The sequence below is a fragment of the Oncorhynchus masou genome, chromosome 26 (genome assembly GCF_036934945.1).
Source record: "Oncorhynchus masou masou isolate Uvic2021 chromosome 26, UVic_Omas_1.1, whole genome shotgun sequence".
NCBI classification, from domain to species: Eukaryota; Metazoa; Chordata; class Actinopteri; order Salmoniformes; family Salmonidae; genus Oncorhynchus; species Oncorhynchus masou.
This window is the reverse complement of record NC_088237.1, coordinates 5,535,097-5,679,275: the sequence shown is the minus strand read 5'-3', so window position 1 is coordinate 5,679,275 and position 144,179 is coordinate 5,535,097. Positions and strand designations below refer to the sequence as shown.

Below are 144,179 nucleotides of genomic sequence, written 5' to 3'. Positions count from 1 at the left end.
CAATACAAAACCTAGAAGGCTCATGGTTCTCACCCTCTTCCGTAGACGTACACAGTAATTATGACAACAGCCTATCAGAGCTCTTTCAGCATGAACTGACATGTTGTTGTCCACCCAATCAACGGATCAGAGAATTATTGCAGTGTATAAAATAGTTGAACAGTTTTGAACAAATTAATTTATTCCAAAATGAAGGAAAAGCAAGAGAAATAGAGAGAAAGATATTTAGAATTTCTTTCACTTTCAGTTTCACTTACTTAGCTAGAAAATGCAGCTTGCTAGTTTAGCCTACTGAAACACCCTGCTCAAACAGAGGGATGCTCTGTTAGCTAGCTGGCTATGACTTTCGAACACAACACTGGATCTCTTCCAAGTCAAGGTATGCTTTAGGTATTACTAATGTATTGCTTACTGACTGTACACTGTAACGTTACTGCATGATTGTAACGGGTTTACTAATGCGTTAGTTCTATTAGCTATGCTGACTATGACGTTACATTAGGTAATATGGTGACAACGATGTAGGCTGTGTGTAACGGTTTGGCTTGGAAAGGTTTTTTCGCCTGGTCACATACAGTCCACAAGCGAAGGGAAGAGGTGAAAGGAGGAGAGCGCATAGATGCGACAAGGAATACAAAGTGGCTGCTATGAAAGTGAACTGTGTTTAAGCGTGATCAGGGGTGTATTCATTCTGCCGATTCTGTTGTAAAACGTTTTTTTTAAACGGAAGCAAATGAATTAAAATAGGGATAAACATACCTGCATTTGTCCAATAGAAACTCTTGTTTGCAACAGTTGGACAAATGATTACACCCTATATCAGCTAGATGCAGTCAAGAGTGTGCAAAGCAGTATTGAATGTCACTGTCTGTGACCTCAAATTTGTCTCTCAACCTGTGCGCACCTACAGTAAACTTTCATTCATAGGCTCGGTTGTAGCAACCTCATGATGGGTATAGGGAAAATTTGAATATCATGTAGTAGCCTAAATCTATCGCTGTTACATTGAACAGGTTGATTGAAATAGGAATGAGAGCCATTGAATATGCTGTAATAGAAATAAGACCATGCTCATGAATAAAAAAATCATCCTCGCTCATCTTAAACGACACTGACCACCACTGCTCCACACACAGAAATAGTACAAAGCTCTTTCTCACCCTCCATTTAGCAAATCTGATCATAATTCTATCCTCCTGATGAGCGGATGCTAAGCTACAGGACTATTTTGCTAGGACCGACTGGAATATGTTCCGGGATTCATCCATTGGCATTGAGTAGTATACCACCTCAGTCACTGACTTCATCAACAAGTGCATCGATAAGTGCATCGATGATGTCGTCCCCACAGTGACCGTACGTACATATTCCAACCAGAAGCCATGGATTGCAGGCAACATCCGCACTGAGTTTACGGCTTGAGCTGCCGCATTCAAGCAGCGGGACCATTATCCGGATGGTTAAAAGAAATCCTGCTATGCCCTCGGATGAACCATCAAACAGACAAAGAGTCAATACAGGATTAAGACTGAATTCTAACACACCGGCTCTGACGTTCGTCGGATGTGGCAGGGCTTGCAAACTATTACAGACTACAAAGGGAAACCCACCCAGTGACGTGAGACTACCAGACCGGCTAAATACCTTTTATGCTCGCTTCGAGGCAACCAACACGGAAGCATGCAGGAGAGCACCAGCTGTTCCAGACGACTGTTTGATCACTTTGGTAGCCGATGTAAGACCTTTCAAGAGGTCAACATTCACAAGGCTGCCGGCCCAGACGGATTACCAGGGCGTGTACTCAGAGCATGTGTGAACAAAATAAAATAAAATAAAATTGTACTTATCACATGCGCCGAATACAACCAGTTTTAAGAAAAAGAAGTTAAGTAAAAAATGCCCCAACATGCAAGTGTCTTCACTGAAATGCTCAACCTCTCCCTGAACGTGTCTGTAATGCCTACAGGTTCCAAGCAGACCACCATAGTCCCTGTGCCCAAGAACGCCAAGGTAGCCTAGTGGGGCGGCAGGGTAGCCTAGTGGTTAGAGCGTTGGACTAGTAACCGAAAGGTTGCAAGTTCGAATCCCCGAGCTGACAAGGTACAAATCTGTCATTCTGCCCCTGAACAGGCAGTTAACCCACTGTTCCTAGGCCGTCATTGAAAATAAGAATTTGTTCTTAACTGACTTGCCTAGTAAAATAAAATTAAAAAATGACTACCGTCCCGTAGCACTCAAGTTTGAAGCCATGAAGTGGTTTGAAAGGCTGGTCATGGTTCCCATCAATAACCTTATCTCGGACACCCTAGACCCACTCAAATTCGCATACCTCCTCAACAGATCAATCTCAATTGCACTCCACACTGTCCTTTCCTAGTAGACAAAAGGCACACCTACGTGAGAATGCTGTTCATTGACTACAGCTCAGGGTTCAACACCATAGTGCACACAAAGCTCATAAATAAGCTAAGGAACCTGGGACTAAACACCTCCCTCTGCAACTGGATCCTGGACTTCCTGATGGGCCACCATCCAGGTGGTAAGGGTAGGCAACAACACATCTGCCACGCTGATCCTCAATACGGTGGCACCTCAGGGTTGCGTGCCTAGTTCCCTGCTGTACTCTGTATTCACAGAGCATGACTCCAACACCATCAGTAAGTTTGCTGACGACACAACAAGCCTGATCACCGACAACAATGAGACAGTCTATAGGAAGGAGGTCAGAGACCTGGCAGTGTAGTTCCAGGAAAATGACCTATCCCTCAATGTGAGCAAGACAAAGGAGCTGATCGTGGACTACAGGAAAAGGAGGGCTGAACACATTCACATCAACGTGGCTGTAGTGGAGCGGGTCGTGAGCTTCAAGTTCCTTGGTGTCCACATCACCAACAAACTATCATGGTCAATACACACCAAGACAGTCGTGAAGAGGGCATGACAACACCTATTCCCCCTCAGGAGACTGAACATATTTGGCATGGGTCCTCAGATCCTTCAAAAAGTTCTACAGCTGCACCATCGAGAGCATCCTGACTGGTATGGCAACTGCTTGGTATCCGACTGTAAGGCGCTACAGAGGTTAATTTGTACGGTACATCACTGGGGCCTATCTTCCTGCCAATCCAGGACCTATATACTAGGGAGATGTCAGAGGAAGGCCCAAAAAATGGTCAAAGACTCCAGCCACCCAACTCATAGACTGTTCTTTCTGCTACCACACGGCAAGCGGTACCGGATTGCCAAGTCGAGTTCCAAAAGACTCCTTAGCAGCTTCTAGCCCCAAGCCATAACACTGCTGAACGATTAATCAAATGGCTATATGGACTATTTGCACCCTCCCTCCCCTTTACACTGCTGCTACTCTCTGTTTATTAGGTGGGGGTAAAGTGACTATGCATCGTGACTATACATATTACCTCAATTACACTGACTAACCTGTATCCCCGCACATTTATTCGGTATTGGTACCCCCTGTATATAGCCTCTTTATTACTGTTTTATTATGTTACTTTTTTTACGTTGGTTTATTTCGTAAATATTTTCTTAACTCTTATTTTCTTAACTGCTTTGTTGGTTAAGGGCTTATAAGTAAGCATTTCATGGTAAGGTCTACTATACCTGTTGTATTCGGTGAAATACAATTTGTTTTGATTAGATTTGGGATCTTATGTAGATTTTCTTCAAATGTAATCTCTCTCTCTCTCTCTCTCTCTCTCTGTCTCTGTTTACAGTGTTTTAGCACTCACACATGAGAGAGTCAGCCTTTAGGATGCCCAAGAGTAAATCTCTGATCTGAAGTAGGAGCACTTAAAAGGTATTCAACACTTTACAAAGACTATTGACAGTATAGGAGCTCATGTCTGTGTTTCTGACTAGACACAGAGACACATGGTCATTGTTTTCAGACCTGCAGGATATTGTTGCATCCAATGGGGAAATGAAGTCTATAGTGTGGTAAGACAGTGTGTAATGTCTGATATTGGTATTATTCAGACCGGATGTTTAAATCAAACACATCGGTTTGGGTGTGTAAAACAGTCCAGGATTAGTCCAGGATTAACTACGTCTTCAGTACAATATTGGGTAATACACAAATAAATTAATGCAAGCAGACAATACAATTGAAAATTGAAAATAAGACAGAACATCCGTTTCAACCAATGTTTCAGTTACATATCTCAACATCATTCATTCTCTGAGAACAAGCAAGACATTATGATTTATTGCATGGTAGCAAAAGCAAAGTTTTTTTTCCATTAACAGCAGAAATGGGAATCTTACTCATCCTTCCAACGCACACACAGATGTCTGCAAAGGGTCTTTGACTCTATTCAATATAGAATGGTTTTGCTGAATGGAAAGTTATGTTTTCAAAATTATTATATGCAAATGGACAGTGAGCATTTCAATAGCCTCATTTGAGCTGAGGTATGCAAATAATGTTAATAACTGCCACTATACCAGGGAAGGTATAGATAGGCCTACCTATGAATAGGCTAGGGCCTAGCCTAGACGCTAAGCATATGTGCTTTGTTGCATGTTGAACAAATGTATAATATTCTCATAATGACACTGCGCATTATAATCACATAGTAGAGTAATAAGGAAGTAACCACTTTTTGGCACAGTGTCTATTGTGTCTCTATGAGAGGTGTGGCTGCTCACACACACATGGACACATACAGACACAAACAAGCACACACTCATTTAATATGCATCTCTGAAAACATTACAGTCCAAAACAGGACAGTGAGTCAACCCAAACTATTTCCCTGTCTCCTCTGGTAGAAGACAGACAGACAGGTAAACCACTGTCACCACTCAGTTCTAAACTATGCACCAGGAAGACATAGAAAACAGATAGCCACAGTTGTTTTTTCCAGTCAACTATAACATCTAGGTGGACGTGGGTGGAGGTGATGTAACTTAGGAATCTTGTGCCAAGTCTCAACAGCATTCCATGAAAAGATACATGTGAGGATATATCTACCGTGCGGTTGCATGACAAAAGTGTATCAACTTTTTCAAGTAGCGTGACGTGTGTTATCAGTGGGAATTGGGTGAGGAACCAAAACGTATCCCATGATCACTTGCAAACAGGGTACACACCAGTATCAGTGTCGGACAGTGCTAATAAAATCCATATCACTCCGATATCGCTGCCCGGGGCATATAGAGCTCTGTCTCTTTGCATCCCAAATGGCACCCAATTCCATTTATAGTGCACTGCTTTTGACCAGGGACATTTTTTAATGTTTTATTTAATTTTAATTTTATTCTTTATTTAACCAGGAAGGCCAGTTGAGAACAAGTTCTCATTTACAACTGCGACCTGGCCAAGATAAAGCAAAGCAGTGCGACAAAAACAACAACACAGAGTTACACATAAACAAAACGTACAGTCAATAACACAATAGAAAATAAAAATATAAAAATCTATGTACAGTGTGTGCAAATATAGAAGAGTAGGGAGGAAGGCAATAAATAGGCCATAGAGGCAAAATAATTACAATTAAGCATTAATACTGGAGTGAAAGATGTGTCGATGATGATGTGCAAGTAGAGATAATGGGGTGCAAGAGGGTAACTAATAGTATGGGGATGAGGTAGTAGGGTGTGCTATTTACAGATTGGCTGTGTACAGGTACAGTGATCGGTAAGTTGCTCTGTGCTCTGACAGCTGATGCTTAAAGTTAGAGAGGGAGATATAAGACTCCAGCTTCAGAGATTTTTGCAATTTGTTCCAGTCATTGGCAGCAGAGAACTGGAAGGAAAGGCGGCCAAAGTAAGTGTTGGTTTTGGGGATGGCCAGTGCAATATACCTGCTGGAGCACGTGCTACGGGTGGGTGTTGCTATGGTGAACAGTGAGCTGAGATAAGGAGGGACTTTACTTAGCAAATACTTATAGATGACCTGCAGCCAGTGGGTTTGCCGACAGATATGTCGTGAGGGCCAGCCAACGAGAAAATACAGGTTGCAGGGGTGGGTAGAAAATTAGGCTTTGGTAACAAAACGGATGGCACTGTGATAGACTACATCGAGTTTGCTGAGTAGAGTGTTGGGGGCTATTTTGTATATGACATCGCCGAAGTCAAGGATTGGTAGGATAGTCAGTTTTCCGAGGGTGTTTGGCGGCATGAGTGAAGGAGGCTTTGTTGCAAAATAGGAAGCCCGATTCTAGATTTAATTTTGGATTGGAGATGCTTAATGTGAGTCTGGAAGGAGAGTTTACAGTCTAACCAGACATCTAGGTATTTGTAGTTGTCCACATGTTCTAGGTCAGAACCGTCCAAAGTAGTGATGCTAGTCGGGCGGGAGGATGCAGGAAGCAATCGGTTGAAGAGCATGCACATAGTTTTACTAGCATTTAAAAGCAGTTGGCCACGGAAGGAGTGTGGCGTTGAAGCTCGTTTGGAGATTTGTTAGCACAGTGTCCAAAGAAGGGCCAGATGTATACAGAATGGTGTCGTCTGCGTAGAAGTGGATCAGAGAATCACCAACAGCAAGAGTGACATCATTGATACAGTATATACAGAGAGGAGAGTCGGCCTGAGAATTGAACCCTGTGGCACTCCCATAGAGACTGCCAGAGGCTATCCAATTGACACTGAGAAGTAGTTGGTGAACCAGGCGAGGCAGTCATTTGAGAAGCCACGGCTATTGAGTCTGCCAATAAGAATGTGGTGATTGACAGAGTCGAAAGCCTTGGCCAGGTCGATGAAGACGACTGCACAGTACTGTCTTTTATCGATGGCGGTTATGATATCGGACCTTGAGCGTGGCTGAGGTGCACCCATGACCAGCTCGGAAACCAGATTGCATAGTGGAGAAGGTACAGTGGGATTCGAAATGGTCGGTGATCTGTTTATTAACTTGGCTTTCAAAGATTTTAGAAAGGCAGGGCAGGATGGATATATGTCTATAACAGTTTGGGTCTAGAGTATCTCCCCCTTTGAAGATGGGGATGACCGCAGCAGCTTTCCAATCTTTGGGTATCTCAGATGATACGAAAGAGGTTGAATAGGGTAGTACTAGGGGTTGCAATAATTTCAGCGGATAATTTTAGAAAGAGATGTTCCAGATTGTCTCGCCCAACTGATTTGTAGGAATCCAGATTTGCAGCTCTTTCAGAACATCAGCTGTCTGATTTGGGTAAAGGAGAAGCATGGGGTGTTTGGGCAAGTTGCTACAGGGGGTGCTGAGATGTTGGCCGGGGTAGGGGTTGCCAGGTGGAAAGCATGGCCAGCCGTGGAAAAAGACTTATAGAAATAATAAATTATTGTAAAATTATCAGTGGTGACCGTGTTTCCTATCCTCAGTGCGGTGGGCAGCTGGAGGTGCTCTTATTCTCCATGGACTTTACAGTGTCCCAAAACTTTTTGGAGTTAGAGCTACAGGAAGCAAATTTCTGTTTGAAAAAGCTAGCCTTAGCTTTCCTAACTGATTGAGTATATTGGTTCCTGACTTCCCTGAAAGGTGCATATCGTGGGGGTTATGCGATTTTAACGCAACACAGGATGTTTATGTGCTGGTCAAGGGCAGTCAAGTCTGGGGTGAACCAAGGGCTATATCTGTTCTGTGTTCTACATTTTTTTAATATGGCATACTTATTTAACGGGACGAGGTCAATATCCTTCCAGGATACCTGGGCCAGGTTGAGTAGAAAAGCCTGCTCGCTGAAGTGTTTTAGGGAGCGTTTGACAGTGATGAGGGGTGGTCGTGGGGTGGTCGTTTGACCGCGGACCCATTACGCATGCAGGCAATGAGGCAGTGATCGCTGAGATCCTGGTTGAGGACAGCAGAGGTGTAGTTAGAGGGCAAGTTGGCCAGGATGATATCTAAGAGGGTGCCCATGGTTACGGTTTTAGGGTTGTACCTGGTAGGTTCCTCGATCATTTGTGTGAGATTGAGGGCATCTAGCTTAGATTGTAGGATGGCCGGGGTGTTAAGCATGTCCCAGTTTATTTCACCTAACAGTACGAACTCTGAAGATAGATGGGGGCAATCAATTCACATATGGTGTCCAGGGCACAGCTGGGGGCTGAAGAGGGTCTATAACAAGCAGCAGCGGTGAGAGACTTGTTTCTGGAAAGGTGGGTTTTAAAAGTAGAAGCTTGAAATGTTTGGGCACAGACCTGGATAGTATGACAGCCTGGAGAGTTCTATCTCTACAGTAGATTAGGGCTCTGGTTAAAAGTAGTGGGGCTCTGGTCAAAAGTAGTGCACTATGTAGGGATTAGGGTGCCATTTGGAACACATGCTCTGTCTGCTACAGTGTCCTTGGGCCCATTTACTGGCACAGATAGAGAGTCCTTATGGATGCAGGATGGTAGGATGTACTGCCTAGGATCAGCTTAACGTGTAACAACAACACCTCTGTAAGAGATTATGTAAAATGTACAGAGAAAAGTACAGTGCTCTTTTTAATTAATCTCAATGCCAGTGTGTAGAATAAAGACAATGTACTGTACAGTGGGGCAAAAAAAGTATTTAGTCAGCCACCAATTGTGCAAGTTCTCCCACTTAAAAAGATGAGAGAGGCCTGTAATTTCCATCATAGGTACACTTCAAATATGACAGACAAAATGAGAAAAAAATCCAATAAATCACATTGTAGGATTTTTGTGAATTTATTTGCAAATGATGGTGGAAAAAAAGTATTTGGTCACCTACAAACAAGCAAGATTTCTGGCTCTCACAGATCTGTAACTTCTTCTTCCTCTGTCCTCCACTCATTACCTGTATTAATGGCACCTGTTTGAACTTGTTATCAGTATAAAAGACACCTGTCCACAACCTCAAACAGTCACACTCCAAATTCCACTATGGCCAAGACCAAAGAGCTGCCAAAGGACACCAGAAACAAAATTGTAGACCTGCACCACGCTGGGAAGACTGAATCTGCAATAGGCAAGCAGCTTGGTTTTTGAAGAAATCAACTGTGGGAGCAATTATTAGGAAATGGAAGACACACAAGACCACTGATAATCTCCCTCGATCTGGGGCTCCACGCAAGATCTCACCCCGTGGGGTCAAAATGATCACAAGAACAGTGAGCAAAAATCCCAGAACCACATGGGGAGACCTAGTGAATGACCTGCAGAGAGCTGGGACCAAAGTAACAAAGCCTACCATCATTAGCACACTACGTGTCCCCCTGCTTAAGCCAGTACATGTCCAGGCCCATCTGAAGTTTGCTAGAGAGCATTTGGATGATCCAGAAGAAGATTGGGAGAATGTCATATGGTCAGAAGAAACCAAAATATAACTTTTTGCTAAAAACTCAACTCGTCGTGTTCGGTGGACAAAGAATGCTGAGTTGCATCCAAAGAACACCATACCTACTGTGAAGCATGGGGGTGGAAACATCATGCTTTGGGGATGTTTTTCTGCAAAGGGACCAGGACGACTGATCCGTGTAAAGGAAAGAATGAATGGGGCCATGTATCGTGAGATTTTGAGTGAAAACCTCCTTCCATCAGCAAGGGCATTGAAGATGAAACGTGGCTGGGTCTTTCAGCATGACAATGATCCCAAACACACCACCCGGGCAACGAAGGAGTGGCTTTGTAAGAAGCATTTCAAGGTCCTGGAGTGGCCTAGCCAGTCTCCAGATCTCAACCCCATAGAAAATATTTGGAGGGAGTTGAAAGTCTGTGTTGCCCAGCAACAGCCCCAAAACATCACTGCTCTAGAGGAGATCTGCATGGAGGAATGGGCCAAAATACCAGCAACAGTGTGTGAAAACCTTGTGAAGACTTACAGAAAACGTTTGACCTCTGTCATTGCCAACAATGGGTATATAACAAAGTATTGAGAAACTTTGTTATTGACCAAATACTTATTTTCCACCATAATTTGCAAATAAATTCATTAAAAATCCTACAATGTGATTTTCTGGATTTTTTTTCTCCTTTTGTCTGTCATAATTGAAGTGTACCTATGATTAAAATTACAGGCCTCTCTCATCTTTTTAAGTGGGAGAACTTGCACAATTGGTGGCTGAATAAATACTTTTTTGCCACACTGTATACAACTTACACCTGACCTAAGGTGGTTGTTATTTTTTATTTTATATAACATATTTTGATTAACAAAAAATGTAATACAAGACATTCACCATTTTTGTTCCCCTCCCCCATAACCCCCCACCCCTTTCCTGTCATACTTTCAAATAATTTCCACAACAGAGTGCCTTCAAACACATTTTCTATTAAAATGAAAAAAGTATACACCATACCTCAATACATCACAAAGCCAACATACAATAGCCAAACATTTTATGGATGTTGTTCTGCTGGTGTGCAGAAACTGAGGGAGACATGCTGTGAACAGATGTGGGAGTGAAATGAGGCTAGCTCCTGGCTGTTTCCTCCATGTGGTGATGTACTCCCAGCTGATATCTCCTGGTCTAGTCATGCGTGAGAGCACACCTGATAAGAATGGCTCTCCTCGTCAGAGTGAGGGCAACGAGGGCAACTCCTAACCTCTCGCCTTGCCAAGTCCTCTCCACTGAGGAGAAGCATACATCATACTCTATCTTTATCACTGTCATGCTAGGTTCTCTATTTCAATCATGAATCACACCTCCATTATCTGTGTCTGTCTGTGGTTCACGTGAGGATAATCACATAGTGAACTCTTCAGCCAAACCTCAGTATAAAGTGCTTTACCGTAAATGTACAGTGACACTTGCCGCGTTTTGTTTTCAGAAGTACCATGCCCTTGACTAAGCCTATTGTGATATTTGCTGTTAAGCTCTAAGTTTACAGTATATTCCCATCAACTGGGTGTCCACTCCTTCCACTTGAAGATGGCATTTGAAATTGTGTTGGAAATGGGAAACAGTGGTCGGACAGTTCCAAAATAAAACAAGAAAGGTGGGAGAAGTTCCAATGCCCACTTGATATTTGTTGACTGTCATGGTAACCGTTGCTGTCTTCTAACAGAGAACTGGCCACTTGTTTCTTCAGTTCACAAAAGAGCAAATCCACCACATAGCAGGTATCTCAATGGGTGGGTCAAATGGCAGGTGTGTGTCAGTTGTGTATATGTGTGAGAAAGAAAGAGATGTTATAGATACACTGTACATTGAGAAAAGTATGAACAGGGTTGCAGACCCAGTTAGGCCAAGTAGTCCTAAACAGGGTTTTTCAAAATGATTCAAAACACACAAAGAACCATAGATCCAAGAACCCTTCAAATGAAAGAAGCAGCCGAGATACAAGAAACAGACTTAGCAAGAAATAACAGCATGGCAAAGGACACACTCCGAAATACTTTAATCGCTCCTGACTCAGATCTAAATCAGATGTCCAAATCTTAACTCCATTAATGATAATGATAGCCTTGCAGTCTATTTTCAGCCAATCGCGGTTATTGTCGGGGTAATTCTTAGCCAATTGTGGTTTTGCGAGGATAATTTTTAACCTGCTTGTCCTTTTTTCCACCAAATCTTTCTTAAGTAAGAAAAATTCAAGCAGAAACTTCAGACCTCAACATGGGGCTACGTCATGCTTATTAAAAACAGCCTGTTAAGTATACAGTGCCTTCAGAAAGTATTCACAGCCCTTGACTTTTTCCCCATTTTGTTGTGCTACAGCCTGAATTTAAAATGGATTAAATTGAGATTGTGTGTCACATGCCTACACATATTACCCCATATTGTCAAAGTAGAATTCTGTTTTTAGACATTTTTACAAATTTGTAAAAAATGAAAAGCTGAACATTTACAGAGTCAATAAGTATTCAAACCCTTTGGTATGGCAAGCCTAAATACGTTTAGGAGTGAAAATGTGTTTAACAAGTCACATAATAAGTTGCATGGACTCACTCTGCGTGCAATAATAATGTTTATCGTGATTTTTTAATGACTACTTCATCTCTGTACCCCACACATACAATTATCTGTAAGGTCCCCCAGTTGAGCAGTGAATTTCAAACAGAGATTCAACCACAAAGACCAGGGAGGTTTTCGATTGCCTCGCAAAGTAGGGCACCTATTGGTAGATGGGTAAAAAAAAGGTGGCAGACATGAATATCTCTTTCAGCATAGTGATGTTATTAATTACACTTTGGATGGTGAATAAATATACCCAGTCATTACAAAGATGCAGGTGTTCTTCTTAACTCAGTTGCCGGAGAGGAAGGAAACCTCTCAGGGATTTCACCAGGTGGTCAATAGTGACTTTTAAACAGCTACAGAGTTTAATGGCTGTGATAGGAGAAAACTGAGGATCGATCAACAACATGGTAGGTACTCCACAATGCTAACCTAAATTATAGAGTGAAAAGAAGGACACCTTTACAAAATAAAAATAATCCAAAACATGGATCCTGTTTGCAAAAAAAATGTGGCATGGAAAGAGGGTTGGGGAGTAACGGATTACATGTAATCCTTTACATGTAAGGGATTACAATAAACAGTAACTGTAATCTGTTACGTTACAAGCAAAAAAACATTGTAATTAGATTACAGACACTTTTGGAAAAGCTAGATGATTACTTCAAGGATTACTTTTAAACTCAGAAAGGATGATTGCAAAAAACAATCTTTGACACTTCTGTTTTCTCAATATTCAAATCAGCATTGAAAAAAAGTTTAAGAATGTCCCACCTGAGCAAGTCTGACCACAAGTCAGAGACCACTATGATGACGCACCAAATGGGTTTTATGGATTGCGGGAAAACTGCAGGAATAGGGTTTTGTGGGCTACAGTCCAAGCTATGTCTTCTAATGGTGTGACTGCTGTCAGCATCCAAAGTTCATCCAACTTGAATAAACACTTTGAGGTAAGGATGACAGCAGTGTTGTAGTCTATGGCAATACGGATATCACTTATTATTATCTACATAGCGCATTGATGTGAATCCCACTGCTGCTCTCTCGTTTAGCTATTTGCGCCTTACGGATTGTGGTTGTTGTGGATGGCTGTTCACAAATCTAAATGTGTATTTGAACCTAACAATGGTTGAATTCAAGAAGTTTAAGCTGCCTATCATTCATTGTATTTGAAACCAGTGGACAGCCAGTGAAAAATTAGTTCTTGCAACAGCTGCATAGTGCAGATCACAGCCTATGGAATAAAGTGGGGCTTTTATCATGCTAATTTTTTTTTTATCCATAGGCCTAATGGACACATGCTTAAACTTGCACACTTTTGATAGACTTAAAAGGGGCACTCTGTAGTTTCTACATCCATTTTTGGATTTATAAATTATATACATACATATATATCCATTGATTCTTGAGGAATACAACTTATAATTCCCTCATGAGTTTATTTCAACTATCACACTCCACGAGAACCCAAAATATAAGCTTGTTTTACTCCAATGGTTGTAAACATTGTAAATGTAAACAAACACTGAATAGCCTCATAACATGGTTAAAACAATAATTTTTATGTCATGGATGGTCAGTCCTTGCATCCATAGTTCTGTCTATTCATCTGAGAGTGGTTACATTTGTCTAGGCACATCCCTCAGCTTTTTACCAAAACAGAGGTGGGGCGACCGTTTTGTTGTTGTTTCATCTGTGGATTTGTTTTTTAAACATCTGCACATTATCAAGATATCAAAGTGTCACCAACAGAAAGGTAGACAATAGGCCTATAGCAAATGCAGCATATGGCCTTCATTTTTCACATGTAAATAGCACTTTTCAGTAGTGCTCAAAGCATGCCATTCCATGAGCGCAGCATTTATTTTTCTACTCGAATCGATGAGCCTTTTCAGTCCATGACAACAAAATCATAAACAACAAAGTAGCTGACTCGTAAACCCTTAGTTTCATGGTAATGCTCAGGTAAAACAATTTGGCTAATCTGTACTTCCATATTTCCAAGTCCTGTTCTTGAATATTAATGGGTATTGGAACGACTGGAATTTTGATAGAATTTGGTTTATAATGTAAAGATATTATTTAATTGTATTATTATATGTAGTAGAAAGTGATGGGTTTGAAGAAGCCTACATAACAAACCCTTAAAGTAAAATTGAACATCCAAATTTGGCTAGCTATGTAAACTTTAACATTGATTTATCCTGCAATAGATGTCGTTCAATTGGTAACATACATTTTTATCTTCTTCTAATGCCTCTTAAGAGGAGAGTCATCTAAAAGTAACGGAATGTAATCAGACTACGTTACTGAGGTTGGGTAATCCAAAAGTTACATTACTGATTACAATTTTTGACAAGTAACTAGTAACGGATTACATTTAGTAAGTAACCTACCCAACCCTTCAAGGAAATTAACTTTATGTCCTGAATACAAAATGTGTTTGGGGCACTCTCTGATCAGTTTCACCTGTCCTGGAAATTGTCTCCACCCCTTCCAGTTGTCACTTGTTTTTCCCCCAGTGTATTTACCCCTGTGTTTCCTGTCTCTCTGTGCCAGTTCATCTTGTATCTTTCCAAGTCAACCAGCATTTTCCCCATTCTCCTGCTTTTTGTATTCTCCTTTTTCTAGTCCTCCCAGTTTTGACACTTGCCTGACCCTTTGTACCTGCCTACCTGACCATTCTACCTGCCTTGACCACGAGCGTGTCTGCCACTGTGTACCTCCTGAACTCTGATCTGGTTTTGACATTTTGACTCCAACCATCTGCCTCCTGTGTCTGCATTTGGGTCTCGCCTTGAACCTTGATAGTATCACTGAGTACCATTCTTCGTATTTTAAAGCATAATGGTGGCTGTATCATGTCATGGGTATGCTTGTCATAAGCAAGGATGAGGGAGTAAAAAAAAAAAGAAACGGAATATAGCACAAAATCCTTTTAGAAAACCTGGTTCAGTCTGCTTTCCAACAGACACTGGGAGATGAATTCTCCTTTCAGCTTGACAATAGCCTAAAACACATGGCCAAATATACACTGTATTTCCTTACCAAGACAACATTGCACTTTCCTGAGTAGCCTAGTTACAGTTTTGACTTAAATCGGCTTGGTAAAGACTTGAAAATGGCTGTCTAGCAATTATCAACAACCAACTTGACAAAGAATTAAGAATTTAAAAAATAATAATGTGCATATATTGTATAATCCAGGTGTGCAAAGCTGGATTACCCAGAAAGATGCACAGCTGCCAAATGTGATTCTAACTCAGGGGTGTGAATAATATATATTTTTATATTTCATTTTCAATTTGCACAAAAAAAACATGTTTTCAATTTGTCATTGTTGGGTATTGTGTGTAGATAGGTGAACCAAAAATCTCAATTTAATATATTTTTAGTTCTGGCTGTAACACAACAAAATAGGGAATAAGTCAAGGGGTGTGAATACTTTCTGAAGGCACTGTAAGGGAGCAAGTCTCTGTCTTTCTGTCTCTCTCGCTGTCTGTTTCCTCTCTCTCTCTCTCTCTCTGTCTCTTTCTGTCTCCTTCTTTCTACTCTCTCTCTCTCTCTCTTTTTCAAAAATTCCGATGAGCCCACTCTGTGCAGTATCGACGTGTACTTCATTCAAAATGCCTTATTAGCTCAGCAGACACCTAGGCCAGAGAGCAATTCTTAGCATCACTCACATACTCACATCATAAAGCTATATCTGAATCTGAATAATACTAGGTGTTTCACACGGCTGAGCCCTGAGCAACTGGAGTTTAAGAGATTCTGGAAAGTCTCTTTGTCATGACGTCTGCCGAAGTCGTTGCCTCTTCTTGTTCGGGCGGTGCTCGGCGGTCGACGTCACCGGTCTTCTAGCCATCATTGATCCATTTTTCATTTTCCATTGGTTTTGTCTTGTCTTCCCACACACCTGTTTTCAATCCCATTCATTACCTGTTGTGTATTTAACCCTGTTTCCCCTCATGTCTTTGTCAGAGATTGTTTTATTGTCAGTGTAGTTTTATGGTGTATAGGTGTGCGACGGGTCCTCATACCCATGTTTGTTTATGTCTGTACATTTTAGTGTTGTGGAGCATGTTATGTGGACATTTATTAAAATACTCATTTTACACTCAATTTTGACTCTCCTGCGCCTGACTTCCTTGCCACCTATACACACGACGCTGACACTCTTCAACATCTTACTGGGATGGGGTGTGGACAGAACTGAAATGAAAACAACCTCCTTACTCATATGGAGAGTGGTTTGCTGACTGGTTTTCTGCGTGAGTAGACCTAGAACCAGTTCTATGAGTGTTGAGATGACTTGTGTTATTTTGTGTGTTCATGGAATTATAATTGCTCCACTTGATTTTCAGGTCATTTAAGTTGAAAACATGGTTCCAAGTAATATTGTCACGAATCCCATTTCCTGAGTCTGTTTTTTGCCTGTGTTCTGTCCTGGAGTGTTTTTTTCCGGCGTCCTGGAACGCACCCTGTCTGGTTGCCGGGCAAGGTAGCCAGTTGGGAGTTCTGATTACCCACACCTGTATCCCATCAGCTATCTGCACACCTGGTCCTGCTCATCATCTCTCCTCTTCATAAGCCTGGACCTGACATCCATTCCCTGCCGGATCGTTAGCCATGAACATTACTCACCCAGATCATTTACCCCATTCCCGCCTGGTCGTCGTCGGATTCCGCTACCCCATTGGATCCACCTATTTACTCCCATCAACTCACCACCGCTGCCCGCTACGCCACCTGGATATATCTACCCATTCACATTCACTTGTAAATAAATACTCACCTTCTTCCTACTCTCCTTGTCCTGGTCTGCTTCTGGGTTCGATTTTGAAAAAACGTGACAAATATTGGATTAGCCACTTCAGCTGTATTATCAGTCCAAAGTGTGAAAGACTTGAGAAGTTTATGTGATCACTCACAAGGGCTGGGGCTTGTGCTACATGAGTTGTCTCATGTACTGGAGAATGTCATTGTCATGTAGGCCAATTGACTTGGAGCAATGTCACCCACAGCAACATGTTGCTGTAACATGCCTGGACATGTCCACCTCAGGCAGGGTCAAATTAGTCAGGCCAGAGACAAGTGATCAGTGAGCTTAAAACATGGTAGCACTTTATAATAACACCTTGTAATAAAGCATTTATAATTGATTAGTAAATCGTTTGTTCATAATATATTAAGTATAATTCCTACATTTGAAATGTTAGTGAGCTATTTATAAACAACATTTGATCAATTCATAAACACTGTTATCCTCTTGAACCTCTGGGGGCAGTATTTCATTTTTGGATGAAAAACGTTCCCGTTTTAAACAAGATATTTTGTCACGAAAAGATGCTCGACTATGCATATAATTGACAGCTTTGTGTTCCAATGTCTCCTTATATGGCTGTGAATGCGCCAGGAATGAGCCTACACTTTCTGTCGTTTCCCCAAGGTGTCTGCAGCATTGTGACGTATGTGTAGGCACATCATTGGAAGATTGACCATAAGAGACTACATTTACCAGGTGTCCGCCTGGTGTCCTCCGTCGAAATTATTGCGTAATCTCCAGCTGCATGCGCGTTTCCATTAGATTCAGAAGAGAAAGTCAACTGCCACAAATGATTTATCATCGATAGATATGTGAAAAACACCTTGATGATTGATTCTAAACAACATTTGCCATGTTTCTGTCGATATTATGGAGTTAATGTGGAAAAAGTTTGCGTTGTAATGAATGAATTTTCGGGGGTTTTTCTTAGCCAAACATGATGAACAAAACAGAGCGATTTCTCCTACACAAATAATCTTTTTGGAAAAACTGAACATTGGCTATCTAAACTGAGTCTCCTCATTGAAAACATCTGAAGTTCTTCAAAGGTAAAGATTTTATTTGAATGCTTTTCTTGTTTTTGTGAAAATGTTGCCTGCTGAATGCAAGGCTTAATGCTATGCTAGGTATCAATACTCTTACACAAATGCTTGTTTAGCTATGGTTCAAAAGCATATTTTGAAAATCTGAGATGACAGTGTTGTTAACAAAAGGCTCAGCTTTAGAGCTAATATATTTATTTCATTTCATTTGCGATTTTCATGAATAGTTAACGTTGCGTTATGCTAATGAGCTTGAGGCTATAATTACGATCCCGGATGCGGGATTGCTCGTCACGAGGTTATAAATGATTTATTCATGATTAATAAGGTCCATAATATATCAGGCCTTACAGTACCACTCTCCCAAAATGGATCACTACAGTACAGCACTGTAACTGGTCACTGTAAGTTATACCTAGTCAGCTAACAGATAAACACAAACAAATGGGATTCTATTGTCCAAATTGGACTGAAACCTCTTCCCAAAACAACAGCATTGTACGCCTTAGTTTCCGTTCTTTATGGTAGCGTGTTGCGTGTTGTCTTCACAGATGCTGTTAGATTGTAAATCTCGGCCGTTCAAAAAATGCTGATGGTGGCAGTGCTGCTGCCCTGAGTTAAACTGGAACCCCATCCAAGATGGCGTAGCAGTGAAGACGTGCTTGTTTGTCCTTGTGTACTTTTGTATTTTTCATATATATATTTCAATCTCTTTTCGATTTTTAATTCGATTATACCTTCCGGTAACCTGGCTCACCCAATGTGATACGGAATCGCTATTATTTTCAATTTTAGAACAGATTCAAGAACCCCAGAAGCTAACCAGCTAATTTAGCTACAAGCTATGTAGTCATTGTTAGCCACTGCTAGCGGCTTTTACCTTCTGCACAGATACCAGCCCAGTTTTTAGCCTGAATAATACTCGCTAGTTTACCTGTATCGGACTGTCTCTCCACAACAACGCCGGATTCCTGCCGTAATCCCTGGACAACTACTTCTGATCTTCACAGCTAGCTTGTAGCTAGCTAGCTCACAGCTAGCTTGCACTCACCGTGCCACCCAGTAACGAAGCTATCCCTAAGGCTCACCTCCCGGCCTACTCAGCTGTTTACCCGAACCCCACTCATACACGGCTAGAGACCAATACTCCACCGGATCCTTGCTGTAAACTCTGGACCTTGGCACCGGATCACCGCTGCTAGCAATTGGCTATAGTGGCTAACGCCACTGCCACGAAGCTAGCACCAGCTAGTCGTGAGCCAAGCGCATCTCCCGTCTAGCAAACTAAATTCTACAATACCTCTTATGCCATATGGCTTGGATTCTCTGTCGACCCGGCACCCCAACGCACCACCACGACTGGTCTGCCGACCAATACTCCATCCGTTGTGCCTTCAACCGGCCTCCGTCGGAGCAGACGCTCCTACTAGCCCCCGGCTACTAACTTTAAACGCCGTGTCGCTGGCGTAGTGGCGGCTTCCCTGTTCCATCTACTGCTGCCCCCAGGACACTACGATCACTTGGCTACATAGCTGATGCCTGCTGGACTGTCCATTAATCACGGTACTCCATCCTGTTTATTTATTTTTTATCTGTCGGTCCCAGCCGCGAACTCAGGCTCTGTGTGTAGTTAATCCGACCCTCTCTGCCTAGTCATTGCTGTTTTACCTGCTGTTGTTGTGTTAGCTGATTAGCTGTTGTCTCACTTGTTATTTTCGCTAGCTCTCCCAATCAACACCTGCGATTACCTTATGCCTCGCTGTATGTCTCTCTCAAATGTCAATATGCCTTGTATACTGTTGTTCAGGTTAGTTATCATTGTTTTAGTTTACAATGGAGACCCTAGTTCCACTCTTCATACCTCTGATACCTCCTTTGTCCCACCTCCCACACATGCGGTGACCTCCCCCATTACAACCAGCATGTCTGTCACGAGTCCGACCGAGGGTGGCTTCCCTTCCCGGTCGGGTGGCGTCCGGTGGTCGTTGTCACCGGCTTACGAGCTGCCACTGTCTTTCCTCCCCCTCCTTGTATGTTTATTGGTAGCACCTGTTTGTGATGATTAGTTGGGCTTCTTTAGACAGCCGGCCCGTCTGTTTGTTGTGCGGGATTAATTATTGTAACATTCGGCTCTGTAGTTGTCACACCCTGACCATAGTTTGCTTTGTATGTTTATATGTTTTGGTTGGTCAGGGTGTGATCTGAGTGGGCATTCTATGTTGGATGTCTTGTTTGTGTATTTCTATGTCTGGCCTGATATGGTTCTCAATCAGAGGCAGGTGTTAGTCATTGTCTCTGATTGGGAGCCATATTTAGGTATCCTGGGTTTCACTGTGTGTTTGTGGGTGATTGTTCCTGTGTGTCCTGTGTCTCTGTGTTTTCACCAGATAGAACTGTTTAGGTTTTCGCACACTTATTGTTTTGTTAGTTATTTCATGTCGAGTTCCTTTATTAAAGAACATGAATAACCACCACGATGCATTTTGGTCCGTTTCTCCTTCACCAGAGGAAAACCCTTACAGTAGTAGAGGAACGTGTTTGTTCCTGGTCGTGCATTTTCAGTTGTACATTTTTCATTCCCCGTGTTTGTGGCTGTTATTATTGTGAGCACCCTGCGTTGGTGCATTAAAGAGCACAGCATTGCACTCTCTGTCTCCTGCATTTGACTCCACACCCACGACACCCGGAGCATTACAATGTCCAGTGATACAATCTCTCTTATCATCACCCAGTGCCTGGGATTACCTCCGCTGTACCCGCACCCCACCATACCCCTGTCAGTACATTATGCCCTGAATATACTCTACCACGCCCAGAAATCTGCTCCTTTTATTCTTTGTCCCCAACGCTTTAGGCGACCAATTTTGAAAGCCTTTAGCTGCACCCTCATCCTACTCCTCCTCTGTTCCGCGGGTGATGTGGAGGTAAACCCAGGCCCTGCATGTTCCCAGGCACCCTCATTTGTTGACTTCTGTGATCGAAAAAGCTTTGGTTTCATGCATGTCAACATCAGAAGCCTCCTCCATAAGTTTGTTTTACTCACTGCTTTAGCACACTCTGCCAACCCTGATGTCCTTGCCGTGTCTGTATCCTGGCTTAGGAAGGCCACCAACAATTCGGAGATTTCCATACCCAACTATAAAATTTTCCATCAAGATAGAACTGCCAAAGGGGGAGGAGTTGCAGTCTACTGCAGAGAGAGCCTGCCAAGTAATGTCATATTTTCCAGGTCCAAACCCAAACAGCTCGAACTTCTAATTTTAAAAATGAATCTCTCCAGAAATAAGTCTCTCACTGTTGTCGCCTGCTACCGACCCCCCTCAGCTCCCAGCTGTGCCCTGGCCACCATTTGTGAATTGATCGCCACCCCATCTAGCTTCAGAGTTTGGTGGCCTAAACTGGGATATGCTTAACACCCTGGCAGTCCTACAATCTAAGCTAGATGCCCTCAATCTCACACAAATCATCAAGGAACCCAGCAGGTACAACCCTAAATCTGTAAATAAGGGCACCCTCATAGACGTTATCCTGGCCCTCCAAATACACCTCCGCTGTCTTGAATCAGGATCTCAGCAATCACTGCCTCATTGCCTGTATCCGGTACGGATCCGCCCATCAAACGACCCCCCCTCAACACTGTCAAACGCTCCCTAAAACACTTCTGCAAGCAAGCCTTTCTAATCGACCTGACCCGGGTATCCTGGAAGGATATTGACCTCATCCCGTCAGTTGAGGATGCCTGGTCATTCTTTAAATGTAACTTCCTCACCATCTTAAATAAGTATGCTCCGTACAAAAAATGCAGAACTAAGACCAGATATAGCCCTTGGTTCACTCCAGACCTGACTGCCCTCGACCAGCACAAAAACATCCTGTGGCGGACTGCAATAGCATCGAATAGTCCCCGCGATATGCAACTGTTTAGGGTCGGAACCAATACATGCAGTCAGTCAGGAAAGCAAAGGCCAGCTTTTTCAAGCAGGAATGTGCATCCTGTAGCTCTAACTCCAAAAAGTTTGGGGACACTAAAGTCCATGGAGAACAAGAGCAAATCGTCCCAGCTGCCCACTGCACTGAGGCTAGGTAACACGGTCACCACCGATAAATCCATGATAATTGAAAACTTCAAGCATTTCTCAACGGCTGGCCATGCCTTCCTCCTGGCTACTCCAACCTCTGCCAACAGATCCGCAGCTACTCGCCCAAGCCTCCCAAGCTTCTCCTGTACCCAAATCCAGATAGCAGATGTTCTGAAAGAGCTGCAAAACTTGGATATGTCCAAACCAGCTGGGCTTGACAATCTGGACCCTCTATTTCTGAAACTATCCGCCGCTATTGTCGCTACCCCAATTACCAGCCTGTTCAACCTCTTTCATATCGTCTGAGATCCCCAAGGATTGGAAAGCTGCCGCGGTCATCCCCCTTTTCAAAGGGGGAGACACCCTGGACCCAAACTGTTACAGACCTATATCCATCCTGCCCTGCCTATCTAAGGTCTTCGAAAGCCAAGTCAACAAAAAGATCACTGACCATCTCGAATCTTACCGTACCGTCTCCGCTGTGCAATCTGGTTTCCGAGCCGGTCACGGGTCATCTCAGCCACGCTCAAGGTACTGAACGATATCATAACCGCCATCGATAAAAGACAGTACTGTGCAGCCTTCTTCATCGACCTGGCCAAGGCTTTCGACTCTGTCAATCACCATATTCTTATCGGCAGACTCAGTAGCCTCGGTTTTTCTAATGACTTCCTTGCCTGGTTCACCAACTACTTTGCAGTGTTCAGTGTGTCAAATCGGAGGGCGTGTTGTCCGGTCCTCTGGCAGTCTCTATGGGGGTGCCACAGGGTTCAATTCTCGGGCCGACTCTTTTCTCTGTATATATCAATGATGTTGCTCTTGCTGATCCACCACTACGCAGACGACACCATTCTGTATACTTCCGGCCATTCCTTGGACACTGTGCTATCTAACCTCCAAACGAGCTTCAATGCCATACAACACTCCTTCCGTGGCCTCCAACTGCTCTTAAACGCTAATAAAACCAAATGCATGTTTTTCAACTGTTCGCTGCCTGCACCCGCACGCCCGACTAGCATCACCACCCTGGGTGGTTCCGACCTAGAATATGTGGACATCTATAAGTACCTAGATGTCTGGCTAGACTGTAAACTCTCCTTCCAGACTCCTATCAAACATCTCCAATCTAAAATCAAATCTAGAGTCGGCTTTCTATTTCGCAACAAAGCCTCCTTCACTCACGTCGCCAAACCTATCCTAGTAAGGGAAATCCCCCCTGAAATGGACAAAAATGAATGGGAAACCATTGGCATAGTACAAACCATGTACACGATGGACAATACCACCCAAATCGGCGTTGATTCATATGCAAAATGTTTTGCAAATGCCATATGGCAATTGCCAGTTGTAACACTTCAAAAATTCAACAGGTGGCGTGTGCGCTCCACCTTGGTTTTTCATATAGGAAATGGACCCCAAGTCAACATCCAAAAGCCAAATTTTGAAAAAATGAATTTTTTGTCAAAAACTTAACACCCCTTAAAAAAGTGCTTTCTGGACTGTTTTTCGAAATTCTTTCGCTTTTTTTGTCAATTACACATGTGTAAGAACTGTATGAATATACTTTTGTCCAATTTTATTATCATAATTTTTTTTTTTTTACTTGCGCATTATTGCATGTGTTTTCTCCATTTGCAATATGATTTCAAAGGAAGTCTGAAGTCAAAAGTCAATAATCGCAAAATTTTATAAAAAACTTCACACACCCCTAAAAAAGTGCTTTCTGGACCGTTTTTCGAAATTCTTTAGAATTTTGTGTCAATTACACACGTATAAGAACTGTATCAACATACTTTAGTCATTTTATTATCATAATTATTATTATTTTTTTTACTTGTGCATAAGGCATATGTTTTGTGGGGGCCAAATGTCATAAGAAATTTGACATGCTCAAAAATCCTGCAGAAATGCAAAATTGACTGGCCTGATGAACTCGGGATGGCCGGGCAGTGATTGTTATTCCTTTCAATCACTCGTGGTGTTGATTTCATCATGTCCATTTGTTTATGTTTTCTCACTTTTGCAAAGTCACTGTGCATTTGCAATATGCTTAACTGGGCATTCACCATCACCAATTTGTCATGCTATAAAAATCGTGCAGGAATGCCAAATTGACTGGCCCGATGAACTCGGAATGGCTGGGCAGTGATTCTGGTACCTCTCCATCGCTCGTTTGGGTTGATTTCAGAAGGTCCATTTGTTGATGTTTTCTCACTCTTGCAAAGTCACTTCTGCATTTGCAATATGGTTAACTTGGCATTCACCATCACGAACTTGTCATGCCATAAACATCGTGCAGGAATGCCAAATTGACTGGCCCGATGAACTCGGGATGGCTGGGCAGTGATTCTGGTACCTCTCCATCGCTCGTTAGGGTTGATTTCAGAATGTCACTTTTGGTGATGGTACCTCACTGTTGAAACATATTGCAAATGTTTTCTCACTTTTGCAAAGTCACTGTGCATTTGCAATATGGTTAACTGGGCATTCACCATCACAAATTTGTCATGCTATAAAAATCATGCAGGAATGCCAAATTGACTGGCCCGATGAACTCGGAATGGCTGGGCAGTGATTCTGGTACCTCTCCATCGCTCGTTTGGGTTGATTTCAGAATGTCACTTTTGGTGATGGTACCTCACTGTTAAAACATATTGCAAATGTTTTCTCACTTTTGCAAAGTCACTGAAAATCGTGCAGGAATGCAAAATTGACTGTCCCGATGAACTCGGGATGGCTGGGCAGTGATTCTGGTACCTCTCCATCGCTCGTTAGGGTTGATTTCAGAATGTCACTTTTGGTGATGGTACCTCACCGCTTAAACATATTGCAAATGGACAAGAGTCACCTGCAAGTCACCGTCCATCAGTCAATTTGATATCATTCTTACACCAAACTGATACAAACTGACACCAAACCCACTTTTCCCAACTCGTTTAGGAGCCAAGTATCACATACTTCAGAGCTAGCCCAAAATTCACAACGCCTTCGGTTCAAACCATAAAAAAAACATAAAACACGTAGTTACGTTCTAGCTGCGGGTCCATTTCTTGTGTTATGTGTAGGCCTAGCTGAGGCAACCCCGAATCCCAAGTTTCGGCTCAATAGGTCATTTGGTGTCCGAGCAAAACCCTAATTGGTGCTGAAAATCCACTTTTTTTCCATGACTTGCTACGGGGTCCTTGAATGAGCTATCGGACAGAAACGTTGGGTTCTGTCTCTATGGGCCGAGACGGTCACAATGCACCTAGTCTTGTGACTCTGGGACATTTCTAAATGTCGCCATTTTCATAATTGTCAAAATGAATTGAAGTCATTGCAAATGTACGAGGCTGTTTCTCGGTCCGAGAACCTTCTAGAGTGCCGTAACTCACCACGCACTATCGACCTGAGGTCTAGAACAGGATTCTAAAGTTTCTGAACTCTAGGTCTGACGGTTCTTTAACAGTTCCAACAAGGTTAACTAATGCAGGGAGTGTTTGTCTCTACGCACCCCAATGGGTCCCTACTTCCAAGCTGTGTGTGTGTGTGATTTAGTTTTCCTTTGAAATTTTATGGGACAAATGACTGATTTACAGTTCATGGGGGTTGCCTAATCACATATATGAAGTTTTGGAAAGATCTGATTTTTTTTAACCCCTCGAAACAGCCCATGAGACACCAATTATGGCACTTCCGGTTGGCACAGGAAGCTATAACTCACCACACATCCTCATTGGGGTATTCTATTACAGAATCCTGAGTTTTAAGTCTTTACCATAAAAACTGACTGATTTACACAGGGTTGAATGCACTATGTCTATCAAACTGCAGGCAGGTTATGGGTATACACTTTTAGGGCGATTTTAACCACTTCTGGTTGGTCCAGGAAGCTTAGAATCGACACAGGTAGACTTTATAGTGGCCTGATGGACTGGTACCAAAGACAGGTTCATAAGGCATTCATAACCCATATAGGCTCCAGGTTGAATTTAGGGGAGCAGGCAATGTATTCCTATGGGGAGAGAAGTCAATGCAAACTGTTTTTATGTAAACACCTTCTTTTAACTGTGAAGGGTTAATGCCACACGGTCAAGGTTAGGCTTGCACAGATTGGGAGGACCTTAGGAACAGTCCTGTGTTTGAATTGTCCTTCTAAACCTAACGGTTCCGCCGCTGTCACCCAAAATCAAATGACATTGTGGTGCAGGCTTCATTTTGGGCCTATTTTTCTCATGGTCGCTGCGCTCAGACCGAGCGAGCTACGGTCAAGCGGGGCGCCTCGTTGGACTCGGCACAGTCTGGACACTATGGTGATGCCATTGTTTGTGTTGATTTCAGAATGCCATTTTGGTGATGGTCCCTCTCCGCTTAAACATATTGCAAATTAACAAAAGTCAACTAGCAAGTCAGTGTCCATCAGTGAATTAGATGTCATTCTGACACCAAACTGATACCAATTGACACCAAACCCACTTTTTCCAACTCATTTAGAAGCCAACTATCACATATGTCAGAGCAGGCCCACAATTCACAGCGCCTTTAGTTTAAAACATAATAAAAACGTAAAACACATAGTTACGTTCTAGCTGCGGGTCCAGTACAGACATTATGTGTAGTCCTATGTGAGGCGACCCCGAATCCCGAGTTTCGGCTCGATAGGTCATTTGGTGTCCGAGTAAAACCCTAATTGGTGCTGAAAATCCACGCTATCGGACAGAAACGTTGGGGTCCGTGTCTATGGGCCGAGCCGGTTTCAATGCACCTAGTCTTGTGTCTCTGAGACGTTTCTAAATGTCGCCATTTTAGTAATGGTCAAAATGAATTGAAGTCATTGCAAATGTACGAGGCTGTTTCTCGGTCCGAGAACCTTCTAGAGCCACGTAACTCACCACGCACTATCGACCTGAGGTCTAGAACAGGTTTCTAATGTTTCGGAACTCTAGGTCTGACGATTATTTTTTAGCTCGAACAAAGCTAACTATTGGAGGCACTGTCAGTCTCTACGCACCCCAATACGTCCCTCCATCCAAGTTGTGTATCTGTGTGATTTAGTTTTCCTTTGAATTTTTATGGGAAAAATGACTGATTTACAGTTCATGGGGGTTGCCTAATCACACATATTAAGTTTTGGACAGATCTGATTTTTTTAACCCTTCCAAACAGCCCGTGAGACACCAATTATGGCACTTCCGGTTGGCACAGGAAGCTATAAGTACACACATGTCTTGATTGACATAGACACTTACAGAATCCTGAGTTATAAGTCTTTAAGTTGAGAATTGACTGATCTACACAGGGTTGAATGCAGAGTCATTTTCACCTTTGCTGGTGATGTACATCCAAATACCTTTTGGGTGAATTTAACCACTTCCGGTTGCTCCAGGAAGCTTAGAATCGACACAGGTAGACCTCATAGTGGTCTGATGGACTGTCATAGAAGACAGGTTCATAAGGCATTCATAACCCACATAGGCTTCAGGTTGAATTTAGAGGTGAAGCCAATGTATTCCTATGGGGAGAGAAGTCAATGCAAACTGTTTTTATGTAAACACCTTCTTTTAACTGTGAAGGGTTAATGCCACACGGTCAAGGTTAGGCTTGCACAGATCGGGAGGACCTTAGGAACAGTCCTGTGTTTGAATTGTCCTTCTAAACCTAACGGTTCCCGCTGCTGTCACCCAAAATCAAATGACGTTCTGGTGCAGGCTTCATATTGGGCCTACTTTTCTCATGGTCGCTGCGCTTAGACCGAGCGAGCTACGGTCAAGCGGGATATCTCGTTGAACTCGGCACGGCCTTGGGATTATGTTTATGCCATTGCCTGCTCTCTGTGTCTTTAAACACCATGCTTTGTCACTGCATCCTTGCTGTGTGGGTGTGAGAGAGCTTTTCTTTGACATCTGTTGGGAGAAATGACTGATTTTACAGTTCAGGAGGGTTGCCTAATCACACATATGAAGTTTTGAAAAGATCAAACCTTTTTAACCCTTGGATACAGCCACTATGACACCATTTAAGGCACTTTCTGTTGGCACAGGAAGCTATAAATAATTGAGGTATGCCTTTACAGAATCCTGAGTTTTAAGTCTTTACGTTAAGAACTGAGTTATTTACGGAGGGTTTAGTGAGTGTGTGTTATTTCAGAAAATCATAGAAAATCACAGAAATCTCGCAGAGCTCCGCAGCACACTTTAAAAATATTCGTATGAACACCCTGCAACTGGATCTGTAACTGTTGAAAAAAAAAACACCTATATTTGAACATCACAAATCTGTCATTGTACGATTTCTCTTAAATGACGATAGATAAATGGCTGATTTTTTTGTTATTGACACCGGAGGCTCCTTGACTTTGACGTGAAGTGAAAAAATCATTTCTCTATTTTCCTTTTGGACCTTTAATCCTAGAAAAATGGCCATAACTCAAAAACCGTTGAGGCCTAGACGCCATCTTGTTCGGAGCCAACTGCCCATTATGCCAAACCTATGCTCACCAAGTTTCGGCTTGGTCGTGGCCCGTCGTGATTCGTGATGTTTTGTCAAATTGCAGTATGATTGCTTATGCCCTCTTGTGGGATTTTCCGGGATAGCGGAAAAATGACCAAAATGTGATTATTTTATAAAACGAAAACCGAATGTCCGACAAAGTTCATTTGATGACTTCCCGGTAGGTCTGGCCCTGCTGCTCGGCCCGACGCAGTCCCCGAATTTAACAAATGTTTTCGGACGTCTAGCAAGGGACGGTACATTTGCAATATGGACTTTTTCACTAACCATACAGAAAATGTCAAAATGTTCCCTTAAGGTATGTAATACTGACTATCCTACCGATCCTCGACTTCGGCGATGTCATCTGCAAAATAGCTTCCAATACTCTACTCAGCAAACTGGATGCAGTTTATCACAGTGCCATTGATTTTGTTACTAAAGCACCTTATACCACCCACCACTGCGACCTGTATGCTCTAGTCGGCTGGCCCTTGCTACATATTCGTCGTCAGACCCACTGGCTCCAGGTCATCTACAAGTCCATGCTAGGTAAAGCGCCGCCTTATCTCAGTTCACTGGTCACGATGGCAACAACCACCCGTAGCACACGCTCCAACAGGTGTATCTCACTGATCATCCCTAAAGCCAACACCTCATTTGGCCGCCTTTCCTTCCAGTTCTCTGCTGCCTGTGACTGGAACGAATTGCAAAAATCATTGAAGTTGGAGACCTATCTCCCTCACCAACTTTAAACATCTGCTATCTGAGCAGCTAACCGATCTCTGCAGCTGTACATAGTCCATCGGTAAATAGCCCACCCAATTTGCCTACCTCATCCCCATACTGTTTTTATTTATTTACTTTTCTGCTCTTTTGCACACCAGTATCTCTACCTGCACATGACCATCTGACCATATATCCCTCCAGTGTTAATCTGCTAAATTGTAATTATTCGCCTACCTCCTCATGCCTTTTGCACACAATGTATATAGACTATTTTTTCCCTTCTACTGTGTTATTGACTTGTTTATTGTTTACTCCATGTGTAACTCTGTCTGTTCACACTACTATGCTTTATCTTGGCCAGTTGCAAATGAGAACTTGTTCTGGTTAAATAAAGGTTAAATAAAAATAAAATTAAAAAACCAAGACAAGGTTCCAAATGTGCTGTATATGGGTTAGCATGTACTCAGGAATGAGGTCACACAAAAAACAGCAAGCACATGCAGAGAGAGTTTGTGTGTGTGCATGTTTGTGTTGTGTCGGTATGTGTTTTTGTGAATTTGTGCCAGTTTTCTGTGAGTATCAGTGTGTGCGTGTGTGTGAGTGAACATGTAGCCTACGTGTGTAGATGCATTCATTTGTACGCGTGTTCTAACCAAGTTCCACACTTCCCTAAGAACTGAGGTTACGACTTATCCTAAAAACCTGCCATTACAAAATTATGAAGATGATTTGGTGAGTTCAATGGTTCACTAGTTTACACCATGACAGCTATAGAGTGTGAGCAGCCAGGCATTGTTTAAGTTTTCCCTGGATTAGTTAGCTCGGTGCAAGATGCCTCACTAAATTGATAAATTACTCCTCAATGATGACATCCATCACATGTAAATGTTCTAGGCTGAGGCAAACCAAACAAACACAAGCCACAGACCTGCCTCACTCACGCTATGGGCTCATTAGGGCTCTCTGAGATTCTACACCGCACACACATACCTCAGTCTGACTTTCTATACCTTTGTAGGAATTTAGACAGCTTGTTAACCAACATTTTGTTGAAAAGGCATGCAGGCAAGCTCGCTAACACACATTCTCACATCACCTCATGTATTTATACACACTGAATCAATGGCGTGAGGATTAAAAGAGTTGCTCCAATGATTTAGTTATGAAGTCATCCCACACAATCCCATCGCAAATACACACAATGAGCAAAGCAAACACAACCTCCTTGGTCTGTCTGGGTGAGAGACCACAAGGTAGAGAGTGCTGTTTGATATTTGATGTCATGATGTCACCCTCCCTAACCGTGCCCTTCAAGGAAACCACCAGGAACAAACAGTGGTGTGTGTGTGTGAGACGTATGGGCCCAATAGATTAGCCGGTCGCACACGGAACTTACAGACGCCCAGCCGGACATTGAAGGGGAGCGGGCTCTGTACGCAACGCCTGCTCAATGTCCGCTTCCAGCTCCCACACTACCGGTGCCACCAGGCAAGAGGCTGGGAGTATGGGAGTGGGATCCATGGGCCGCTTCTCTATATCATACAGCCGGGACAATGCATCTGCCTCAGCGTTCTGAGAGCCTGTTCTGTATGAAAGGGTAAATACAAACTGGGTGAAAAACATGGCCCACCTTACCTGGCGAGTGTTCAGTCTCCTCGCTGCCCGGATGTACTACAGATTACGGTGGTCAGTCCAGATGAGAAAAGGGTGTTTAGCCCCCTCAAGCCAATGTCTCCACGCCTTCAGAGCCTTGACCAGAGCCAACAGCTCCCAGTCCCACACATTAGTTGAGCTTCTTCTTCTGAGCTTCGATGGCATCCTCGAGCGCTGAGAGTGCACCGCTCCTCTCCCAGCCTCGGACACGTCCAACTCCACTATGAACGCCAAAGAGGGATCAGGATGGGCCAGCATGGAAGCCGAAGTAAACAGAGCCCTCAGGTGACTAAAAGCCCTGTCCGCCTCAGCTGACCACTGCAAGCGCACCGGGCCCCCTTTCAGCAGTGAGGTAATGGGAGCTGCCACCAGACCAAAACCCTGAATAAACCTCTGCTAGTAGTTGGCAAACCCTAAGAACCGCTGCACCTCATTTACCGTGGTGGGAGTCGAACAATTATTCAGCTGCAATGCGGTCAATCTCCATCTCCACCCCTGATGTGGAAATGCGGAAGGAGTGTCCAACGGAATTGACATACAGGTCATGCTCCAACAGGCAATCAAGCACTCTCTGCACCAGGGGCACATGCTCAACGCGTGTAGCGGAGTATATCAAAATGTCATCAATATACACCACTACACCCTGCCTGTGCAGGTCCCTGAAAATCTCGTCTACAAAGGCTTGGAAGACTGAGGGCGCATTCATCAACCCGTACGGCATGACGAGGTACTCATAGTGCCCAGAGATGGTACTGAAAGCCGTCTTCCACTCGTCTCCCCCTTCGATGCGCTCCTGAGATCTAGTTTGGTGAAGAAGCACGCCCCATGCGTTTGCTGTAGCTATGTGCAGTAGCGGGTAACTATACCTCACCGTGATCTGATTCAGACCCCGATAGTCAATACACGGGCGCAGACCGCCATCCTTCTTCTTCACAAAAACGAAACTGAGCAGGCAGGTGAAGTGGAGGACCGAATATACCCCTGACACAGGGATTCGGAGAAATATGTTTCCATAGTCTCCGTCTCCGCCTGTGAGAGGGGATACACGTGACTCCTGGGAAGTGCAGCATCTACCAGGAGGTCTATCGCACAATTACCCTGTCGATGAGGTGATAATTGAGTCGCCTTCTTTTTAGAGAAGGTGAGAGCCAAATCGGCATATTCAGGGGGAATGCGCAGACCTAGTCTGGACTCTCCACCGTTGTAGCACCAACGGAGACGGAGACCCCTAAACACCTACCTGAGCACTCTCGCGACCCTGTGGGGGCTCTTTTCATAACAGTGGGGTTATGAAAAGCTAACCTGGGTAGGCCCAGCACCACGGAAAACGCAGGAGAGTCAATGAAGAAAACTAATTCTCTCCGTATGACCCCCCCTGCATCACCATACCCAACGGCGTGGTGACCTCCCTAATCCCTGACCCTAATGGTCGACTATCTTAGGCGTGAACGGGGAAGGGCACATCAACAGGAAAAATGGCGGTCCCTGAACTATGAGCTAACGCTCTATCAATGAAATTCCCAGCCACGCCTGAATCTACTATCACCTTTATGCTGGTGTAACAGTATCAATATTAGTCCGTCCCCTCCCCCGTATCCGGTCTCCCTGTGCACTGCCCCTTCCAGCTCCATAGGTATCGGAGAGGGGGTGCGGGAGGATGGAACCACCAGACCCTGATCTGGACGTCCACGAGTAGCCAAGCAGGTTACGCACATCGGGCATCCTCGTGCAGACTGCAATGATAATGGTCGATCAGGGCCCTGTTGCTTTATCCCGCGCCGGCAGCCAGGGTCCTAAACTCCAGGGCGAACTCCTGGGCGCTCCTCGTCTCCCGTCATACTCCTGGGGCAAGGAGAGACGGATCCCACTGGGTTCAGGCAGGAAAGGGGCGCTCGAGAGAGGCCCTGGTTGTGCTGTTGGAGGCGATGGCAACGCCAAGATGGTGAAGCATAACCGCATGCTCCTGGATGTGCTCCTCCACCTCAATGGTTGAGGTACCTCTCCTGCTGACTCCATAGTATGGTTGGAGATTCTGTAATGTGGTCCGTGCTGGTGTCAGGCGCAGAAGAATGAACTTGGTAAAAACTGAGCTGTTTAATAAACATCAAAACCTCCGAAAACCAAAGTATACAAAATAACAAATAGAGGGTGCAAAACCCGTCGCACATCAGAAATAACAATAAACACCTACATACAACAAACAATCTCAGACAAGGACATGAGGGGAAACAGAGGGTTAAATACACAACAAGGTCGAAGGTCGGTAACGTCGACCGCCGAACACCGCCCGAACAAGGAGAGGGACCGACTTCGGCGGAAGTCGTGACAAATACACTCGGACAAAGGGTGCATCTAAATGGCTAGACTATAAAATGGTTTATAGAATAGACAAGAATGGCTCGTAGAAAATAATAAAATAGAATATGGTGCGTCATCTTACGTAGTCTATAGTTTAATGGCTTCCTCTCCTCATATCCTTCATTCATCTACATTGATGTGTGGGTTGACTGGTGAAAGCAAGTCCATGACCATTAAGGCATCCACCACCTATCCTATGTTTTGAGACCAGTGCAGATTGAATGAGAGGAGACAAGAAGAGGAAGCCATGGTAGACTATTGAGATACAGACACGACCTCAACCAATGCAGAACAAGAACAGAGCAAATCCCCTCATAAATCCTGTTGGTGCTAGGGGGCAGCATTTTCACTTATGGATGAAAGGCGTGCCCAGAGTAAACTGCCTCCTACTCTTTCCCAGATGGGAATATATGCATATTATTATTACCGGTGGTTAGAAAACACTCTGAAGTTTTTTTAACTGTTTGAATTATGTCTGTGAGTATAACAGAACTCATATGGCAGACAAAAAACGGAGAAGAAATCCAAATAGGAAGTGAGAACTCAATTTAGAAAACAGTGCCATTGGATGTCCATCTTAGATATGGATGTTAATGCACTTCCTAGGGCTTCCAAAAGATGTCGCCGTCTTTAGATTCTGGTTGTACGATTCTACTATAAAGGTGGGGCTCATAATAGCTCTTTGAGTGGGTGGTCTGGCAGAAAGCCTCGGTCTCATTGCGCGCGGTCACGAGAGAGTGTTCTTGCGTTCCAATGCCTTTCTTCAGACAATTAAATTCTCTGGTTGGAACCTTATTGCTGATTAATGTTTAAAACATCCTAAATATGGATTGCATATATCATTTGACTTGTTTCTACGACCTGTAACGGAACTTTTTGAGTTTTTGTCTGGAGGAATTGCTTGTGCTTTTTGAGGATTGAATGCTGGGCTGAACAAGCTAACAACAAGTGGCTAAATTATGGGCTTTTTGGAAATTTATGGAACAACTCAGTCATTTATTGTCGAACTGGGATTCCTGGAACTGCCTTCTGATGAAGATATTCAAAGGTAAGTGAATATTTAGTGTTTTTTGTAGCTTCTGTTGACGCCAAAATGGCGGCTATTTCTTTGGGTTCTGAGTGCCGTTCTCAGATTATTCTTTTTCCGTAAAGTAAAAAAATATATCTGACACAGCGGTTGCTTAGAGGATACGTTTATCTTTAATTCTGTGAATAACACTTGCATCTTTTATCAATGTTTATTGTGAGTATTTCTGCAAAATCACTGGATGTTTTGGAATCAAAACATTACTGCACGTAGCGCGCCAATGTAAACTGAATTTTTTTAAATATATATATATATATATATATGCACATTATCGAACAAAACACACTACATGTATAACATGATGTCCTATGAGTGTCATCCGATGGAGATAATCAAAGGTTACTGATTTATTTGATCTATATTTATGCTTTTGTGACTGTGAAAAATCGCTGTGTGTTTTTGAATTTGGTGGTCATCTAACTTAAATATATGTTGTGTTTTCGCTGTAAAATATTTAAAAAATCGGACACGATGGGTAGATTAACAAGATGATTATCTTTCATTTGCTGTATTGGACTTGTTAATGTGTGAAAGTTAAATATTTATAAAGAATATTTTTTCCAGCTGAATGGGGGGGGGGTGTTCCCTTTAGGGAACTCCTTGTGCCCCCCTAGCCCCAACAGGTTTTAATGTAGAAGACTCTGGCTCCTTGACCATATAATCTGCAGGGTGGAGCAGCACACAATCCTGCCAAGTGCTTCAGGCCTTGTTTTGTTATTTAAGCTAAAAAAAAATAAAGAGGGGTAAATGTTTAGTGGAGTGTTCTGTTCTGGTGGAGGCTGGAGAACATTGTTGCTTGGGTTAGGGTAGGGTGAAGACATGGCGTTGTGTTTATAGGCTACATGTGATGTGGTGGTTAGTGGTTAGCCTAGCTAGCGCCTGTCTGTGGGCTGGTAAAGAGACAGGAAGACTCAGGATTTGTCCCAAATGGCAGTCTATTCCCTATATTGTGAAAAAGGTGACATTTGGGATGCACATCAGTCAGAGAAGAGGCACCATAGAATCCAGTTAGCTACTTATTTCATCCTGCTGGCTGGGCAAATGGATGGTGGTTATTTACAGACGTGGAAGTTCACATTTATATTTTGGCCATTTAGTATGCAGATTATTTTATCCAGAAGGATTTATAGGCAGATCCTATACTAACAGTCAATTTCTCAGGAGAGAATTTTCTCACTACATGTCTGTTTACTCATTTTTTCAATCCTGGCTACAGGATTCAAGTGAGGTTGATCTTGGGTCCAGTCTTTCCTCTTCAGGTCACTAGTTCAGGAATAACTCACATGGAGTGATGTCAGACGATGTCACCATCCCACTAACTACACACTTCTCTAAACAGTATCCCTTTTTAACATCAACATTCAGCTCTTAGAAAGAAAATGTCTAAATTAAGGATAACTAGGACTAAATATGGATATGCTCAGTAAGGGATGCTTTTTCATATGCCCAGAGTCACATCATTTGAAACTTCAGAAAATAGAGGTGGTGGGGCTGGGGACAACATGGGTGTTTACAGAATACTAATCTGACATTATGTAAATCTTTCAGAAATAGCCCAGTAAATGATACTTCTGGCTGGCTAGAAGGAAGGAGCCGATGTGGCTGTGGCGTGAGATGTGATGAGGGGGAGAGAAAGGAGGAGAGAACGCAAAAACACATGAGGGAGTTTACCTCCTAGTCCTAATTCATGGCCCAGTATGAGCTGATTCCCGTCTCTGTCTGTCTCGATCTCTTTCACACACTAACTCTCCCTCTCATTCTCTCTCTATCCTCTTGCCTCTCTTCTCGCTCTCTTTCTCTCCCTCTCCTTTTCCCTTTCCTCTCTCTCTCTCACTCTCACCCCTCCACCTTCTCCCTTCTTTTCTTTCGTCTCAGTGTTGCTTTCCCGGGAGAGAGTGGAGTGGCATGGTAGGCTCGTTTAAGGCCGGCAGCAGAAGTGTCCCAAATGGCAAGCTATTCCCTATATAGTGCATTACTTTTGACAGTGTCCATTTGAGACGCAGGTAAGAGCCTCTCCAAAACATTTGGTGCGGGGAATTTCTGAACCACAGGCGGCATACGCGACTTCAACTCATCCATTGATGCCCATGGATTAGTAACAATTGGTTAATATAATTCCATTTGCTGGCCGCTTGACTGTAAGCAGCCACAGAGGATGGCCTGGCCCAGAGAGCTGTGAAAGAGAAGAGAGGGAGGGAGAAGGGGAGAGAAAAAAGGGGAGAGAGAAAGGGAAGGAGAGAGAGCGAAAAATAGTCTGTGAATATGTTTCGCTGTGAAGTATCGGTGGAGAGAAAGACAGAAAGAGAGAGAGATATTATGGGACTGTTGTAATAGAAAAATGACATATTTACCTGGTTTGTTTGATATTAATGGTTAGCAATTAATACTTAATAAATTGGACATTTCTGTTTAATTCTGTGTTTCTGTAAAGAGATGGTTTCCATTCTAACTTTTTGCAGGTAGTCTGCTAGAGATGGCTTGAGCTGATAATGACTTGGTGTTAAACTTAAAAGCTGGCATTCCATAGACAAGATGTGATGTGTGTGACCCGAGATAGAGAGAGCCTGGAAGAGTTTAGAACAATGCCTCATTGTCTCATCTTTCTGGCATCTGGGAACTAAGTAAAACACCATCCTGTGTAGATAACCAAGTTGGCTTATGGGAAGGTTAGAAATGACTGACTAAGCAATCTTGATATCAGCTATGCATTGTATGTAAAGGCTGCTCAGCAGTCAAAACCGTTGGGCTGACTGGTTTCATTATTGCAATAATTAATAGATATTAAATGAAGATGACTGTTTGAACCAATTAATAAGTCTCTCTCAGTACTGAATTTCCACAACACTGTGTGAGCAAATGTTTTTAGTTCCTAAGTGGGCATTACTGAATTCAGCTTGTTGTGACTGTCTTCAAAATGCCAATTATGGTTTTCTTTTTGTATTTTTATGGAATGCACACAAATATGCTGACATACAGATATGGAGAAACTCACTGTCACACATACAACTGAGAAGCTAAGCTATGCTCTCAAAGTCTTTGTTAACTTATCACTGGTGTCAGGTTCAGGGGAGAGTAACGAAGAGACATGCTTTGCAATTGTGGTCAGATCAGAGAAGGAGGAAGCCGGTTTCTCCGTCTGTTCTCTCTGTGGGTGTCCTCATCACTGTCACAGGAAAGATATTAAAAATCTTCTGTTCACAGTTCGTTTTCCCAAACTACAGTATACATCATTGTGTGGTGGTATGCCAGCAGCATACCACTGCTGGCTTGCTTCTGAAGCTAAGCAGGGTTGGTCCTGGTCAGTTCCTGGATGGGAGACCAGATGCTGCTGGAAGTGGTGTTGGAGGGCCAGTAGGAGGCACTCTTTCCTCTGGTCTATAAAAATATCCCAATGCCCCAGGGCAGTGATTGGGTACTCTGCCCCGTGTAGGGTGCTGTCTTTCGGATGGGACGTTAAATGGGTGTCCTGACTCTGTGAGGTCATTAAAGATCCCATGGCACTTATTGTAAGAGTAGGGGAGTTAACCCTGGTGTCCTGGCTAAATTGCAAATCTGGCCCTCAAACAATCACAAGCACCTAATAATTCCCAGTTTACAATTGGTTCATTCATCCCCCTCCGCTCCCCTGTAACGATTCCCCAGATCGTTGCTGCAATGAGAACTTGTTCTCAGTCAACTTACCTGGTTAAATAATGGAAAAATAACATACTTGTTTTATCTTTCCAAACATATATCTGTTTGGCAAGGCAATAATGTATACTGAACAAAAATATAAACACAACACATAAAGTGTAGGTTCCATGTTTCATGAGCTGAAATAAAAGATCCCAGACATGTTCCATTTGCACAAAAAGCTTATTTCTCTCAAATTTTGTGCACACATTTGTTTACATGCCTGTTAGTGAGAAATTCTCATTTGCCAAGATAATCAAATCAAATGTTATTTGTCACATACACATGGTTAGCAGATGTTAATGCAAGTGTAGCGAAATGCTTGTGCTTCTAGTTCCGACAATGCAGTAATAACCAACGAGTAATCAAACTAACACTTCCAAAACTACTACATTATACACACAAGTGTAAAGGGATAAAGAATATGTACATAACGATTTATGAATGAGTGATGGTACAGAGCGGTATAGGCAAGATGCAGTAGATGGTATTGAGAACAGTATATACGTATACATATGAGATAAATAATGTAGGGTATGTAAACATTATATTAAGTAGCATTGTTTAAAGTGGCTAGTGATATATTTTACATCAATTCCCATTATTAAAAGTGGCTGGAGTTGAGTCAGTGTGTTGGCAGCAGCCACTCAATGTTAGTGGTGGCTGTTTAACATCCTGATGGCCTTGAGATAGAAGCTGTTTTTCAGTCTCTCGGTCCCAGCTTTGATGCACCTGTACTGACCTCGCCTTCTGGATGATTGTGGGGTGAACAGGCAGTGGCTCGGGTGGTTGTTGTCCTTGATGATCTTCCTGTAACATCGGCTGGTGTAGGTGTCCTGGAGGGCAGGTAGTTTGCCCCCGGTGATGCATTGTGCAGACCTCACTACCCTCTGGAGAGCCTTACGGTTGAGGGCGGAGCAGTTGCTGTACCAGGCGGTGATACAGCCTGACAGGAGGCTCTCGATTGTGCATCTGTAGAAGTTTGTGAGTGCTTTTGGTGACGAGCCAAATTTCTTCAGCCTCCTGAGGTTGAAGAGGCACTGCTGTGCCTTTTTCACGATGCTGTCTGTGTGGGTGGACCAATTCAGTTTATCCATGATGTGTACACCGAGGAACTTAATACTTACTACCCTCTCCACGACTGTTCCATCGATGTGGATAGGGGGGTGTTCCCTCTGCTGTTTCCTGAAGTCCACAATCATCTCCTTAGTTTTGTTGATGTTGAGTGTGAGGTTATTTTCCTGACACCACACTCCAAGGGCCCTCACCTCCTCCCTGTAGGCCATCTCGTCGTTGTTGGTAATCAAGCCTACCACTGTTGTGTCGTCCGCAAACTTGATGATTGAGTTGGAGGCGTGCGTGGCCACGCAGTCGTGGGTGAACAGGGAGTACAGGAGAGGGCTCAGAACGCACCCTTGTTGGGCCCCAGTGTTGAGGATCAGCGGGGTGGAGATGTTGTTACCTACCCTCACCACCTGGGGGCGGCCCGTCAGGAAGTCCAGTACCCAGTTGCACAGTGCGGGGTCGAGACCCAGGGTCTCGAGCTTGATGACGAGTTTTGAAGGTACTATGGTGTTAAATGCTGAGCTGTAGTCGTTGAACAGCATTCTCACATAGGTATTCCTCTTGTCCAGATGAGTTAGGGCAGTGTGCAGTGTGGTTGAGATTGCATCGTCTGTGGACCTATTTAGGCGGTAAGCAAATTGGAGTGGGTCTAGGGTGTCAGGTAGGGTTGAGGTGATATGGTCCTTGACTAGTCTCTCAAAGCACTTCATGATGACGGAAGTGAGTGCTACAGGGCGGTAGTCGTTTAGCTCAGTTACCTTAGCTTTCTTGGGAACAGGAACAATGGTGGCCCTCTTGAAGCATGTGGGAACAGCAGACTGGGATAGGGATTGATTGAATATGTCCGTAAACACACCAGCCAGCTGGTCTGCGCATGCTCTGAGGGCGCGGCTGGGGATGCCATCTTGGCCTGCAGCCTTGCGAGGTTTAACACGTTTAAATGTTTTACTCACCTCGGCTGCAGTGAAGGAGAGTCCGCATGTTTTGGTTGCTGGCTGTGTCAGTGGCACTGTGTTGTCCTCAAAGCGGGCAAAAAAGTTATTTAGTCTGACTGGGAGCAAGACATCCTGGTCCGTGACTGGGCTGGTTTTCTTTTTGTAATCTCTGATTGACTGTAGGCCCTGCCACATACCCCTTGTGTCTGAGCCGTTGAATTGCGATTCTACTTTGTCTCTATACTGACGCTTAGCTTGTTTGATTGCCTTGCGGAGGGAATAGCTACACTGTTTGTATTCGGTCATGTTTCCGGTCACCTTGCCCTGATTAAAAGCAGTGGTTTGCGCTTTCAGTTTCACGCAAATGCTTCCATCAATCCACAGTTTCTGGTTTGGGAATGTTTTAATCGTTGCTATGGGAACGACATCTTCAACGCACGTTCTAATGAACTCGCTCACCGAATCAGCGTAATCGTCAATGTTGTTGTTTGACGCAATACGAAACATATCCCAGTCCACGTGATGGAAGCAGTCTTGGAGCATGGAATCAGATTGGTCGGACCAGCGTTGAACAGACCTCAGCGCGGGAGCTTCTTGTTTTAGCTTCTGTCTGTAGGCAGGGAGCAACAAATGGAGTCGTGGTCGGCTTTTCCGAAAGGAGGGCGGGGAGGGCCTTATATGCGTCGCAGAAGTTAGAATAGCAATGAACCAAGGTTTTACCAGCCCTGGTTGCGCAATCGATATGCTGATACAATTTAGGGAATCTTGTTTTCAGAGTAGCCTTGTTAAAATCCCCAGCTACAATGAATGCAGCCTCAGGATATGTGGATTCCAGTTTGCAAAGAGTCAAATAAAGTTCGTTCAGAGCCATCGATGTGTCTGCTTGGGGGGGAATATATACAGCTGTGATTATAATCGAAGAGAATTCCCTTGGTAGATAATGTGGCTCGACATTTGATTGTGAGGAATTCTAAATCAGGTGAACAGAAGGACTTGAGTTCCTGTATGTTGTTGTGACCACAACACGTCTCGTTAACCATAAAGCATACACCCCCGCCCCTCTTCTTACCAGAAAGATGTTTGTTTCTGTCGGCGCGATGCGTGGAGAAACCAGCTGGCTGCACCGACTCCGTTAGAGTCTCTTGAGTGAGCCATGTTTCCGTGAAGCATAGAACGTTACAGTCTCTGATGTCCCTCTGGAATGCTACCCTTGCTCGGATTTCATCAACCTTGATGTCAAGAGACTGGACAGTGGCGAGAAGTATGCTAGGGAGAGGTGCGCGATGTGCCCGTCTCCGGAGTCTGACCAGAAGACCGCTTCGTTTCCCTCTTTTACGAAATTGTTTTTTTTGGGTCGCCAGCTGGGATCCATTCCGTTGTCCTGGGTGAAAGGCAGAACACAGGATCCGCTTCGCGAAAGTCATATTCTTGGTCGTACTTATGGTGAGTTGACGCTGCTCTTATATTCAGTAGTTCTTCTCGACTGTATGTAATGAAACCTAAGATGACCTGGGGTACCAATGTAAGAAATAACACACAAAAAAACAAAAAACTGCATAGTTTCCTAGGAACGCAATGCGAGGCGGCCATCTCTGTCGGCGCCGCTGGATAATTCATCCACCTGATAGGTGTGGCATATCAAAAAGCAGATTAAACAGCGTGATCATTACACAGGTGCACCTTCTGCTGGGGATAAGAAAAGGCCACTCTAAAATGTGCAGTTTTGTCACACAACACGTCACAGGTATTTCATGTCACCCGGACAGCCGATGAAACTGTTGGTTTGCACAACCGAAGAATTTCTGCACAAACTGGCAGAAACCATCTCAGGGAAGCTCATCTGCATACTCATCGTGCTCACCAGGGTCTTGATCTGACTGCAGTTTGGCGTCATAACCGACTTCAGTGCGCAAATGCTCACCTTCTATGTGCTCTTCACGGATTCATTCCGGTTTCAACTGTACCGGGCAGATGGCAGTAGAGTGTTGGCGATGTTTGGGTGAGTGATTTGCTGACATCAATGTTGTGAAAAGAGTGCATCATGGTGGCGTTGGGGATATAGTATGGGAAGGCATAACCTACGCACAACAAACAACATTGTATTTTATCGATGGCAATTTGAATGCACAAAGATACTGTGACGAGATCCTGAGGCCCATTGTCGTGCCAATCATCGCTGGCCATCACCTCATGTTTCAGCATGATAATGCACTGCCCCATGTCGCAAGGATCTGTGCACAATTCCTGGGAGCTGAAAATGTCCCAGTTTTTCCATGGCCTGCATAAATATCAAACATGTCACCCATTGAGCATGTTTGGAATGCTCTGTCTTAAGGATCTCACAGTACGCACATTGCAATTTATTGCCCTGGACACATCTGCAGTCCTCTTGCCTCCTTGCAGCATGCCTAACGCACGTTCACGCAGATGAGCAGGGACCCTGGGCATATTACTTTTGGTGTTTTTCAGTCAGTAGTAAGGCCTCTTTAGTGTCCTAAGTTTTCATACATGTCACCTTAAATTGCCTACCGTCTGTAAGCTGTTCGTGTCTTAACAACCATTCCACAGGTGCATGTTCATTAATTGTTCATGGTTCATTGTCGGAACTAGAAGCCCAAGCATTTCGCTACACTCGCATTAACATCTGCTAACCATGTGTATGTGACAAATAACATTTGATTTGATTTGAACAAGCATGGGAAACAGTGTTTAAACCATTTACAATGAAGATCTGTGAAGTTATTTTGATTTTTACGAATTATCTGTGAATGACAGGATCCTGAAAAAGGGACGTTTATTTTTTTGCTGAGTTTATCTGGATAACATGAAAACAGCCTAACTAGTTCTGCTAGAGCGAATAAAATGGTCAGAGTGGGGTGTTCTCTCACTAAGTGTCTTGAAGTAGCTAGCACGCCAGGTAGCTTGGTTGCTTGACTGCCATTGTGAGGTCAGAACGTTTGGATCAACCCTACTCATCAGCCAGAGCGTCCAGTGTGCGCTCTGAATGCTCCGAAAGTGACACATTTTGAATTTACGAATGGACAATTTGACAGCATAGGTGCAGTCACCAACTCCCTGGATAACATAACAGCCTAACCAGCTCTGCTAGGGTGAGGTGTTCTGTCATTTGTGTATGGAAGTAGCTCGCAAGTTAGCTTGGGTGCTTGACTTCTGTTGTTAGTACAGAATGCTCAAATCAACCCTTAAAGAGTTGGGTGGGGCAAAAGCTTAAGAGGGTGTAAACTATGCTGAATGGGTGTAGACAAAGGAGGGCTCTCCAGTAGTAGTACCAAAAGATTCAAAGGCCATTTTCTCAAAAGTGAGTTTACAAGTTTATCAACTTTCAAAGCAAAATTACTTTTCCATTGTTCCTCAACTGTTGTGTGTGATATACAATTTTGTAGCTCTGAGTCTTTACTTTTATCCTATGTAAAAAACACAATTTCAAATTTTGCTACTTAATATGCACCCTATATGTGACCGATTTGAGCTGGTCGGTCACATATAGGGTGCCATTTGGGATGCACCCTCTGTCTGTTTGTGACACATCATCATGGTAATCTAAATATATGGCTCTGATGGTGACATAGTGATAACACACTCTGTCTCCAGTTTGTCTGTCAGCAACAGGGATGTCATACATTCTAGAACATTTGATAAAGGTAAAATTTAAAATAAATGTGATAAAACTTTGAGGTGACTCCCTGAAAAGCAGTTTGCTTCACCTATAAGTCTAACAACCAGATATACACTGATCTAGGCTGAACCTATTCAAATCAAATTGTATTGGTCACATACACATGGTTTGCAGATGTTATTGCGAGTGTTGCGAAATGCTTGTGCTTCTAGTTCTAACAGTCCAGCAATATCTAACAACAGGAACTATTGTAAAGTGGCTGTTCCACTGGATGTCATAAGGTGAATTCACCAATTTGTAAGTCGCTCTGGATAAGAGCGTCTGCCAAATGACTTAAATGTAAATGTTAAATGTAATATCTAGCATTTCCACAGTAATTACACTGTAGTTGACACTGTATTAAGGTATACGTCAATCCAAGGAATGACATTTTGTATATACAGTTGAAGTCGGAAGTTTACATGCACTTAGGTTGGAGTCATTAAAATTAGTTTTTCAACTACTCCACAAATGTCTTGTTAACAAACTAAAGCTTTATCAAGTTGGTTAGGACATCTACCTTGTGCATGACACATTTTTCCAACAATTGTTTACAGACAGATTATTTCACTTAGAATTTAATATATCACAATTTCAGTGGGTCAGACTTTTACATACACTAAGTTGACTGTGCCTTTATACAACTTGGAAAATTCCAGAAAATTATGTCATTGCTTTAGAAGCTTCTGATAGGTGTACCTGTGGATGTATTTCAAAGCCTACCATTTCAAGAACTACCTTTAAACTCAGTGCCACTTTGCTTGACAACATGGGAAAATCAAAAGAAATCAGCCAAGACCTCAGAAAAACAATTGCAGACCTCCACAAGTCTGGTTCATCCTTGGGAGCAATTTCCAAATGCCTGAAGGTACCACGTTCATCTGTACAAACAATTGTATGCTAGTATAAACACCATGGTACTATGCAGCCGTCATACCGCTCAGGAAGGAGATGTGGTCTGTCTCCTAGAGATGAACATACTTTAGTGTGAAAAGTGCAAATCAATCTCAGAACAACAGCAAAGGACCTTGTGAAGATGCTGGAGGAAACCGGTACAAAAGTATCTACATCCACTGTAAATAAGTCCTATATTGACATAACCTGAAAGGCCACTCGGCAAGGAAGAAGCCACTGCTCGAAAACCCACATAAAAAAAGCCAGACTACGGTTTGCAACTGCACATGGGGACAAAGATTGTAATTTTTGGAGAAATGTCCTCTGGTCTGATAAAACAAAAATGGAACTGTTTGGCCGTAATGACCATCATTATGTTTGGAAGAAAATGGAGGAGCTGAAGCTCCAAGCTGAAGAATACCATCCCAACCGTGAAGCACGGGGGTGGCAGCATCATGTTGTGTGGATGCTTTACTGCAGGAGGGACTGGTGCACCTCACAAAATAGATGTCGTCATGGGGTAGGAAAATTGTGGATATATGTGGATATATTGATGCAACATCTCAAGACATCAGTCAGGAAGTTAAAGCTTGGTCGCAAATGGGTCTTCCAAATGGACAATGACCCCCAAGCATACTTCCAAAGTTGTGGCGAAATGGCTTAAGGACAACAAAGTCAAGGTATTAGAGTGGCCATCACAAAGCCCTGACCTCATTCCTATAGAAAATTTGTGGGCAGAACTGAAAAAGCGTGTGCGAGCAAGGAGGCCTGCACACCTGACTCAGTTACACCAGCTCTGTTAGGAGGAATGGGCCAAAATTCACCCATGTTATTGTGGGAAGCTTGTGGAAGGCTACCCAAAACGTTTGACACAAGTTAAAGGCAATGCTACCAAATACTAATTGAGTGTATGTAAAATTCTGACCCACTGGGAATGTGATGAAAGAAATAAAAACTGAAATAAAAAATTCTCTCTACTATTATTCTGAAATTTTGCATTCTTAAAATAAAGTGTTGATCCTAACTGACCTAAAACAGGTTATTTTGGCTAAGGTGTATGCAAACTTCCGACTTCAACTGTAGCTCCAATTTTCCCTGTAGGATTCACCCGTAGGATGGCTCATGATGATATATCCCCAAATATTGCAATATATCTCACCATGACACTGACCGATGCACTGAAGTCTGTGGGCCTTCTCCTCAGAAAGAGAGGAAAGAGAGAGGGAAGAAAACAAAATTGGAGAAGAGAATGACTTATCTGTTTTGCCCTCCAGCTAATGTGCCTGGGACCTGAACTCCTATCACTGCGTGTGTGTGCATTCATGTTTCATGTGTGCGTGTTTTAATTAACTTTACAGTATTTAATTCTAAACCAAGCCCAGGCCGTTTAACGAAGGTCAGTGAGTACAGATGATTTCTCAACACCTAGATGGAACAGAGATAAATGAACCAGCCTGAATGAATCTGGGTGAAATCATACAAGTGTAGGCTGCATCCCAAATTGCACTCTATTCCCTATAGTTTAATCATTTTGACCAGAGCCCTAACAGGGGACTCACACCTTACTGTGTGATACTGATGGAAAAATTGCAGTAGACGAAAGTATTGTGCTTTGGTTGGAGGCTGACCAAGAGTCAGAGCTGGAGCAATCAGGGGTGGAGAGGGTTGAGGAACAGTATAGAAGGTTCAAACAGTCACACAGGACATGTGTGGAACGCCTGATTAAAACAGTCATGTATAACTTGGCTGACTTTTACTCCTGAATGACTACCAACAATTTGTTCTAGACTCAATCTGTCATATACGGTTGTGATTTATTCCCATGGTTTGTGCATGTGTGACAGGTTAAAGGAAATATTCATAGCCTGTTATACATTAAAAAGTATTAGTAAGTTCATAGTATGTAACAAAAATGTTAAATCCATGCAGGCACATAGATGTGGTAATTGACTTGTTCTTTAATGAAGTTAATTGCTGAATTGATATGCTTATGAGGCTCATTTACTTTGAATATTCACACCGGAATTCTGTCATCATTATTACAACATTGAATGAACAAATCATAATGTGGAAAATGATTTGTGCTCAATAACATTCATTATTGCATTGACTCTAACCTTTACACATGAATTATGTCATTATTAGAGCAATGACTTGCAAATCTGTACCAGAAAGGTCAAGATGGGTTTCACTTTCTTTCTTTTGTGTCCTCATTCACAAGGTCATGTAATGACGTTCTTTTATAACAAAACACAACGTTAGCTCCTGGCATTAGATTTTTTAGCTTGACAACAAAAGAAACAAAAGCGAAACAAACCTGCTTGACACGCTATATTCAGTGCAGACAGAACATAATAGTGCATGGCAAAAAGCACAGAGTCAAGTAATTATGTTAAAAGCAGCCTATATGAAATGCATTCATTTTTAGGGACCAATCTAAACCTTGTTTAGTAGTCCACATTCAATCCAACAAAAACGACAGAGAACTGTAGAGAGAAGGCTGTAGAGAGAAGGCTCACATAGGTCATGAATTGAAACATTGAAAGCATTGCCCTTACATTTTCTCAGGACCCTTTCTGTGAAAGGTATAAAATAGTATAAATATTCAAATGTGACACGTGATGTGAAACTACCTGTCCAGGTCACTCCAAAGTGTAAGATTTCCTCTCAAATGGCACCATGTTCCTTTTAAAGTGCACTACTTAGGGATTTGTTTTCTTGTCCTCTAGATTAATCTAGTACTGTCAGAGTTCCCGAGGATATGGATCATGAATCATTTGATTTGCCTTTAAATCACATGCCAAAAGTACATAAAGTACATTGAAATCAGATGCCTTCTGGTGATCCCGTAATGCCCAGTGAGAGAAAAGAGAACTGCAGTGGTTCCCAAACTTTTTATCGTCCTGTACCCCTTCAAAATTCACCCTCCAGCTGTGTACCCCCTCTAGCACCAGGGTGTAACGGCGTTCTTCGTTTGTCGAAAGAGAGTCGGACCGAAATGCAGCTTGTTGGTTACTCATGTTTTTCAATGAAAACAAATGACGAATACATGAAAATAACTGAGACAAATACAAAACAAAACGGAACGTGAAACCTAATTACAGCCTATCTGGTGAAACTACACAGAGACAGGAACAATCACCCACGAAATACACAGTGAAACCCAGGCTACCTAAATACGGTTCCCTATCAGAGACAACAAGAATCACCTGACTCTGATTGAGAACCGCTTCAGGCAGCCAAACCTAAACTAAACACACCCCTAATCAACCACAATCCCAATGCCTACAAAAACCCCAATACGACAACACAATAACATGAACCCATGTCACACCCTGGCCTGACCAACTAATTAACTAAAACACAAAATACTAAGACCAAGGCGTGACAGAAACCCCCCCCCCTAAGGTGCGGACTCCCGGACTCACCTCAAAACCAAAGGGAGGGTCCGGATGGGCGTCTGTCCATGGTGGCGGTTCCGGCTCGGGACGTGGACCCCACTCCATAAATGTCATAGTTCCTCCCCTTCGCGTCCTGGGATAATCCACCCTCGCTGCCGACCATGGCCTAATAGTCCTCACCCAGAACCCCACTGAACTGAGGAGTAGCTCGTGACTGAGGGGCAGCTTGGGACTGAGGGGCAGCTCGGGACTGAAGCAGCTCGGGACTGAGGGGAAGCTTGGGACTGAGGGGAAGCTCGGGACTGAGGGGCAGCTCGGGACTGAGGGGCAGCCCAGCACTGAGAGGAAGCCCAGCCAGGCAGTTGAATCCGGCAGATCCTGGCTGGCTGGCAGTTCTGGCAGATCCTGGCTGACTGGCAGATCTGGAAGAGTCTGGTTGACTAGCAGATCTGGAAGAGTCTGGTTGACTAGCAGATCTGGAAGATTCTGGTTGACTAGCAGATCTGGAATAGTCTGGTTGACTGGCAGATCTGGAAGAGTCTGGTTGACCGTCAGATCTGGAAGAGTCTGGCTGACCGGCAGATCTGGAAGAGTCTGGCTGACTGGCAGATCTGGAAGAGTCTGGCTGACTGGCAGATCTGGAAGAGTCTGGTTGACCGTCAGATCTGGAAGAGTCTGGCTGACTGGCAGATCTGGAAGAGTCTGGCTGACTGGCAGATCTGGAAGAGTCTGGCTGACTGGCAGATCTGGAAGAGTCTGGCTGACTGGCAGATCTGGAAGAGTCTGGCTGACTGGCAGATCTGGAAGAGTCTGGCTGACTGGCAGATCTGGAAGAGTCTGGCTGACTGGCAGCTCCTTGCAGACTGGCAGCTCCTTGCAGACTGACAGCTCCTTGCAGACTGGCAGCTCCATGCAGACTGGCAGCTCCATGCAGACTGGCAGCTCTGGCTGCTCCAAGCAGACTGACAGCTCTGGCTGCTCCATGCAGACTGACAGCTCTAGCTGCTCCATGCAGACTGGCAGCTCTAGCTGCTCCATGCAGACTGGCAGCTCTAGCTGCTCCATGCAGACTGGCAGCTCCTTGCAGACTGGCAGCTCCTTGCAGACTGGCAGCTCCATGCAGACTGGCAATTCCATGCAGACTGACAGCTCTGGCGGCTTCTTGCAGACTGACAGCTCTGACTGCTCCAAGCAGACTGACAGCTCTGGCTGCTCCATGCAGACTGGCAGCTCTAGCTGCTCCATGCAGATTGGCAGCTCTGGCTGCTCCATGCAGACTGGCAGCTCAGGCTGCTCCGAACAGGCAGGAGTCTCCGGCAGCGCTGTAGAGGAGGAAGGCTCTAGAAGCGCTGAACAGGCAGGAGACTCCGGTAGCGCAGGAGAGGAGAAAGGCTCTGATAGCGCTGAACAGACAGGAGACTCCAGCAGCGCTGTAGAGGAGGAAGGCTCTAGAAGTGCTGAACAGGCGGGAGGCTCTGGCAGCGCAGGAGAGGAGAAAGGCTCCGGAAGCCTGGTGCGGGGAGCTGCTACAGGAGGACTGGTGTGTGGAGGTGGTACTGGATAGACCGGACCGTGTAGGCGCACTGGAGCTCTTGAGCACCGAGCCTGCCCAACCTTACCCGGTTGAATGCCCTCGGTTGCCCTGCCAGTGCGGCGAGGTGGAATAGCCCACACTGGGCTATGTAGGCGAACCGGAGACACCGAGCGCAAGGCTGGTGCCATGTAAGCCGGCCCAAGGTGACGCACTGGGGACCAGATGCGTAGAGCCGGCTTCATGGCATTTGGCTCGACGCTCAATCTAGCCCGGCCGATACGCGGAGCTGAAATATACCGCACCGGGCTATGCACCCGCACTGGGGACACCGTGCGCACCACTGAATAACACGGTGCCTGCCCGGTCTCTGTAGCCCCCCGGTAAAGCACAGGGAGTTTGCGCAGGTCTCCTACCTGGCGTAGCCATACTCCCTGTAAGCCCCCCCAAGAAATTTTTGGGGCTGATTCCCGGACTTCCATCCACGTCGCCTTGCTGCCTCCTCATACCAGCGCCTCTCCGCTTTAGCCGCCTCTAGTTCCTCCTTGGGGCGGCGATATTCAACAGGCTGAGCCCAGGGTCCTTTTCCATCCAGTTCTTCCTCCCATGTCCAATTCTCCAAGTGGTGCAGCCTCTCCCACTGAAGCTGCTTCTGTTGCCTCTTCTGTGGCTCCTGCCTGTTAACACGCTGCTCGGTCCAGTTCTTCCTCCCATGTCCAATTCTCCAAGTGGTGCAGCCTCTCCCACTGAAGCTGCTTCTGTTGCCTCTTCTGTGGCTCCTGCCTGTTAACACGCTGCTCGGTCCGTATGTGGTGAGTGATTCTGTAACGGCGTTCTTCGTTTGTCAAAAGAGAGTCGGACCGAAATGCAGTGTGTTGGTTACTCATGTTTTTTAATGAAAACAAATGATAAATACATGAAAATAACTGAGACAAATACAAAACAACCAAACGGAACGTGAAACCTAATCTGGTGAAGCTACACAGAGACAGGAACAATCACCCACGAAATACACAGTGAAACCCAGGCTACCTAAATACGGTTCCCTATCAGAGACAACAAGAATCACCTGACTCTGATTGAGAACCGCTTCAGGCAGCCAAACCTAAACTAAACACACCCCTAATCAACCACAATCCCAATGCCTACAAAAACCCCAATACGACAACACAATAACATAAACCCATGTCACAAAATACTAAGACTAAGGTGTGACACAGGGGCAGTGCACTCTAAAAAATTTTTTTTGCCATCATTGTAAGCCTGCCACACACACTATACGATACATTTATTAAACACAAAAATGAGTGAGTTTTTGTCACAACCTGGCTCGTGGGGAAGTGACAAAGAGCTTTTATAGGACCAGGGCACAAATAATAATATAATAATAAACAATACTTTTGCACTTTATTTAACCATCTTGCATATAAAACCTTATTTGTTCATCAAAAATGTTGAATAACTCATCACAGGTTAATAAGAAGGGTGTGCTTGAAAGGATGCACATAACTCTGCAATGTTGGGTTGTATTTTTATTTTATTTTTTATTTTTTATTTCACCTTTATTTAACCAGGTAGGCTAGTTGAGAACAAGTTCTCATTTACAACTGCGACCTGGCCAAGATAAAGCATAGCAGTGTAAACAGACAACACAGAGTTACACATGGAGTAAACAATTAATAAGTCAATAACACAGTAGGAAAAAAAAGGGGAGTCTATATACAATGTGTGCAAAAGGCATGAGGAGGTAGGCAAATAATTACAATATTGCAGATTAACACTGGATTGATAAATGATCATGTGCAGGTAGAGATATTGGTGTGCAAAAGAGCAGAAAATAAAATAAATAAAAACTGTGGGGATGAGGTAGGTGAAAATTGGTGGGCTATTTACCAATAGATTATGTACAGCTGCAGCGATCGGTTAGCTGCTCAGATAGCTGATGTTTAAAGTTGGTGAGGGAGATAAAGGTCTCCAACTTCAGCGATTTTTGCAATTCGTTCCAGTCACAGGCAGCAGAGTACTGGAACGAAAGGCGGCCGAATGAGGTGTTGGCTTTAGGGATGATCAGTGAGATACACCTGCTGGAGCGCGTGCTACGGATGGGTGTTGCCATCGTGACCAGTGAACTGAGATAAGGCGGAGCTTTACCTAGCATGGCCTTGTAGACGACCTGGAGCCAGTGGGTCTTGCGACGAATATGTAGCGAGAGCCAGCCGACTAGAGCATACAAGTCGCAGTGGTGGGTAGTATAAGGTGCTTTAGTGACAAAACGGATGGCACTGTGATAAACTGCATCCAGTTTGCTGAGAAGAGTGTTGGAAGCAATTTTGTAGATGACATCGCCGAAGTCGAGGATCGGTAGGATAGTCAGTTTTACTAGGGTAAGCTTGGCAGCGTGAGTGAAGGAGGCTTTGTTACGGAATAGAAAGCCGACTCTTGATTTGATTTTCGATTGGAGATGTTTGATATGGGTCTGGAAGGAGAGTTTGCAGTCTAGCCAGACACCTAGGTACTTATAGGTGTCCACATATTCAAGGTCGGAACCATCCAGTGTGGTGATGCTAGTCGGGCATGCGGGTGCAGGCAGCGATCGGTTGAAAAGCATGCATTTGGTTTTACTAGCGTTTAAGAGCAGTTGGAGGCCACGGAAAGAGTGTTGTATGGCATTGAAGCTCGTTTGGAGGTTAGATAGCACAGTGTCCAGTGACGGGCCGAAAGTATATAGAATGGTGTCGTCTGCGTAGAGGTGGATCAGGGAATCGCCCGCAGCAAGAGCAACATCATTGATATATTCAGAGAAAAGAGTCGGCCCGAGAATTGAACCCTGTGGCACCCCCATAGAGACTGCCAGAGGACCGGACAGCATGCCCTCCGATTTGACACACTGAACTCTGTCTGCAAAGTAATTGGTGAACCAGGCAAGGCGGTGATTGACAGAGTCGAAAGCTTGGCAAGATCGATGAAGACGGCTGCAAAGTACTGTCTTTTATCGATGGCGGTTATGATGTCGTTTAGTACCTTGAGTGTGGCTGAGGTGCACCCGTGACCGGCTCGGAAACCAGATTGCATAGCGGAGAAGGTACGGTGGGATTCGAGATGGTCAGTGACCTGTTTGTTGACTTGACTTTCGAAGACCTTAGATAGGCAAGGCAGAATGGATATAGGTCTGTAACAGTTTTGGGTCCAGGGTGTCTCCCCCTTTGAAGAGGGGGATGACTGCGGCAGCTTTCCAATCCTTGGGGATCTCAGACGATATGAAAGAGAGGTTGAACAGGCTGGTAATAGGGGTTGCGACAATGGCGGTGGATAGTTTCAGAAATAGAGGGTCCAGATTGTCAAGCCCAGCTGATTTATACAGGTCCAGGTTTTGCAGCTCTTTCAGAACATCTGCTATCTGGATTTGGGTAAAGGAGAACCTGGAGAGGCTTGGGCGAGGAGCTGCGGGGGGGCCGGAGCTGTTGGTCGAGGTTGGAGTAGCCAGGTGGAAGGCATTGCCAGCCGTTGAGAAATGCTTGTTGAAGTTTTCAATAATCATGGATTTGTGACCGTGTTCCCTAGCCTCAGTGCAGTGGGCAGCTGGGAGGAGGTGCTCGTGTTCTCCATGGACTTCACAGTGTCCCAGAACTTTTTGGAGTTGGAGCTACAGGATGCAAACTTCTGCCTGAAGAAGCTGGCCTTAGCTTTCCTGACTGACTGCGTGTATTGGTTCCGGACTTCCCTGAGTAGTTGCATATCGCGGGGACTGTTCGATGCTATTGCAGTCTGCCACAGGATGTTTTTGTGCTGGTCGAGGGCAGTCAGGTCTGGAGTGAACCAAGGGCTGTATCTGTTCTTAGTTCTGCATTTTTTGAACGGAGCATGCTTATCTAAAATGGTGAGGGAGTTACTCTTAAAGAATGACCAGGCATCCTCAACTGACGGGATGAGGTCAATGTCCTTCCAGGGTACCCGGGCCAGGTCGATTAGAAAGGCCTGCTCACAGAAGTGTTTTAGGGAGCGTTTGACAGTGATGAGGGGTGGTCGTTTGACTGCGGCACCGTGGCGGATACAGGCAATGAGGCAGTGGTCGCTGAGATCCTGATTGACGACAGTGGAGGTGTATTTGGAGGGCCAGTTCGTCAGGATGACGTCTATGAGGGTGCCCTTGCTTACAGAGTTAGGGTTGTACCTGGTGGGTTCCTTGATGATTTGTGTGAGATTGAGGGCATCTAGCTTAGATTGTAGGACTGCCGGGGTGTTAAGCATATCCCAGTTTAGGTCACCTAACAGAACAAACTCTGAAGCTAGATGGGGGGCAATCAATTCACAAATGGTGTCCAGGGCACAGCTGGGAGCTGAGGGGGTCGGTAGCAGGCGGCAACAGTGAGCGACTTATTTCTGGAGAGAGTAATTTTCAGAATTAGTAGTTCGAACTGTTTGGGTATGGACCTGGAAAGTATGACATTACTTTGCAGGCTCTCTCTGCAGTAGACTGCAACTCCTCCCCCTTTGGCAGTTCTATCTTGACGGAAGATGTTATAGTTGGGTATGGAAATCTCTGAATTTATGGTGGCCTTCCTGAGCCAGGATTCAGACACGGCAAGGACATCAGGGTTAGCAGAGTGTGCTAAAGCAGTGAGTAAAACAAACTTATTGGAGAGAGTCTGAATCTTAAATCATTTTCCAAACACAGTCTGTGCCTGTGTTTTCATTCTAGTTAGGGCCGAGAATCCACTCTCACATGGGTACGTGGTTGCAAAGGGCATCAGTGTCTTAACAGCACGATTTGCCAAGGCAGGATACTCTGAGCGCAGGCAATCCAGGATTCTGTCAGTGGCTTCTGATTAACACACACTATAGTCTATTTCCTAGTCACCGTGAGGGCAAATATCTGGTCAAAATTAGATGAGAGCATATTTCTAACTTCAAAAGGTTTGCATTGTTGTTTAAGTGACTGGTCATGTCATTATATTCTAAAACATTCAATAAACATTCTTCACTCTGTTGGACTGTGGCGGATGCACATATTTCTGAGACAACTAGAAGTTATTGGCACCAAAAATAGAACAAACATTTGGAAGTTATATTGAAGAATGAAACAATTAGGTCTGTGAAATTACCACATCAGACTGACTAAAGAATAGATGGCATGTCACGCCCTGACCTTAGCATTCTTTGTTTTCTTTATTATTTTGGTTAGGGCAGGTTGTGACATGGGTGATGTCTGTGTTTTTCCACTTGTCTAGGGGTTTTGTATGTTTATGGGGTTGTTTACTATCTAGGTGTTTTGTATGTCTGTGTTAGTTGCCTGTGTCAGCACTATATTTAGCTTCATGTTCATTTTGTTGTATTTGTAGTTTGTTTAAGTGTTTATTCATCTTCATTAAAAAAATATGTATTCATCTCACGCTTGGTCTCCTCAATTCAACGAACGTGACATGGCATGTGAGCAACATACTGTAACAGTTTCACCGTTTGATGGTGTTTTGAGTGTGTGAGGACTTCTTTAATAGCCTCTTCCCTACAAAAATCGACATACAATTTCTGCCATTTGAGGGGGCCCTTTTCAAAACTTAATTCATGACTCACGACCATTCATTGCTTATTTTGAGCCTTGCATGTATGTATCCTGTTCCACCATCTTTTCAACTTCTTTGTTATTTGTTTAAACCCTATGATGGCAAACAAATAACTTGCTACAGTCAGACCTGCTACAGTCAGACCCTTTTCCCTATATTAGTGCACTGGTCAAGAAGACTCTGAAATACGCTTTAAAACATAAACAAGAATTAAGTTAATTGATAGTTCATGGGCTGCATGGAGAGATCTTCCATGCAGCCCCTTATACCACCCACCACTGTGACCTGTATGCTCTAGTCGGCTGGCCCTCGCTACATATTCGTCGCCAGACCCACTGGCTCCAGGTCATCTATAAGTCTATGCTAGGTAAAGCTCCACCTTATCTCAGCCCACTGGTCACGATAACAACACCCACCCGTAGCATGCGCTCCAGCAGGTATATCTCACTGGTCATCCCCAAAGCAAACACCTCATTTGGCCACCATTCCTTCCAGTTCTCTGCTGTCAGTGACTGGAACGAATTGCAAAAATCGCTGAAGCTGGAGACTTACATTTCTGTCACTAACTTTAACCATCAGCTATCTGAGCAGCTAACCGATCGCTGTAGCTGTACATAGTCCATATATAAATAGCCCACCCTATCTACCTACCTCATCCCCATATTGTTTTTATTTACTTTTCTGCTCTTTTGCACCCCAGTATCACTAATTACACACCACCATCTGCTCATCATCATCTGCTCATCTATCACTCCAGTGTTAATCTGCTAAATTGTAATTACTTTGCTACTCTGGCCTATTTATTGCCTTACCACGTGTCATTTGCGCACACTGTATATAGACTTTATTTTTTTCTATTGTGTTATTGACTGTACGCTTGTTTATTCTATGTGTAACTCTGTGTTGTTGTTTCTGTCGAACTGCTTTGCTTTATTTTGGCCAGGTTGCAGTTGTAAATGAGAACTTGTTCTCAACTGGTTAAATAAAGGTGAAATAAAAAGAGAAAATAATAATCTTCCACGGAGACAGGCACAAATTCAAATGACATCCGACTCAGACTGTCTCAACTCCTCTATTTGGGGGGGGCTTGAACTCCAGCAAGGGGAAAACGACAGGAGGACACGTCTGACGTTTGATCAAGGCACCCCATTCCCAGCCGGTCTCTGTAAGCTCTGTGGTAAACCACTCCCCGGTGGTAAACCACTCCAGGGTGTGTAAATGCAAAATATCTGACATTATATTCCCATTTCAAAAAATTATAATAATATTGGTCGCATACATATGTTTAGAAGATGTTATTGCGGTTGTAGCAAAATGCTTGTGTTCCTAGCTCCTACAGTGCAATACTATCTAACAATTCACAACAATAAACACAAATCTAAAAGTAAAAGAATGGAATTAAGAAATATTAGGACGATTAATGTCAGAGTCTGGAGTATAAATACAACGTCAACAGTAAAGAGGCTACTCCGGGATGCTGGCCTTCTAGGCAGAGTTGCAAAGTAAAAGCCATATCTCAGACTGGCCAATAAAAAGAAAAGATTAAGATGGGCAAAAGAACACAGACACTGGACAGAAGAACTCTGGCTAGAAGGCCAGCATTCCAGAGTCGCCTCTTCACTGTTAACGTTGAGATTGGTGTTTTGCGGGCACTATTTAATGAAGCTGCCAGTTGAGGACTTGTGATGCGTCTGTTTCTCAAACTAGACACCATAATGTACTTGTCCTTTAACTCAGTTGTGCACCGGGGCCTCCCTCTCCTCGTTCTATTCTGGTTAGAGCCAGTTTGCTCTGTTCTGTAAAGGGAGTAGTACACAGCGTTATACAATATCTTCATTCTTGGCAATACCTTGCATGGAATAGCCTTAATTTCTCTGAACAAGAATAGACTGACGAGTTTCAGAAGAAAGTGAAAAAGTTTCTGGCCATTTTGAGCCTGTAATCGAACCCACAGATGCTGATGCTCCAGATACTCAACTAGTCGAAAGAAGGCCAGTTTTATTGCTTCTTAAATTAGAACAACAGTTTTCAGCTGTGCTAACATAATTAACAATTAGCCTTTTAAAATGATAAACTTGTATTAGCTAACAGAACGTGCCATTGGAACACAGGAGTGATGGTTGCTGGTAATGGGCCTCTGTACACATATTCCATAAAAAAAATCTACAGTTTCCAGCTACAATAGTCATTTAAAACATTAACCATGTCTACACTGTATTTCTGATCTATTTGATGTTATTTTAATGGACAAAACAATTGCTTTTCTTTCAAAAACAAGGACATTTCTAAGTGACCCCAAACTTTTGAACGGTAGTGTATATCGATACTTACCTTCAAACTCAGTGCCTCTTTGATTGACATCATGGGAAAATTAAAAGAAATCAGCCAAGAACTCAGGAAAAAAATGTAGACCTTCACAAGTCTAGTTCATCCTTGTGAGCAATGTCCAAACACCTGACGGTACCACTTTCATCTGTACAAACGTTCATCTGTACGCAAGTATTAACACCATGGGACCACACAGCCGTCATACCTTAGCAGGAAGGAGAAGCGTTCTGTCTCCTAGAGATGAAAGGCCACTCAGCAAGGAAGAATCAACTGCTCCAAAACCACCATAAAAAAGCCAGACTACGGTTTGCAACTGCACATGGGAACAAAATGGTAATTTTTGGAGAAATGTCCTCTGGTCTGATAAAACCAAAATGGAACTGTTTGATCATAATGACCATCATTATGTTTGGAGGAAAAAGGGGAAATCTTGCAAGACGAAGAACACCATCCCAACCATGAAGCACTGGGGTGGCATAATCATGTTGTGGGGATGCTTTGCTGCAGTAGGGACTGGTGCACTTCACAAAATAGATGGCAACATGAGGAAGGGAAATTTATGAGGATGTGTTGAAGCAACATCTCAAGACTTCAGTCAGGAAGTTAAAGCTTGGTAGCAAATGGGTCTTCCAAATGGACAATGACCCCAAGCAAACTTCCAAAGTTGTGGCAAAATGGCTTAAGGACAAGAAAGGCAAGTTATTGGAGTGGCCATCACAAAGCCCTGACCTCAATCCTATCGAAAATTTGTGGGCTGAACTGAAAAAGCGTGTGCGAGCAAGGAGGCCTACAAACCTGACTCAGTTACACCAGCTCTGTCAGGAGGAATGGGCCAAAATTCACCCAACTTATTGTGGGAAGCTTGTGGAAGGCTACTATTATTATTTCACATTCTTAAAATAAAAGTGGTGATCCTAACTAAGCTAAGATAGGGCATTTTTATTAGGATTAAATGTCAGGAATTGTGAAAAACTGAGTTTAAATGTATTTGGCTAAGGTGTATGTAAACTTCCAACTTCAACTGTACATAGGGCAGTAGCCTCTAAGGTGCAGGGATGAGTAACCTGGTGGTAGCCGGCTGGTGACAGTGACTAAATTCAGGGCAGGGTACTGGGTGAAGGCAGGCTAGTGATGGCTATTTAACAGTCTGATGGCCTTGAAATAGAAGCTGTTTTCCCAGCTTTGATTCACCTGTACTGACTTCATCTTGTGGATGATAGCGGGGTGAACAGGCCTTAGCTCAGATCTTCTTGGCCTTCCTGTGACACCGGGTGCGGTAGATGTCCTGAAAGGCAGGCAGTGTGCAACTGGTGATGCTTTGGGCTGACCGCACCACTCTCTGGAGAGCCTTGTGGTAGCAGACAATGCAGTTGCCATAACAGTAGGTGAGACAGTCTGAGACAGGATCCTTTCAATGGTTCATCTATAAAAGCTTGTGAGGGTCTTAGGGGCCAAGCCAAATTTCTTCAGCCTCCTGTTGTGCCTTCTTCACCACACTGTCTGTGTGGGTGGACCATTTCAGATTGTCAGTGATGTATACACCGAGGAAATGGGGGTGTGCTCCCTCTGGTTCCTCGTGAAGTCCACAATCAGCTCCTTGTTTTTTAGAACTCATCCTGTACTGTACCAAGCCTTCCTGCCTCATACGTACTATTACATTACCATGGGTTGACACAGAGCAGAGACTTTGAACATTAACATTCCCCAGCTTAGCCCCATCTAAGCTGGGGAAGGGGGTTCTACTAAGCCTCATGGAATTTTTTAAGAAGGTCATTCCAAGGATCATTCAACTATTTGATTTGGTATTTTAGGAGCCTTTGAATCATCCCCAAAATATATACATATATATTTGATGAAACAATATTTTTGGCCTTACCGCTATTAGCCCATACAAATGCATTGAATCACATATTCACTACATGGAACAACAGATAGTCCCAACAAAATATCAAAAGGAAGTTCTGAAGTGTCTCTCCTATATCTGAGAGATATAAGAAAGATAAGGAAACATTTAAATATATTTTTGAACATTTATTTAAACCAATATTTTGGGCAATAAAGGGGACAGGCGAGACTCTGGAGGAAACCAGGCCAAGATTTAATCTGTCACAGTTAGTCCCAACAACCAGTCCTGTCTGTGCTGCAACACTAGAGATCTTGGAAGCCGTTAACCATAAACATAGATGCCGTGCTATAGTAGATATATCGCACTCCGATCCAAAATACAGAATTCATGATTGGTGGATAAGCCATGTTGTTTGAAATATTATTTGTTATTGTTTAAAAATTAATATAGTGGAGCGGTATCCTATAACTGCACAGAATAAAATGTGTTTAAATATAAAGTATAAGAAGTTGGTGTTGGGACGGATTTCAGGAAAAGTGAATCAGAAACATGAATGAACGTTGCCTCTTACACAAATTCCGAGAGAGAGAGATTTTTTAAACTAAAATCTTTCTCTGGTTAATACTATTTTACTCAAAGTTCATCAAGCTATGTTTGTACTCTACTGTAGGCCTACTGGTAGCTACACTCTTAAACATAAAGGTGCAAGCTGGAACCAAATAAGGTTCTTGAGAGCAACGCTATAGGAGAACCATTTTAGTAGTGCAAAGTTGGTCATAATTACAAAACAGATTTTCTTTCTTCCGGGTTAACTTTCCTAAGGGAAACAAAACAGCTATAGGCCTGAAAACTATGGCAGTTCAGTAGGCTTCCAGTCAACCCCGACCCTTTTAAAATCTATTATCAGAAGAATTTGGTTACAGAAATATTGGATAAGATGCCTTTAAAGACATACTCATCCAATTATAACGCTCCTCTCTTCTTTGATCATGGTTGTGTCCCAAATGGGACTCTATTCCCTACATAGTGCATGACTTTTGACCAGAGCCCTATGGACCATGGTCAAAAGTAGTGCACTATATAGGGAATTGGGTGCCATTTGGGACAAAGTCCACATGTTTCACTTCACTGTCACTGACAGCAAAGGATGTGCTCTGAGTCCACTGATGTCACTGATGTCCTCTTCATTGATCTTTATGGGCTTCATAACATCCTGCTCATCCTTTGACCACAATGAGGAAGACACAGATGACAAATGACAATGGTAATTGGTTATGACTAGACTCTATGAATTTCCTGTTTCCCTAACAGTGTAGCCAAATGAAAGTTGTCTTGGGGGCTTGGTTTAATGTGGGTGATCGTGTGTGTGTGTCTGTGTGTGAGTTCATGAGACCTTGATGCTCCCATAGAGTGATGCCATTAGTTTAGGTGATGTAACCTTGTACTCAGTGTAAACTCACCATCATGTCCCAAACTCCCAATCACAGAAACAGCACAGGGATGCTACAGAATACATTAACTGTATGTATTAACTGTATGTTAATCAAATATATCCATGGATACCAAGGCCTGCTGCCACCTCAATGGAGCTCAGGGAATCAACACTAATCAACAGTCAAGCACAAACTTGTATAGAAGTCTCTCTAAAAATCTAAATATCTAAACACTCAAGATAAATATTGCCAGAACACACACCATCATAAAAGAGATGAGGGCAAGACAAATACACAGAAAATATGACTGCAGTTATTTTGGGTGTCATAGCTGAGACACAGCTGCTCTGTGAGAACTGTTTTATATTGTTGGGATGGGTAGTTAGGACACACACACACACACACACACACACACACACACACACACACACACACACACACACACACACACACACACACACACACACACACACACACACACACACACGCAAGAGTAGCTAGGCCCAGGGCTGATTCACTTCCCTCCTCTGGCAGACAGCCTTATAAAAGCATGGGAATTCTGAATTACTAGCCCTGGACCACAGCACGGCTGAGTGTGTGTGTGCATGCGTTTGTGTTTCCAGGGAGAAGTGGGCTAAACAAAATGTATTTCTTTCCATCTGCCTTCTATAGTGCTCAGTAATTTCCCTTTAAGGCACTCATAGGAGATGGTGGAAAAAGTACTCAATTGTCATACTTGGCAGGGGATTGGCAGGGGATTGTTTTGGTATTTCTGTGAGATGAAACTTAAGTCCATGGGATAACATACACACACGTTAGTTACCTATCCCAGCTTTTCCCAGTTTCTGGGAAGAAATAGAAGAAACTTGTTGTTGTTGATTATTTTCCCATATTTAATTTTAATAAAGGTGTTTGATGCATGCAGGTTGTGTAATCAGACTGGCCCGTGAAGCAGTAGAGTGAAACTACTATTACTACTACTATTAATCCATTGGCAGCAGCAGGGATAAGCAGGGGGCTCATTTATCAAAGGTGCATGTGCATCAGAGGTGTAAGTGCTCCCGAGCACAGAGGAGTGGCGCTCCCTCACTTCTTTTTTTTCAGAATACGTGAAGCTGGTTAAACTATTTCTGGAATTATATTTATATTTATTTACCACTAAAATTCCATGACAAATGATAGAATGGCAAACCAAATAAATACAGAATGTATAGCAGCCTAGAGATAGATACATTGTGTTTTCTTCCCTGTCTTCTCTGTAGTGTTGAGCGTTTAGTCTAATTTCAGTTAATTCTTGTTTTTTAAACAACTAATTGACTAACATCGGGTCAGTTATTTGAATTCCATTTTGTACATTTTCTCCTCTCTGAGGGCGTCACATCTTTCAGACAGCAGGACTAACTCCACAGGTCATTAAGCCACCCACATTTGGGAAGAGAGGCTAGTTTCTCAGAGATCTCTTAAAGGTCTAGTTTCAGAGAAATAAAACTCAACCCTAATCTAGATAGAAAAAAACTCCCGTCCCGTCAACCAACCCATTGCTAGCTACTGTTTCAACACGTCTGAACGTGGGGCTGCCTCCTCTTCTTCTCTCCCTCCTTCATCCATTCCTCTCTCTGCCCTAAACAACCTGTAATCCTTTGATTTATTATTACAGCTGAGCAAAATCATGGCAGACAGGAGTGTGTTTGCGTGTGTGTGTGCTCACGTGCGTGCATGCGTGTGTTTGTGCTTGCAAGCTTGCATCTGTGCATGCGAGACGAGTGCGTCTGTATATTTATGCATGCATGTGCGTGTGTGCGTCCATGCACGTGTTTGTGTGTGTGTGCATGTGTGTATGTGTGTTTGGGTGACAGTTGGCCCATAGCCTGGGTACAATACCAGCAGACAGAGAGACAGACTAACATCGTCAAGTGGTTTTTAATGAGGAAAGTTGATATCTAATTTCCGTCTTTCTAATCTATGGCCTGTAAATCCCAAATGGCACCATATTCCCTATATAGTCCACTACTTTTGAACCTATAGGGGTCTGGTAGTGCACTATTGTAACGATGTTACCTGAGAGTCGGGAAGCAAGTTCAGGGAGTGAATACATTTTAATTAATTAATGAACAAAATAATAAACACAAACAGCGAACTGACATGAAACAGGAAAATGACAACTGGGGAAGAAACCAAAGGGAGAGACATATAAAGGGCAGGTAATCAAAGAGGTGATGGAGTCCAGTTGAGTGCCATTATGCTCTTAACGCTGGTGACAGGTGTGCGCCCTAACGAGCAGCCTGGTGACCTAGAGGTCAGAGAGGGAGCACACGCGACAATTATAGGGATTCGGGTGCCTTTTGGGACACATAATACATCTACGGTGACCTGCGACTCCTCAAGACGGGGAAGGGCAGGCTTAACGTTTGTTGAGCATCTGATAGAAAATCTAACTGATGACCTGGTAGGGAGATGAATTTCGCTCTTTTTTTAGATTAAAGGCAGACAGTTGAGGATCCTTCCATATTGATGAGCATCATGGTGCGTGCATTGTAACATGATCACACATTGTCTGTTTTAGTCAGCAGCCTGTGAGTGGGGCAGAGCAGTTAGCTTGGCCTCACAATACAGGGCCTCCACACAGTAGAGTCAGGCCCAAGCCATGCATAGTCCAGATGTTTCCACAGTTTTTCACTTTCCAGCAGAATACTGCACATATTTTTTTAAACTCCTGATTGGGAATGTGTTTTCAATATGTGGACTTGAATGGACTTTGGATTATTTTTCTAACCCGTATGAATCTTAGGGCTCAGGAGCAGGAGCTGGGACTGCATCTGTCATTATATAGACATACTTCAGCATGTTATGTATAATAGATGCCTGGATACAGACATGGGGCATCTCTTATTGCATCCATATGGAGTCCTAAGGGCAGAAGCCAAACCATCAGCCATAAGTTGACCATGGTGAATGATGACAGCACATGGTCACTAGGTGAATGGTATTAGACTCTGTCGCAGACTTGGTGTTTCACACTTTGCAATTGATAAAATCCCACCATACAAACTTTTCTATCTGCATCCCCTTCCACCAACCCCCAACCCACCCTCCCATACCTTCTGCCCTCCTCAACCATAAATTCACAGTCCATGCGTAGTCCAGCCAGAGAGGCACAGCCACACACAGCAACCAGATGGTACAGAACGACTGGAAGGGGGAAATCTGCACGGACACGCTTGACCAGAACCAGCTCAGAGAAGTAGGGCAGCTGCGTAAACACACAATACGTAAAATGTAAGCTATGCACATCACCCTGGATACGGGTTCCTGCCAAGAATAGAAATATTAAAACCTCTTGAGACTACGGGGCAGTATTTTGATGTTTGGATGAAAAACGTGCCCAAAGTAAACTGCCTATTTCTCAGGCTCAGAAGCTAGAATATTTATAACATTGGCAGATTAGGATAGAAAACACTCTAAAGTTTCCAAAACTGTCAAAATATTGTCTGTGAGTATAACGGAACTGATATTGCAGGTGAAAACCTGAGGAAAATCCAACCAGGAAGTGCTGTTTTTCTGAAACCTCTCTTTTCCATTGCAATTCTCCATTTATGACTTCCACAAGGTGTGAACAGTCTTTAGACATAGTTTCAGGCTTTTATTCTGAAAAATTAGCGAGAATGATCACATCGCGTCAGTGGATAGCTAGGTATTCCCAGATTTGTGCATGTGCGAGCGCCTGTGTCATGTCTTGTCATATTATGTCTTGTTCCTGTTCTTTCTCTTCACTCTGTCTCCCTCTGCTGGTCGTATAAGGTTACCTTCTCTTTCTCTCCTCCTCCAGCTGTTCCTCATCTCCTCTAACTACCTCGTTCACCCTTTTCCCACCTGTTCCCTTTTTCCCTCTGATTAGGTCTCTATTTCTCTCTCTGTTCCTGCTTCTTTCTGTGTCAGATTCTCGTTTGAGTTTCTCATGCCAGAAACAAACTATCGTCTCGTTTGCTTCATCCTTGTCCTGTCGGAATCTGCCTGGCTAGTGCATCCTGTACTCAGCTAACTGTCTTATCGTTTGTACTGTGTCCAGTTCATCTGATGCTACGTGAGATCAGGTACCACTGTTCCTCTACGACCCGCGCCTACCCAGAGAGACCTGCAGCCTGTCGCCGCTAACCCAGCTATTCTCCTCTGCTGCTAAGAAGGGGGCTCTTTTGTAATTATCAGAAGGACTTTTTGTTTCATTTGTCGCCCTCTCTGCGGGTTGTCTATTTTTCCATTATCTACATCTGAAGAGGATCTATGTCTTCCCTATGTTTACATTAAAGGACTCTGTTTTTGTTAAACCGCTTTTGGGTCCTCACTCAAGTGCATAACAGCCTGGAGCGAGACCTTTTCTCTCTCTCTCCTATTGAAAAGGCTACCGTCCGGTTGAAATATAATTGATTATTTATTGTAAAAAGAACCTGAGGATTGATTATTAAAAATAGTTTGACATGTTTCTACGAACTTTACAGATACTATTTGGAATTTTTGTCTGCCCATCGTGATCGCACAAGCCTGTGGATTACAAAAACAAAATGTGCCAACCAAATGGAGGTTTTTGGATATAAAATAATCTTCATCGAACAAAACAAACATTTGTGTAACTGGGAGTCTCATGAGTGCAAACATACGAAGATCATCAAAGGTAAGCGATTAATTTCATTGCTTTTCTGACTTTCGTGAGCAATCTACTTTGCTGCCAGCTGTTTGTAATGTTTTGTCTGCTGAGATCTGTCCTCACATAATCGCATGGTATGCTTTCACCGTAAAGCTTTTTTGAAAACTGACATGCCAGGTGGATTAACAACAAGCTAAGCTGTGTTTTAGTATATTGCACTTGTGATTTCATGAAAATTAAATATTTGTAGTAATTTAATTTGAATTTGGCGCTCTGCAATTCAACAGATGTTGACAAATGATCTCGCTAAAGGGATCGGCGCGCCAAGAGGTTTTTAATAAAGAATGATGAGGATAATAATAAGAAGTGAATGCTTAAGTGGGATACGTGATAGCGACTGTGTGACGAAGGGGACATGGGATGGATGACAGTGCCTTGAGGTTAGCTATAGTCCCCAAGTCCAGAAACTCTCAGTCCCCTAGTCAGGTCCTGCAAGGCCAGGACACAAGAGCCACGAGAGAAAAAGAGTGAGAGAGAGAGAGGAGTCAGTAGATCATATTCACTACTGTAAATTAAAGACGGATTTCTGTCAAATACAGTGCCTTGCAAAAGTATTCGGCCCCCATGAACTTTGCGACCTTTTGCCACATTTCAGACTTCAAACATAAAGATATAAAACTGTATTTTTTTGTGAAGAATCAACAACAAGTGGGACACAATCATGAAGTGGAACGATATTTCAAACTTTTTTAACAAATCAAAAACTGAAAAATTGGGCGTGCAAAATTATTCAGCCCCCTTAAGTTAACTTTGTAGCGCCACTTTCTGCTGCGATTACAGCTGTAAGTCGCTTGGGGTATGTCTCTATCAGTTTTGCACATCGAGAGACTGAAATTTTTTCCCATTCCTCCTTGCAAAACAGCTCGAGCTCAGTGAGGTTGGATGGAGAACATTTGTGAACAGCAGTTTTCAGTTCTTTCCACAGATTCTCGATTGGATTCAGGTCTGGACTTTGACTTAGCCATTCTAACACCTGGATATGTTTATTTTTGAACCATTCCATTGTAGATTTTGCTCAATGTTTTGGATCATTGTCTTGCTGGAAGACAAATCTCCGTCCCAGTCTCAGGTCTTTTGCAGACTCCATCAGGTTTTCTTCCAGAATGGTCCTGTATTTGGCTCCATCCATCTTCCCATCAATTTTAACCATCTTCCCTGTCCCTGCTGAAGAAAAGCAGGCCCAAACCATGATGCTGCCACCACCATGTTTAACAGTGGGGATGGTGTGGTCAGGGTGATGAGCTGTGTTGCTTTTACGCCAAACATAACATTTTGCATTGTTGCCAGAAAGTTAAATTTTGGTTTCATCTGACCAGAGCACCTTCTTCCACATGTTTGGTGTGTCTCCCAGGTGGCTTGTGGCAAACTTTAAACAACACTTTTTATGGATATCTTTAAGAAATGGCTTTCTTCTTGCCACTCTTCCATAAAGGCCAGATTTGTGCAATATACGACTGATTGTTGTCCTATGGACAGAATCTCCCACCTCAGCTGTAGATCTCTGCAGTTCATCCAGAGTGATAATGGGCCTGTTGGCTGCATCTCTGATCAGTCTTCTCCTTGTATGAGCTGAAAGTTTAGAGGGACGGCCAGGTCTTGGTAGATTTGCAGTGGTCTGATACTCCTTCCATTTCAATATTATCGCTTGCACAGTGCTCCTTGGGATGTTTAAAGCTTGGGAAATCTTTTTGTATCCAAATCCGGCTTTAAACTTCTTCACAACAGTATCTCGACCTGCCTGGTGTGTTCCTTGTTCTTCATGATGCTCTCTGCGCTTTTAACGGACCTCTGAGACTATCACAGTGCAGGTGCATTTATATGGAGACTTGATTACACACAGGTGGATTGTATTTATCATCATTAGTCATTTAGGTCGAATACAACAGGTGTAGACCTTAGAGTGAAATGCTTACTTACAGGCTCTAACCAATAGTGTGAAAAAAGGTGTGTGTGTGTGTGGGTAAGTAAAACAACAGTAAAAATACATTTGAAAATAAGTCTAGCAAGGCTATTTACAGACACCGGTTAGTCAGGCTTATTGAGGTAGTATGTACATGTGGGTATGGTTAAAGTGACTTTGCATATAAGATAAACAGAGAGTAGCAGCAGTGTTAAAATAGGGGTTAGCAAGGCTATTTACAGACACCGGTTAGTCAGGCTTATTGAGGTAGTATGTACATGTGGGTATGGTTAAAGTGACTTTGCATATAAGATAAACAGAGAGTAGCAGCAGTGTTAAAATAGGGGTTGGGAGGAGGCACACAATGCAAATAGTCCGGGTAACCATTTGGTTATCTGTTCAGGAGACTTATTGCTTGGGGGTAAAAACGGTTGAGAAGCCTTTTTGTCCTAGACTTGGCACTCCGGTACTGCTTGCCATGTGGTAGTAGAGAGAACAGTCTATGACTGGGGTGGCTGGGATCTTTGACAATTTTTAGGGCCTTCCTCTGACACCGTCTGGTGTAGATGTCCTGGATGGCAGGCAGCTTTGCCCCAGTGATGTACTGGGCCGTATGCACTACCCTCTGTAGTGCCTTGCGGTCGGAGGCAAGCAGTACCAAGTCGAGGACAAAAAGGCTTCTCAATAGTTTTTACCCCCAAGCCATAAGACTCCTGAACAGGTAATCAAATGGCTACCCGGACTATTTTCATTGTGTTAATCATTTCTACATGGAAATCTCTACTTTTATAGCCTCGCTACTGTATATAGCCACAACTCCATTTTGCTGATACCTGCCTACAGACAAAAGCTAAAAAAAAGAAGCTCCGACGCTGAGGTCTGTCCAACACTGGTCCGACCAAGCTGACTCCACACTCCAAGACTGCTTCCATCACGTGGACTGGGACATGTTTCGTATTGCGTCAAATAACAACATTGACGAATACGCTGATTCGGTGTGCGAGTTCATTAGAACGTGCGTTGAAGATGTCGTTCCCATAGCAACGATTAAAACATTCCCTAACCAGAAACCTTGGATTGATGGCAGCATTCGTGTGAAACTGAAAGCACGAACCACTGCTTTCAATCAGGGCAAGGTGTCTGGTAACATGACTGAATACAATCAATGCAGCTATTCCCTCCGTAAGGCTATCAAACAAGCTAAGCGTCAGTACAGAGACAAAGTAGAATCCCAATTCAACGGCTCAGACACAAGAGGCATGTGGCAGGGTCTACAGTCAATCACGGATTACAGGAAGAAATCCAGCCCAGTCACGGACCAGGATGTCTTGCTCCCAGGCAGACTAAATAACTTTTTTGCCCGCTTTGAGGACAATACAGTGCCACTGACACTGCCTGCAACGGAAAAATGTGGTCTCTCCTTCACTGCAGCCGAGGTGAGTAAAACATTTAAACGTGTTAACCCTCGCAAGGCTGCAGGCCCAGACGGCATCCCCAGCCGCGCCCTCAGAGCATGCGCAGACCAGCTGGCTGGTGTGTTTACGGACATATTCAATCAATCCCTATACCAGTCTGCTGTTCCCACATGCTTCAAGAGGGCCACCATCGTTCCTGTTCCCAAGAAAGCTAAGGTAACTGAGCTAAACGACTACCGCCCTGTAGCACTCACTTCCGTCATCATGAAGTGCTTTGAGAGACTAGTCAAGGACCATATCACCTCCACCCTACCTGACTCCCTAGACCCACTCCAATTTGCTTACCGCTCAAATAGGTCCACAGACGATGCAATCTCAACCACACTGCACACTGCCCTAACCCATCTGGACAAGAGGAATACCTATGTGAGAATGCTGTTCATCGACTACAGCTCGGCATTCAACACCATAGTACCCTCCAAGCTCGTCATCAAGCTCGAGACCCTGGGTCTCGACCCCGCCCTGTGCAACTGGGTACTGGACTTCCTGACGGGCCGCCCCCAGGTGGTGAGGGTAGGTAACATCATCTCCTCCCCGCTGATCCTCAACACTGGGGCCCCACAAGGGTGCGTTCTGAGCCCCTCCTGTACTCCCTGTTCACCCACGACTGCGTGGCCACGCACGCCTCCAACTCAATCATCAAGTTTGCGGACGACACAACAGTGGTAGGCTTGATTACCAACAACGACGAGACGGCCTACAGGGAGGAGGTGAGGGCCCTCGGAGTGTGGTGTCAGGAAAATAACCTCACACTCAACGTCAACAAAACTAAGGAGATGATTGTGGACTTCAGGAAACAGCAGAGGGAACACCCCCCTATCCACATCGATGGAACAGTAGTGGAGAGAGTAGCAAGTTTTTAAGTTCCTCGGCATACACATCACAGACAAACTGAATTGGTCCACTCACACAGACAGCATCGTGAAGAAGGCGCTGCAGCGCCTCTTTAACCTCAGGAGGCTGAAGAAATTCGGCTTGTCACCAAAAGCACTCACAAACTTCTACAGAGGCACAATCGAGAGCATCCTGGCGGGCTGTATCACCGCCTGGTACGGCAACTGCTTCGCCCTCAACCGTAAGGCTCTCCAGAGGGTGGTGAGGTCTGCACAACGCATCATCGGGGGCAAACTACCTGCCCTCCAGGACACCTACACCACCCGATGTTACAGGAAGGCCATAAAGATAATCAAGGACATCTACCACCCGAGCCACTGCCTGTTCACCCCGCTATCATCCAGAAGGCGAGGTCAGTACAGGTGCATCAAAGCTGGGACCGAGAGACTGAAAAACAGCTTCTATCTCAAGGCCATCAGACTGTTAAACAGCCACCACTAACATTGAGTGGCTGCTGCCAACACACTGACACTGACTCAACTCCAGCCACTTTAATAATGGGAATTGATGGGAAATGTTGTAAATATATCACTAGCCACTTTAAACAATGCTACCTTATATAATGTTACTTACCCTACATTATTCATCTCATATGCATACCTATATACTGTACTCTATATCATCGACTGCATCCTTATGTAATACATGTATCACTAGCCACTTTATTAACTATGCCACTTTGTTTACATACTCATCTCACATGTATATACTGTACTCGATACATCTACTGTATCTTGCCTATGCTGCTCTGTACCATCACTCACTCATATATCCTTATGTACATATTCTTTATCCCCTTACACTGTGTATAAGACAGTAGATTAGGAATTGTTAGTTAGATTACTTGTTGGTTGTTACTGCATTGTCGGAACTAGAAGCACAAGCATTTCGCTACACTCGCATTAACATCTGCTAACCATGTGTATGTGACAAATAAAATTTGATTTGATTTTACTGTTCTTTTATTTCTTTACTTACCTATTGTCCACCTAATACCCTTTTTTCATTATTGGTTAGAGCCTGCTTTAATTTGATTTGATTTTAAAGTTTGTTGTCAATTTGTTTACTATAAATTAGCATTGTATCAAGGAATACCTAGGATAGGATAAAGCAATCCTTCTCACCCCCCCTTAAATGATTTAGATGCACTATTGTAAAGTGGCTGTTCCACTGATGTCAGAAGGTGAATTCACCAATTTGTAAGTCGCTCTGGATAAGAGCGTCTGCTAAATGACTTAAATGTAAATGTATCTCGTCAGACACAATTTCTTCCCCAAATGTTTACTAAGGGTTAGTAACAGGCTGATTGGTTGGCTATTTGAGCCAGTAAAGTGGGCAACAGTACATACCAAGACACAGTGAGACATACTTCATGTACAATTCACTACAGAGATTCAATAAAATAGTAATTGATTGATGATACAGTAGTTGCAGATTAGTTATCTTCCCTACCTCCCTTAAATCAAGTAATTAAGTAATCTGCATACCGAATGGCATCCTATTCTCCTCATAGTGCACAACTTTCGAGCAGGGCTCTCCTGCACCCTATGACTTTACTCTGGAAATAAAGTTTGGCTGTGGAAAATCTCTGGTATGTCAGGAGCAGCATAGGATGCCTTTGTAATGTGCTTTTAATGGGCTGTAATAGTGTACTTTGTATAGCACCGAGTTGGTGGCCCTTGTTGCTTACAGCCCGCTTTCTTTTTTAAAACTGTTCAATTCCTTTCCAATGTTACAAATAAATAGTAAAAAAAGGAATATCATACATGTCAAGGGTGAACACCAGCTCAGTTTTTTACAGGAATGTCATACATGTAGACATGTCACGACTTCCGCCGAAGTTGGCTCCCCTGCCTGTTCGGGCGGTGCTCGGCGGTCGTCGTCACCGTCCTACTAGCCGCTACCGATCACCTTTTTTATTTGTCTGTTGGTTTTGTCTTATTAGTTTCACCTGTGTGTATTTTAGTTTAATTAGCTTCCCTATATGTAGCAGGTTGTCCCGCCCTTGTTTTGTGCGGGTTTGTTTTTTGTTACTCTGTTGGATTGCGGTTTTCATGTGTGTATTCTCCGGACTGTTTGGTCCTGGTTTTGGGCTGGTCTGTTCTATGCGCCCTGTATGTTGGCATGACCCGTTTTTTGGCCGGAGAATAAAATCACAATATACTGAACCCTGCTCTCTGCGCCTGATTCCAACCCACCACTCCTAGTATCCCGTGACAACATGTTGGCCACCATATTATAGCCCAGTTGTCTACACATGGCTAAACCCCAGCACAACCAATTCCATCTGTATTAATGTTGTATTGAGCCTTCAGTAACAGGTCAGCTACATTGCATTAAGAACCAGGAGTCCTTGTTAGTAATCCACAACTGCAGGTATGCTGCCATGGATAGAATAACCAGGTAGCAACCTGGCTGCTATAGAGAGAGAGAATTTTATCCTGGAATGAGGCAAACATCTGTCAACAGACTTCTTTAAACAGATGATTCTTCAAAACATTGTGATATTTCATTGCATCCTGGGAGGAGTTTGAGGCATGTTAATGGACGTCACTGTCTGATTTGATGGTACAATTGTTTTTTGTTATCCTCTGACAGCTTTACGGTGCAAACTTGTGGCTGTGAGTTTGTGTTGATGTGGAATGTCCTTGGGGCATACAGGCTGGCTCACCGGGCAAAGGGTAAAGACGTGAGGCTGAGACATTACACAGTATACTCAGCAGTCAGCAGCTGTGTTATGTAATGCTTTACTTAGCTAGCAGGCTTAAAGGTGGTAGGAAGACGTCTATGTGGCAGACTGAAGCTGTGCTTGTTTAGGATGGCAGAAAGGCAGGGCATTATGCCACATTCATGTTATGTTGGAAACTCAGGACCTCTGAGTTAAAGTGAACGCAAGTTATTTCCTATTGGTTGATTCTTGTACCTCCCAAGTGCGAAAATCACCAACTCTTCCTGCTTGGTTAGCAAATTGGAATTTTCAGAGTTTCCAACATGACATGAATGCCGCATTAGCTCTGGAGGGGTTTCATGTCTAGGTCCAACACGACAGCTGTATGGACATCCATCAGCTGTCACCCCATGGACTCTCCTCTCCTCCTACTCTCCAGAAACATGCCCAGTACAACACCTATCCCCAGCACCTTCCCTTATCCCAGGTAGCCTGTTGAATATGTAGGCTGACAAACATGCATGCTAGGAATGAGTATGCATCTTCAACTTCATACAGTACATTTTAAGTTGTCCGTTTTTTAGACCCTCAATGTACTAACATTTATTGTACACAACACTGAAATAAACAAAGGAATTCAAGGGAAACAAAAGCTGTTGGTTTTGTCCGCAAATAATTCTCCAGTCAGAGGGCAGGTTTCAATCAGCTTGACATCTGCATAGAGTTGTTTTGACGGTATCTGAGGTGGAATTGCGTTAGAGCTGTCAAATCCACAAGCAGTTTATTGCGTTACCTTATTGCAGACTGCCATTGGATGCAATGAAATCACACCTGACTATAATCCGACAAATCCCATACAGCCACTTTACAAGTTCAAAAATAATTTGTATATTAATAGGCATAAATCCCCCCCCCCATCCAAATTAACATGACAACATACATTAGCCTAACATCAATGGTTTGACATTTGAGAGTCATTATTTCGAAGATCGATAGAGCCTTCACTTTCTAGCGCAGTTTTGAACTTCTAACGCAATAGGTATAATAAATAACGGAGTGGTTTGTGACACACGAGCAGCCGCTCACTGATATGTCAGCTCATACTGCAGTTAACACCTCCAACACCACCAATACATTTCCTATGCGGATATCGGTCAATGCTGGCTAACGCTCAATCTGATTGAATCCTGGCCAAAGTCTCATTCACAAAAACAATGGTCAAGGCAAATATCTGTATTCATCAAATCAGACACACTCATAGCAATTACATTATACATGCTAAAATAAAATGAACTACTGCCCTCATGTGGCCTCAAATGCAGTTTGGATAATTTAGACTAGATAATTACACTATATAGTACAATACCAGTCTCTCTACAGGCTTCATGTGTCCCTGGGGGCATGTCTACACTTGACACTTACATGCGACTTCTGCTATCAGAATATGAGGATCGGATTGAAAAGACAGGTGGTCTGATTGTGTTCAGAGATGGCTACCTTTTCATTATAATGTTGGAGGAAATATGTTTCTAGAGTTTGAGGAACGTGTTTGCTGGCCTCATAAATGCAAGCCAGAACAAAGTGTGGACACAGTAGACACATTTAAATGTAGGTGTAGATGCATGCTATCTTTTAAAAAGCATGTTGACGAGTTAGTCAATAAATTAATAATTAAGTTGGGCTTAGTAGGAATAGGGCCAGCCTTTCATTTAAATAGAAGAAAACAGATCATTCAGGCTACATTTATTCCTGTTATAGATTATGGTGATATTAAATACATGAATGCTGCTTCAGTGTTTTGAAGCCCTTGGACACACTTTATCATAGCACACTTTGTTTTATAACATCTGACAGTTTTGACACTGACCACTGCATCCTATCATTATGTTGGTTGGACCTAGCTAAAAACACAGAAGTCACTTCATTATTCTGTTTTTATTTATGAAGCCTTACTCAATAAAACTACCAATTTACTTGTGGATGTGGATTACAACATTAGATCACAGGGTTGGTTACTGATGGAGACTCCACGTGTATCCATAGAGTTGGGTAAATCTGCCTTTTCCTATCAGGCCCCTATCATGTGGAATAATCATTTGAATGTGCTGTTGTCTCTGGGTCAATTTAGGAGAAAGGCTGGGGATTTTATATATATATATATATATAAATAAATAAATAAATAATTGTTTTTGTTTATATAATATTTCCTATTTATTAAATTTGGTGTTTTAAATAGTGTACAATTTTATTTCTGTATTGTTACCAGGGCACATGTGCAAAAGAGACCTAGGTCTCAATGCGTTTTTCCCTGGTTAAATACAATTATATAAAATGTACTATTTTATTTGAAATTCCATGATCAGAACTCCATGATCAGAATACAAAAACTGCATTAACTGTCAAGTCTAGACATGGCCTCAGTCATAATAAACTCATTGTCAGTCGGTCTCTTGGTTCTTCAGTCATTAATGTGTCCAGTCCCATCTTCATCTGCATGTAGGCTACTGATTTAACAGATTATCGGTGGAGAGGGGATCACTTTTTGGACAGGAATTTCATTTTATTTCCTGGAGGTAAAAAAACAAAAACATGCCAGCTTTAAGCACAGGTACATACTTAAACAATATGAGCATCAGCTTGTCTTCTCACACTCCATTAACACTCAGTTCATACTCTCCTATGTAATGTTGTAATCCTTACCCAGTCCTTTGAGGAACTTGTTAACCCTGCGATGCTCATTACCATGAATTGAATCCAAATACTCGTGCACCCTCACCTCAAACAGTCCTGTAGAAAAACAAACAAACTATGTGTTATCTAAAGTTGGACAATAAAGCTTTGAATCTGAACTTTGACCCGTACCTCTCAGTGCCTGTCTGTGGTGCTCTCTCTCCTGGATGAACAGTCCAAACATCTGTGTCTCCATGAAGACCTCCAGGAACTGTCTCATACTCTTAGACGAGACAGACTTACGGAAGGACTCGCGTTGGAAAGAAGAAGGGACGGGGGAGGAGGCCTCAACCTCCCTTTGGGTGATGAAGAGTGGATAGTGGCTGACAAGTTCTACAAAGAAACGCACAAAGGCCTCGGACACAACGGTGCTGAGGTGGCCAGAGTCTGTGTGAGAGAGTGAGAGAGAGAGTCAAAATTGCTACAGTCCAAACACTGGTCTGTCTCCCTCAAACTAATGATCTCTAGGGTCTAAAAAGTTACTCCAGTTCCGAAATGGACCCGGGGATGTCCTCCACGGACCCTACCTGAATAAATAAACATGGAGACCCGGTCCAAATGGCACTGAGGACAACCAGACCCAGCCCTGTATAGACCCGGTCAGGCCCAGACCTGATCTGAGCCATCCAAGTGAGGGAACCAGAGGAAAAGTCAATTTTTAGCGACAATAAAACTTATATTAATTGCCTGGTGTTTATTTGCTTAAATCACTAAACACAACAGGCACTTAGAGACACGCTTCTATTTGAGCCAGGCATCTATATCCTTAATGCACACAGGTTTAGCAAATTTGCATACTTAATTGTTTCATTCCAGAATTTTAATAAATTTTTTCATTTACATTTTTGTCATTCAGCAGAGTGGATACATTTTTTTACTGGTCCTGAAATTGCTAGCACCATGCTCTACTTACTGAGCCACAGAGCACTAACATTTGCTGCACTAATGCATTTACACACGGTCACATTTCTTTTGTCTTAGTATGCCTCTATTTCGAGAAGGAAAAATAAGTTTCCTTGCCAGAATAATTCTTCTTCTCTTTGACTGTGCATTTCAGCAGTTCTTACTTGCCAGCGTTTATTTGCTGAAATGTGTGCCATTGCCCGGCTATTCAAAGGGACAGTCGACTATTTGAGACTCAGTTAAGTTAAGGTAGGCTATTAACTTAAGCTGTTAATACACAAGCCGAGAGCTGAGGGAGAGAGGAATTCTAGCAGCAGGCGGGGGACGCACTGTGCATGCAGTGTGTGTAAGTAGCGTGAGGTGCAGGCTGCTTGGAGGAGGAAGAGAGACAGCAGCAACCAAGCTGAATCACACTAGTTACTAACTTCTAGCTGCTAACTTCTAGGTTATTTATCATCAATCTGATTCCATAGTAACTGTTTTGACTGCGTCAAACCCAGAAGAAAAGCTACGTAACCTAGCTACCTAGCTAGCAGGGTAGGCTAACTGAGGCTGCTCTTTACCCATCCTACACAATTACAACAACTCCATTCAGAGTATTAAGTAGCAGCCTACCTGTTGGCTCTTGGTCATTGTAGCCTATCCTTTTCTCATTAACTTTAATTACGTCATTTTAGTTAATCTTCCATTGATCTCCTAACTTGTTTGCCACGGCACACAGTGCCAGAGGCTAGTGCCATATTTTGCCGCTGCTCAGGTTTTTCACAAAAATGGCATGTGTAGCTTGTTGTTGTCGGCCAATCACAAGTAATCAAAGGAGTCAATTTTCTCTCTGGTTCTCTACTGCAGCAGTTGCACGGGTTATCACAACAGTATAATTGTACCATTAGGACCGTCTCCTCCTCGCTCTGACGCCAGTTCTCTCCTCCTCTCCAGGACTGTCTCTAGGGCTGACTGGAGTTTAGAAGGCAGGATAGTGTCCTCATCATCCAGCTGACATGGGAATTCAAGAGAAATACAGTATACATGATTAGCTAAATATCATAGAAATAGATGAAGTGTACTCAATGAAGCTGCATTTGAGTCCAGAACTAGGCTAAAGTTGTGTCTTTCAGGGTAATCAGTGAAGAAACAGTACCTGTCTGAGGAAGCGACTGTTTCCAAGGTCAACCACCAGAACCTGGAGAGTAATGAAGGCAGACAGGGTGTGTGAGTCCTGGCCATCAAACTTCAATTCCTTGTGGATTACAGCACCCCAAAACATATCTACAGTACATATATTCTCCTGTTGAGTTTCAACCACCAGACAGGGGTTGTATTCTCACCTCCTCTAGGGGTAGCTCTGTGAGCTGAGGGAGGGAGCTGGACAGTAGCCCTACGATGAAGGGGGTGGGGGTACACACTATGTCCAGCATGGCAGGGGGCAGTACGGGGATGTAGGTGTGCTGCCAGGTGAACGGGTAGAGTAGAGCCACCACCGCATGGCAGCACTGAGACAGAGTACTGCAGAGAAGAGAAATGGTAAGTGATTCAAGTTCAAACAGTTAGCTAGTTATCCTCCAAGTTGAATCACAACAGGTTTGACGATATACTCGCTGTATTCTTTGCTGCACACTAAAACAGGGTCATTAAATGGGTACTGAACATTCTGATTTGGCCTAGTCTTTTGCTTGCTCATTAAGAAATGCAGCGGCCACGACCGTAGCCAAATGAAAGTTGTCTTTGGGGTTTGGTTTAGTGTGTGTGTGTGTGTGTGTGTGTGTGTGTGTGTGTGTGTGTGTGTGTGTGTGTGTGTGTGTGTGTGTGTGTGTGTGTGTGTGTGTGTGTGTGTGTGTGTGTGTGTGTGTGTGTGTGTGTGTGTGTGTGTGTGTGTGTGTGTGTGTGTGTGTGTGTGTGTGTGTGTGTGTGTGTGTGTGTGTGTGTGTGTGTGTGTGTGTGTGTGTGTGTGTGTGTGTGGCAAGCGTTTGTACAGTCACTGTGCCAAAACAGTACAGAGTTATCTAGAAGGGAGAAAGACTAACTTTAAACAGTCTAACCTGTCTTGAAGTTGCCTAGGTTAGACAACTTATTTTGCCAATTAGCTTCAGTCTGCTGGTATGTGACCGTGGCAGAGTTGGTTTGACCTTGGACGTCAAGCTCCAAGGCAAGTTAGGGACCATCAATAAATTACACAATGTAAACAGTTGCACACCTTTAAGTTGTCTCATTAATAGCCCTTCACTACAGTGGGCTAAATCAGGGTCACACAGTGTTTCTTGGTAGTCTTAAACAAATCTACTTTGAAACAAAGTATACACCTCACACATAGTTCTGGGCTTAAGAAATGAAAAACACCTGTACCATGTCAGATATAGAGTTGACTTGTATTCCATTTTTTGTTTTCATTCCAATATTACACTATAGACTGAACTATGACAAAACTGTTTGAAATAGAAACACCAGGTTTTTAAAAATAATGTTTATTATTTTGGTCATTTTACTGCAGGAAAGGGCTACATGCTTTCAATATTTGTATATGCATTTTTTTAATTGATATTTGGTTTGAGGTTAAGTCATTGAAATCTGGAGCTATTGACATTGAAAAATATTGTCCCATGTACATTGTGTAATGTACTGATGGTCCGTAACTAGCCCCATATGGATTATGTCAAACCAAATTGACCATGGCCAATACGTTCGGGTCACATGCAGCTGCATTCCAAATTGATGATTAAATTGTGTGCTGCGGGTGACATGTGAGCAGGATTGGAAAAAAAAACAACCCAAAATAAATGTATTGGTTACCCTTCATTCTGTGACAATTTTTTTCTCTCCAAAATATCTCGCAAATCTGTTTTATATATTTAAATTTATTTAAATATATTTATTTATATTTATATTTATTTGCCTGTAGTACTCGCACTACAAAAACTCTTGACCATAGTTACTTTCCCTTCCAGGATGGCTACAAGGCCCTCCCCTGCCCACCCTTCGGCAAATCAGATCAAGACTCCATTCTGCTTCACCCTTCCTATAAGGCAGAATCTCGAAAAGGAAGTACCCGTGCTAAGGTCTATTCAACGCTGGTCTGACCAGATCAGCATTCGCGGAAAACTGAAAGTGTAAACCACAGCATTTAACCACGGCAAGGTCACTGGGAATGTGGTTGAATACAAACAGTGTAATTATTCCCTCCGTAAGACAATCAAATAGGCATTACGTCAGTACAGAGACAAAATGGAGTCGTAATTCAACAGCTCAGATACGAGACGTATGTGGCAGGGTCTACAGACAATCACGGATTACAAATTGGAAACCAGCTGCGTCGCAGACACCTTCGCCTGCTTTGAGGATAACACAGTGCCACCGACGTGGTCCGCTACCAAGGACTTTGGGCTCTCGTTCTTCATGGCCGACGTGCAAACTTGCTCAGCCCCCCACTTCACAGTTGAAGTGTACCTATGATAAAAAATGACAGACCTCTACATGCTTTGTAAGTAGGAAAATCTGCAAAATCGGCAGTGTATCAAATACTTGTTCTCCCCACTGTATTTCTTAATTCCATTCTTTAACTTTTAGATGTGTGTATATTGTTGTGAATTGTTAGATACTACTGCACTGTTGGAGCTAGGAACACAAACATTTCTCTTCACCTGCAATAGCATCTGCTAAATATGTGTATGTAACCAACAACATTTAATTTGATTTTGAGCGGATGGTCAGGGGGCCTGAACATAATTACAAATAATATGTCAACTGGAAATTGACCACAAGTAGCCCAAGCAACATTTGACTAAAACCCAATCATTTCAAACTTGCTTACATTTGTATACGATCACGTACACTGAGTATACAAAACACCTGCTCTTTCCATGACATAGACCGACCAGTTGAATCCAGGTGATGGCACTTGTTAAATCCACTTCAAACAGTGTAGATGAAGTGGAGAAGACAGGTTAAAGAAGGATTTTTAAGCCCTGAGACGTATTGTGTATATATGCCTTTCAGAGGGTGTGTGGGCAAGACAAACCAGGCGCAACAGTTTGTGTCAAGAACTGTAACCCTGCTGGGTTTTTAATGCTCAACAGTTTCCCATGTGTATCAAGAATGGTCCTCCACCCAAAGGACATCCAGCCAACTTAACACAACTGTGGGAAGCATTGGATTCAACATGGGCCAACATCCTTGTGGAACACTTTCGACACCTTGTACAGTCCATGCCCCGATGATTTGTGTCTGTTCTGAGGGCAAAAAGGGGATGTGGGGGTGTGTGTGCAATGTATGGTGTACTCAGTGTAAATCTCTCTATTATGCATGGGAATACTTTGGAACAGACTTCCTCAAATAAAATCACTTCAAGCTGATTTGCTTTTATTTTGTTACAGTCTTTTATGTCCATCAATGTAAAATTGTGTACCATAATCACCCGTGGGCTGCCAATTGGGGAACCCAGCTCTAGGACAACTGTCATTCCATTCTGCGTACCTCTTCTCTACTACACTGACCCCAGTGACCCTATTAATCTCTGGCTCTCACAGGCTATTTCCAAAGAGAAATAAACAGTTTCTGAAAGGGACAGAATCAACACAACAGCAGGCATCACTCATTATCTCCCTGTCACATTGAAGAAAAACATTTGAACCATGAGGCTGAGCCACTATTTTATTTTCTCTGTTTATTCTGTCTTGTGTTTTTCCTCTTAGCTATAAAATCCACAGTCCCAGCTTCACTACCCTCTTTGGGGATGCTTTGAAATAAAATATAATTGTCAAATAATAGATGAAATTGTTTTGATTTCTACTTATTAACTTTGCCATACAGTAGCTGAGTAGCCTATCAGGCTAATGGCATCACACCTGAGTTTGTCTGCAGTGAAGATGACCCTACGTTCCAGCAGGAGAGAACCAAAGACCCTGAGTAGCAGACGCAGACTCAGACAGGAGAAGAGACACTCAAAGTCCACATGCTCCAGACGAGAGTCAGACGGACGACATAGCTCCATTACCTGAGACAGGTGGATTGGTGGGTAGAAAGAAGGGGGAGCGAGAAACAGACAGGGAGTGACATGGAAAGAAAGATAATGAGAAGAGGAAAGAGAGACAATGTGAATGGAGAGTGAGACATATTTTACTAAGTAATACAAAACTGATGCAGTACAGAACACTTCAACTCAAACACTTTGCATGGCATCTGTAAGTAATATTATTGGAAGTCTTCTTTGGAGACTAACGTAAAATCAAGGAGCTACCTCAGTACCAGATCCGGGCAGGAAGGTTTTAATGGTGATGGGTCTGCCAGGAGCAGGGAACGGAGCTTCCATAATGGCCCTCATGAAGGGCTGGACCAGGGCTGGAGACAGGGCTCTCCTCCTCTCCACCTCATCCAGGACCTGACACACACACACAGCAGGACAGAGAGATCAGCAGGTAGCCTAGAGGTTTGAGAGATGGGCCAGCAATGGAAGAGTTGCCAGCACGAATCCTGGGCTTGATGGGAAACAGGATGAGAGGTGGCAACCAGGAGGCTCAAGTACAGTACACTATACCTTGGAGAAGAGGTGGAAGCATCCCAGGTGGCTGACGATGCAGTAGACTTCAGGAAGACGCTTTCCTTTCCCACTGGGCTGGGAGACGAGAGGAGGATATTTTAATGCTTTGTCATAGCCCCTCTAGGAAAAACTAAGCCGTGTCCCTGCTGTAAAACCCCCAGCATCTACAAAAAAACGTTTGGATCTGAAGAAACCCTTTTGGAAGAGAAGAATTATTTGTAAGGCAATGTTTGCTTTATGAGGGGAGTAGGAGACAATCTCCAGACCTGAAGACACTGCGCTATTGTGTGGATCGGAGAGAGTGTGAGAACTGATGACGTCATTTTTATCTTCTCTTTAAAATGTAATGTTCTTTGTATTTTGGGTCAGTACTCATCAACAATAAATGCTGAACTTGTTTTTAAGACTGGTCTCTTGCTATTTCATGCAAAATGATATACTTACACCTTATTATGAAATAGATAGAGTGTGAATTTGGTTTTGGCTACAAAATCGATCCCGGATCTAAATACCCCTCCCTGTTATCTGGAGGTAGTACGCCGAAAATCGTGCACGGATGAGTCTTGACTCGTTTTACAAAAGACCTGGGCTCCGAATTGAGGTTAAAATACAGGCCTGCGTATTACCACAGAGTACAGGAAAGGTGACTAGATACAACGAACATTACTTTCCCAGTCGGCGACAAGGTCAGTAATCTTTATTCTTGATTAAGAGGGAATGACTTAAATTATCATAGGATGGATTTAAGTTGTTCTCAGATTGAAAATCAACTCTACAAATAGGCTATGCTTGGAGCGACATTTTAGTCCAAAGTCTTATAGGAACAGCGACTTACTGTATATTCCTACAGTGATCACTGTATACAAGTGAAAACTAGTGTCAGATCGAGCGATGAATGGACGGGGGGGGGGGGGGTCTTTCCCGGTTTTCAGTAGTCTGTGTTCTTGATAGTGAAAAGTGATTGTGTGGTTGAGGTTCCGGGGAAGAAACGAAAGAAATCACTGTATACGAGTGAAAACTAATGTCAGATTGAACGACGAGTGGACAGAAACTTTTGAGCCTCCGTCTATTTGTCCTCGGTCAACCTTACAAGTAAGCTGATTTGGAGCGACAATTTTAGCAGAAGTCCTATAGGAACAGTAATGTATTGTATACGGGTGAGACTTAATGTCAGACTTTAGTAGATGAGGATTCCAATAAAGAGATATTAATCATAAGGTGTTAAATATTGGAATTACTAGGCGTGAGTAGATAAGGATTCCAATAAAGAGAAATTAACATAAAGTGTTGAAGATTGAAATTATTAGGAGGGGCAGTAATTTATTATAATGGGTAGTAAATCCCTCTAAACTGCTTTCTGAAGAGACGGAAGATTACCGTTATATGAAACAAAAAGATCGAAGGAATGTAGATTTCTGTCCTAAATGGGGGAAAAAAAGGTATGGTTTTGACGGATGCCTCGATGTCGAAAAGTTAGAATTCATGATAAGACAAATATATAAGGATTGTGACAAAGATGTGAAGAAGCAGAGTAAACTAGGTTTAAACGTAGCTAGGGCCTGGCTCTCGGAAGCTAGGAAGAGAGTGGAAAAATAAAAAAAAGAGACGAAAAGAGCCAAAATATTCTGCCCTCCGCTCCCATAGCTGGAAAAAGTGATCAATTGGGTGGGGGTGGGGATCAAAACCTATACCCTTCTATAATAGACCAAGTTTACAGGGATAATCTCGATGATGAGGTGGTGGTGACTCAGAGGAAAGCAAAATTACTGCTTCATGCTGAGCCCCCCTCCCCCCCCCCAGTTTATGACCTGGGATCGGATGGCGTGAAAACAGAGAAATTGATTAGGACAGTATTGAGAAAAGTGGATAAGGCAAGTCAAAAGAAAAAGAGAAAATGTTTTAATTGTAACGAAATTGGATATTTCGCCCGGGAGTGTAACACTCCCTACAAAAGACGTCACCAACAATAGTGTAATTTAACTGAGGGGAAGGTCAGAGGCGACAATCGGGTAAAGAAAAATAAGGGTCAGATACAAAGAGAGCGAGATTAATGAGAATCCTAATTGAGGGAAAACTTTGGCCGTTTAAATTAGGGCTATTTTCTGTTGTCCAGATGCCGGAGTAACAAATACAGATAACTATAAAATGGGTCTATTTGTGGAGAATCTCAGTCAGCTCCATACCATTGGTGGTATAGTGGTGAGCGTAGCAGTCTTACGAACTGCAGTCCAGGGTTCGGTCCCCAGCCGAGGTGTTAACTAAAAAATATATATATATATCTGAATTTTTGGTTGTAATTAAACTAATTGTTTTGCAGAGAAAGTTATAGTCACTAGTATTGGTATAAGATATAAACTGAACGTTTTAAATAGTTTGTTTGGTTCAAATTGAAAGACTAATTCATTCAATTTAAAATAAGAACAAAGCTAAATGTTGATGCAAGACGATGTCTGTTCACTAAATGATCTGTTGGGAATAATATATTGGGAATAGAGTCGTAATTAAAATGTTAAATCAAAGACGAGACAGTAACTTAAATCAAATGCATTCTGAATAATAACGGAGAAACAATTACGATAGATTTGTGCCCATCGAAATGTTCTTATAAAATTAGCGAATTGGGAGGTGAGAGATGTTGATTGATGTTGTAAACTATAATTCAGGATTCAACAGATGTGATAAATTAGGTTTGGTTTATCGAACCCGAAATACTGTGGCTGCAGACAGCCAACAATTATTTACAATTCATTGAAAATCGTTGCGAATTGAGTCGAGGTTGAGCGCTTGTTGATGACATCACTCGCGAGGCACTTTTGTCGCCACGGACTGGGGGTAACGGAGAAAAGTGTTCGTGTCTATTAGAAGGAAAATGCGTGCATCATTGCTTTGAGTCACTTTTCAGAAGGTGATTAAAAAGTCCATATACATTTTTAAAAGGAGTATGTGAGTCGTCAGAAAAGATGCTAAAAACTAGCAGCTGATTCGCTAGGTGGGCATCATTGATTTGGACTGTAATTAGGCTATGAGAAAGGGAGATTGAATATCTGAATCGTAAAACATTGTGATAATGGATTCTGATGGTTATTGATTCCTGGTTTGATTGTTTATGTAACACCAGTGAAATTGAGCACTGTTTCCATTATGTGGAACAATGTTAGGGTATTAATGTTGAAAAGCAACCTCTATAGTAAAACATAATTGCACATGTTTCAGGAAACTAGCAAGGTTGAATTTGGTTATTTAAGCTTTTCCCCTGATACGTAGACATCTGTAACAGGGGCAAGTTGGAACACGCAGATGATATTTTGTTTTATTGAGATGTAAACGTGAGTCACTGAGTAATTTTGTCATCTGAAGCATTATAGATTAATTATGTATACATTTTTATTAGAACCATTAAGTTTTAATACTATTATGTTATGGTATGAAATGTATGGGTTTTTGGTTAAACTAGGACTGAAATTGTAGGTAAAGCGAATGAATTGTCTGTACCTTGCGGGTTTAAGGGAGAAGGAGGGTATATCTTTTTAGACAGATAAGAATGTTCTTTGATGTTCCATTAGTGGAGGAGCGTATGTCTTTTAGACAGATTGGAATGTTTGCTTTATGAGGGGAGTAGGAGACAATCTCCAGACCTGAAGACACTGCGCTATTGTGTGGATCGGAGAGTGTGAGAGAACTGATGACGTCATTTTTATCTTTTCTTTAAAATGTAATGTTCTTTGTATTTTGGGTCAGTACTCATCAAGAATAAATGCTGAACTTGTTTTTAAGACTGGTCTCTTGCTATTTCATGCAAAATGATAAACTTACAACTTATTATGAAATAGATAAGAGTGTGAATTTGGTTTTGGCTACAAAACATATAGGAATTTAGAATTCCTCTAATAGCACGATGGATTCTTTGGAAAGCAAGATGGTTCTACATAGAACCATATATCATATTTTCCCGCATACTCTCTATTGCAAGACCGAAAAGATCTTCTGGACATCAGAATAGCTATCACTAACCTCCATTTGGAGGAAGACTTCTACTTCACTGAGTCGGAGGCGAAAGACATATTGATTATCGCGGCCCAATTCTCTGACACTCGAAGAAGGAGGAGACAACACTACAGAGGCCTGAGTGCGGGATACCTGATGAGACTACTTTGGTGAGTGGATAAATCGCCTGTACCCTCCGTTCTATTGGCGAATGTACAATCACTTGAGAATCAACTGCATGAGCTCAATTTGAGACTATCCTAGCAAAGTGTTTTTCAGAGTCGTAGCTGAAAAAGGACATGGTAAATATAAATCTAGCTGCTAATTCGATGCATCGGCAGGACAGAACGGCTGCGTCTGGGAAGTTCAAGAGGGTGTGTGTGTCACTTTGTTAACAGTAACTGGTGCGCAATCTCTAATATTAAGGAGTCTGGAAGTTCTGCTCGCCTGAGTTAGAATATCTCATGATAAGCTGTAGACCACACTATTTACCAAAGAGTTTGTCTATATTTTTCGTAGCCATTGTCATAACTCTCCTGTGACGATCTGAATTATCAGGTTACAGTGGGTCCGCTCTACAGCATCCTCTCTCGTAGAGGGGGAGAGCAAGTCTGCTGTTTTATGGCGGTCATAAAAGACGCTGCCTTTATGCTCTGTAGTATTCGAGATTGGAATGTAAACTGTGGAACACAGAAAGAAGACCCTTGGACATCAAAAGTTTGAATAAGTAAACAATATTGGACACTTAAGAGACATGTCATGATGAGTTTGTTTCATTTGGCAATCTCGTGAAGGACAGGAAACACTCATTACTGTGTCTTTGGTTGTGTACACTTCTTAATTATGTGGTTTACATCGAAATATTGTGAAACGTATGTTATTAAACATTAAACTATTTGTGAAAAGATGTAATGTGATGTTAACCTTCTAAATGAGAGTATGGGTTTTCATATAAAGTTGAACTGGTCAGTGGCCACACCCCCATGAGCCAGACAATACATCAGGCATCATGGAACCACCCTTTTCTACTCCAGAGTATAAAACCACACATGAAGAAATGTACATTTCTTGTCAAAGGGACACACGATAAGTCGGATGTCTCAAATGGTGTAGAAGACCAGAAAATATGTTGAAATGGTTAAGAACTACAACGCTATAGGCCCAGGAGACCAGACAGTGTGTAGTGTTGGCTACATGCCTGGAAATGGTTAAACTCTGAGACTATCAATCACTACAGAGAAAGAACAAATTCTATACATAGAATTACGTAAATCTAGTATGAGAATACTGACAACCACGGAAGCATCTATTCTATGCAACAACCAGCTGTACACCTGACATATCCATTACAACAGACACTATCCAGAGCTGCTGAGAAAGTGACAACTACGCAAGACATTGTGACTTCTGGGGAAGTTAGCCAGAGACTCTCTGATGAACTGCAGCAGATCGACTAGCGATTCCAACAGAGAAGACAGTAATATCTAACAAGTCATAGCCAACAAATTACACAACATATACCCAATACACACAAATCTAAGTAGGAATGAATTAAGGCCATATACATATGGATGATCAGAGAGGAACGGACTAAGATACAGTAGAATAGTATAGAAAACAGTACATACACATGAGATGAGTAAGCATTAAGTGACTAAGATACCGTAGAATAGTATAGAATACAGTACATACACATATGCGATGAGTTATGCCAGATATGTAAACATAATTAGTGACTAGTGTTCCATTCCTTACAGTGGCCAGTGATTCCTAGTCTATGCATATAGGCAGCAGCCTCTAATGTGCTAGGGATGGCTGTTTAACAGTCTGATTGCCTTGAGAGAAGCTGTTTTTCAGTCTCTCGGTCCCAGTTTTGATGCACCTGTACTGACCTTGTCTTCTGGATGATTGCGGGGTGAACAGGCAGTGGCTCGGGTGGTTGATGTCCTTGATGATCTTTATGGCCCTCCTGTGACATCGGGTGCTGTAGGTGTCCTGGAGGGCGGGTAGTTTGCGCCACTCACTCTCTCCAGAGAGACCTTGCGGTTGTGGGCGGTGCAGTCGCCATAAAAGGCAGTGATACAGGCCGACAGGGGGCTTTCAATTGTGCATCTGTTAACATTTGTGAGGGTTTCAGGTGAAAAGCCAAATTTTAGCCTCCTGAGGTTGAACAGACTCTGTTGCGCCTTTACCACACTGTCTTTGTGGGTGGTCAATTTCAGTTTGTCAGTGATGTATATGCCAAGGAACTTGAAGCTTTCCACCTTCTCCACTGGGATCCAATCATTGTAGATTGGGGTGTGCGCCCCCTGCTGTTTCCTGAAGTCCACGACCATCTCCTTTGTTTTGTTGACGTTGAGTGAGAGGTTGTTATACAGGCACCACACTCCGAGTCCTGTCTCGTCATCGTTGCTAACCAAGCCTACCACTGTTGTGTCGTCTGCAAACTTGATGATTGAGTTGGCCATGCAGTCATGGGTGAACAGGGAGTACAGGAGGGGGCTGTGCACACACCCTTGTTAAGACCCAGTGTTGAGGATCAGCAGAGGTGATGTTTCCTACCTTCACCACCTGGAGGCGGCCCATCAGGCAGTCCAGGACCCAGTTGCACTAGGCGGGGTTCAGACCCAGGGCCTCAAGCTTAATGATGAGTTGATGGTACAATGGTGTTGAATGCTGAGCTGTAGTCAATGAACAGCATTCTTACATCGATATTCATCTTGTCCAGATGTGATAGGGCAGTGTGCAGAGCGATGCTGATTGCATCGTCTGTGGATCTATTGGGGCGGCAAATTGAAGTGGGTCTAGGGTGGCAGGTAAGGTAGAGTTGATATGATCCTTGACTTGTCTCTCAAAGCATTTCATGATGACAGAAGTGAGTGCTATGGGGCGATAGTCATTAAATTCAGTTACCTTTGCCTTCTAGGGTACAGGAACAATTCTGACCATCTTGAAACATGTAGTGACAGCAGACTGGGATAGGGAGAGATAGAATATGCCCGTAAACAAACCAGACAGCTGGTCTACGCATGCTCAGAGGACGCGGCTGGGGATGCCGTCTGGGCCGGCAGCCTTGCGAGGGTTAACACGTTTAAATGTTTTGGTAGCGGGCTGCGTCAGTGGCACTGTGTTATCCTCAAAGCGTGCAAAGAATGTGTTTAGCCTGTCCGGAGCAAGACGGCGGTCTCGGCGAAGTGTCTGGTTTTCCTTTCGTGATTGTCATTAGTCTCTGCCACACACTTTTCGTGTCGGAGCTGTTGAATTGCGAATTTGGTTGAATTTCTCTATACTGACGTTTAGCTTGTTTCCCTTGTGGAGTGAATAACTACTCTGTTTATATTCTGCCATATTACCAGTCGCAATGCCCTGGTTAAATGCTGTGGTTCTCGCTTTCAGTTTCGTGTGAATGCTACCATCTAACCACGGTTTCTGGTTAGGGTAGGTTTTAATAGTCACAGTGGGTACTACATCTTCTATACACCTCCTTATGAACTCAGTCACCATATCCGTGTATGCGTCTAGATTCTTTTCGCAAGTACTCGGAACATATCCCAGTCCATGTGATCAAAACAATCCTGAAGCGTGGATTCCGATTGGTCAGACCAGCGTTGAATAGCACGAAGCAAGGGGACTTCCCGTTTGAGTTTCTGCATATAGGACGGGAGGAGCAAGATGGAGTCGTGGTCAGATTTGCCGAAAGAAGGGCGGGTGAAGGCCTTCTAAGCTTTCCGGAAGTTTGAATAGCAATGGTCAAGAGTCTTAATGGCGCAAGTATGACCGTTGATATGTTGATATAACTTTTTGGATGGAAAGAGTGCCCAAATTAAACTGCCTGCTACTCAGGCCCATAAGCTAGGGTATGCATATATATAATTATTAGATTTGGATAGAAAACACTCTAAAGTTTCCAAAACTGTTAAAATAATGTCTGTGAGTATAACAGAACTGATATGGCTGGCGAAAAACCCGAGGAAAATCCAACCAGGAAGTACTATTATTTTGAAAGGCTGTTTTTCCATTGAAAGCCTATCCACCATACAAAGACTTAGGACCCAGTTCATGATCTCTGTGGCTTCCTCAACATGTGACCAGTCTTTAGGCATTGTTTCAGGCTTTTACTCTGAAAAATGAGGGAGATACACCGCTTTTAATGAGAGGACAGTCGAAATTTCCAGACATGAACCAAGCACGTGATTGGGAGCGCGCATTTCTTGTTTACCTTTTCCATTGACGAAGCTTTTGTCCGGTTGAAAAATTATTTATTATTTATGACAAAAACAACCTGAGGATTGATTTTAAACATCATTTGACATGTTTCTACTATCTTTTATTGTACTTTTTAGAATTTTCGTCTTGGTTTTGAGAGCGTGCATTGTGCCACCGTGCACCAACAAAACTGAGGTATTTGGACATAAAGATGACCTTTATCGAACAAAACGAACATTTGTTGTCTAACATGGAAACCTTGGAGTGCCACCAGATGAAGATCATCAAAGGTAAGTGAGTAATTGTAATGCTATTTCTGACTTTTGTGACACTCTTCTTGGTTGGAAAATGGATATATGGGTTTCCGTGGCTAGGAGCTGACCTAACATAATCGTAGAGTGTGCTTTCGCTGTAAAGCTTTTTTGAAATCTGACACAGCGGCTGCATTAACTTCTTGACGCTACCTATCCCTTAAGTGGTATAATTGTCATCAGCAACCACTGAATAGCATAGCGCCACAGTCAAATAATATGACAAAAATATTCATTAAATCACAAGTGCAATATTGCAAAACACAGTTTAGCCTTTTGTTAATCCACCTGTCGTATCAGATTTTGAAATTATGCTTTACAGCGAAAGCAATCCAAGCGTTTGTGTAAGTTTATCGATCGCATGACAAAACATTAAGTACATTTAGTATCAGGTAGCTTGGTCACGAAAATCAGAAAAGCAATCAAATCAATTGTTCATCTTCGGATGTTTTCACTCACGAGACTCCCAGTTACACAACAAATGTTCCTTTTGTTCCATAAAGATTATTTTCATATCCAAAATACCTCTGTTTGTTTGTTGCGTTATGTTCAGAAATCCACAGGAAAGAGCAGTCACGACAACGCAGATGAAAATTCCAAATAATATCCACAGAAACATGTCAAACGTTTTTTATAATCAATCCTAAAAAATATATTCGATAATATATCAACCGGGAGTGTAGGTTTTTCAATAGGACAGGGAGAAACAATGACCGCTTTACTCTGTTGCGCAAAACTCACTCTGAGAGCCCCCACCTATCCACTTACGCAATGTGATCTTTCCCGCTCATTTTTCAAAATAAAAGCCTGAAACTATGTCTAAAGACTTTTGACACCTTAGGGAAGCCATAGAAAAATCTGGTTGATATCCCTTTAAATGGAGGATAGGCATGCATAGGAACAGAGAGGTTTCAAAATAAGAGGCACTTTCCGATTGGATTTTCCTCAGGTTTTCACCTGCAATATCAGTTCAGTTATACTCACAGACAATATTTTGACAGTTTTGGAAACTTTAGAGTGTATTCTATCCTAATCTGACAATTATATGCATATTCTAGCTTCTGGGGCTGAGAAATAGGCAGTTTAAAATGGGTACGTTTTTTAGCCAAAAACGAAAATACTGCCCCCTACACGCAAAAGGTTAAGAAGAAGTTTATCTGTATTCGTATGTTTAACACTTGTATCTTTTATCAATGTTTATGATGAGTATTTCTGTTATTTGATGTGGCTCTCTGCACTTTCACCGGATGTTTGTTTGAGACAATGCATTTCTGAACATAAAACACCAATTTCAAATGAGGTTTTTGGACAAAAATATTAACTTTATCGAACAAAACACACATTTATTGTGTAACATGAAGTCCTGTGAGTGCCATCTGATGAAGATCACCAAATTAATCACTATTTCTGACATTGTGAGCCCTCTCCTTGGCTGGAAAATGGCTGTATGGTTTTCTGTGACTAGGTGCTGACCTAACAACATCGTTTGGTGTGATTTCGCGGTAAAGCCTATTTGAAATCGGGCACTGTGGCTGGATTTACAATACGTTTATCTTTAAAATGGTGTATAATACTTGTATGTTTGAGGAATTTCAATTATAGGATTTCTGTTGTTTTGAATTTGGCTCCCTGCAATTTTACTGGCTGTTGTCGAGTTGGGAGGCTAGCGACCCACTTGTACCAGAGAGGTTCCAGGTACAGAAATCCCCAGAAATCCCCAGATACAATAAATGCAGCATCAGGATATGTGGTTTCCAGTTTGCATAATGTCCAGTGAAGTTCGAGGGCCATTGAGGTTTCGGCTTGAAGTGGGATGTAAACGGCTGTGGCGATGATGGAGGAGAAATCCCTTGGGAGATCATACTGTCTGCATTTAATTGTGAGGTATTCTAGGTCAGGTGAACAACAAGACTTGAGTTTCTGTATGTTCCTAGAAGTACACCATGAGTCGTTAATCATGAAGTATACCCCTCCACACTTCTGCTTCCCGGGGAGAGATATTGAGAGATATTTATTCCTGTCTGCGTGATGTACTGAGAATCGTGCTGGCTTTTTGTTTTGGGTCGGCCTCTGGAATAAGTTCAATTGCTCTGGGAAGAGTGAACGAAGGATCTGCTCCAGGGAAGTTGTATTCCTGGTCATAATGCTGGAAGAACTGGTGAGTTACCGCCGCTCTAATATCCAATAGTTCTTCCCGGCTGTATGTGATGACAAAACATTTCCTGAGTTAATAAATGTAAAGAAATTGTACGTAAAATAAACAAAATACAGCAAAGTTTCTTAAGAGCTAGTCACGATGCTGCCATCTGTCAGCGTCAAAACACTTACGAAAACAAGACAATGCTCACTCAAAGGCGGTGCTCCTAGTGGCCAGTGACATTAATGCAAGAAAACTGAAATCTGTTTTACCTAATTTCTACCAGCATGTCACCTGTTCAACTAGAGGCAAAAAAACTATAGAGAGACACTACACAGAGACACATACAAAGCTCTTCCTCGCCCTTCATTTGGCAAATCTGACCATCACTCTATCCTCCTGATACCTAATTACAAGCAACAACCCATGGATTACAGCCAATATCATCACTGAGCTACAGGCTAGAGCTGCTTCTTTCAATGAGCGGGACACTAAACCGGGCGCTTTTAAGAAATCCCGCTACGCCCTCCGACAAACCATAAAAACAGGAAAAGTTTCAATACAAGACCAAGATCAAATCCTACTACACCGGCTCGGACACTTGTCGGATGTGAAACGTTCACTTTAGCCTCTTAAGGTGGTAGCCAACAATCTGGAATAAGTCAGTTTGGAAGGATGAAAGCAGCAGTAGTTAGGCATCTGCTCAGATAATGCCCCAGTGCAGTGTAGGGTGCCCAGGTATATCCAAGTAGGCCACAAAAGTTTCAGCAGACCTGTTTTGTATGTTTCCTTAACTCGATATACTATATTGCAGTCCAATGTGTTCACAGAATGATGAAACAAAGGTAAATGGAGACAAAAATCCACACAACTTTTCAGCTACAAACACAGATCAGACAAAAAAAGAAGTGCTTGCCACCATCTTGAAATGAGTGTGTCCAGTGAAGGGGATGATGTCACCTTTCCTCTCTCAAAGATTGTATCTGATTTCATTGATCCTCAACTTGTGGCCCAGACACTTTATTTAGGATAAATTGAGTTAGCCTTGAGTTAGCAACCAGCTTAGTTCTGAAGGATTTGTTGTCATAGAAATTTACCTGGCTAAAAGGTGAGCCACTTTCGTATGACCAGTTATCCTTAGTTGAACTCAGCACTGACAAAAAAGTTACCACTAACTCCTCAAACCCAGTACATAGAATACCCCTATGGTCACCAGCAAAAACACAACAGAGACTGTTCACCAGCCTATGCTGTTTTTTTCAGCAGGATTGACTAGAAACCGGTACATCATTCATTCATGCTGGGAAAAGCGAGTCGCTCCCTTGAAGTAGACTACCATTCTCACGGCTGCTGTGTTGGCGGTTCAAGTCGACAGAATGTTGAGGAAATAGTTGTCACTTCAACTGGGACAGTCAAGGTTTTGGACATTGAAAGTGAGAAGAGACGATTTCACAATTTTTGTGGCTAACCAGGTAGCAGCCACAAAAGTGTCTTAGTGGAGATATATCAGCATCAAGTAGAATCCTGCTTATGAGGCTTCCAGAGGGTTGTAGGCTGGCAGCTTTCTGGCTTGTAAAAAATGGTTAGAGGGCCCAGACTTTCTCTTAAAATCAGAGGAGGAATGGCCAAAGCCTGCTTTGGACCCCCATTCAATCCCGTCAGATGATCCAGAGATTAAAAGGGGCCTGACGGTGAATGTTGTTGTAAAGGACTCAGAGCGCAACTAATCGACTGATTAACTATGTCTCAAAGCCTCAGTTGCTTGGTTTCTTAAACTCAGAGATACTCTAATAGCTCAGAAGGAAAATAAAAAATACTAAATACTGACCTCTGCTGGTGACTCCCAAGTACAGTCAGTCGAAGTAGAAACAAAAGGTCAGAGCTGGGATATGCTGGAAGAAACCACATTATCTGCACTTCTAAAGAAGTATTGTATCATGAGGGTCAACTCTGCCTGCAGAAAAGTTATTTCTGATCATGTCATCTGACGGCATCACCACGGGAAGTTTGGAGAACAGAATATGGCAGATTTGCCACAATAAAGAATTGTTGTCCTGACATTCCTCCTTTCACAAATGTGGGGTTTTTGTATTTATTATGGATTCCCATTAGTTGCTGCCAAGGAGAAGTCTGTCCATAATAAAGCACTGCTCTAACTTCTTAACAGCACTATCAGCAAGGCAGGTTCTACAGGCTCTAGTTGTGTTGCACCTGTACAACTGTTCAGTCATATGGTCAGGTGCCACAAAGAGGGACTTAGGGAAATTGCAAAAAAAAGAAGAAAAAAAAAAAAAGAAATGGACTACTACACAGAGCTGAGGTTAGCACACAGCTCAGACACCCATGCATAACCTTACAAGACATGCCACCGGAGGTCTCTTCAGTTCAGAAGTCCAGAACAGACTATGGGAGTACTACATAGTGCTAGTCATTATGACAGCTTAGCGACACAATGGCAGGGATTAAATGAGCTGTGGTTGGGTCATAGATAAGTCAGTCTCAACGCAACCTATTAATGCTGTGAAAGGATCCAGGAACACACATTATTTGGGTGGATCCCATCTTCCTTATAAAACGTGTTTTGTTTCCAAAAGGTAACAAAATTGTCAACAAAAGTTACACCACTTGAGCTGCAATAATTACGTAGCCAGTTGTGAAGAGAAAGAATCCTGCTAAAGCATTCACTGTCACGAATCAGAAAGGGCACAGGGCCATATATTGTGGGTATTTTATTAGTGTCTAGCAGAGAGTCAATCAGCTCTTTGAAATCCAGTTTCAACTGTTCAGAGTTGCCTTTTATAATGTCATTAACCTGTTGAAACTCTAGGGGCGCAATTTCATTTTTGGATGAAAAACGTTCCCGTTTTAAACAAGATATTTTGTCACAAAAAGATGCTCGACTATGCATATAACTGATAGCTTTCGAAAGAAAACACTCTGACGTGTCCAGAACTGCAAAGATATTTTCTGTGCGTGCCCTAGAACGTGAGCTTCAGGCAAAACCAAGATGAGACGGCATCCAGGAAATGAGCAGGATTTTTGAGGCTCTGTTTTCCATTGTCTCCTTATATGGCTGTGAATGCGAGAGGAGTAAGTCTGCCTTTTCTGTCGTTTCCCCAAGGTGTCTGCAGCATTGTGACGTATTTGTAGGCATATCATTGGAAGATTGACCATAAGAGACCACATTTACCAGGTGTCCGCCCAGTGTCCTGCGCCGAAATTGGTGCGCAAAAGTCAGCTGCAAGTATTTTTCCACAGAATTCAGAGGAGAATGCAGGCTTCCACGAACGATATATCAATGAAGAGATATGTGAAAAAACACATTGAGGATTGATTCCAAACAACGTTTGCCATGTTTCGGTCGATATTATGGAGTTAATTCGGAAAAAGTTTGACGTTGTAGGTGACTGAATTTTCGGTTCTTTCGGTAGCCAAATGTGATGTACAAAACGGAACGATTTCTCCTACACACAGACGCTTTCAGGAAAAACTGCGCATTTGGTATGTAACTGAGAGTCTCCTCATTGAAAACATCTGAAGCTCTTCAAAGGTAAATGATTTTATTTATCTGGTTTTTGTGAAAATGTTGCGTGCTAAATGCTACTCAAAATGCTAAGCTAGCTTAGCATACTCTTACACAAATTAGTCAATTGCTATGGTTCAAAAGCAAATTTTGAAAATCTGAGATGACAGTGTTGTTAAGAAAAGGCTAAGCTTGAGAGCAGGCGCATTATTTTCATTTTATTTGCGATTTTCAGAAATCGTTAACGTTGCGTTATGCTAATGAGCCTGAGGCTTTAGTCACGATCCCGGATCCGGGATGGGGAGTTTCAACAGGTTAAATCCACATGGACTACGATATAATCTATGTCCATGTCCTGGCGTAGTACATTCGGGAGTGCTTAGTAATGTCATTTACTTGAGCTCTGGGATAGGACATTGTTTTTGCACCAGGAGCAGTCACATTTCTTACCATGGAGCTGCCCTAAATCACGGCTGGCAAGAAGGACGAGGATGTCTGCCCACTCCCGCACTTCACAGGATGGTGCAGGCCTCTGATAGATGGAGAAGCCCCACTCGATCCAGAGCAGGAATGGAAGGTTGCCGATGTCGACTTCAAAATCGTAGGGGAAGTAGTAGGCACATCGGCCGCAGACACAGACACAGGAAGATCAGGCTCCAGGGCAGCAAAACTATTTGTTGTTTGAATCCTCTCCGGGCCTCTCGTTGGGAGTGTAGGTTGCATTGCAGCAGGTCGCCAAATCGGTATCCGTGGTATCCGCGGTATCCGTGATGCTACTCTGTTATGCATAGTCACTTTAATAACACTTTAATCTTTTATTTGTTATTCTTATCACTTAATGTTTTTTTTTGGGGGGGGGGGTATTTTCTTAAAACTGCATTGTTGGTTAAGGGCTTGTAAGTAAGAATTTCACTGTAAGGGCTACACCTGTTGTATTCGCGCATGTGACAAATAAAATTTGATTTGACATGCAAGTAAGCATTTCATTGGACAATGTACTGTATACCATGCGTATCTCGTAGATACGACTAATAACATTTGAAACTTGAAACAGAAGAGATGTTTTTCCGTGGGCGACCTGTTCATCATCATGGGTCCTACTGCTCCAAGAGGGTCAAGGCTGATTGGAAAGGTGTCGGAAACCTACCCTGACAAGGCGGCTCTGGTCCAGACAGACTGAAAACCAGAACAGGAGAACTGGACAGACCTGTTACCAAGATCTGTCTAATTCAAGAGGGTACAGAGGGACCTGTGAAGAACTCTGACCCACAGAAGAAGGGAAGATTCTCACTCACATTTCACTTTATTGTCTCCTCCTTTTATGTTTTGGTTAATTGTTGGTTGCAATTAGGGGCCGATGTGTTGGAACCAATTTGGGTGCATTATGGTATTTTGCGGGCATTTACGCTCCTAACCATTAGGGGCAGACACATGGTGGTGGTAAACACACATCAGATTATCTATAAAGACAGAGAAGTTTGAATGTATGGTGTGTGTGGATGGTGGGAGAGCTCACAGTTCTTAGCACAATCCAACTAAAACTAACGAAAAAGAATGCAAGACACCCCAAACAAGATACTAAGGATTACTACAGAATGCCTATTCTTTAAATGGGCCTTCCACACCATCTTAAATAAGCATGCCCCATTCAATAAATGTAGAACTAGGAATAGATATAGTCCTTGGTTCACTCCAGACCTGTCTGCCCTTGACCAGCACAAAAGCATCCTGTGGCGTTCTGCATTATCATCGAACAGCCCTCGTGATATGCAACTTTTCAGGGAAGTTAGGAACAAATATACACAGGCAGTTAGGAAAGCTAAGGCTCGCTTTTTCAAACAGAAATTTGCATCCTGTAGTACTAGCTGAACAAAGTACTGGGACACTGTAAAGTCCATGGAGAATAAGAGCACCTCCTTCCAGCTGCCCACTGCACTGAGGATAGGAAACATTGTCACCACCGATAAATCTACGGTAATAGATCATTTCAATAAGCAGTTTTCTACGGCTGGCCATGCCCTCCACCTGGCTACCCCTACCCCGGCCAACATCTCAGCACCCCCTGCAGCAACTTGCCCAAGCCCCCCCCCCCCACTTCTTCTTCACCCAAATCCAGACAGCTGATATTCTGAAAGAGCGGCAAATCTGGATCCCTTCAAATCAGCTGGGCTAGACAATCTGGACCCTCTCTTTATCTTCCGAAATTGTTGCAACCCCTATTACTAGCCTATTCAACCTCTCTTTTGTATCGTCTGAGATCCCCAAAGATTGGAAAGCTGCTGCAGTCACCCCCCTCTTCAAAGGGGGAGACACTCTAGACCCAAATTGTTATAGACCTATATCCATCTTGCCCTTCTAAAATCTTCGAAAGCCAAGTTAACAAACAGATCACCGACGATTTCGAATTCCACCGTACCTTCTCCACTATGCAATCTGGTTTCCGAGCTGGTCATGGGTGCACCTCAGCCACTCTCAAGGTCCTAAACGATATCATAACCTCCATTGATAAAAGACAGTACTGTGCAGCCGTCTTCATCGACCTGGCCAAGGCTTTCGACTCTGTCAATCCCCGCATTCTTTTCGGCAGACTCAATAGCCTTGGCTTCTCAAATGACTGCCTCACCTGGTTCACCAACTACTTCTCAGATAGAGTTCAGTGTGTCAAATCAGAGGGCCTGTTGTCCGGACCTCTGGCAGTCTCTATGGGGGGGCCACAGGGTCCAAATCTTAGGCCGACTCTTTTCTCTGTATATATCAATGATGTCGCTCTTGCTGCTGGTGATTCTCTGATCCACCTCTACGCAGACGACACCATTCTGTATACTTCTGGCCCTTCTTTGGACACTGTGCTAACAAACCTTCAACCAGCTTCAATGCCATACAACAATCTTTCTGAGGCCTCCAACTGCTTCTAAATGCAAGTAAAACTAAGTGCATGTTCCTCAACCGATTGCGTCCCGCACCCTCCCGCCCGACCAGCATCACTACTCTGGACGGTTCTGACATGTGGACAACTACAAATACCTAGGTGTCTGGTTAGACTGTAAACTCTCCTTCCAGACTCACATTAAGCATCTCCAATCCAAAATTAAATCTAGAATCGGATTCCTATTTCTCAACAAAGCCTCCTTCATTCATGCTGCCAAACATACCATCGTAATACTGACCATCCTACCTGGTTAAATTAACTTCCAAACTAGACCCTGTGTATTCTTCAAACATGTCAGGGAACTGTCTTATATGGGACACCATACGAGGCGATGACAACCAGGAGACAAAATGCTGATAGTTACAGTATCTGTATCGGCAATGGAAGATACACAGTTCCAGACAAAATTGTATTTTTACTGTTCAAGATTGTAGAATAATAGTGAAGACATCAGAACTATGAAATAACACATATGGGATCATGTTGTAACCAAAAAAGTGCGAAACAAATCTAAATATATTTTAGATTATTCAAAGTCTGCCTTGATGACAGCTTTGCACACTTTTGCTATTGCATCATGAAGTTCCTCATTTGGCCTTTACCTGAGTCTTTCTGTACAGCTGTTAGTTTTACATTATTAATAGAAAAAAAATCCATACAATTAACTTCGGTTAGTAGAGATGGAGGAGTCTGAAACGAAAACATATGCTTAAAGTAATTTTGCTTCCTCTTTCAAAATATAGTTTGGTGAATCATGGATGACTCCGTCATTTGTAACAAGTTTCAGTAAGTTATTTTTGGCAGCATTTCTATGTTGAAGATTAAAAAAGAATATGGTGAATTTGGTGCACAAAACGTATTTTAACTGTGTGTAGAATATAACCACAGATAGAACCCTTGTTCTGTCTATGGTTATACTCTACCCACAACTTATTTTAATTTGATAGGTAAAGTGTAACTAGCCAGTTGTGGAATATTGTGTTGGCAGTTGATATTGTTTCAACTGTAACATGTCTAAACTTTACTTTAGTAGCAAGGTGTTGTAGAACAAGTGTCTTGTGAAACACATTCCAGACGCTGGTACTTCTTGCTATCTTGGCATAACGGTGATTTGACAGAGAAATATCAGCTAGCTAGATATGCTAGCCAGCTGTAGCTATCCCCAAGATATAGCTAGCTAGCTGCTGTCAGGTTGGCTAAAAACAAGAACATCTTCTGATGGTGAGTCAGTCAGGAGAAGAGAAGTCCTCAACTTCAAAACTTAACTCCATAACAAAGCTAGCATAGCTTACCTCGCTGTCACTAAAAGTTACTCACCACTGCCCTTGTTTGTTTGTTGTGATTGAATGGCAAAGACAGGCCCAAGAAACACCCACATTAAACCACAATCCAAAGACAACCCGTTTGGGCTTCAGTAATAGCCACTGCATTTCTTAATGAGCACCGGAACACATGCAGAATCAGGCTGTGCAGTTTACCTTTAACACAGGCTCAATCTAATAAATAATATCAGTCACCTTTATTTATTTAACTAGGCAAGTCAGTTCAGAACAAATTCTTATTTACAATGACGGCCTACACCGGCCAAACTAGGACGACGCTGGGGCAATTGTGCTCCGCCCTATGGGACTCCCAATCACGGGCGGTTGTGATGCAGCCTGGAATCAAACCAAAAATGACATTACCTTTATGAATTTTCAAGCCATTATGTGCTTTATGTGCTTGCTTTGATTCCAAAAATGCTTAAAAATTCACAAGAAGTGATGTCTGCTGATGAAGATGATCTTATAGAACAAAACGCATAAGATCTCCTAAGACTGTGTTTACCACAGATATTATTTTCCGTGTTTTTCCAAAAACCCTACGAAAAAAACATTAATTTCTCCATAGGCTTTGGACAACAAGCCATGGCGGAGTTAGTGCCTACAAAAAAAAGCCATTACTATTGCTCTCTATTCTGAATGTAGCTTGTGAAAATCCACTCTGGCTGGCCAGCATAATGTGTTTTGATGCTGGTTTTTGCAAAGGTTGGTCACCTGCGAGAACACAGTGAAGGCTGGTCACCAGCAAAAACACAATGAAGGCCGGTCTGCTAACCAGCTAGACCATGCTGATCAGACCAGCTTGACCAGTTAGACCATGCTGGTCATACCAGTTTGACCAGCATCTGAACAGCACTAACCAGCATAGACCAGCTTGAAATGTATGCTGGTCTATGCTGTTTTTTTCAGCAGGGTGAAAGAGACTGAGGATGTTTTCACAAAAATAACAACACACAAGCATCTACAACACTGTACACACAGTAAAGCACACGCATACGCGCACACATACACACACATATTTCCGCTGAATCCATCTCAGGGAATAACTGTTTCCCACCAGTCCATCTCTATTTGCAGTATCATGGTTATTTACTCAGCTGACATCATAGATAACCACTTCCTGTCGGTGACTGTCTTTCTGTCTGTATGGTACACTATAGATATACACAAAAGTATGTGGACACCCCTTCAAATGAGTGGATTTGGCTATTGCAGCCACACCCATCGCTGACAGGTGTATCAAATCGAGCACACGCCATGCAATCTCCATAGACAAACATTGACAGTAAAATGGCCTGAAGAGCTGAGTGACTTTCATCGGGGCACCATCATAGGATGCCACCTTTCAAACAAGTCAGTTCATTAAATCTCTGCTAGAGCTTCCCCGATCAACTGTAAGTGCTGTTATTGTGAAATGGAAATGTCTAGGAGCAACACCAGCTCAGCCACAAAGTGGTAGGCCACACAAGCTCATAGAATTGAATCACCGAGTGCTGAAGCGCGTGGCGCATAAAAATCTGTTACTACACTCACTACCAAGTTCCAAACTTTTTCTGGAAGCATCATAAGCACAATAACTGTTTGTCGGGAACTTCATGAAATGGGTTTCCATGGCCGAGCAAGCCTAATATCACCGTGGACAATGCCAAGTGTCGGCTGGAGTGGTGCAAAGCACCATTGGACTATGGAGCAGTGGAAAGCCTTTCCAGAAATGTGGAGGGGCAGACCAACTCCATATTAATGCCCATGATTTTGGAATGAGATGTTCAATGAGCTGGTGTCCACACACGTTTGGGCAAGTAGTGTATATGTGTACTGAAGGAAAACATGCAAAATGTACCAGTAGACGACGACAGTATCCAAACCTCCTGCTTCCATCTTCGCCAGTCAAAACAAAAGAGAACATTTCACTGTGGAAAAATAAAATACAATAAATGTATATATAATATGCTTATAGGATTGTGATATAAACCCCCCAGAAAACATGTTCACATTGGTATGATGTGGGCCCAATGCAGGCAAACATATTGTCCCCATGCTGACTCCCCATATTGGGCCAATGTGCCTTTGCTCCACGTTGGCCCCCAAGGCATTGGCCCAGTGTGGGCAGCCCATATCTGGTGAAGGCAGCTCTCACTTTGCCTGAAATAAGCCTGTCCTTTCCCAGCAAACATGTCCATATTAGAACGATGTGGGCCCATTGCGGACAAAAAATATTGGCCCCATGTAAGCTGCCTATATTGGGCCGATACGCTGTTGCAATTTCATTGGAATATATTTATTTATAATTAATTAAACTTTATTTCAATGCATAAATTGCATAATTGTCAAGACGTAAAGGTGTTTAAGGGATCATGGATGACCAAGATGTTTCTTTCAAAATATATTTTTACAAGAGAAACTGTTAAGTTTCTCATATATCACATTTGGCACTTATTTAAGTAATTTAATAACCTCATCATTGGCAGTGCACAAGATCCCCAAAAAATGTCTCATCGCACAACAGAACACAAAGTCACTGTTCGTGTTTTAAGATTTTTATGAAATATGGCCAATAATTAATTACAATATGAGTGAAATAAATTAGAATTAAGTATGTCCTGTGTGGCTCAGTCGGTAGAGCATGGCGCTTGCAATGCCAAGCGTCGTGGGTTCGATTCCCGCTGGGGCCACCCATATGTAAAAAAGTAGTGGCCCCAGCCGACTTGTAAGTCGCTTTGGACAAAAGCGTCTGCTAAATGGGATATATTATGTTAAAAAGCAGCTTTTCTGTGAGTAGACCACTGATTGGCCAGCTAATCTATGACGAAATGGCAAGCATTTTTAATTGGTTTCTTTGAGATACAAGTTTGAAATCTTTTAAGTGTTTTTTTCCCCTCCTCCAATGTATGCTTTGGCCACAAATACATAGGATGTATAGGATGAGTCAACAACATTATTTTGTTATGAGTTAACATAATATGAACTTTTAAAAGTGAGATTTTTACAGGACAGGTACTATAAATTTCCCCAAAAAGAATTGTGTGCTAACCATGCCTGACAAATATTGAAATGAGCCACTTGGTGTGGGCTGGCCTGTGTTGGGCTGGTGCGGGCTAAAATGTGTTGGGCTGTTGAAGGCTTGGCATGGGCTAGCCTGTGTTGGGCTGGTGTTGGCTAGCCTGTGTTGGGCTGTTGTAGGCTAGCCTGTGTTGGGCTGGTGTTGGCTAGCCTGTGTTGGGCTGGTGTTGGCTAGCCTGTGTTGGGCTGTTGTAGGCTAGCCTGTGTTGGGCTGGTGTTGGCTAGCCTGTGTTGGGCTGGTGTTGGCTAGCCTGTGTTGGGCTGTTGTTGGCTAGCCTGTGTTGGGCTGGTGTGGGCTAAAATGTGTTGGGCTGGTGAAGGCTTGGCATGGGCTAGCCTGTGTTGGGCTGGTGTTGGCTAGCCTGTGTTGGGCTGTTGTAGGCTAGCCTGTGTTGGGCTGCTGTTGGCTAGCCTGTGTTGGGCTGCTGTTGGCTAGCCTGTGTTGGGCTGCTGTTGGCTAGCATGTGTTGGGCTGGTGTAGGCTAGCCTGTGTTGGGCTGATTTGGGATTGGTGTAGGCTAGCCCATGTTGCGCTGATGTGGGATGGGTGTTGGATAACCTTTGTTAGGCTGGTGTAGGCTAGTCTGTGTTGGGTTTGTTGTGGGCTAGCCTGTTTGGGGCTGGTGTGGGCTTAGTGTTTTGGGACGTTGTTGGATTGCTGTGGGCTAGCCCTTACCCACCTTGCCCCACTGAATACCGACATGGGCCCAAAGGGGTAATGTTTACTGGGCCACATAGACTCCAAGGTCAGTATTTTGGTTTATGAGGTTAATAAGAGTAAAGTATGGTACAGATCCATAATAAATAGCTAAATACATTCTATCTATAAAGTGCTTTTCTCAAACATTAGAACTGTGTATGATTACAAAGACATGTAGGCTATGTTAGATTAGTGCATTATGAGTGTGATTCTGCTGACCTGGGGTAGTTCTCTACTGGCTTCAAGTCCTTAGCATCAGGGAAACAGAACTGGGGGATGATCCTTAGCTGATCCTCTGTCTCCTTCATGAACTTGAAGCTCCGCTCCAGCTGCAGAAAGAGCAGGACAAAACGTCATAAGTCTGGGTCAAAATACGAAATCCATCAAAAACCGAGTTTAATCCCGACCCAAATCAACACTTAGCCTTTAACATCTAAACACTTTCCTGAAGATCTATTGCAGATTTCAGAGAATTACCCGATGCTAAGACAATTGGAAGGTTAAGTGGAACCATCGACAGATTGCTAACTATCCTGTCACTTTAAAATTCACAACATTTTTATACTCCCCAAAGTGCAATTTCTGTGCAGCATAATTTTACATCTGCAAATCGAAAAGAAGGGGCTTGGTCAGGACACATTTTCTGTTCAGGCACTCAAATCAAATCACATTCTATTTGACACACGCTTCGTAAACAATAGCTGTAGTCTAACAGCCTTACTTATTGGTCCTTTTCCAACAATACAGAGTTAAGATAAAGATATAGAATAAAACATGTAAATAGTAACACGAGAAATAAATGCACAGTGAACAACAAAAGAAAAAAAGTGACACGGCTATATACAGGGAGTACCAGTACCGAGTCAATGTACAAGGTAATTGAGGTTAGCTATGTACATATACTGTATGTAGGGATAAAGTAACTAGGCAAAAGGATAGATGATAGACAGTAGGAGCAGCATATGTGGTGTGTGACGTTGGTATGCATGTGTGCACGTGCTATAAAGTGCCTTCAGAAAGTATTCACACCCTGTCACGGCTTTCTTCCTGGGAAGGAGAGGCGGACCAAAACGCAGAGTGGTTAGAGTTCATGTTAATTTAATAAGGTAACTCAACCATGAACAGGATACAAAACAATAACCGTGAAACCCGAAACAGTCCTAACTGGTGCATAAAACACAAAGACAGGAAACAATCACCCACAAACTACCCAAAGAATATGGTGCCTAAATATGTTTCCCAATCAGAGACAACGATAAACACCTGCCTCTGATTGAAAACCACTTTAGGCAACCATAGACTTTCCTAGACAACTAAACTGAACACAACCCCATTAATCTAATAAAACCCATAGACAAGACAAAACACATAAATCACCCATATCACACCCTGACCTAACCAAAAAAATAAAGAAAACAAAGATAACTAAGGCCAGGGTGTGACACACCCCTTGACTTTTCCCACATTTTATTGTGCTAAAAGGTGGGATTAAAATGATTTTAATATTTTTTTGTCAAAAATCTACACAAAATACTCTTTAATGTCAAAGTAGAAGATTAATGAACTTTAATGAAAAATAAAACAGTGTCTTTAAAGTGGGGTGGATCAGCTTTAATATTGCATATATACATTCTATATACATTTTACTGACACAGTATATTTTTTGTTATTTTTGTTATTTTTAGTCCACCCTTCAGCTCTATCTCTGAATACCATCCAGGTTTGATGTCTATATTTCCAACTGTGCTGTTTCACAAATGTTCTCAACCTTTATACATTTTATGACTCATCCAGAACGCCGCAGCCCGTCTGGTGTTCAACCTTCCCAAGTTCTCTCACGTCACCCCGCTCCTCCGCTCTCTCCACTGGCTTCCAGTTGAAGCTCGCATCCGCTACAAGACCATGGTGCTTGCCTACGGAGCTGTGAGGGGAACGGCACCGCAGTACCTCCAGGCTCTGATCAGGCCCTACACCCAAGCAAGGGCACTGCGTTCATCCACCTCTGGCCTGCTCGCCTCCCTACCATTGAGGAAGTACAGTTCCCGCTCAGCCCAGTCAAAACTGTTCGCTGCTCTGGCCCCCAATGGTGGAACAAACTCCCTCACGACGCCAGGACAGCGGAGTCAATCACCACCTTCCGGAGACACCTGAAACCCCACCTCTTCAAGGAATACCTAGGATAGGATAAGTAATCCTTCTCACCACCCCCCCCCTTAATGATTTAGATGCACTATTGTAAAGTGGCTGTTCCACTGGATGTCAGAAGGTGAATTCACCAATTTGTAAGTCGCTCTGGATAAGAGCGTCTGCTAAGTGACTTAAATGTAAATGTAAATGTTATGACAAAATATGGCTACTTTGAAGAATCTCAAATATAACATATATTTTGATTTGTTTAACACTTTTTTGGTTACTACATGATTCCATATTGGTTATGTCATAGTTTTGATGTCTTAACTATTATTCTATGTAGAAAATAGTAAAAAATAAAGAAAAACCCTTGAATGAGTAGGTGTTCTAAAACTTTTGACAATATATATAATAATAATAATAATAATATATTTTTTGTTGCCTATTTGCATTTAATTTTGTTAATAATACCTGTCAAATATCAGTTTGCAAACAATGTAGAAACAAAAAATTATTGAGTTAATAAAGTCGCATACAAACATGGTCTCTTTTTTGGTTTCTTGAGTAAGGCAGCTCCAAAATGCAGGTGTTTCAGACCAGCTCAGTGCTTTCTGTGGTGGCGGGGCGGCCAACGGAAAATACTGAGCATAGGGGTTAGTAATGTTCTCTAGTTGCGCCATGATTGGCTCAGTGTTCTGTCTCTCATGGGCACACTACATCAACGCAAAATCTACGGACAGCTCAAAAATTCAAGCCCCTTGGGTGATTCAATTGAGTTACATTAGAAGTGCCCACCCAAGAAGGCTCATTGGCAACATATACAATGACTTCAAATCACGCTATATCTACCATAGCTTTGGTTGGACTTAGCTAGCAAGCTAGACAAGCAGTCATCGTCAAAAATCACATCGAAAATCTACTGGCATATCCTTTTCAATTCTTGTCATACGAAGAGAAATTATAGATAAGACATATCGGTGTTCATCGGCCATTGGACGGCCATTACACACACAACCTATTGGAATTTACAAATTCAACAATGAGTGGCTTGGAAGGAATCATTTGCTAACTGCAAGCATTGCAAAGCAATCACTCGCCTGCTATTCAGTGGAGTGGTTGTGTTGTCCAAGTCTGGGTTTAAGGGTCTCTTTTCCAAGCTTAAAAGGATGAACATTCAACACCATGGGCAGAAAGGTTTGAATACAATGGCCATGCTGGCAATCCAGCATGACTTCTGTCATGTTCAAAACAACTGGAAACTCTGAACTGGGAAATCTCAGACTTCAGTGAATTCAAGACAACTGGGAACTAACTCTGAATACTTTTTGAACGGTCATCCAACTCGGAATTCCAAGTCAGGAACTCGGGCCTCTTTCTAGAGCTCCGACCTGAAGTGCACTGACGTCATGATTCAACCTTGTTTTTTTTCAGAGTTCCCAGTTGTCTTGAAATCACAATAAGTCCAGAGAATGCCAGACTTTGATGACAAAGTTTGAGGACCAAATTTGCCATGCTGTTCAAGTGAGCACAGCACAACAAGGTGAGTCCAAAAATGTCTTGTATGCTGATGCATAAATGATGTAATATGCCAGGGAGATATGTATACTGTAGCTAGGAAGTGAATAATAAGTGTACAGTGAGGCAAAAAAGTATTTAGTCAGCCACCAATTGTGCAAGTTCTCCCACTTAAAAAGATGAGAGAGGCCTGTAATTTTCATCATAGGTACACTTCAACTATGACAGACAAAATCTGAGAAAAAAATCCAGAAAATCACATTGTAGGATTTTTAATGAATTTATTTGCAAATTATGGTGGAAAATAAGTATTCGGGCCCCTACAAACAAGCAAGATTTCTGGCTCTCATAGACTTGTAACTTCTTCTTTAAGAGGTTCCTCTGTCCTCCACTCGTTACCTGTATTAATGGCACCTGTTTGAACTTGTTATCAGTATAAAAGACAGCTGTCCGCAACCTCAAACAGTCACACACCAAACTCCAATATGGCCAAGACCAAAGAGCTGTCAAAGGACACCAGAAACAAAATTGTAGACCTGCACCAGGCTGGGAAGACTGAATCTGCAATAGGTAAGCAGCTTGGTTTGAAGAAATCAACTGTGGGAGCAATTATTAGGAAATGGAAGACATACAAGACCACTGATAATCTCCCTTGATCTGGGGCTCCATGCAAGATCTCACCCCGTGGGGTCAAAATGATCACAAGAACGGTGAGCAAAAATCCCAGAACTACACGGGGGACCTACTGAATGACCTGCAGAGAGCTGGGACCAAAGTAACAAAGCCTACCATCAGTAACACACTACGCCGCCAGGGACTCAAATCATGCAGTGCCAGACTTGTCCCCCTGCTTAAGCCAGTACATGTCCAGGCCCATCTGAAGTTTGCTAGAGAGCATTTGGATGATCCAGAAGAAGATTGGGAGAATGTCATATGATCAGATGAAACCAAAATATAACTTTTTGGTAAAAACTCAACTCGTCGTGTTTGGAGGACAAAGAATGCTGAGTTGCATCCAAAGAACGACATACCTACTGTGAAGCATGGCGGTGGAAACATCATGCTTTGGAGCTGTTTTTCTGCAAAGGGACCAGGACGACTGATCCATGTAAAGGAAAGTATGAATGGGGCCATGTATCGTGAGATTTTGAGTGAAAACCTCCTTCTATCAGCAAGGGCATTGAAGATGAACGTGGCTGGGTCTTTCAGCATGACAATGATCTCAAACACACTGCCCGGGCAATGAAGGAGTGGCTTCGTAAGAAGCATTTCAAGGTCCTGGAGTGGCCTAGCCAGTCTCCAGATCTCAACCCCACAGAAAATCTTTGGAGGGAGTTGAAAGTCCGTGTTGCCAGCAACAGCCCCAAAACATCACTGCTCTAGAGGAGATCTGCATGGAGGAATGGGCCAAAAGACTTACAGAAAACGTTTGACCTCTGTCATTGCCAACAAAAGGTATATAACAAAGTATAGAGAAACTTTTGTTATTGACCAAATACTTATTTTCCACCATAATTTGCAAATAAATTCATAAAAACTCCTACAATGTGATTTTCTGGATTTTCTGGAGTCCATGGAGGGATCCAAATTGTGGATTTAAAAGAAAACATGAATCATCAGCCTACAATGACACCTTTGTTTTTAAGCCCTGGATTTCTAGCTACTTGATATTATTGATGGATCTGATTTCAATAGCAAAAATTTCGATGGCTATACATTTGCCGATGTGGACAACCTTGTTTTACTCCTCTTGACAGTTTAATACTTTCTGAGAAGTAGTCATTATTTACTATTTTACACATAGGGTTCCGAACATAACTTTAACCCATTGTATAAGAGATTCTCCAAAATTGAAATATCCCGGGCATTTATATAGAAATGCCAGTCGTACTTTATCAAAATACTTTTCCAAGTCAGCTATGAATACCAGGCCCGGTTTCCCAGATTTTCAATAGTGTTCTATTGTTCCCAGTACTTGTCCTATATTATCTCTAATGTATTGTCCATGTAAAAAAACCTGACTGATTAGGTTTAATAATATCCAAGAATACCTTTTAAATTCTATGCGCTATGCATTTTGCTAGAATTTTTGCGTGTCAACACTGAAGTGTATGGGCCTCCAATTTTTTTAATGGACTGGATCTTTATATTACCACCTGGGTCACCTGGATCATGGTTGAGTAACAAGAATCAGACCTTATTGTTGAGTATCTGATAATGTAAAACTTGTATAGGAGAGGTTAAAACATGCCAATAACGGTCCTCTGAGTATATCAACAAATATTTGGTATTCCTCAACTGGTATGCCATCCAGCCCTGGAGTTTATAATAATAAATAAAGGCTATAATTGCATCAAGAAGTTCCTCCTCTGAAATGTGGCTTTCAAATTAGTCTTTCTGTACAGTGTTGTTAATTAACAGCTGTATTAATGGAAAGAAATCTATACAATTAACTATTTTTTAACCTTCATTTAACTAGGCAAGTCAGTTAAGAACAAATTCTTATTTGCAATGACGGCCTACCCCGTCCAAACCTGGACGACGCTGGGCCAATTGTGCGCCACCCTATGGGACTCCCAATCACGGCCGGTTGTGATCAAGACTGGAATCAAACCAGGGTGTCTGTATTGACGTCTGAAGCACTGAGATGCAGTGCCTTAGACCGCTGCGCCACTCGGGAGTCCCAAACATGACATTACCTTTATGAATCACGGCCAGATGTGATCACACTTATTAAAGTACTTTGAGTCCTCTTTCAATAAAATCGTTTGGTGAATCATGGGTCATTTGTTTAAGTAAATTATTTTTGGTAGCATGCTGAATATGATGAAGACAAGGAGTGGAGTGGAGCTGCATAAGTGTGGCTCTCCACTTTCTGGAGGATCAAGTTTTGAATTAGTGGAATTAGAGTATGATAGCTAAAGAGATAGAGGAAACACCTTTCTCCGGATTACATCTTCAAACTAAGGGAAACCATGGCATGGCATTCCTGACAGGGAATGCGTCCATGCACGATGATGTTTACAGGTAAGATAGACTAGCGTTAGCTTTTTAGATATTACACATATTACACATTTTCTAATTTTGACAGGAAGTGGTTTAATTTCAAGCTAAAATGTACCTAGCTAACGTTAGCCAGCTGGCTCCTTAACTGATGTTATTATTCATTTCCCAGAGCCGTGTGCTGTTCTAGTTAGAACCTAATGTTAGCTAGCTAACATTGAATATGGTTCGTTAGCTCCCAGCACTGTGGCATTGTTGGGACTGTTTACTGTTTAACCTGTCTGGCCCACCCGGGACGCAACCGCACCCCCTGCCAACAATAAATGCAAATGCGCTACGGCAAATGCTAATAGCACTCGTTAAAACTCAAACGTTCATTAAAATTCACATGCAGGGTAGTCAATTCAAGCTACACTCGTTGTGAATCTATCCAACGAGTCAGATTTGTAAAAATGCTTTTCGGCGAAAGCATGAGTAGCTATTATCTGATAGCAGGCAACACGCCGAAATGCCAGAAGGGGACGCAAACAAAGGAATTAGCGTAGCTGGCGCTACACAAAACGCAGAAATAAAATATAAAACATTCATTACCTTTGACGAGATTCTTTGTTGGCACTCCTATATGTCCCATAAACATCACAATTGGGTCTTTTTTTCGATTAAATCGGTCCTTGTGTACCCAAAATGTCAATTTATGAAGACCGTCAGATCCAGTAAAAACACGTTTTTTAAACGCGACGTTATTTTTTTAAATTAAAAAAGTTGCCTATAAACTTTGACAAAACACTTCAAACTACTTCTGTAATCCAGCTTTAGGTATTACTAAACGTTAATAAACGATCAAATTGATCAAGGAGCGATCTGTATTCAATAGGCACAAGTTTGGGAAACGTAGTCAACTTTTCTGGTTCCATTGTTTACAGCTGTGGACTTGACAACCGGATGTGGCTATTACTCAGATGACCAACGATTTAGTTGAATCGAAATCACAACACTGGCGACATCGTGTGGAAGCTATAGGAACTGTATCCTCAGCCTTAAGTATTTTTCCTTCCAATAGACAATACATGGACTGGCAGATTGATTTTTTCTCCGTCGATTTAGTGACCTTGTTTTCTGGCGATTTTGACCACGGAATTCGTTCTGTTATAGTCACAGACACCATTGAACCAGTTCTAGAAACTTCAGAGTGTTTTCTATTGACACATACTAATCATATGCATATACTATATTCCTGGCATGAGTAGCAGGACGTTGAAATGTTGCGCGATTTTTAACAGAATATTGAAAAAAGTAGCCCGATCTCTAAGAGGTTTTTAACTAGCTAACGTTGGCTGGTTGGCTCGTTAGCTAATGTTACGTGATGTGTGTACAACACCCGTTGAATATGGCCAGTGTCAGTAAACATTGGTAAAAAAATAGTAATGAAATTACTGCCAGCAGAGCTGGTTAGGCTGTTTTCATGTTATCCAGAGGTAAACAAATCATCGGCCAGAGCGTCAAATGTGCGCTTCGAGAGAAACGAGATGGGTGGGGCTAAAGCTTAGGGTGAGGGTGTGAACGATGTAGTTATCAGTCAGCAAGTAGTATTGTTAGTGTTTCCATGTCAGACGTATCTTTTGGTTTGTATCATTCCATAACTGCACCTGCTTCCTGACTCCCTGCATCTATGTTACAGCTTGCCTCTTTTTTGCCACCGCTTCCTCTTTCGAGTCCTGGGATCAGGGTCCAGAGTAAGCAGAACGTCCAGGGCTATCGACTTGTTAAAGTAGAAATCTTCATCCAAATTGAGGTTATTGATCACTGTTCTGATGTCCAAAAAAATGTTTTCGGTCATAGGAAATTGTGCCGTAGACATTATGTGCAAAAAAATGTACGATTAGCATAGAGAATAATGAAAACAAAAAACAGCAGTAGCCTCTAAGACGGCAGCCCCATGTTCAAACTCCTTCATTCTCCTCACCTTGAGGGGAAAGTGCTGTGTGACCTCCGGCAGGTAGTGGACGCCAGCCTTGGTCCTGTGCAGCGCCACAACCAGAAAGTACTCAAAGAGCTGGCGTTGATGTAGCTCCTTCAGATTCCTGGTGAGGTCCAGAGAGCTATGTTTGTTACAGTACTGACCCTCACCCGGCTGGCTCAGGATAGACTGGACTGAGGACATGCGCTGCCGATGGGCTGTGAGAGGGGAAGGAGGGTATGGAAGGAAAGGAAGGAAAAGCAAAGGTAATGAAAGAGAAGGAGAGGGGTAGAAAAAGGGAAGATTAATTTGATACTGACAGAAGCAATTTATGGAATTGTGAAAGATGTCAGTTGGTCACATAGTACCTTTAGCCCTGTCCTCTGTCTCACTCTCTGAGTCAGTGTTTTCATCTGTGACTGCAACAAAAATGAAAAAAGTGTTACAAAATGGAGAGCATTGAAATAATGTTTTGGGGGTTGAAAGAATCTCACCCTCACCTCTCCCTGAGCTGGTCTCAGCAAGGTGATAGACCCTCCTCAGATGTTTCTTTCCAACACGAGCCTCAAAGATACTGTTGATTTTAAGCACATCCTGTTGGAAGAATGAATGTTAGAAATATCAATATTGGATATACACTGAGTATACAAAACATTAAGAATACCTTTCCATGACATAGACTGACCAAGAGAAAGCTATGATCCCTTGTTGATTTCACTTGTTAAATCCACTTCAATCAGTGTAGATGAAGGGGAGCAGACAGGTTAAAGAAGGATGTTTAATAAGCCTTGAGACAATTGATATATGGATTGTGTATGTGTGCCATTCAGAGGGTGAATTGGCAAAACAAAATATTTAAGTGCCTTTTGAACAGGGTATGGTACTAGGTGCCAAGCGCACCGGTTTGTGTCAAGAACTGCAATGCTGCTGGGTTTTTCACACTCAACAGTTTCCCATGTGTATCAACTGTGTGAAGCATTGGAGACAACATGGGCCAGCATCCCTGTGGAATGCTTACGACACCTTGTAGAGTCCATGCCCCGATGAACTGAGGCTGTTTTGAGGGAAAAGGGGGGGAGGGGGTGTGCAACTCAATATTAGCAATGTGTTCCTAATGTTTGGTATACTCAGTGTATAGGAGAAGGAGAGGAGACAAGGAGAGGAGAAGAAGCCACTTAAGACTATTGAGATTCCCCCACAGTCTCTTACCATTGGTATCCTCCTGCAGGCGTGGTTATAGGAATCTCCTCCAGACAGCCAGTGGGGCAGCTCATCTGCGCTGTGAGGGGTGGACTGGGGGCTGAGCCGGGGGGGAGATGCTACTCCTCCACTATCACTACGGTGATGGTTGGTCTTACGCAGATCTGGAAGCTTGAAGCTGCAACTCCCACCAGAGTTCTGTCTGAAGAAACCAGGCCTGGAGATCTGCACAGAGACTAAAAATAATCAGATCAATCTGTGAAGTAAAGTCATAAGCTAATGTAAAGGACATCACACTGCTTGCTTAGCGAGTACCGCTTCCTCCTGATTTGGCTCATGAGACTCAAACCCAAGATCTCTGCCCCGCAAACACACACATCTTAACCAGTCATGCCACTGAAAAGCTGGCTATCCAACAGCGCATGTGGAGACACTTCAGGCTGAGGAGTGAGCATCACAGATCCCCATCTGCTACACTGACACAAACTGTCCTGACTGTTATGTCATCATTAAGACAGTGTTATGTACCTTGGAGCATTCTGACCCAGGAGAGGAAGGTAGAGAAGGTTGTGATGAGCACTGACTGGATACCTCAATGTCCTCATATGGATTCTCCTTGGAAGAGTCTGCAGGAAGACCAAAGATAATTAAACACTATTGAATTTAGTTTAAATTATTATTTGTGATTAGATCAGTTTTTTTTATTCTTCACCTGTAATAATTTCATAATGATGATAAGGCGGATGACATGATGGAATGTCCTCAAACTCAAATGATTTCCTGTGAAGGAACAAAAGAAAGGGGGAAATACTTAGAATATATTGTGTGTATGTTTATATGAGAGTGAATTAATTACTGTTAGTGTGAATTTAGTGTTGTCTGTTCTGTATGGCTATTTTACCTATTGGGGTTGTCTCTATCTCTTTGTCTGTCTGTCCTGGGTCTCCTGTAGATGTTGGGGGAAGGCTGGTTGGACAGAGGTGGAGGGGAGATGGAAGGCAGTGGGGGCAGATTCCTCTGCCCTTTCCCATGTCTCGGTAATGAGCGGGTCCCCACTTCAAATTTGGAGAGGTGCTGAAAGGTACGTTGCTGGAAGGTACGCTGGGGTTTGGGGACCGGGTTTATGGGTGGTGACCCTGGCTCTGTGTACACATTCTGCAGGTCTCGTCCCTCATGCCCACCTTGCCTTGACTCCCCAAACATCTCGTCAGCATCCAATGTTCCTAAAATGGATTCTATCTCTCTTCTCTTGGCCTCTACATGTGTATCTCTGCTAGGTGGGCAGAAGTAGTTGCCAGGTAGCTCTAGAGGACTCTTGCTGGGGTTCTCCTCCCTCATGGTCTGCTCCAGTTTCTTGAAGAGAGTGAAGACGGCTCTCTGCTCCACCAGTCTCCTACCATTGTCTTTCTTCAGCATCCCCATCACCTGCTCCTTCACAGGCTCCACAGTAGGCCGAGAAACCCCTGCCCTTCCTATGATCGCTTTCCCAAGGTTCTGCTGCTTTTCCCTGCTGGTCAGCCTGCTGCAGTGTCCTTTATGCTGCTCCTCGGAGGGTCTGACATCCTTCTTCTGAAGGGATTCAGTTATTTTCACAGTAGTGTCCTTTACATGCCCCACAGGCGAGGTAGTCCTCGAATTCCCAGCCATTTCTACATTATCTTTCCCATGGTTCTGCTGTGTCTCCTTGCTGGCTGGTCTACTCCAGTGCTCCATGGAATCAATCTTTTTTAGGGATTCTGTTATTTTCACAATAGGAACTGTAGTGACTGTTGGGGAGATATGCTCTATGTTCTCCTTCCCATTGTTCTTCTGCTTCTCTCTGTTGGTTGGTCTTTCGCAGTCCTCAATGGTGGGTTTGGAATCACTCTTAATTAAGGAGTCAGTTCTTTCCACAATACTCTGAGTGGGTGTAGTTGTAGCTGTTGTTAATGTTGGGGATGGGGTAGACTCCTTTCCTTCAAACTTTGAGATCTTGTCTTTGATGGTGGCATGGGGAGGTTTGGAGAGTGTTCTGCCCCCAGCCAAAGTGTTCCTCTCAGCCTGCATAGCTATGCTTGGGATCTCCAGCAGGGTGTTTAGGTTGTTTAGGGAGATGAGGGGCAGATTGGTTGCCCTTCCCTGTCCTGGCACTGCCCTGGCCTGTTGTTAGGGTCTGTAGGTGCACTGTCCCCTTTCAGAAGGCCACATCTGAAATAGCAGTCCAAATGGTAGTCAACACAACAGCTACTAAACCATATTAGCACAGGCAACTAAAACTTTTAGACCTCAAACACAACCTTGAATTTTCAATTCAGGCAAAATAGACTTTACAATATATTGTGGACTTCAAATTGTCCATTTAGTCAACATAAAAAGACAATAACAACAGGACTCATTTAAGGAACATTCCAGTCTGTTCAGTCATTGATGGGAAAGTCAGGGTCTTTAGTCTGGCGGTAGCATAAATGTCATGAGGACAGGCCTGTGACCGACCATATCCTTCTCACAGAGCTTCAGTAAACAAACACATACTTGGACCAGAGCCACATGGACCAGAGCCATCTAAAACTGTTTTGATTTAGATGGAAATAAGCAAATAGATTAAATAAGCATTCTGAACCCAAATAAAAACATAACAGTTGTTAATTAAAGAGAAACTGAATTAGTTGTATGTGTGTTGATGGTTTTGAATTGGGAAGTGTATTAGTAGTTGAAATAATAGTATGGCTTAAGGGGAACCACTTTACTTTGTAACTATGATCTTCTTGGTGACTTTTTTTTCAATGGACCCATAAATATTCCCCCAACATTACAGGTCCCCACTCTCATCATACTCACTTGTTGACAATTTGGTAAAGGCAGTCCTGCCCTGCAGTTATCCTGCTAGCAGACTCCATTCTCAGCATACACCTGTAGGGAGAGAGACAGGAAGATAGAGACAAGTTTCAAATTACAGTTACACACAAAGGGATACTGCAGAAAAAAAGAGAGAGAGAGATCAGATATTTTGGATTCCCTTAATCCTAGTTCTAGTCATGCAGATATGTCTATGAAGCTCATAAAATCACTAGCCAGACATCTAGAGTGGAGGCATCTCTGTCCCAGTGAGACTGGATCAGTGTAAGAATAGTATCCTATAACTGATTTTCCACCTCTCATTCATTCCTCACATCTGGTTTCCTACAGTATTTTGCACAGCCAGTTAAGTTTCATACAAAACCATGACAAAAATAGTTCAAATCCCATGAGGGGCTAAGTCAGCACACAAATAAAACATTTGAGTCACAAATAACTATTGGAGAGGGAGTACTGATACTTTTTAACCCCTGTCACTGTCACAATGGCAAATGGAAATTTTATTTATTTATTTTACCTTTATTTAACTAGGCAAGTCAGTTAAGAACAAATTCTTATTTTCAATCACGGCCTAGGAACAGTGGGTTAACTGCCTGTTCAGGGGCAGAACGACAGATTTGTACCTTGTCAGCTCTGAGACTCTACTCTGTCTCTGTATTTCAGTTCTCAGGGCATTGTCTCTCAGTTCACTGGCTTCTGAGAAGATCTTGGGTAGAGTATCCCAAGCAGACCCTTTTAGACCGCATGTCTGCCACTTGAATAATGTTTACATGTCCTACATCACTCATATCATATGAATGTACTGTATTTTATACCATCTATTGTACCTTGCCTATGCCGCTCGGCCATCGCTCATCCATATATTTATATGTTCATATTCTCATTCATCCCTTTAGATTTGTGTGTATTAGGTAGTTGTTGGGGAATTGTTAGATTACTTGTTAGATATTACTGCACTGTCGGAACTAGAAGCACAAGCATTTCGCTACACTCCCACCATGTGTATGTGACCAATAAAATGTGATTTGATGCTGTATACTAAGTCGTAGATAAGTTGAAAAAGCACCAGGGGTTCACATACTGCTGGATATACAGCAGGACATACATAATATCACATTATTCTCGTTTATCAGCCTTGTAGAGGTCCTAGAATTTTGACACAGGACAAGAAATGAATACAATATTATCAAACTCAGCCAATGCACAAATCGTCATCTAGTCGTCCTTACCTTTCTCTGTTGCACAGAGCTTGTGAGTCTACCAGTGGAACAGGAGCTCATTTCCACATCAGTGACCCTTGATACAACAGCATCATTATCCATGACTTCCTCAATCACAAGCAGGTCAACTCCTCTCTCATATACTATATGTTGCCATACTAAGATCTGCCTCTCCTTTCCCACGACTCCAACACTAGTCATCAATCATCTCTCACACACTGTGGAAAACATCTCCTGGCTTATTATGAAGAAGTGTATCTCAAAGGTTGCATCAAGTCCAACGCAGCTCCAAGACTTTAGTAGTCTGATTTAGTATTTCCCTCTATATGCTTTATTTGCCATGTATCCTAATGGAATAGCTGACCCCTTTCTCCTAAACTCGCTCTCCCACTATAGCTGCAGACCCCTCCCACTCTTACACAATGGTCCCTTCCCAGCTAACTGAAAGTGCTGGTTCCTCTCCACCACGTCTCATCTTAAGCTAGATCATTGGACATTTTAGCTGGCTGAGGTCCAGTTGATTTGCAATGTAATGGGTTCAAATTACTTCATCCACTGTGCAGGGATTATTCACTTTTCTGTCAAGAAGTTCATTTCTGTAGGAAGGATTTTGCTTTACTGTTCTGAGGTCATTGTTTCCATTGGTCTGTTTCTCTACCTCTATCTGCTGTGTATTGTGATTACTGCAACTTGAAGTTCATAACTATTTCATAACATAATGATTAGGCCAATTTTATTGATTTAAGTTAGTAAACAACTGCTAGTCCAAGAGAAAGGGGAATTGAATGGACAGTGACAACTATATTAATTTTCCTAAAAACCATGTGTTGAACCTCTCATGGCAACTGTCTATCTGCACCACTTTTGCAATGCAGCTGTGCCTACACATTTCGATCCCCAGCCTGCTACAAGAACTACATCTTTCTGCATGTAACATACTGAAAAACAACTAATATGTCATTATGTAGCAACAGGTTATTGCAATATCCCAGTCTATTACTTTTAAGATCTTCATATCATAACTTTAAAAAAGTATGCATTATTATTTTCAACTCACTTTGCATCAACCGTTTCAGTGCAACAACAGAGACCACACACACAGCACATCTTACAATAACAAAATACAACAGTTTCCCAAAAAAACGTTCACTTACCTATGTTCACCTTACATGATGACCATTTTGTGACACTTGACACGCTGCAAGTCCCGCCTCTCCCATCTCCTCATTGGTTTTTAGGATCGTATACCCACGTGGGTGATTGAAAGATGAACTAAGGTCCACACCCCAGTTGGTGGTGGTAATGCACCTTAAAGTTGGTTGCCAACCTCCATATACTGTCCAAAGAATAAGAAGAAGGAGCCTGAAGGAGGAGAGATTACTGGAAACAAACTTGGTTGACCATTTTATCTGTGGATTAATTGTTGGAGTAGAGGACCTTATGCATTTCAAGTAAAATAACAACCCAAGGTTTATATCCCAGGAATACTTAGCTAGTAACAGCAAACTTGCTAGCTAAATTGACATAATTGTTTCCTGCTTTTCGACCTGTCCCCAAATTAATATAGTTGGTTCTGTATTGATTTTGAGGAAGGAAAAGGTATTCAAATTGTATGATGCTCTTCATCCAAGAGTATTAATAAAAAAGATAAGACAGACAGACAGAGTTCAATTTACTTCAAAGAACAGAGAGAGCCCGGTAAACATGACCACATTTACCCAATGCAGGTAAAATATTGGCCCTACATAGGCTGTCCACATTGGGCCAATATTTTTAAAATACAGTACCAGTCAAAAGTTTGGACAACAACTCAGTCAAGGGTTTTTCATTATTTTACTATTTTCTACACTAAATAAATCTACATTCTACATGAAATAAATCAAAATATATTTGAGATTTTAGTTTCTTCAAAAAAGCCACCCTTTGACTTGATGAAAGCTTTGCACATTCTTGGCAGTCTCTCAACCAGCTTCATGAAGTAGGCCATTGTAAAAACACCTGGAATATTTTTACAACAGTCTTGAAGGAGTTCCCACATACGCTGAGCACTTGTTGGCTGCTTTTCCTCCACTTTGCGATCCAACTCATCCCAAACCATCTCAATTGGGTTGAAGTCGGGTGATTGTGGAGGCCAGGTCATCTGATGCAGCACTCTGTCACTCTCCTTTTTGGTCAAATAGCCTTTACACAGCCTGGAAGTGTGTTGGGTCATCAATCAATCAAATGTATTTATAAAGCTCTTCTTATATCAGCTGATGTCACAAACTGCTGTACAGAAACCCAGTCTAAAACCCCAAACAGCAAGCATTGCAGATGTAGAAGCACGTTGGCTCGGAAACACTCCCTAGAAAGGCCAGAACCTAGGAAGAAACCTAGAGAAAAACCAGGCTATGAGGGGGGCCAGTCCTCTTCTGGCTGTGCCGGGTGGAGATTATAACAGAACATGGCCAAGATGTTCAAATGTTCATAGACGACCAGCAGGGTCAAATAATAATACTCGAAGTGGTTGTCAAGTGTGTAGCAGGTCAGCACCTCAGAAGTAAATGTCAATTGGCTTTTCATAGCTGATCATTCAGAGTATCTCTATGTCGCGGCTGATTTACTCCTCTTCGTCTGGGACTGAGGGGCAGCTCAGGACTGAAGAGCAGCTCAGGACTGAAGGGCACCTCCGGACTGAAGGGCAGCTCCGGACTGAAAGGCAGCTCCGGACTGGCTGACGACTCTGACGACTCTGGTGGATCCTGGCTGACTGGCGGATCCTGGCTGACTGGCGGCTCTGGCGGATCCTGACTGACTGGCGGATCCTGGCTGACTGGCGGCTCTGGCGGATCCTGGCGGCTCTGGAAGATCCTGGCGGCTCTGGCGGATCCTGTCTGCTCCTTGCAGACTGGCGGCTCTGGCGGATCCTTGCAGACTGGCAGATCTGGCGGCTCCTTGCAGACTGGCAGCTCCTTTGCCGACTGGCGGCTCTGGCGGCTCCAGCAGCTCTGGACAGGCGGGAGACTAAGCAGCTCTGGACAGGCGGGAGACTCTAGCGGCTCTGGACAGGCGGGAGACTCTAGCGGCTCTGGACAGGCGGGAGACTCTAGCGGCTCTGGACAAGCGGGAGACTCTAGCGGCTCTGGACAAGCGGGAGACTCTAGCGGCTCTGGACAGGCGGGAGACTCTAGCGGCTCTGGACAGGCGGGAGACCTTAGCGGCGCTGGACAGGCGGGAGACCTTAGCGGCGCTGGACAGGCGGGAGACTCTAGCGGCGCTGGACAGGCGAGGCACACTGTAGGCCTGGTGCGTGGTGCCGGAGCTGGTGGTACTGGGCCGAGGACACGCACCTCAGGGCGAGTGCGGGGAGGAGGAACAGGGAGTACTGGGCTCTGGACACGCACAGGAAGCCTGGTGGGGGGGCTGCCACCGGAGGGCTGGTGCGTGTAGGTGGCACTGGATAGGCGCACTGGAGCTCTTGAGCACCGAGCCTGCCCAAACTTATCTGGTTGAATGCTCCCAGTCACCCTGCAAGTGTGACGAGGTGGAATAGCCAGCACTGGGCTGTGCAGGCGACCCGGGGACACCATGCGTAAGGCTGGTGCCATGTACGCCGGCCCAAGGAGACGCACTGGAGACCAGATGCGTAGAGCCGGCTTCATGGCACTTGGCTCGATGCCCAATCTAGCCCGGCTGATACGAGGAGCTGGTATGTACCGCACCGGGCTATGCACCCACACTGGGGACACCGTGCACTCCACAGCATAACACTGTGCCTGCCTGGTCCCTCTCGCTCTCCGGTAAGCACAGGAAGTTGGCGCAGGTCTCCTACCTGGCTTCGCCATACTTCCTGTTTGCCCCCCCAATACATTTTTGGGGCTGACTCTCGGGCTTCCATCCGCGCCGCCGTGCTGCCTCCTCATACCATCGCCTCTCCAGCTTCTCTGCCTCCAGCTCTTCTTTGTGGCGGCGATATTCTCCTGGCTGTGCCCAGGGTCCTTTCCCATCTAGGATCTCCTCCCAAGACCAGAAGTCCTGATTGCGCTGCTCTTCCTGCCGCTGCCTGTCACCACGCTGCTTGGTCCTGTACTGGTGGGTGATTCTGTCACAGCTGATTTCCTCCTCTTCGTCTGTGTAGCAGGGATCGAACCAATACGCAGCATAGCACAAAATAACAAATGTGGCAAAAGCTAAACAGTCCTATCTGGTGCAGAGAACACAAAGACAGGAAACAATCAGCCACAAAGTACCCACAGAATATGGCTGCCTAAATATGGTTCCCAATCAGAGACAACGATAGACAGCTGCCTCTAATTGAGGCCCAATCTAGGCAACCATAGACATACAAATTACCTAGAAGGGCAACAGCCCCATAAACATACAAAAAACCCTAGGCAAGATAAAAAACACATACATCACCCGTCACACCCTGACCTAACCAAAATAACAAGGAAAAACAAAGAATACTAAGGTCAGGGTGTGACACTCTACTGCTCCTGCTATCTCTAGAGAGTTGAAAAACAGCAGGTCTGGGACAGGTAGCTAGTCCGGTCAGGGTTCTATAGCCGCAGGCAGAGCACTTTAAACTGGAGCCAGGTGGACTGGGGACAGCAAGGAGTCATCAGGCCAGGTAGTCCTGAGGCACGGTCCTAGGGCTCAGGTCCTCCGAGAGAGAGAAAGAAAGAGAGAATAAGAGAGAGCACACTTAAATTAACACAGGACACCGAATAGGACAGGAAAAGTACTCCAGATATAACAAACTGACCCTAGCCCCCCGACACATAAACTACTGCAGGATAAATACTGGAGGCTGAGACATGAGGGGTCAGGAGACACTGTGGCCCCATCCAAGGACACCCCCGGACAGGGCCAAACAGGAAGGATATAACCCCACCCACTTTGCCAAAGCACAGCCCCACAAATATTTTTTTACATTTAAATGGCTGTCCTGTTATCACTAGAGGAATATCTTCAACCACCAACTTACAGTACCATCCTGAGACAAGGCTGAGTATAGCCCACAAAGATCTCCGCCACAGCACAACCCAAGGGGGGTAGAAGCACGGTGGCTAGGAAAACCAACCCAGACAGGATGATCACATCAGTGACTCAACCCACTCAGGTGACGCACTCCTCCCAGGGACAGTATGAGAGAGCCCCAGTAAGCCAGTGCTCCAGAGCCTTTCCGTTCACCTTCCCACTCCTGGGCCAGACTACACTCACATTTACATTTTACATTTACATTTAAGTCATTTAGCAGACGCTCTTATCCAGAGCGACTTACAAATTGGTGAATTCACCTTCTGACATCAGTGGAACAGCCACTTTACAATAGTGCATCTAAATCATGACCCACTGAAGAGATGAGTCTTTAGTAAAGACTTAAAGGTTGAGACCAAGTTTGCGTCTCTGACATGGGTAGGCAGACCGTTCCATAAAAATGGAGCTCTATAGGAGAAAGCCCTGCCTCCAGCTGTTTGCTTAGAAATTCTAGGGACAATTAGGAGGCCTGTGTATTGTGACCGTAGAGTACGTGTAGGTATGTACAGCAGGACCAAATCAGAGAGATAGGTAGGAGCAAGACCATGTAATGCTTTGTAGGTTAGCAGTAAAACTTTGAAATCAGCCCTTGCTTTGACAGGAAGCCAGTGTAGGGAGGCTAGCACTGGAGTAATATGATCACATTTTTTGGTTCTAGTCAGGATTCTAGCAGCTGTATTTAGCACAAACTGAAGTTTATTTAGTGCTTTATCCGGGTAGCCAGAAAGTAGAGCATTGCAGCAGTCTAACCTAGAAGTGACAAAAGCATAGATAAATTTTTTTCTGCATCATTTTTGGACAGAAAGTTTCAGATTTTTGCAATGTTACGTAGATGGAAAAAAGCTGTCCTTGAAATGGTCTTGATATGTTCTTCAAAAGAGAGATCAGGGTCCAGAGTAACGCCGAGGTCCTTCACAGTTTTATTTGAGACGACTGTACAACCATTAAGATTAATTGTCAGATTCAACAGAAAATCTCTTTGTTTCTTGGGACCTAGAACAAGCATCTCTGTTTTGTCCGAGTTTAAAAGTAGAACGTTTGCAGCCATCCACTTCCTTATGTCTGAAACACATGCTTCTAGCGAGGACAATTTTGGGGCTTCACCATGTTTCATTGAAATGTACAGCTGTGTGTCATCCGCATAGCAGTGAAAGTTAACATTATGTTTTCGAATTACATCCCCAAGAGGTAAAATATATAGTGAAAACAATAGTGGTCCTAAAACGGAACCTTGAGGAACACCAACATTTACAGTTCATTTGTCAGAGGACAAACCATTCACAGAGACAAACTGATATCTTTCCGACAGATAAGATCTAAACCAGGCCAGAAATTGTCCGTGTAGACCAATTCGGGTTTCCAATCTCCCCAAAAGAATGTGGTGATCGATGGTATCAAAAGCAGCACTAAGGTCTAGGAGCACAAGGACAGATGCAGAGCCTCGGTCTGATGCCATTAAAAGGTAATTTACCACCTTCACAAGTGCAGTCTCAGTGCTATGATAGGGTCTAAATCCAGACAGAAGCATTTCGTATACATTGTTTGTCTTCAGGAAGGCAGTGAGTTGCTGCGCAACAGCCTTTTCTAAAATTTTTGAGAGGAATGGAAGATTCGATATAGGCCGATAGTTTTTTATATTTTCTGGGTCAAGGTTTGGCTTTTTCAAGAGAGGCTTTATTACTGCCACTTTTAGTGAGTTTGGTACACATCCGGTGGATAGAGAGCCGTTTATTATGTTCAACATAGGAGGGCCAAGCACAGGAAGCCGCTCTTTCAGTAGTTTAGTTGGAATAGGGTCCAGTATGCAGCTTGAGGGTTTAGAGGCCATGATTATTTTCATCATTGTGTCAAGTGATATAGTACTAAAACACTTGAGCGTCTCTCTTGATCCTAGGTCCTGGCAGAGTTGTGCAGACTCAGGACAACTGAGCTTTGAAGGAATACGCAGATTTAAAGAGGAGTCCGTAATTTGCTTTCTAATAATCATGATCTTTTCCTCAAAGAAGTTCATGAATTTATCACTGCTGAAGTGAAAGCCATCCTCTCTTGGGGAATGCTGCTTTTTAGTTAGCTTTGCGACAGTATCAAAAAGGAATTTCGGATTGTTCTTATTTTCCTCAATTAAGTTAGAAAAATAGGATGATCGAGCAGCAGTAAGGGCTCTTCGGTACTGCACGGTACTGTCTTTCCAAGCTAGTCGGAAGACTTCCAGTTTGGTGTGGCGCCATTTCCGTTCCAATTTTCTGGAAGCTTGCTTCAGAGCTCGGGTATTTTTTGTGTACCAGGGAGCTAGTTTCTTATGAGAAATATTTTTAGTTTTTAGGGGTGCAACTGCATCTAGGGTATTGCGCAAGGTTAAATTGAGTTCCTCAGTTAGGTGGTTAACTGATTTTTGTCCTCTGGCGTCCTTGGGTAGACAGAGGGAATCTGGAAGGACATCAAGGTATCTTTGTGCTGTCTGTGAATTTATAGCACAACATTTGATGTTCCTTGGTTGGGGTCTGAGCAGATTATTTGTTGCAATTGCAAACGTAATAAAATGGTGGTCCGATAGTCCAGGATTATGAGGAAAAACATTAAGATCCACAACATTTATTCCATGGGACAAAACTAGGTCCAGCGTATGACTGTGACAGTGAGTGGTCCAGAGACATGTTGGACAAAACCCACTGAGTCGATGATGGCTCCGAAAGCCTTTTGGAGTGGGTCTGTGGACTTTTCCATGTGAATATTAAAGTCACCAAAGATTAGAATATTATCTGCTATGACTACAAGGTCCGATAGGAATTCAGGGAACTCAGTGAGGAACGCTGTATATGGCCCAGGAGGCCTGTAAACTGTAGCTATAAAAAGTGATTGAGTAGGCTGCATAGATTTCATGACTAGAAGCTCAAAAGACGAAAACGTCATTTTTTTTTTGTAAATTGAAATTTGCTATCGTAAATGTTATCAACACCTCCGCCTTTGCGGGATGCACGGGGGATATGGTCACTAGTGTAGCCAGGAGGTGAGGCCTCATTTAACACAGTAAATTCATCAGGCTTAAGCCATGTTTCAGTCAGGCCAATCACGTCAAGATTATGATCAGTGATTAGTTCATTGACTATAATTGCCTTTGAAGTAAGGGATCTAACATTAAGTAGCCCTATTTTGAGATGTGAGGTATCATGATCTCTTTCAATAATGACAGGAATGGAGGTGGTCTTTATCCTAGTGAGATTGCTAAGGCGAACACCGCCATGTTTAGTTTTGCCCAACCTTGGTCGAGGCACAGACACGGTCTCAATGGTGATAGCTCAATGGTGATAGAAAGAGGGCCAATTATCTACAAATTCTAACTTTTGGGAGGGGCAGAAAACAGTTTTCAACCAGCGATTGAGTTGTGAGACTCTGCTGTAGAGCTCATCACTCCCCCTAACTGGGAGGGGGCCAGAGACAATTACTCGATGCCGACACATCTTTCTAGCTGATTTACACGCAGAAGCTATGTTGCGCTTGGTGATCTCTGACTGTTTCATCCTAACATCGTTGGTGCCGACGTGGATAACAATATCTCTATACTCTCTACACTCGCCAGTTTTAGCTTTAGCCAGCACCATCTTCAGATTAGCCTTAACGTCGGTAGCCCTGCCCCCCGGTAAACAGTGTATGATCGCTGGATGATTCGTTTTAAGTCTAATACTGCGGGTAATGGAGTCGCCAGGTAGGAGACCTGCGCAAACTTCCTGTGCTTACCGGGGGGCTAAAGAGACCGGGCAGGCACCGTGTTATGATGGGGAGCGCAAGATGTCTCCAGTGCGGGTGCATAGCCCGGTGCGGTACATACCAGCTCCTCGTATTGGCCGGGCTAGAGTGGGCATCGAGCCAGGTAAGGTTGGGCAGGCTCGGTGCTCAAGAGCTCCAGTGTGCCTGCACGGTCCGGTCTATCCAGTGCCACCTCCACACATCAGTCCTCCGGTGGCAGCTCTCCACACCAGGCTTCCTGTGCGTGTCCTCGGCCCAGTACCACCAGTGCCAGCATCACGCATCAGGCCTACAGTGCGCCTTGCCTCTCCAGCGCTACCGGAGCCTTTCTCCTCTCCTGCGCTGCCGGAGTCTCCCGCCTGTTCAGCTCTGCCCGAGTCTTCCTCCTCTCCAGCGCTGCCCGAGCCTCTCGCCTCTCCAACGCTGCCGGAGCCTTCCTCCTCTCCAGCGCTGCCGGAGCCTTCCTACTCTCCTGCGCTGCTGGAGTCTCCCGCCTATTTAGCGCTGCCAGAGCCTTCCGCCTCTACAGCGTTGCCGGAGTCTCCTGCCTGTTTAGCGCAGCCAGAGCTGCCAGCCTGCATGGAGCAGCCAGAGCTGTCAGCCTGCATGAAGCAGCCAGAGCTGCCAGTCTGCATGGAGCAGCCAGAGATGTCAGTCTGCATGGAACAGCCAAAGCTGTCAGTCTGCATGGAGCAGCCGGAGCTGCCAGTCTGCATGGAGCTGCCAGTCTGCATGGAGCTGCCAGTCTGCAAGGAGCTGCCAGTCTGCAAGGAGCTGCCAGTCTGCAAGGATCTGCCAGTCTGCAAGGAGCTGCCAGTCTGCAAGGAGCCGCCAGTCAGCATGAAGCAGCCAGAGCTGCCAGTCAGCATGGAGCAGCCAGAGCCGTCAGTCTGCCAGGATCCGCCAGTCAGCCAGACTCTTCCAGATCTGCCAGTCAACCAGACTCTTCCAGATCTGCCAGTCAACCAGACTCTTCCAGATCTGCCAGTCAACCAGACTCTTCCAGATCTGCCAGTCAGCCAGACTCTTCCAGATCCGCCAGTCAACCAGACTCTTCCAGATCCGCCAGTCAGCCAGACTCTTCCAGATCCGCCAGTCAGCCAGACTCTTCCAGATCCGCCAGTCAGCCAGACTCTTCCAGATCCGCCAGTCAGCCAGACTCTTCCAGATCTGCCAGTCAGCCAGATACTTCCAGATCCGCCAGTCAGCCAGGATCTGCCAGAGCCTTCCTCCTTCCTGTGCTGCCGGGGTCTCCCACCTGTCCGGCGCTGCTGCCGGGGTCTCCCGCCTGTCCGGCGCTGCTGCCGGGGTCTCCCGCCTGTCCGGCGCTGCTGCCGGGGTCTCCCGCCTGTCCGGCGCTGCTGCCGGAGTCTCCTGCATAACCGGCACTGCTGCCGGAGTCTGAAGAGCCCCTCTGTCCCGAGCTGCCCCTCTGTCCCGAGCTGCCCCTCTGTCCCGTGTTGTTATGTAGAGTTGCCGTGGCTGGGAGGTCACGGAAGCTGACAAGGTGGGGGAAGACTGCGGTGAAGTGGGGGACACGTCCAGCACCAGAGCCGTCACCGCGGACAGATTCAGGTTTTGCGGCCAGAGCCTGCAGCTTGGGGGGGTGGTTACTGTCACGCCCTGGCCATAGTTTACTTTGTATGTTTCTATGTTTTGGTTGGTCAGGGTGTGATCTGAGTGGGCATTCTATGTTGGATGTCTTGTTTGTCTATTTCTGTGTTTGGCCTGATATGGTTCTCAATCAGGGGCAGGTGTTAGTCATTATCTCTGATTGGGAACCATATTTAGGTAGCCTGGGTTTCACTGTGTGTTTGTGGGTGATTGTTCCTGTCTCTGTGTTTTGCACCAGATAGGGCTGTTTTCGTAGGTTTGTTATTTTGTTAGTTTAATAGTGTATAGTTCTTTATTTAAATAAAATTAATAACAACTATGCTGCATTTTGGTCCACTCCTCCTTCCCACAACGAAAGCCGTGATAATAACATTGTTGACACATTGTGGCAGCTCAAATTATGTGGTTGATGATGGAATAGTGCAGGGCTCTCAACCTTGTTCCTGGAGAGCTACTGCCTTGTAGGTTCACTCCAACCCTAATCTAGTGCACCTGATTTTAATAATTACCTGCTTAATAAATTAATCAGGTTAGTTCCAAATGAGGTTGGATTGAAAACCTACAGGAGGGCAGCTCTCCAGGAACAAGGTTGAAGAGCTTTGGACTAATGGATCTAGTTCTTAGATCAATGCATTTGAAATTCGAAAAGTCACTATGAAGGTGCAGTTCCCAGAAGTGGAGCTGTCACTGCAATGGATGGAAGCCTTATTTCATGTAGTTGTAATCATGTCTGAAGTAAATTTGTTCTTAATGTAGGACATTAAATGATCAGATGTGTGTGAGTTGGTAGCAGTACTTCAGTCAATATCAGCAAAGGATATTGGTTATTAGTTAGTGTCAGTAAAGTGTTGTTTTTTTAACACCAAGACAAACAATATGAACTGTGTAATTTAATATTTAAGATCATTAAGTGAACAGTAACAGCCAATATGGAAATACAGTGCATTTGGAAAGTATTCAAACCCCTTGACTTTTTCCACATTTTGTTACATTAGAGCCTTATTCTAAAATGTATTAAATAATGTAGCGTCATACCCAAGAAGACTCGATGGTGTAATCGCTGCCAAAGGCGCTTCAGCAAAGTACTGAGTAAAGGGTCATAAATGTAATATTTCCCTCTTTTTTTTACATTTGCAAAAATAGCAACCTGTTTTTGCTCTGTCATTATGGGGTATTGTGTGTAGATTGATGAGGGGAAAAATTATTGTATCAATTTTTGAACAGGCTGTAACGTAAGAAAATGTGAAAAAAGTCAAGGGGTCTGTATACGTTCCAAATGCACTGTACAAACAATACAGATGTAAGTAGATAAATGTTGATGTGCAGTTAAATTTTCAAACACTCAATTGCTACTGTAGTTTAGTGCTACTAGATACAATTATGTATCGTAATAATATGTTTTTATGCAACACCGAAATGTGGGGATTTGAAAATACCCGAGGTCATGAATTCCCTAAAGGCATTGTAGGTGCAATGAAGAGGAAGCCTTAGTGTCACAACACACGTCTTTGACTCTGGGTACTTTTTCTTCTGCTGCCCAGCGAGACGCCCTCGCGCTGTGTGGAGGAATCCGATGGTCGGGGTGACCTCAAACCCAAGGGGTGGCACCACCGTTGCCCCAGTAGCAAACTCCAACACCATCGCCACTGTTAGAGGAGGACATTCTCCATCTGAGGAGTATACAGTAAAACATTTAAAATTCACATTTAAATCACAAAATGATCCCTCAAAGGTTTTTGAGTTACTGTAACGGTTCTCGTCCTCCTCTTCTGAGGAGGAGTAGGAAGGATCGGAGGACCAATGCGCAGCATGGTAAGTGTCCATGATATTTATTATAACTCAGAACACTAAAATACAAAAACAACAAGAGAACGAAATGAAACCGAAACAGTTCTGTCGGGTACAGATACGAAACAGAAAATAATCACCCACCAAACACAGGTGGGAAAAGGCTACCTAAGTATGATTCTCAATCAGAGACAACAAACGACACCTGCCTCTGATTGAGAACCATACCAGGCCAAACACATAAACACAACCTAGAAAAACGAACATAGACTGCCCACCCCGACCATACTAAAACAAAGAAAAAACAAAGGAACTAAGGTCAGAACGTGACAGTTACATAAACTTCAAATAGGAATCCAAGTCTTCTTCCGTGGCTTATGGCCATACTTACCTGAATACGCCCGATCTCGACACATTATTCCATTTCTGTTAGTCACATGTCTGTGGAACTTGTTCAGTTTATGTCTGTTGTTGAATCTTGTTACGTTCATACAAATATTTACACGTTAAAATTGCTGAAAATAAACGCAGTTGACAGTAAGAGGACGTTTATTTATTTGCTGAGTTCATATACATGTACATCCCCACAAGGGGGGTGAGGGATTACATAGTGGTGATACAACATAACACTATCTTTCATCGTCATGTTTCTATATATATATATATATATATATATCAGGCTGTGTAAAACTCAAATTAAGGAAAAAGAAAAGTACAAATGAAGAAGGAGCCAAAAAGAGACCCCTCTGATGACTGTGTGGGACTTGCCTTCCTTACAGCAACACTACAGATCTAGAGGGGTCCCAGCCACGACGTGTTTCTGCCTTACTCAGCTTCAGCAGGTAGCAGGGAGAAAATATGGATAAAAAATTCTGAAAAGTGCAAAAAGTTGCAAAAATTCGGTACTAGGGGTTAACTGTTCTCTACTGTATAGTGTGTATATATTCAGTCGGAAGTTTACATACACCTTAGCCAAACACATTTAAACTGTTTTTCACAATTCCTGACATGTAATTCACTGTCTTAAATCAGTTAGGATCACCACTTTATTGTAAGAATGTGAAATGTCAGAATAATACTAGAGAGAATGTTTTTTTTTCAGCTTGTATTTCTTTCAACACATTCCCAGTGTGTCAGAAGTGTACATACACTCAATTTGTTTTTTGGTAGCATTGCCTTTAAATTGTTTTAACTTGGGTCAAACGTTTTGAGTAGCCTTCCACAAGCTTCCCAATAAGTTGGGTGACATTCCTCCCGACAGAGGTGGTGTAACTGAGTTAGGTTTGAAGGCCTACTTGCTCGCACACACTTTTTCAGTTCTGCCCATGTAGCAGGTGCTATACTGCACCGCTGTAACTCTGCGTTGTGTGCGGTTGATAGAGACTATAAACGTGGACTTTGGAGATCAGGTAGTTTTAATCAAGCAGAACTGACTCTCTGCATCCTGCATCTGCATCCAAAAGGAAATAAAACATTTATAGAGCACATATGTTCTGAGAATCGTCGCCTCTTTCTCTCTCAGTGCATCAAAATTATTTTTTAATAGAAAAATTAATACACTCTCTCCTTATTATACATAACATATTTTACATAGATAAAACCACATACCTGAATCCAAAAGGAAATAAAACATTTGTAGAGCACATATGTTCTGAGAATCGTCGCCTCTTTCTACAACAGATGCACAATAGGAGGGACTGGGAACATTCGAGGAGCTAGCCATCGTTCACACATACAATAGCCTGCTAATACCTTAGCTAGCTATTAACCACATGTTGAATTCAGAATGTTGATATCATCCTAAAAAGTACAATTAAAAGTGCATCTTAACAATACCATCCACTTATGAGTAACCTCTAAATATACATCATTATTCATGAACAAAACACTGTGTGTATGACTTTGTACTTAAAACCTGTTAACCTCTTACACTTATGGTGGCGCTATTTCATTTTTGGAAGAAAAACGTTCCCGTTTTAAACAAGATATTTTGTCACAAAAAGATGCTCGACTATGCATATAATTGCTACTGTTCGAAAGAAAACACTCTGACGTGTCCAGAAATACAAATATCTTCTCTGTGCGTGCCCTTTAACGTGAGCTTCAGGCAAAACCAAGATGACTTGGCATCCAGGAAATGACAAGGATTTTGAGGCTCTGTCTTTCATGATCTCCTTATATGGCTGTGAACGCAAGAGGAATGAGTCTGCCCTTTCTGTCGTTTTCCCCAAGGTGTCTGCAGCATTGTGACGTATTTGTAGGCAGATCGTTGGAAGATTGACCATAAGAGACCACATTTACCACGTGTCCGCCCGGTGTCCTGCGCCGAAATTGGTGCGCAAAAGTCACCTGCCAGTATTTTTCCATGGGGCACAGAGAGAGAAGCAAGCTTCCACGAACTGCATGTCAATGAAGAGATATGTGAAAAAACACCTTGAGGATTGATTCCAAACAACGTTTGCCATGTTTCGGTCGATATTATGTAGTTAATCCGGAAAAAGTTTCACGTTGTAGGTGACTGCATTTTCGGTTCGTTTCGGTAGCCAGGCGCAATGTAGAAAACGGAACGATTTCTCCTACACACAGACGCTTTCAGGAAACACTGCGCATTTGGTATGTGGCTGGGAGTCTCCTCATTGAAAACATCAGAAGCTCTTCAAAGGTAAATGATTTTATTTATTTGGTTATCTGGCTTTTGTGAAAATGTTGCGTGCTACATGCTACACAAAATGCTATGCTAGCTTTGCATACTCTTACACAAATTAGTCAATTTCTATGGTTCAAAAGCATATTTTGAAAATCTGAGATGACAGTGTTGTTAAGAAAAGGCTAAGCTTGAGAGCAAACGCATTATTTTAATTTTATTTGCGATTTTCAGAAATCGTTAACGTTGCGTTATGCTAATGAGCCTGAGGCTTAGTCACAAACCCGGATCCGGTTTGGGGAGTTTCAAGAAGTTAAGGCTCGGGACAATTCTGCCCCCTTTGGATGAATTGCGTGCCCATAGTAAACTGAAAACAAATCTGTCCAAAATTGCTAATATATGCATATAATAATTATTATTGAATAGAAAACACCCTAAAGCTTCTAAAACCGTTTGAATTATGTCTGTATGTATAGCAGAACTCACAGGGCAGCCAATCTCCCAAACTAGTTTTGTCATACAGAAAGTTGGGCCAAATTTGACATCATCGCCCCCACCCTTCACAACCAGCTATGGATCTGGGAACAGTTTCTATGTCTTCCGGGAGATGTCCTCTTTCAGTAGAGCGGTTCATTGTGCAAATCCCGCGAGCTTTGACCCTTTGGCAGACAAAATTGTGAGTGTCGCGAGAAAATACATGCGCTTTCAGGCGCGCGTTGGGCACAGAACTCCCTTTGTTCCAACTTGCATGAGAAGAAGTCAGTTTGTCCGGTCGAATTGAGAATTGTTTTGTACATTAATAACATCCTAAAGCTTGATTCTGCACTTAGTTTGACCAGTTTAGTCGACATATAATATGTAATTTTGAAGTTTTGATGCGCAACTGTTCGGGACCAGAAGTCATTTTGGATGCATTTCAGCTGAAACTGTTAGCATATGCTAATACAAAGACACAGACTTGAAACTGTCACGAACCTCGCCGAAGATGGTGCCTCTTCCTCTTCGGGCGGTGCTCGGCGGTCGTCGTCGCCGGCCTATTAGCTGCCATCGATTCCCTTTCCGTTTGTTTTGATTATCGGGTATTGGGTACACCTGTTTTGACTGAGAACTTGTACACGCCCTGTGTGTTGGCGTGACCGTTTTTGTTGCGCCGGTGAAATAAATTGACAAACGACTGAACCCTGCTCTCTGCGCCTGATTCCACCCACCACTCCTAGTTTATCGTAACAGAAACCAAACGATGTATTGGGTAAGTATAACTCCTTCCACTACATTCTGATCGAAGACCATCAAAGGTAAGGGAATATTTACGTTGTAATTTTGTGTTTCTGTTGACTCCAACATAGCGGAGAAATATTCCTCATGTCTGAGCGCCGTCTCAGATTATTGAATAGTGAACGATTTCTGTAACGTTAAAAATAAATGTGACAAAGCGATTGCATTAAGAAGCAGTGTATCTTTCTAACTATATGTAGAACATGTATATTTAGTCAAAGTTTATGATGTTTATTGCTGTTATCTGGCGTTATCTGGCGGAGCTATCTATAATTTCTCCGGACATTTTCTGAACATGGCGTCAATGTAAACGGAGATTTATGGATATAAATTGCATATTATTGAAAAAAACATAAATAGACTGTTTAACATGTCCTATTACTGTCATCTGATGAAGATTTTCAAAAGGTTAGTGAATTATTTTTCTTTTAATCCTGCGTTTGTGATTGCATCTTTTGTTTGACAAAATAGCTACATTATCATCTGTGTCTTTGTGGTGGTTTGACATACATATGTGCTATGTTTTCACCGTAAAACATTTTAGAAATCTGACTCGCTGGGTAGATGAACAAGGTGTTTATCTTTCATTTGAGCTATTGGACTTGTTAATGTGTGGAGGTTAAATATTTCTAAGAATATTTTTGCATTCTGTGCACCACGGTTTGAGTTGAGCGGGGGGGTGTGGTACCCCTTGGGGAACCTGTAGCATGAACACGTTAAAAGAATCAAACTTTTCTGAAGACAGAAAAATCGTGCCTACCTCTCTCAGTGCATCAAAATGATTTGAGCACGAGTTCGCAGGGCAAAACGTAAGTACACACTCCCCTTCTCCCAGGATGCATGCATACATAACAAATCAACACAACATATTGATATATGAACCTGTTGAAATTCATATAGTACTTTAACAACTGTTACACCCACAAATTTTCTATAGGATTGAGGTCAGGGCCTTGTGATGGACACTCCAATACCTTGACTTTGTTGTCCTTAATAAGCCATTTTGCCACAACTTTGGAAGTATGCTTGGGGTCATTGTCAATTTGGAAGACCCATTTGCGACCAAGCTTTATCTTCCTGTCTGATGTTTTGAGATGTTGCATCAATATATCCACATACAGTGGGGCAAAAAAAAGTATTTAGTCAGCCACCAATTGTGCAAGTTCTCCCACTTAAAAAAATGAGAGAGGCCTGTCATTTTCATCATAGGTACACTTCAACTATGACAGACAAAATGAAAAAAAATATCCAGAAAATCACATTATAGAATTTTTTATAAATTTATTTGCAAATTCTGGTGGAAAATAAGTATTAGACCACTATCCCCAACACCAGAGCAGAGCTGCTACCACATAACCAGAGGAGCTGTAGCACAACACAACATGTTTCTAAAACTCCCACCTACCTACGGGGATCCACCTCCGACTTGAACTCAGCACAGCACTTCACTGCTACCGCTAGAATGGAAAGCTATGGAATTGACACTACTACCCAACTCCAATAACAGTGGAAAAATAGAAAAACACCTCGGAGGAACAAAACACCAGACTGGTGACAATCCCAAGAGAGTAATCTTCATCATCCTATAGCCCGGGGATTCGGACCAACACCTCTGAGAAGCTTAGGCCTTCAACACACTGATATAGCCCACCGCTCTCCACCGGTAAAATGAATACCAATGGGAAACCGAAAACACAGCACAACTACCTGAACTTCAACCACAGTGGAGAAAGAGTAAAACACCTCCCAGGAAGGAAACAATGGGTGGACTACAACCCCACACGGGTAGACTTCATCCTATTATAGCCTCAGAATTTTGTCCCACACAGACAAGGAGCAAAGACCAACAGAACAACAGCCCACCGCTCTCCTCCACTACAATGGAAGCCTATGGAGAATCGATAACACAGACACCCAACTTCAAAGGTAAGTATGAACCACTTTAACACCTCTAAACAGGACCCCCTAACAGGAGCACCTACCCAGGAAGGTGGACATCTGCCCTAAACACCCCCTGGACCCTGGGAAGGCCCACACTCAATATGGAACGGAACCTACTACAATCAGTGCTAACCGCACCCAACACCCCATACCAGGCAATGGGAGAGAGAAAAAAGACAGCCAACTACTCATCTTCATTCTCTTGCTATGACCACAAAACACCTCAGAAAGATCTCTACAGGGGCTACTTTCTTCTTAATTTGTACTTCATTCTCTCCTTAATTTGAGTTTTACACAGCTCCCATACACACTACACAAAACGCCGATGGACGAGACCCAAAGGACTTCACTTCAGCGACCTCAACACCCAACATGAAGAACACAGACACCCCCACAACTACGGCAGACCTCCAACAATGCTACGAGGGACAACCAGAGGCCCCACGCGGCCCACAACTATCCTTCCTACCCTCAACATCCTACAAGAGACGACGCACCGAAGGGCCACCCGAAAACATTTTCTGGGGGGGCAACCCCGTCTCACCACCCGAACGTCACATATTCGACGAACAGAACAATCTTCAAACACCTCTCCAGACCGATCTACTTATCACAGGAAGATGGAACCAGCACTATAACGCCACCACCACACTCACGGACCACCTGAGACCACTTAACTCCAACAGTCTGACATCACTACCAGATCTTCGGATGGCAGGAGCAAAACTAAGGGACTACAGGACACACTCTCCAACCGACCCTCTGAGACCACCAATAACAGACCCATCACCCACAGAGGGACCAGGCCTACACAAATCTCCACCTCCATTCAACACACCACCCAGCAGAGGACACACCCATCCAGCAGAACACCACCGCTCTCCACGAGACCGACCTAGCCCAGACACCTCCCGTCGGAGACACCACGACTACTACACAGGCTATTGGTCCCCCCTTGGTACAGGAAGATACCACCACAAGACATCCTACAGCAGGCACTCCCACTACACAGGGAGGCAGAGCAGACCAACAGAACAGGACCAAACAGCTCCTGCACCTCCACGTAGCACCTCCAACCCAGAGGACCACCACCACAAAGAGAAGATTGAACACCACCACGCCCCGCAACCAGTGGACACCTCTCCAGAGGCCCTCTACCACCTGGCTACCAGACCAAGACAAGGCAACTGATAGCCCTCTTTACCCCATCTTTACTCCATCTAGAGCATCACATCCTCGACAAACTAACCATCACCACCACGCAATGGCTCAGAAGGAACCATGATATCCCGGAGAGACACTACAGGAACGAAACAGAACACACCCACCACATCCTCTCTGACAACACCAACTGCACCAACTGGACAGAGGCGTGGTACCTTGGCAGCAGATGGGCAGAAGAACTCCTCCAAAGACCTCCACTACTACCTCTTCTGGAGAGCCTGCGGAACTCCCTCCCTTACCTTCAAGGACCGCTACTAGGGGACGCAAGAGAACCCACAAGACCAACAGGACCTCTACACCCTCTCCAGATCCTAACAGAACCAAACCCTATGACAGAGAGGACCTAAACACACCTCCAACCTTCGGTCCCTTGGCCCCCCCCAATGGGCCGTCTGTGCACTGAGCCTCCCTAGCAAATCAGGCCCATCCAAATCCTAACACCAAAGGATGAAAACCACGGTAAACCGGTAATCATCTAAATATGCCTGGACACTTGACTAATCAGCAGAAGAAGATGGTTCCACCCTTATCCTAACCCTAACCTCACCCTTACCCCCCCCCTATCCTCGAACTGGACTTAAAATGGAAGAAAGACCAAGGATTAAGACACCTAAACAAACACACCCCAAAAATGCGGAGTGCAACCCCCCCGGTCTCTGCATTAGCTTGAAGGCACCAGATCAACCTTGTGGATACCTTATAAACAAAAACCTAACCCTAACGGACGTTATTATTTGTTTCCCAGAGCATTTTGCTTTTCTAGTTAGAGCCTAATGTTGGCATTGTTGGCACTTTGTTCTTTGTTGTTTAGCTAGCTAACATTAGCTGGCTGGCTCGTTAAACAAAAGGTTTTAATTTTAAGAAGATATTTGGCCTCTTTAGTAACACTTTTTTGTATGTTATTTCAATGTCTTCACTATTGTTCTACAATGTAGAAAAAATAAAGAAAAATGCTTGAATGAGTAGGTGTGTCCAAACTTTTTACTGGTGCTGTATACAAAATAATATTTGTGTGAAATCTGTTTAGAGAAGCAGACTAATAGCTGTAAGAGCAATCCATTTTCTGAACGGGGTGTTGTACCTAATAAACTGTTCGGTGAGTGTCTATTGTAGTAGTGAAGTAAACCTGCTCACCTTTTAAACTAGTAAAATACTTGACAAAACGGAGCTATAAATGTGACAAATGCACTTTCAACTCTGTGAAAGAACATTCTGTGAAAGTTATTTTTCTAAGAACCAAAGGAGAACCTTTAGGGAACGTTACAGGAACGTTCTGTGCTAGCTTGGAATGACCTTTATATCAAATAAAATTTGGAGTCACGCAATGACATGTGTGGTCCTCCCACTACGACTCGGGAAAACATTATTAGGCTGCAGTTTATTTGGCTACAGATGAAATAAATGATGATGAACTGCACAGGATGGTGAAAGTGCAAAGTGATGAGCTTGATGCTCCTTTGCAATAAATATTGAGGGTCTTATGATGGTGACACGATGATCGATGCTTGGCTGCTGTTTGATAAATAAAAATAATCTCGCTCTTTTGTCCATAGTAGTCTCATCATGTAGGCTCTACGCGTACTGTATTATGCGAGCTGTTGGCTAATGTGAACATGCCAATACCAGAGTGGGCACACTCACTACATAAGTCCATTTTCTTGGTAACAAAGCCATCAGTAGAGTTGAAAATGCAATGGAAACCCATTTAACTTGGCCGGGGTAGGCCGTCATTGTAAATACAAATTTGTTCTTAACTGACTTGCCTAGTTAAATAAAATAAAAATTTCAAACCAAGCCAAAATAGTGCTCAGGCGTAAAAACAATGATCCTGTTGGTGGTGATAAAGGGGTGCTCTGTGGCATGTGGGGCTTTTGAGTCACACCCTTAGCTTTATTCAAGTCCATAATAAGAATCCTTTTGGCAGCAGTCTCTCATGACAGACACACAGTGCAGCTGGCCAGCACACACACAAAATGTAGTTCTGGGCTCCAAGCTTAGTTTGGCAGTGGTCCATTCTTCAATACTGGTGGGTACTGCAGGAGCTAGTGAAGCTCTGCTAGGCCCAATAGATTATCAGTTGGCAGAGAGAGTCAAAGTCAAATATCAAATGGTTGACTGTGTGCTGTCATTGGTGGTGGTGCTGCCTGTCCTCTCCTTCCTCCTTGCTCTGAAAGGACACAGAGTAGCCACATCCCTACTCCTCCTCCAGCGACCTGTCTTCACAAACAGACAAACAGGACCGGAAGCAACACCAAGTCACACACTCGCAAATTAAACAATACATTGCTTTATTGAAGCCTCTGGAGAACTCAAAGGGACACATTCATTTTCAAATCAATTAAAATATATTTAAAAGGCCTTGACACAAACAACATAAATTTCAATCACCGGTAGCCAACAGAATAGTAATAACAAAACACTCACCTGTCCTTAGAGCTCCTGATAGAGCAGAGGAGGTATTAGTATGAAGGCTTGGGATGACTGACAGTCCATCCACCTCCGATGATCCCTCCCCTTTCTCCATGTGATTGGTCTTGCTACCCTGCCCCTGCCAATCACTAAGAGCCGTTTGAAAGCTCCTTGCCAGACAAGCGGTGATGTCCTTAGCTCTCTTAGCACTGGTGCACCAGAATACCTTGCACTGTAACTGCAGTTGCTGGCCTTGCTGCTTACAGATGTACAGGAACACATTGGGGTGCTTGGTGTCGGCCGCGCAGAACGCAATGTCCCTCAGATAGGTCTTAGCGAGCTGTCTCCCCGTGTCAATCTCCTTCACCTCTATGTAACGCCGCCGCAACACCAGAGCGTGCTCCTTGCACAGTTTCTCAGGGGCCCCCGGGGCCCACTGCTGGAGCAGCAGGCCTATGACCCCCTGGGCCTGTTCCAGATCCAGGGAGTAGATTTTCTCAGTGCCCAGGTAGAGCACCTTGTAGAGGGGATCCCCGTGGGAGAGGGTAGCGGTGCGGTTGGGCCGGAGGTGGAACCGGCGGCGGAACACAGCGGGAGACTTCCTCAGAGTCTGGATGAGCTTGAAGGAGGGGTTACTCTGTGACATGGCTAGAGGTCAAAGGTCAGTTCCAGGGTGCGTTCAGACTTCAGAACCATTGGTTGTTGTTGTTCTCCCAGAAGCCTCTGTTATTAAACCCGGTAGAAAGTTATTCACTCATTGCACCTGGGGGTAAAGAATTTAAGTTAGAAAAAATATGAATTACTTGAGGGAAAAAGTTGTAGTTACGAGTAGCTTAAAGGGTCAGATTCCCGGATACAGATCAAACTAAATCCTGGACCAAAAAGCAATTTCAATGGAGAGCGTTTTTAGGCTTTTACTAAATATAATCTGTGTCCAGGAATCTAGCCCAAAATGTTATTTTATTGTTTTAGCGGAATGAAGATACGATATCTTCAGTGCATCATGTACTTCCTCCCTTTCTTTTCTTAACTTACATTAATGATGGCTTTTAATGTAAGTTCCATGGATGCATGTTGTACATTTGATTATCTCAAACAAACATGAATGTACAGTATATTCATACAGTTGCACTATTTCAGCCATCTTTTAGGTCTATGTATTTACATGTTTATGTGGAAATAATTAAAGAATACAATCAATCTTGGAAGTACTGCAATACAATTATCAACTTCTAGGGTTTTAAAAAGAAAACAATAACACTGCAAGAGGCTCAATATTGGAGAAGAAAAATTGCAATTTTAAATATATTTTCTTTATAACTGTGGACCTATATATGGCCTATATATGGCCTTAACTTCATGTATTTTGTATAATTTATCATTTTTCCAAAAAAGTAGAGTAGTGGCTATACAGTCCCATTTCACTAGCTCATTCTCTGCTCCTATGAGGTTTCTCTGCATGGTTCAAATTCGAAACCAGCCCCCATGCTGCCGCCGTCACAAAATCCTTATCTGGACTTTCTGGTGGTGTCCAGCAAGAGTGTTTAAGTGTGATTGTAGAAGCCCAAAATGAGCAAAACAAGATCAATATGCCTTATGTATAATGGCTAAAGCCATATTGAGGTAAGTGGTACAAATGTTAAACAAACGACTCAAAATCTTTCACAAATTTATACTAATCTATTGGTTTATTTCAGCATTTCCCTTACTTTGTGTCGCATTCCTGTCACTTACCCTACAATGGTTAAAAAAGTTTTTTAAAAAGTAGCCTACTTTCAATGTATCCGAAAGAATGTCATAAAGTCCATTAACGTTGCAATAATTCTTCACAGTAAAATATCTATTCTTGTCTGAATGTTTTTGTTCCGAAAGGGCTGCATCAGTGCACCGTGAAGTCTGCTACAGCGGTAGATAAGTTATGTGAAGGGGCCACTTGATCGTGTGAGAGAGAAGGGGAGAAGGGGGCGGGAAGTAAGACAACCTCTATGTAGTGCAAAAAAATTCTGAAGTATTTACTTTTATATGGGGAATAATACACACTGACCCTTGCTGGTATCAGTTTTATAATTGACCTATAGTATCTGTATGCATGTAATTACTCTTTTCCCCAAATCAGAAAAGGCTATAATAATGTTTATAATGAGTTTCTAAAATAGGTTCCCACTAAATGCACTACAGTCATTCAGAAAGTATTCAGACAACTTGACTTTTTGTCACGGTTGGTTGAAGGACTGGACCAAAGTGCAGCATGGTAAGCGTACATTTTCTCTTTATTCAAAAATGACGCCAACAAAACGAAGATCAAAATCCAAACCGTGATACTTTGGGCTATGTGCCCTGAACAAAGACAAAGTTAAATTCCCACAAAACAGGTGGGGGAAAAGGGTACCTAAGTATGGTTCTCAATCAGAGACAACAATAGACAGCTGCCTCTGATTGAGAACCACACCTGGCCAAAGACATAGAAATAGAAAATCATAGAACATAGACTGCCCACCCAGATCACACCCTGACCAAACCAAAATAGAGACATAAAACGCTTTTTACGGTTAGGGTGTGACACGTTTTCCACATTTTGTTATGTTACAGCCTTATTCTAACATGGATTAAATTGTTTATTTCCCCCTCGTCAATCTACACACAATATCCCATAACAACAAAGCAAAAACAGGTTTTAAAGAGATTTTTTTGCAAGTAAAACATAATAAAAAACTGAAATATCACATTCACTCAGTACTTTGTTGAAGGACCTTTGGCAGCGATTACAGCCAAGTCTTTTGGGGCATAATGCTTCAAGCTTGGCACACCTGTATTTGGGAAGTTTTTCCCATTCTTCCCTGCAGATCCTCTCAAGCTATATCAGCTTGGATGGGGAGAGTTGCTGCAAAGCTGTGTTCATGTCTCTCCAGAGATGTTTGATCGGTTTAAGTCCGGGCTTTGGCTGGGCCACTCAAGGACATTTAGACTTTTCCCGATGCCACTCTTGCATTGTCTTGGCCGTTTGCTTAGTGTCGTTGTTCTGTTGAAAGGTGAACCTGCACCTAAGTCTGAGGTCCTGAGCAACTCTGGATGAAAATAATTTAATCTAGGATCATTATGTACTTTGCTCGGTTCATCTTTCCCTCGATCCTGACTAGTCTCCCAGTCCCAGCCGCTGAAAAACATCCCCACAGCATGATGCTGCCACCACCATACTTCATCATAAGGATGGTGCCAGGTTTCTTCCAGACAACTTGACTTAGCATTCTGACGCTTAGCATTCAGGCCAAAGAGTTCAATCTTGGTTTCATCAGATTAGAGAATCTTGTTTCTCATGGTCTGTGAGTCCTTTGGGTGCCTTTTGGCAAACTGCGGGCTGTTATGTGCCTTTTACTGAGGTGTGACTTCCGTCTGGCCACTCTAATATAAAAGCCTGATTGGTGGAGTGCGGCAGAGATAGTTCTCCTTCTGGAAGGTTCTGCCATCTCCACAGAGGAACTCTGGAGCTCGGTCAGAGTGACCATTGGGTTCTTGGTCACCTCCCTATCCAAAGCCCTTCTCCTTCGATTGCTCAGTTTGGCCGGGCGGCCAGCATAGGAAGAGTCTTGGTGGTTTTAAACTTCTTTCATTTAAGAATGATGGAGGCCACTGTGTTCTTGGGGACCTTCAATGATGCAGTCATTTTTTGGAACCCATACACAGATCTGTGCCTCCACACAATCCTGTATTCGGAACTCTACGGACAATTCCTTTGACCTCATGGTTTGGTTTTTGCTCTGAGATGCAATGTCAACTGTGGGACCTTATATAGACAGGTTTGTGCCTTTCCAAATCATGTCTAATCAAATGAATGTACCACAGGTGGACTCCAATCCAGTTGTAGAAACATCTCAAGGATGATCAATGGAAACAGGATGCACCTGAGCTCAATTTCACGTCTCATAGCAAAGTGTCTGAATACTTATGTAAGTAAGGTATTTCTGTTTTTTATTTTTAATACATTTGCAAACATTTCTAAAACCCTGTTTTTGCTTTGTCATTATGGGGCATTGTGTGTAGATGGATGAGAAACTCATTTTATTTAATACATTTTAGAATAAGGCTGTAATGCAACAAAATGTGGAAAAAGACAAGGCATCTGAATACTTTCCGAATGCACTTTGACTCCATGTTGTATGGTTATAATGGTATTGGCCCCTGAACAAAGCCACAGTTATGTATAAATAGCAGAGGAGTAGACCAAGATGTCATACTCTTTCAGTTTTTGTCTAAAGCGCTGGGTAAGTGATACAAATGTCAAGTTGTTTCTAAAGTTGAGACAAAAAGTAGCTAATGCGGTTACTAAAATAGCTGTCATTTTTATTGGTACCAGATAATTCTGCTCTGAATTCAGATTTGAATAGCAGAGGAGTAGAATAAGATTTCACACACTCTAACTTGTTGTCTAAGTTGTTGAGAAAGGGGTCCAAGTAGCAGATTTGTGTCAAAAGTTTACATTGAGTAGAATAGAATGTTGGGAGTGATGATATCACAAGGGAACCTTTAAAATGCTGAGTAAATCCCATGAAAGTGGATGTTGGACAATTTCTTTTACAAAAAGTTGAATAATTTAAAAGTATAAAATATATCAAAAAGTTGTATGCAAGCACACTATTCGAGAACTTTTTAAAGTTGGAACGTTTTCCAGTTTAAGGAGTAGCATTGTAAAGAATAATAATAATAACTATAAGTCATAAATAATTCCTACAATATCAGAAATGTGGCAGCTGTCACAAGCCACAATAATAACAATTTTCTAAGTGGTTTAGAATTTCAGTAATTTGGCTGTTACAACTAACCTCACGTTAGATTCTTCTCTGGTCTCCCCTATCCCTCTCTACAGCAAATAGTGTGCTGATCGCACAAAATGTGTTGGTCATTTACCAATGATCCATTCCCAGAACACATTTTAGAATGAACAGCATAGTGCTTTTCAGAGATGACCTCCAGCTCTTCAGGACTTCAGAGGACAAAAATCAGTTAACCACCTAACTGAGGAACTCAATTTAACCTTGCGCAATACCCTAGATGCAGTTGTACCCCTAAAAACTAAAAACATTTGTCATAAGAAACTAGCTCCCTGGTATACAGAAAATACCCGAGCTCTGAAGCAAGCTTCCAGAAAATTAGAACAGAAATGGCACCACACCAAACTGGAAGTTTTCCGTCTAGCTTGGAAAGACAGTACCGTGCAGTATCGAAGAGCCCTGACTGCTGCTCGATCATCCTATTTTTCCAACTTAAT

At 43.2% G+C, this 144,179-nt stretch overlaps 2 protein-coding genes across 7 annotated transcripts; both read right to left on the bottom strand.

Annotated features, from left to right (window-relative positions):
- Positions 1–72,609: 72,609 nt before the first annotated feature.
- Positions 72,610–115,337, bottom strand: LOC135514684 (DENN domain-containing protein 2A-like). 2 transcript variants are annotated; one of them, XM_064938195.1, is made up of 18 exons: positions 114,105–115,337; positions 113,916–113,983; positions 113,732–113,829; positions 113,213–113,428; positions 112,504–112,597; positions 112,372–112,422; positions 112,010–112,221; positions 103,618–103,727; positions 101,479–101,548; positions 81,224–81,301; positions 80,927–81,067; positions 80,535–80,683; positions 77,025–77,202; positions 76,838–76,879; positions 76,584–76,692; positions 74,929–75,183; positions 74,767–74,853; positions 72,610–74,633 (listed from the first exon to the last, which is right to left on the bottom strand). In XM_064938195.1, exons 1-18 carry the CDS (start codon positions 115,247–115,249, stop codon positions 74,602–74,604), a joined length of 3,135 nt encoding a protein of 1,044 aa, XP_064794267.1. In that variant the 5' UTR covers positions 115,250–115,337; the 3' UTR covers positions 72,610–74,601. The 2 variants fall into 2 exon arrangements, with proteins under 2 accessions (XP_064794267.1, XP_064794268.1); XM_064938196.1 differs by lacking the exons at positions 72,610–74,633; positions 74,767–74,853 and having other exon boundaries at positions 75,108–75,413.
- Positions 115,338–128,939: 13,602 nt separating this feature from the next.
- Positions 128,940–140,818, bottom strand: LOC135514683 (uncharacterized). 5 transcript variants are annotated; one of them, XM_064938191.1, is made up of 3 exons: positions 140,626–140,818; positions 138,932–139,679; positions 128,940–129,305 (listed from the first exon to the last, which is right to left on the bottom strand). In XM_064938191.1, the coding sequence occupies exons 2-3, from the start codon at positions 139,560–139,562 to the stop codon at positions 129,037–129,039; spliced, it is 900 nt and encodes a 299-aa protein (XP_064794263.1). In that variant the 5' UTR covers positions 139,563–139,679; positions 140,626–140,818; the 3' UTR covers positions 128,940–129,036. The 5 variants fall into 5 exon arrangements, with proteins under 5 accessions (XP_064794263.1, XP_064794261.1, XP_064794262.1 ...); XM_064938189.1 differs by having other exon boundaries at positions 140,651–140,818; XM_064938190.1 differs by having other exon boundaries at positions 140,690–140,818.
- Positions 140,819–144,179: the final 3,361 nt, after the last annotated feature.

What these genes read in the sequence shown, in the direction of transcription:
- LOC135514684 (XM_064938195.1), bottom strand. Translation starts at nt 115,249, where the DNA reads ATGCAGGCTGAGAGGAACACTTTGGCTGGGGGCAGAACACTCTCCAAA. An exon ending in TGCCCGGATCTGGTACTGAG is followed by an intron (nt 80,684 to 80,926) that starts GTAGCTCCTTGA and finishes CACCTGTCTCAG; the next exon opens with GTAATGGAGCTATGTCGTCC. An exon ending in CCACAGACAGGCACTGAGAG is followed by an intron (nt 74,854 to 74,928) that starts GTACGGGTCAAA and finishes GTTTTTCTACAG; the next exon opens with GACTGTTTGAGGTGAGGGTG.
- LOC135514683 (XM_064938191.1), bottom strand. Translation starts at nt 139,562, where the DNA reads ATGTCACAGAGTAACCCCTCCTTCAAGCTCATCCAGACTCTGAGGAAG. An exon ending in ATCAGGAGCTCTAAGGACAG is followed by an intron (nt 129,306 to 138,931) that starts GTGAGTGTTTTG and finishes TATACTCCTCAG; the next exon opens with ATGGAGAATGTCCTCCTCTA.